This window comes from Chrysemys picta, chromosome 10, assembly GCF_011386835.1.
Source record: "Chrysemys picta bellii isolate R12L10 chromosome 10, ASM1138683v2, whole genome shotgun sequence".
Classification (NCBI taxonomy): Eukaryota; Metazoa; Chordata; order Testudines; family Emydidae; genus Chrysemys; species Chrysemys picta.
This window is the reverse complement of record NC_088800.1, coordinates 46179105-46322620: the sequence shown is the minus strand read 5'-3', so window position 1 is coordinate 46322620 and position 143516 is coordinate 46179105. Positions and strand designations below refer to the sequence as shown.

At 51.3% G+C, this 143516-nt stretch overlaps 1 protein-coding gene and 1 long non-coding RNA gene across 5 annotated transcripts; one reads left to right on the top strand and one right to left on the bottom strand.

Moving 5' to 3' along the window:
* Positions 1 to 48138: 48138 nt before the first annotated feature.
* CD276 (CD276 molecule) lies at positions 48139 to 137474 on the bottom strand. Of its 4 annotated transcripts, XM_065558601.1 has the most exons (9): positions 133611 to 133743; positions 118274 to 118510; positions 95467 to 95630; positions 88925 to 89275; positions 87224 to 87520; positions 75203 to 75343; positions 62642 to 62683; positions 59736 to 59771; positions 48139 to 53605 (listed from the first exon to the last, which is right to left on the bottom strand). In XM_065558601.1, the coding sequence occupies exons 2-9, from the start codon at positions 118321 to 118323 to the stop codon at positions 53583 to 53585; spliced, it is 1104 nt and encodes a 367-aa protein (XP_065414673.1). In that variant the 5' UTR covers positions 118324 to 118510; positions 133611 to 133743; the 3' UTR covers positions 48139 to 53582. The 4 variants fall into 4 exon arrangements, with proteins under 4 accessions (XP_065414673.1, XP_042707512.1, XP_005306405.1 ...); XM_042851578.2 differs by lacking the exons at positions 118274 to 118510; positions 133611 to 133743 and adding an exon at positions 134066 to 137474; XM_005306348.5 differs by lacking the exon at positions 118274 to 118510 and having other exon boundaries at positions 133611 to 133744.
* On the top strand, positions 136494 to 139686 carry LOC135973782 (uncharacterized). The gene is made up of 2 exons (XR_010590806.1): positions 136494 to 136621; positions 137457 to 139686. It is a non-coding gene; the product is annotated as an uncharacterized LOC135973782 (long non-coding RNA).
* Positions 139687 to 143516: the final 3830 nt, after the last annotated feature.

Below are 143516 nucleotides of genomic sequence, written 5' to 3'. Positions count from 1 at the left end.
CTCCAATCTGACATCATTCCATTAATAGTTACTCTTTGTGGTTGTTTAATCAATTATGTATCTATCAATTAATGGTAGTTCTATCAAGCCCACATTTCTCCAGTTTACTTATCAGAATATCATATGGGACTATGTCAAAAGCCTTGCTGAAGTGCTGGTATATTATGTCCACTGCATTCCCTCATTCACCAAACCAGTTACCCTGTCAGTTAACGGTAGTCTGCAGGGAATGGCTGGGAAGGGTTCAAAAGCCACTGAGAATGTGACCTTGTTTGGGATTAATGAGCTTAGTCCCTGAGAGACGTACACGAGTCAGGTGCTTTTATTACCCCTATTTATATTGCAACCGGGCCGTGAGGCCTCAGCTAAAATCCAGGCCGCATTGTACTCGGTGCTGTACATACACATAAGGCTCGATTCCCAAGTCCATTGAAAGCAATGGGAGGCCTCCCAGTGACTTCAGCTCAAACCACTAGTGCCAGCCTCTGCTGAGATCTCCACCTGGCAAGCTGGCTGGTATTGTCTCATTGGTTCTTTGTGCATTGCATCTGTCTGTAGCCAGCTGTTGTCTCTGATCTCACACTGAGAATGTCAGCTCCGTTGGGCAGGGACCATCTCTGTCCTGTGTTTGTACAGCACCTAGCACAGTGGGGTCTGGTCTGTGCCTGAGCTCCTGGGGCTACCGCAGTACAACTTACCCTCTCAAGCGACAAGCCAGAAAGGAGCTGCCCCCTTACACAGATGGGGAACTGAGTCCCTGGGGGCGTGAGTGACTGGCCAGGATCTGTGGCTGCTGCTGCCAGAACAGAAGCTAGCTGTCCTGCACCTTAGTCCAGTGCCTGAGCCCCAGGATCACCCTCTTGCCCTGCTTGTGGTGGAAGTTTGTCAGTTTGTTACAGAAAACAAAGGGTCACGTGACCTGCAAACATAACAGGCACCAACAGCTGCAATTGTTAGATTAATGGGTGTACATTAAACATGGCATAGTTGTAGCTACATCATGCCCTGCTTCACCTGGTGGGGGACTGTGCTGAAGCGCTGGCAGCTCCCACCCAAAGCAGCTGGGATCAAGCTGCTAAACCCAGAGCCAATATGTCTGGCTTGTTTACACACACACATGGATCAACACCACCTACTGCTAGGTCATCATATTGCAATGAACAGGCTAGTCTCTGGGTGCGCTTGCATATGCCTCTGCCCTGTGTGTCATATGCCTCATATTACTAACAGCTAGCAGAGATTCTCCTTCAGCTCAAGCAGAGGGGCCTGTGCTTTGGGAACTAGAGCTCTACTTCTGATGGCCCCATGACATTCTGAGTTACCATCGTAGGTACCACGATGACAACCAAGAAGTGACAGGGCTCAGGAGTTGAGCCTGCCCTTCCTGGCACAGGGTGATGTCTGAGTTACTAATTGCTGCAGCAGAAGGCAGCCATGACTCCACAGCGGCCTCTTCACTTGGCATCATCATCTCTTGCTGAAGCTCAGATGAAGTGAGACCTTGCTTTGCCCAGGCTGACACAGCCCCCTGAGTTGCCTCAGTCCTAGGGTGACCAGATGTCCCGATTTTATAGGGACAGTCCTGATATTTGGGGCTTTTTCTTATATAGGCTCCTATTACCCCCCAGCCCCATCCCGATTTTTCACACTTGCTATCTGGTCACCCTACTCAGTCCTGAACCACTTGCAGCCCCTGGATCACTGCACCCTCCAGAGACCAGTAACAGCCACAGCCCATAGGTCACTGCACCCTCCAGAAGGCTGCCAGAGCCGCAGCCCGTGGGTCACTGCACCCTCCAGAGAGCTGCCAGAGCCGCAGCCCGTGGGTCACTGCACCCTCCAGAGAGCTGCCAGAGCCGCAGCATGTGAGTCACTACATCCTCCAGATATCAACGAGAAGTGCAGCCTGTGGGTCGCTGCACCCTCCAGAGAGCAGCCAGAGCCGCAGCCCGTACGTCACTGAACGCTCCAGAGAGCTGCGAGAGCCGCAGCCCATGGATCACTGCACTCACCAGAAAGTTTCGAGAGACGCACCCTCCAGAGAGCTGCCAGAGACACAGCCCGACGGACACTGTACCCTCCAGAGAGCAGCCAGAACTGCAGCCTGTGACTCACTGCACCCTCCAGAGATCAGCGAGAACCACAGCTTGTTGTTCACTGCACCCTCTAGAGAACTTGGGGAGGGATAGCTCAGTGGTTTGAGCGTTGGCCTGCTAAACCCAGGGTTGTGAGTTCAATCCTTGAGGGGGCCATTTAGAGAACTAGGGTAAAAATCTGTCTGGGGATTGGCCCTGCTAGATGACCTCCTGAGGTCCCTTCCAACCCTGATATTCTGTGATCAGTGACAGCCACAGCCAGTGGGAAATGGCACCCTCCAGAGAGCTGAGAGCCACAGCCTGTGGGTCACTGCACCCTCCAGAAGTCTGCCAGATCTGCAGACTGTGAATCACTGCACCCTCTAGAGAGCTGCAAGAACTACAGCCCGTGGGTCACAGCACCATCTGGAGATCAGCAACATCCGCAACCCGTCGGTCACTGCACCCTCCAGAGATCAGTGAGAACCACAGCCCCTGGGTCACTGCACCCTTCAGAGATCCTTCACTGCATCCTCCGGAGACCTGCGAGAGCTGCAGAAGCCAAAGGGTTATTTTACGTCTTTATTCCATTCCAAGGATGGGTGGCAGTAATTAGCATACTGCCGAGCAGAGCACAGCCTCCCTCCCACCTAGTCTAGCATTAGGAAGCTCATTTTTCAAGCAACCCCACGGAGAAGAGCATAAATATAAATATATCGATGAACAGTCACGTTTTTCAGAGTGAAGCGAGTAAGAGAGCCACTTGCACTTCCCCAACTCACCCTCCTTGTCGGGTGACCAGACAGCAAGTGTGAAAAATCAGGACAGGGGGTGGGGGTAATAGGAGCCCATATGAAAAAAAGCCCCAAATATCAGGACTGTCCCTATAAAATCAGGACATCTGGTCACCCTACCCTCCTTGAGGCGCTCCAGAGCCCAGGCAACCCCCATCCAGCAGCAACAGGATGCGGGCAGGGAGGTCAGGGGACCTGTCCTGGAGTACCTTTGGCTTTGGGATAAGCTGTTCTGCCCTCCTACCTGGGGGATGGACTGGAACATCAGCTCACCTCTCTGTAGCTCCTCCAGCCCCAAACCCCAAATTCCAGCCCCCTTCCCCTTCCCCCCGACAGGGACCCTGTTCCAGTCCTTGCTCATCTCGTCCCCCCTCCCCGCCACAGGGACACTGGCTCATGTGGTGGGTGGATAAGAGAGGGGGAGACTCCCCAGCCAACGGTGACCCAGTGTCCCTGTGGTGGGGAGGGGGACGAGACAAGCAAGGACTGGAACAGGATCCCTGTCAGGGGGGAAAGGGGAAGGGGGCTGGAATTTGTCATACCACCCCCCCACCACCCCTCCCCAAGACACCACTGAGGAGAGGAACTCATACAAAGCTGTCATGGAATCTGCACAAGAGCAATCTAGTAAGCTCTGCTCTGAACCCCCCACCCCAAAACACACACACACACACTAGTAATTGGCATGAGACTCGATTAATCGGCCAAAGGAGGATGAAGGGCTGAGCCAGTCGCAGCAGGGCTCAGATCCGGGCTCCCAAGGGAAACAAGGTAAATCACTAATCATTCCCTTGTAGCACTGTATTCAGAGGTGCTGTATCCTGCCGGGCAGTGTCCCTACCCCCCACGCAGGGCCTGAGCAAGCTGCTGCCTGACCATCGCTCCCAAAGTCTTTCCAGCAAGAGCCCAGGTATTGAGCCTGGTCTCTTACGTGCAACCCAGCCCCTGCGTGCCACCAAGTCTCATGCATCTGTGCAGGGCAATGCTCTGCTTTCCCAGGTCCCTGCCAGCTAGGAGAGGCCACAGGAGTGCTTTGCTGAAAGACTCCGCTCCAGCACTTTCAACAGCAACAGACACAAGCCTGCAGCTGACATTGAACCATGGTGCCAGAAGCATGGCATCCACAACGCATGTCACGTGATTCCCTCCGCCTCCGCGCTAGTGCTGCGAATACCTCAGCAATTCACTCACTGAAACAACAGAACCCTCATAATCCTCTCATGGGCTTTGAATAGCAGGGAATCATATCGGTCACCGCTGCAGTGCAGCCACCTCTGGGGCAGAACGTGAAAACTGGTCAATGCCGCACAGCAACACTACACAACAGGTTCAAAGAGCTGAAAGGAAGGCCAGCCCCATGGTTAAGGCAGTGATGTGTATCCCACGAGAGTTTGGTTCAGTTCCTGGATTTGTTACAGCTCCCAGTGTGACCCTGGGCAGGTCCCTTAATCTATCTGGGCCCCATCTGTAAAATGGGGATAATACTTCCTACTCTATTTACATTGTATGTGTTGCAGAACAGGGACCACCTCTTGCTGTGTGCAGTGCAGGTGCTAATCTGAGCAGGGCTGTATAAGAGGAAGTGGGCATGCTGGCCTTTGAGTTGCAGTGGGTAGAGCTTTAGGTAATGGCAGGGACAGTTTCTTATCTCTATTGACTGTAGGCATCTAATTTTGATGTGTATGTGTCTATATTACCTCCTGGGTGGCCCTGAGAGAACATGCCAGGCCTAGTCCTGTATAAATCAGAGAACACAGCCATGAAATGACACCTTGCCCCCCATGACCCGGCTAGCTGAATTCCACACTAGGAATCAGATTATTATTCTGCACAAAATCACACACATCCATCCCTCTGAACCTGCCTCTCACCGAGAGCACTTGCAGGTCAGATGCCATTACAGCAGCAAGCCCTGGGAATGTGAAAGGAACAGAACACGGTGGTTACTTAGAGCACAACAGCGCCCAATTACTGACAACAGTCACCCGTGCTTCACAAGTGCCCATTTCTTTACAGTATCAGAGGGGTGGCCATGTTAGTCTGGATCTGTAAAAAGCAACAGAGAGTCCTGTGGCACCTTTAAGACTAACAGATGTATTGGAGCATAAGCTTTCGTGGGTGAATGCCCACTTCGTCGGATGCATCTGACGAAGTGGGCATTCACCCATGAAAGCTAATGCTCCAATATATCTGTTAGTCTTAAAGGTGCCACAGGACTCTCTGTTGCTTTCTTTACAGTGCTTTTCCTCCCCCTAAAATGCGACATCACACAGGGGAGGGAGATTATCCATCGAGATTTGGAGTTTTAAAAGAACCTAAGGGAATCAGGTGCCCAAACCCCATTGATTTTCAATGGAAGTTGGGTGCCTAACTTTGAAAACGCCAGCCCCAATTCTTTTATAGCCACTACGGTCTACCAACGTGATTCGTGAATTCTGCACAGCTCTTGTCCTAAAGCTACTATCTTCTGAGATCCTGTGCGGGCGTAGATCGGCATCGAGCCAGTAAAGATCCCTTCAGCTCATGGAGTGCAGAACTTGCAATAGCAGGCTCAGGGCGGCCTGTTTGCTAGGAAGGTCAGGGAGACAAATCAGTCCTCTGTCTTGGAAGAGTGAAAGAAAGAAGCACATTGCCACCTTCTGGGCTAAAGTCTCTCCCTGAAGTTCCCTCTTCACTTCCAGTGGGTACATCAACTCATCTAGATCAGTGTTTCTCCACCTGGGGAGGCGTGACCCCCAGAGGGGTCGCAGGATGGGTGGGGGTGGGGTCACAAGTGCAGGGCCGGTGTTACGGGGTGGCAAGCAAAGCAATTGCCGGGACCCAATGCTACAGGGGGTCCAAGCTGTGTCATTTGCTTCAGCCCCAAGCAGCGGGGCTCAGGTCTCAGACTCCAGATGGGTACAGCAGTCGGGAAAGGCTGAGAAAGCCCTGACCTAGTCTGTTCTGTAGGATAGTGATTATGAAATAATAGCCTGAAAGCTGGACCTAGGATAAATTTACTGAAGCCAGAGGCAGTGCTCAGGCCTAAGGAGAGTAAATTAGACTTAACTTGATGAAAGCATAATCCACAAGTGTAATTACATTTGGGTCCAGACTTCTCACGCCGTCTCCCCTTGCCAGAACTGGCAGCTGGGAAAAGTTGATGCTGTGCACCTTGGGGATAACAACTTACACCCCACCAGCAGCGGGGTGACCATCCCCCCTTTCCAGCCCCCAGGCATGGAGGTCAGGGATATCCTGAGAGGGCCTGGGGAGTGGCACTAGAGGATAAAGGGAAGGCCCAATCTGTAGGAGATAACCCTTCCAATCGGTTGTACAGGTCATTACTAGAAGCAGACGTGATTTCTTTCCCCTCCCTTTGATCCTCTGCTTTGCAGAACTGACATTCCTGCCCCTGGGTTCAAACTCACCTTCCAAGTCCTGTTGCTTCACCCTTGTTAACGTCTATTTACACAAACAGGCCATGGAGACTAGCCCACACAAGAAAAGAAGGCTGAGGCTTAACTCCTCCCCACCAGGCTTGGGGCCTAACAGGAGGCTGCAGAACAGAATGGAAGAGACATCTGCCCTGCAAACCCTCTTCTTCCTTTCCCATGTCTGGTGCCTTAGCGCTATGCTGCTGAACAGTCTTCACGCTACATTTATCATCCACCTTGCCTGTTGCCATCACTGCTGCATCTGGGCAGACAGCAGCACCTGGCTGTATTGTTGGGGAGCAGCACGCCTACCTGTAGACCAGGCCAAGGGGTCAATTCTCAAACCCCAGCCGGGCAGTCTTGTCTTCTGATGCTGCCTGAAGGGGATTGCCATCTGGAGATGTTAACATGAGGGAAAGAGCAGGGGGTATCTGGGGGGTGTCCTGGCCAGGGTTCTGTCTCCACAGGAGCTGTTGCTTAGCAAACAACATTTGCTGCTTTTGCTGCATGCCTGTGGGCACAGCCAGCATCTGTGATGTCTTTAGAGCCCAGCCTAGTACAGGACAATGGAGCATCTGAAATGGGGTCAGTCCTGAAGGGGCTATCCTGGGGTTTGCCCCATGCCCACTGCATTAGGAGATGAGCTGTCATTTCCCTGTCTAGATGCACCCCTCCACCCCCATCCTCCCACCCCAACTGGATTCAATAAAGCTGCTGCTTCTTTGAGTCTCAGGGATTATTCTAGGCTTTTGACCACCAGAGACACAGCAGCACCAAACTCATGGCTTTGGCCAGCATCCTGAGGAGCGTTTCATTAAATATCTAACATCGCTGGAGCCGTATTAAAGGTCCCTGACAACTCATGGACACCACGAACACTTACTTCATAAGCTTTAGGGACCTGCTCCTTCTTGAGCTCCTTCCCTTTACTGCCCTCTGGTGGCATATGGCGGGATGAAACCTGGCCCTATGTGGGTGTGGAGCCAGCTTAGGGAATGGCTGCAGTGGGGCAGACTCTGGCAATCCCCAGCTGGCAGACAGATTGGGGGACACGTGCAGTCTACTAGCTGATTGGACATGGTGGCTATCACTGGAGCTGGTTGGGAATTGATTGATGGGGGCGGGGGGGAGAAGGAATGTGTCAGAAAATGCTGATTTGGCCAAACAGACACTGCTGGCAGGAAAGGGTCGGCTTTGACAAATCTCCCACTTCGAAAGCTTTTGGAATTTTTTCCAAAGTACACCTCTACCACGATATAATGCGACCCGATAGAACACGAATTTGGATATAACGCGGTGAAGCAGTGCTCTGGGGGCGCGGGGCTGCACACTCCGGCGGATCAAAGCAAGTTCAATATAACGCGGTAAGGTTTTGGCTCCCGAGGACAGCGTTGTATTGGGGTAGAGGTGTATTCCAAATGTCCCGTTTTCACATTTCCTAAAGGACACTTGCAACTTTTTGTGTAGAAATTTTAGTTATTTATAATAACAGAAAAAAGGTTAAAACATTTTTTTAAAAGTCGACTGAACACAAACCATCCTGACTGCCTGGAGCTGAGGGTTTTTTCAGATTACCAGCTTGGGACAATTTTCAAGCTTTCAACTTTTTGTCCCAACTGGAGATGGGGAAAATATTCCATATTTGGAAAAGTCTTGCAGGCCAGGAAGACAGTTTCCTGCCCAGCTCTTGTTAGCATGGCCAGAGCTTCAAAGGCCCAGATCCTCCAAGGTACTTTGGCACCTAACTCCCATTGATTTCAGTGAGAGCTGGGCACCTAAATACCTTTGAGGATCTAGGCCTAATAAACTGGCCCCACCTCCAGTGGCAATCCATTTCACCGCTGTCTCACCCCTACACTGCAAAGTAGGTCGCCTTTGTGTTGGTGTCAGCTGTGTCTTTCCCACAAGCCTTGTGCATGGGGCAGTGCATGGTTGTGCTTCCCTAGAACAAACATGGAAACTCAATAACAATTGAGAGTCACACTTTGCCTCCCAGAGTCTCCCTGTCCTGAGGAGGGATGTAGTCTGCACCAGCCCTAAACCTAACACATCAGGCATCCCCAATGGACGTGCACCAGCCAATGCACTGGGAGGATGGAGTCAAGTCTCCGCCCATTCCCTGCCCTTTCCCACCTACAGGAAGCAAGACAAATAGTTATGCCCCCTTAATCACCTGCACAGGATGGACTGCAACCCAGTCCCTTAGGCCTGGTCTACACTATGAGTTTAATTCGAATTTAGCAGCGTTAAATCGAATTAACCCTGCACCCGTCCACACAACGAAGCCATTTATTTTGAAATAAAGGGCTCTTAAAATCGATTTCTGTACTCCTCCCCAACGAGCGGAGTAGCGCCGAAATTGATATTGCCATTTCGAATTAGAGTTAGTGTGGCCGCAATTCGATGGTATTGACCTCCGGGAGCTATCCCACAGTGCACCATTGTGACCGCTCTGGACAGCAATCTGAACTCGGATGCACTGGCCAGGTAGACAGGAAAAGCCCCGCGAACATTTGAATTTTATTTCCTGTTTTCCCAGCGTGGAGAGCACAGGTGACCACAGAGAGCTCATCAGCACAGGTAACCATGCAGGCCGATAATAGAAAAAGAGCACCAGCAGGGACCATACGGGAGGTACTGGATCTGATCGCTATATGGGGAGAGGATTCAGTGCTAGCAGAACTTCGTTCGAAAAGACGAAATGCCAAAACTTTTGAAAAAATCTCCAAGGGCATGATGGAGAGAGGCCACAATAGGGACTCAGATCAGTCCCACGTGAAAGTCAAGGAGCTCAGACAAGCCTATCAAAAAACAAAGGAGGCAAACGGTCGCTCCAGGTCAGAACCGCAGACATGCCGCTTCTACGCCGAGCTGCATGCAATTCTAAAGGGGAATCTGACCGTGGATTCCGAGGTGGGGGTAATCTCATCAGCCACACCTGAGGATTCTGCGGACGGGGAAGAGGAGGAGGAGGAGGAGGAGGACGAGCTTGCGGAGAGCACACAGCACTCCGTTCTCCCCAACAGCCAGGATCTTTTTCTCCGCCTAACTGAAGTACCCTCCCAAGCCAGTATCCAAGACCATGACCCCATGGAAGGGACCTCAGGTGAGTTTACCTTTTAAAATATAAAACTTGTTTTAAAAGCAAGCGTTTTTTAATGATTACTTTGCCCTGAGGACTTGGGATGCATTCGCGGCCACTACAGCTACTGGAAAAGTCTGTTAACGTGTCTGGGGATGGAGTGGAAATCCTCCAAGGACATCTCCATGAAGCTCTCCTGGAGGTACTCCAAAAGCCTTTCCACAAGGTTTCTGGGCCGTGCAGCCTTATTCCGTCCTCCATGGTAGGACACTTGACCACGCCATGCTAGTAGCAAGTAATCTGGTATCATTGCATGACAAAGCCTGGCAGCGTATGGTCCCGGTGTTTGCTGGCATTCAAGCAACATCCGTTCTTTATCTCGCTGTGTAATCCTCAGGAGAGTGATATATCTCATGGTAACCTGGTTGAAATATGGGAATTTAATTAAGGGGACAGAGGTGGCTGTTCCTACTGGGCTGTTTGCCTGTGGCTGAAAAGAAATCCTTCCCTGCAGTTAGCCAAGCACGGGGGGGGGGGGGGAATTGGCCCTGAGCTTTTCGCGTTTGGCTAGCAGGGATCTTCCCTGATACCAGCCACGCGGTGGGGGGGGAAGGATAAAGTGACCATCCAGAGAATTGGATGGCGGGGTAGTTTGTTTTCTGCTGCTGAATGTTAACAGGAAAACCGCAGCACTCAATGGGCTTTGCTTGGTATGTGGGAAAGGAGGGCGCAGAAGCCGAAAGACAGTGGCTTACCATGGCCGCATGCAAGCTGAATTCTGTTGCCCGGACCTGCGTCTGTGATCTCTAGCAGCAAAGCCACAGGCACTCAATATTAAGAGGCAAAATGCGACCTTGCACAGAAATCACATGTGCTATGTAATGTGAATAGTGTTTTTTACCATGAAAGAGTATAAGCATTGTTCTGTAAAATGTATCTTTTTAAAAAATTCTCTCCTTTTTCCCCTCCCTCCAGCAGCTGCAAATTTTTCATGCCTCCCTCCTCCGTCCCGAAGGCTCTCTCAGATAAGGCGTCAGAAAAAGAGGATGCGAGACAAGATGTTCACGGAAATCATGGAATCCGCCCGCAGTGAAAGAGCTCATCTGAATGAGTGGAAGGACACGGTTTCAAAGTATAGGAAAGATGCCAGTGAACGTGAGGACAGGAGGGACCAACGTGAGGTGAGGAGAGGAGAGACGCTCGAGATGAGAGGTGGCGGCAGGAAGATCAGAGGAGGCAGGATGCAACGCTGGGGCTGCTGTGTGAGCAAACAGACTTGCTCTGGCATCTGGTGGAGCTTCAGGAACAGCAGCAGGATCACAGACTGGTGCTACAGCCCCTGTATAACTCCCCTCCCCATGTTCCATAGCCTCTTCACCCAGATGTGTAAGAACGCGGAGGGGGAGGCTCTGTGCACCCTCCCATTCCACCCCAGTGGACAGCCCGAGCAAAAGGCTGTCATTTTTTTAAACCTTTTTTTAGTGGCCTTTTCCTTCCCGCCAATCCTCCTCCCAAACCCCACTTGGGTTCTCTCCCTCTTTTTATAATCAATTAATAAAGAATAAATGATTTCTAAACGATAATGACTTTATTTCCCTTGAAAGCAAGCTGTGATCGAGGGGGGAGGGTAGGTTCCTTACAGAGAATGAGTCAATAAAGGGGGCGGGTTTTCATCAAGGAGAAACAAACAGAAATTTCACACTGTAGCCTGGCCAGTCATGAAACTGGTTTTCAAAGCTTCTCTGATGCGCAGCGCTTCCTGGTGTGCTCTTCTAATCGCCCTGGTGTCTGGCTGTGCATAATCAGCAGCTAAGCGATTTGCCTCCCCCTCCCACCCTGCCATAAAGGTCTCCCCCTTACTTTCACAGAGATTGTGGAGCACACAGCAAGCACCAATAACAATGGGGATATTGGTTTGGCTGAGGTCTGACCGAGTCAGTAACAAGTGCCAGCAACCTTTTAAATGGCCAAATGCACATTCTACCACCATTCTGCACTTGCTCAGCCTGTAGTTGAACAGCTCCTGACTCCTGTCCAGGCTGCTTGTGTATGGCTTCATGAACCATGGCATTAAGGGGTAGGCTGGGCCCCCAAGGATAACTATTGGCATTTCAACATCCCCAATGGTTATTTTCTGGTCCGGGAAGTAAGTCCCTTGCTGCAGCCGTTTAAACAGAGTAGTGTTCCTGAAGACGCGAGCATCATGAACCCTTCCCGGCCAGCCCATGTTGATGTTGGTGAAACGTCCCTTGTGATCCACCAGTGCTTGCAGCACCATTGAAAAGTACCCCTTGTGGTTTATGTACTGGGTACCCTGGTGCTCCAGTGCCAAGATAGGGATATGGGTTCCATCTATTGCCCCACCACAGTTAGGGAATCCCATTGCAGCAAAGCCATCCACTAGGACCTGCACATTTCCCAGAGTCACTACCTTTCGTAGCAGCAGCTCAGTGATTGCTTTGGCTACTTGCATCACAGCAGCCCCCACAGTAGATTTGCCCACTCCAAATTGATTCCCGACTGACCGGTAGCTGTCTGGCGTTGCAAGCTTCCACAGAGCTATCGCCACTCGCTTCTCAACTGTGAGGGCTGCTCTCATCTTGGTATTCTGGCGCTTCAGGGCAGGGGACAGCAAGTCACAAAGTTCCATGAAAGTGCCCTTACGCATGCGAAAGTTTCGCAGCCACTGGGAATCATCCCACACCTGCAACACTATGCAGTCCCACCAGTCTGTGCTTGTTTCCCGGGCCCAGAATCAGCATTCCATGGATAGAACCTGCCCCATTAACAACATGATCTCCAAAGCACTGGGGCCCGTGGTTTGAGAGAATTCTGTGTCCATGTCCATGTCCTCATCACGCTTGTCGCTGCGCTACCGTCACCGCCTCCTCACCTCGTTTTTCTGGTCCGGGTTCAGCATAATCTGCACGAGAATGCGCAAGGTGTTTACAATATTCATGACTGCTGTCTTGAGCTGAGCGGGCTCCAGGCTTGCCATCTTGCCATGGTATGGCGTCTGCAGTGTTCACCCAGGAAAAAAAGGCGCGAAACAGTTGTCTGCCGTTGCTTTCATGGAGGGAACGGGGAGGCTGTACCCAGAACCACCTGCAACAATGTTTTTTGCCCCAGCAGGCACTGGGATCTCAACCCAGAATTCCAATGGGCGGGGGAGACTGCAAGAACTATGGGATAGCTATGGGATAACTACCCACAGTGCAACGCTCTGGAAATCGACACTAGCCCCAGTACATGGACGCACACCGCTGAATTAATGTGCTTAGTGTGGCCACATACATTCGACTTTATACAATCTGTTTCCAAAATTCGAATTCTGTAAATTCGGATTAATCCCGTAGTGTAGACATACCCTTACATACAACCATCCAAGGGAGTTATTTATTTTTTAGGAAGTCATTCAATGATAACTTACTGACAGGTCCTTCCAATTGTATCAAGAGTTATTTTCTTTGAATTAATAATTCACTTGAAGGCTGGCGCCAACGCATCGCAAACGGTGCTATATAATGCTCTATGTACAGCAAGCCTGAGAGTATAATGTATACTTGGAGCCATTCTGAATCCCTCCAAATTGATAATTAGGAGCCAGAATAGGCTGCCGGAACAAAGTACCTATTCAGGTGCTGTGTGTGCAGGGAAAATTAATGATAATAAAATAAAGGCACTGTAATTAGAGACAGAGAGAGTGTGTGTGTACAGGATACGATGGTGTGATGGTTCCGTTGGCATGGGGGTTGGGATGGTCGCATGCACTCTTGGGTGGGGAAGCCATGACTGAGTTACACCGGCAGTCCCCACTGAGTGCAAATAAAACATCTGCCCCACTCCTCACCATTGTGTAAGAGCACAGGACTAGGTCACCAAGTCCAGCCCTCCTGCTATTACAGCAACCCCATCACACAATCCCATTCATAAACTTAGCAAGCGCCTTCTTAAAACCAGGTAGGTTGTTTGCCCCCCACTGCTCCTACTGGGAGCAGATCTCCAGATCCTCCCTCCCTCCCTCTGATGGTTAGAAACCTGCTTCTAATTTCCAGCCTCATATTACTCATGGCCAGTTTCGAGCCGTTGGTTTGTGGATGGTCAGCTAGCTCTTGTCTAGCACGGTTCATCAGCAGATCTCCAACCTAGGTCTCATAGGATAGGCTCTCCAGTCCCCTGATCATCCTACAGCCCTTCTCTGAATATGCTCTGGAACTGAGGAAAATTCAACCACGGAAGATGCTATTTTTGTCCCTTCATGACACAAACCTGCTGTTGCCAAAGAGACCAGCCCCTTCCCATTTGGCTCAGCTTCGTCCCCCGAGGAGACCGAGAAGTCCTGACCCCAAGGAAGCATTTGAATCTCTGAGTGAGGGCAGCCCCAGACTGTCCAGCCTGTCAACGGCTTGGAACATCGTCACAGGTTGGGTGGTTCTAGGGTGCCATCGTGGAGTAAAAAAGCCATCGCCTCCTTTCCATGGATGATATAGGATCCCCAAACTCTGGGTTGCAACAGCTCAGCATGCAATGTCTGCCATTGCCTCCTCAGGTCCGATCCATCCTGCTGTCTCTTTGCTGTGCATAGCTTTCCTGCTATCAGTCCTACACAGCCAGATACACGGGCTGCTAAACATGCCCTTCACATTACCTGTCCGCTAACCTGTCCCTGCTGGCAGTGCAATACCCACTGAGCCAAGGAACCTGTATTCCACACAGGCACCCTGGTTATTTAACAGCACGTTGCTGTTGGCAATGAAAGACTGACTGTGACAAAGACAAATGTGTTGTGATTAAATGACTTATACTTCTTCAGGTGACTGCTGCCTAGTAGCATTTTCTCAGCACCAAGGGTCCAGGCCAGCCAAAGGGTGCTTGGCATGGTCTATTTGTTTCAAGAACACCCCCATGACTGGCAAGGCCCCGTGTATTTCTACGTGCTCCCCAGTCCAACAAAAGGTTCCATCGTAATCCATGCATCTCCTCTCCCCCCGCTGGCTTGTAAATCATGCTCCTGCATTCTCAACTTCTGGCTCATTAAACGCTCTTCTAGCTTGCATCTTTCTTGGATGTTTGCGCTTTAGGAGGCTTTTCGCCATCACCTCCCTTGCCTTACTCTGCATTCTCTGGCCTGTGCTATGCAGGAGGTCAGGCTAGATGAGCTAATGGTCCTTTCAGGCCTTAAATATCTCTGAATCCATTGTTTCTCTTTCCTTTTCAACTCCCGCCGCTTCCTCTTTTCTGTGTTCGTCCCCTTCCCTTTCTTTCTCCTGCTTTCAAAAGCACAAGAAGTTCCCTTTATACCTGCCTTGACATTTTTTGATTTATCTCCCACGTCTGTCTAGGGTACCAAACGATCCTCTTTAACACATACAAATGTTCTCCATCCCTCTCTCCTTTGTTAAAACAAGGCAGAGGCGCTTCTGCCAGCACAATTAATCACATTAAAAACCAATCTCTGGGCCTTGCATTAATCAAGTGAAGAATATGAGGCAGTAAGTTTAGCGCACTCTGGTCATTGTCAGAGCTTTGCTCAGTGGCTAGGAGGCTGTACAATCAGGGTTTACCTCTCCCTGTGCTGAAGGTCTCCATTGGGCCTGGAATAGTCTCTTCCGTCAGACTTTTGGCACAGTCAGAAGTAAACATAATCCAGCATTTTGACATAGAAAGCCCTTCAGCCAAAGGGGACAGGAGGAAAACACTGAATATTAAAAGCAAAGCCAGTGGCTATTAAACATCATTTCATACCTTGGCTGGTAAGCTAGAGTGAATCAGAAAAAGCAGCGAGAGCTTATTAGCTACTAGTGTAATGATCTCATCTTCTGTTGGCCACAGGCCTGGAAAGAGGATCTTAGCACTGACGGTACTAATAGCATCTGTTCCAAGCTCTCCAAAGCCTCCAATTTCTAGTCCTGCTCAGAACCCAAAATCAGGGTTCAACTAAACCAGAAGTCCCAGGTCACTGGCAGCCAAATTGCTTAGGCTGATTGCTGACAATGTCACACCATTAGCCAACTAGAAGGCAAGTGGCCCCATCTTTCAGTGCTGGCCATCACCCAGGCTATGAATTGGAGGGTTTCCACTGGCCATGGAGGATCCACCCATCTTGTCACAGCTGTTAAAAGCTTGATTCAGGAAGCCATTTCCAATGCATAACAACAACTTCATTGAAGTTACTGATTAACGAACAAGACAACAAACCCTGCTCTTATCTGCCAATAGTTGTCACTCATTATAAGCTGTTATAGCTTGGGTTAAACCTAGCTTAAGCTGTCTTTCATTAAGTGTAAAAAGTAACTGAGATCTTTTGTGGAACCGGATAGCTGATGCAGTAAAAGCCACCTCCCAAAGCACAAGCCCATATCCAGGCTTGAGTAGAAACTGAACCATGTGACCCAAACAGATTTCCTGGTGGCTAATATACCAAATGCAGGGGCCTGGGCCTGAATTGGTGGAATTGTCCATGTGTGAGAGAGAGAAGCAGAAGAAACCCAAGCATACAGCTAAGAGAAAAAGCTAAGAGAGAGCTTTTGGGCCAAATGCTGCCTAGAAAGGGGCTTGGAACTGTGAGCAAAACTGTCTCCAGTTGTCTGATTCCTCCCGTGTTCAAGGAAACAGGGCATTGTACAGTCCTTTGTAAATAAACAGGATTGCATCAAAGATATAGCTGACTCCATCATCAATTTATCTTACTAATGGAAACAACCAGCTAGACCTTGAAAACTGGCTAACTCTTGGGTGAAAAAGGGGTCAGTTACTAACAATGTTTGTTAACTGCTATACTATATTCTGTATTAATTTATGGGACCACCACCATCCTGGCTGAAACCTGGGATTGACCTGAACCCTCTACAGCTAAACCCATCAGTTCTCAAATTGAGAGCTGTAACAGATCCATAACCTCTAGGGATCAGGGTGAAGCCTGACATGCTCTGCCCAGCGGGCCATAATAGCACAGACCCCAACTGAAGCAGCATATCTGACACTGCATAGAAAATACAGCCTTATAATTAGGGCCCTACCAAATTCATGGTCCATTTTGGTCAATTTAACGGTCATAGGATTTAAAAAATTGTAAATTTCATTATTTCAGCTATTTACATCTCAGATTTCATGGTATTGTAATTGTAGGGATCCTGACCCAAAAAGGAGTTGGGGGGCAGGCATTGCGGTATTGCTACCCTTACTTCTGCACTGCTGCTGGCAGCGGTGCTGCCTTTATAGCGGGGCAGCTGGAGTGTGGAGGCTGCTGGCTGGGAGCCCAGCTCTGAAGGCAGAGCCGCTGCCAGCAGCAGCGCAGAAGTAAGGATATCATGCTATGGTACTGCCACCCTTACTTCTGCACTGCTGCCTGCAGCACTGGGCCCTCTGTCAGCAGCCACCACTCTCCGGACACCCTTTTATGGCAGCAGTGCAGAAGTAAGAGTGGCAACACCATGACCTCCCTAAAATAACCTTGTGACCCCCCTGAATCTCCTTTTGGGGTCAGGACCCCCAATTTGAGAAATGCTGGTCTCCCCCATGAAATCTGGTCTTTTGTGTGCTTTTATCTGATACTATACAGATTTCACGGGGGGAGACCAGATTTCATAGTCTGTGACGCATTTTTCATAGCTGTGAATTTGGTAGGGCCCTACTTATGATTCATGCTAACTTGTGGCAGTGACCAGCTGATGAGCAGCTAGGATTCCTCCCCCTTGGGCTGAACATAAATATCCTATTTGAAAAACAGTAGTATAGAACCCTAGTGGAGTGACATGGCTGCTTATAAGGCGAAGTCTTACAATTCACGTCAACTTGTTCCGGAGAAAGAAAACCACATGCTTAATTTTTGTAGCTCCTTGGGGAAATCATCAGCTTGTGCATAAAACATGAACAGTCTAATCCTTGAGCTAAAAAGATTTTAGCCCAGGAAGAGCATGTGGCTTCTGCATTATTTCACTGATTTATTTTTAATTTTTAGCCCAAATGCTTATTCTAAAAGAACATAACCTAGAATTGACAGTCTTATGAGCTCAGCACTGGGCCCTTAACATCCCATCCGGTTGTGGGGCTGTGGGGAGGGAGGAGCATTCCTGCCTTTGCTGTTGTTAGAAGGTGCTTTACCAGTGCAAATGAAGGATCAGTCCCAGAACAATAGCAATGCACCAGTTTTTGTAACAATACCACCATAAAATCAGCACCAGCCACCTGCCAATGGACTACAGACTAGATTGTGAATGTATTTCAAGATCACATTCTAAGGGTTAGAACATTATGGGCTGCATGTTCTCAAGAACAAAAAGGAACATTTTCCAGCAATCCATAGACCCATTTGGGCCATGTGATTGTTATTAGCACTCTTCAGAAAGCACCAGCAAAGGCTAATGCTACAGGGATACCTCATGCCTATTTACATTGTTCTTTGGGATGGCTGCACAGCTCTGGCTGCTTTATTCCACATCTAGCACCAGGCCTGAGACCTCTCCCTGATTCACCAGCTCAAGGAAGGACTCGGCACAAGCATCATGTCTCTGCAGGCAGGAGGCAAAACCAAGTGCATGTGCTTTAAGGACACTAAGCAAAACAGAAAGCTGGAACTGAGCAGGGAGCATTGGGAATTCGCTTTGGAGTGTGTGAATATAACCAGTGCTGGTCTGGACAAAGAGTTACACTTCTGACAGATCCCCTCCCTCTTACTGCTGTCTTTGCATTTCCCATGGGCATGTTGTCCCTACAACGTGTTGAACTCTATTACTATGCTATGCATCTATAGCACCAAGTGGAGAAAGGCCCTATTTATGGGAATACAGATGGCTGGGGCAGATTATCTTTGCCATTCAAGCATCTGAAGTGCACAACACACCAGTGACATCTTCACCACTAACGTGCACTGGGGTGGATCTACTATACAAAAGTATATCCAATGATGGCAAGTTTTCAACTTAGTGTCACATGGGAGAACCGTTGTATAATTATAAGAGCATATGCCCTTTTAATACAGTCAAAGAAGTGTAGTCAAGATACCTATTATGGAATCTTTGAGCTATTATGCCATCACCTTTAAGCCCACAGAGGCTGGATCAGCTTCACATTAGGCACTGTGGAGTGGTGCATCTGAAGGACATCACCGGAATTTGGGTGGTTTGGGTTAGATCATGTCACTAAAGAGGAGGCCCATGGCTTGTTTGGCAAATCAAATGACAAGGAATCTGCTGGACGTGGGATCCCTGGGTCATGGTCCAGGAACCGATGGCATTGCCTCCCTGAGGATTTTGATAGCCCTTTCGAAGACTTGTGAGCTGTGAAGGTTGCTCAAAGTGATCAAGCATCTGTGGATAATGATCGCCCAGGCTATTGGCAGTTGTATGCACCCTCCAGTTGCCATGACCTACCTGAACACCAAGTAAGCAACAACAGAGCTCAGCTAGGGCTCATGAGTCTGAAGTTTTTCTGAAGACGTGTACAGCATCAGATCTGCCACCCCATCCAAGATAATTTATCACTGTACCAAAATGCAACTAGAACTACAGCGCCACCCCCAGTGAATCGCATAGTCAGCAGGCAGCGTAAGCCCTGTTGCAGAGTGCTGACATCACCAGGGATGGCATATATGACCCAGGCAGGACCACAAGCAGGGTTATAAACTAGAACAAGCAGCATAAACTTATGACTTTACTGCACGGACTAATGACTGCTCAGTACAACAAAAATAACCCTACTCACAGGATCACTGGCTTGGAACTCTCTGCTTTATTTATCTGTATCACAAGAGTATATAGGAGGGGGTGAGGCAGGATGCACAGCCTAAACAGAAAAAAGGGGTACTGCGTGGCTCCACCCCATAATACTCTGGGCTACCCACGTAACCCTATCATGACCACTTTACAACAGCTCCTGCTGTAGCTATTGCTAAGACACAAGCAGCGAACACACAACATAGTACACATGGTGGGGAGATGTCTGTCAGGCACTGAAAATGCCTTCAGTGGCTGAATCAGACAAAGCTTTGAGCATTTCATGCAGAGAACAGCTTGACGAGGCACTTCTGTGCCAGATCCCTCCATTATGGAGCCATCTCAGCAGAGGCTCATCCCAGGCTAACTGCTATTTCCATGACTACTCATTTCAGCAGAGGAGACCAGGCCAACAGCTGTTTCTAGACCAGTCCCTGATTTGCCATGATGTCTATCACACCAGGCACTGATGAAGAAAATCAAGCTCCCCGTCATCTTGCTGGCATTTGGCAAAAGACAGACGACCATTTCAGCCTATAATGAGGAGAGCTGACATTCATGTCTGAGGGCAGAATAATCCCTGGGCTGAGCCACCATTTAAGGTTGCCTACCCTCATTTTCTAGTCAATACAGCATTAATGCAGTGAATATTATTGGTTTAGCAGGTAGCAATTCCTATTGTTAAGACTACAGGATGCAAGTGTTTCATGGGGAGAATAGCGTTAAGAAGAAGCTTTCTCCCATTCCAAAATGGGGGGACCTCTGGGGCTGGAGCCCTTGGACCCAGTGAATATCATGTTAGATAGGCCCTATTTCCAATGAGGTGAGTTCATGCAGGACATGGCAAGTCCAGGAACAGAGAGATGGGCAAGGTAATTAACTAATACCTTTCCAAAGTCCTCACCTACCCCACTCTACCCACCCCCTCAGGTGTCACCTTCAGACTTAACCCTTCTCCCAGGGAATGGGTGTCTCCATGCATTTAACATCTGAACTTTCAAATGCTTCTTTGTCTTGCATCTTTGAAGCTCTTAGCTTCAGACCCTGGACTAAGCGGGAGTTTCAATTCCTTCATGTTTCTTTGCTGATAGTAGTGTTATGCCCATAACTGAAGGAGCCAGGTAAATGAGTGGCATTTCCTGCTTAGCTCCCTTCCTTTCCTAACCGGCTAACGTTATCTTGTGCTGACCCTACCCCTACAAGTTTGTCTTTGAATTTAGTGACAAAACCATAAGTTACAGAAGGTGCCTTCAGTTACCACCACCCTAGGCTAAATAATTGGGGCAGAAGGCTCCCTTTGTCACCTCACACCACTTGGGTCATCCCTAAAACCTCGTTCCAAGGCTGGCTTTGGACAGAAATGAAGTAGGAGTGCTGAGCTCAGCTGAGTTCCATGAGTAGATGCAGGAGTGGTCTAATTTTCCTTGTTGTGAGGCTCATGGGCTGAGACAGGAGCCACTTGTAAGTTGCCAACCCAAAGCCCCAAATTGCTCTCAACAGCAGCAGCCTTTTGACAGTGTTACCCAGTTGGGAGCCTTAGCTCATACTTTTAGCACTGAATGGCCCCAGTGTCCCAGCCATGGCCCCAGAGAAAGCCGCTACCTTAGCAACATACTGGAAGTGACATGTAAGCGGTTCCATCAAGCCAGCTGCACATGCTGCTCTCTGACATTGTGACTGCATGAGAGCAGTACGGCTTCTGAAGTAACCATGCCCCTGCAGGGCCAGGTGCTGTCAGAGCAGCTTGTGAGGATGGGCGCAGGGAAAAGGAGAGATTAGTTCAGAGTATATTTGGGGAACTCACTTTATGGGAGCTGGGCTAGTCTCCCCCTCAGGGCCAAACCCTTATGGATAATGGAAGCCAGGTTAGATCTGCCCATTTTATCAATGCCAAAAATTAGCCTTATATTCACAGCCCCATGCACTGGTCTCAGCCAATGGTACAAGGGTCCCATGACTTAGAAGCCTTTTCCCAGAAAGCCTCTTTCCCTCCCTAGAGGAGCCCAAGAAGATGTAAGGACTCAGACTCATAGACTTTAAGGTCAGAAGGGACCATTATGATCATCTAGTCTGACCTCCCGCATGATGCAGGCCACAAAGCCGTCCCAACCCTTTCCCTTGACTCTGCTGTTGAAGTCCCCAAATCCTGGTTTAGAGACTTCAAGTAGCAGAGAATCCTCCAGCTAGCAACCCCTGCCCCATGCTGCGGAGGAAGGCGAAAAACCTCCAGGGCCTCTGCCAATCTTCCCTGGAGGAAAATTCCTTCCCGACCCCAAATATGGCGATCAGTAGAACCCCGAGCATGTAGGCAAGATTCTCCAGCCAGACCCTCATTGGCCATTGATACTATTTACCAGCAATGGCACACTGTTCGTTTGACTAAAATCATGTTATCCCATTAAACCATTCCCTCCATAAACTTATCTAGCTTAATCTTAAAACCAGACAGGTCCTTCGCCCCCACCATTTCCCTCGGAAGGCTGTTCCAATATTTCACCCCTCTGACGGTCAGAAACCTTCATCTAATTTCAAGCCTAAACTTCCCCACGGCCAGTTTGTATCCATTCGTTCTCGTGTCCACATTAGTACTGAGCTGAAAGGCTTTTGGCCTTTCTCACTCCATCTCTACATGCTCTGATCTCAATAAGGTAAGTTTCCTTACTGATCCCTCCCCTCTTCCACTCTTTGTATGCTTTGTTTTTTCCTAATCGCCCCTTTGAGACGGTCGCTCATCCAGCTCGGTCTAAATCTCTTGCTTACTAACCGTTTTCCCTTTTTTGGGATACAGGCCTCCGACAGCTCCTGCAGCTTTAACTTAAAATAATCCCAGGCATCTTCTGCCTTTAGATCCATTAATATGTTTGCCCAATCCACTTCCCTTACCAGTCCTCTTAATTTATTAAAATTAGCCTTTTTAAAATTGTAAACCCTAGTCTTTGATTTAATTCTGTTAATCCTTCCATTTAGTTTAAACCCAATTAGCTCGTGATCACTGGAGCCAAGGTTGTCCCCTACAACCATTTCCTCAACGAGGTCCTCACTACTCACCAAAACCAAATCCAAAATGGCCTCCCCCCTCGTCGGTTCAGCTACTACTTGATGAAGGAATTGATCAGCAAGCACATCTAGGAACATCTGAGCCCTATTATTGCTACTAGCATTTGTTCCCCAATCTATATCTGGGAAGTTAAAGTCCCCCATAATTACACAGTTCCTATTAGTATTTACTTCCCTAACCACATTAAATAGTTCTTTATCCATATCCTGGGTAGATCCCGGCGGTCTATAGCACACCCCAAGCACTATCCCAGGGGAGGCTCTAGTAGTTCTTTTACCCAGTGTGAGTATTGCCCAGACGGACTCCGTCTTATCCATTCCATCAGTTATTATTTGTTTACAGCTTACCTCATTATTGACATACAATGCCACCCCCACACACACCTTTACCTTTGTTCCGGTCGTTCCTAAACAGCACATACCCTTCCATACCTGTACTCCAGTCATGACTGCCATTCCACCACGTTTCAGTTATTCCTACGATATCCGGTTTCATTTCTCGGACCAGGAGCTCCAATTCCTCCATTTTGTTACCTAGGCTTCTCGCATTGGTGTATAAACATCCTAGTGTATGCCGTTTAGCCTGTCTCCCATTAGTTATGCAATTTGTTACGGACCCCTTACTGTTCATCCCCCCTCTCGTTCTTATGTCCAATCCCATCCCCCCGGCTATCTCTCTTCTTATCTCTTCACTCACCTTTTCAATGTTGGAATCTGGCATGGAGATTAACTGTACATCTCCCAACCGTCTCCCCCAACTTCCTAGTTTAAAGCTCTTTTGATGAGATGAGCCAGCCTCCCTCCCAGAAGTCTATTTCCTTCCCTACTCAGGTGAAGTCCATCCCTTGATAACAGCTGTCTGTCCCCGAAAGCCTCCCAGTGGCCATACATCCCAAAGCCCTCCTTATAGCACCACTCCCTTAGCCAACTATTTATTCTCACAATTCTATCAGCCCTTTGCTGCCCTTCTCTAGGAACAGGCAGAATCCCACTAAAGATGATCTGAGCCTCGATTTCCTTGAGCGTCTTCCCCAGCCTGGCATAATCTCCCTTGATTCTCTCTAACGAGAACCTAGCCGTGTCATTCGTTCCTACATGAACGATTATCAAGGGGTTCTTACCTGCTCCTTTTAGTATCCTTTTCAACCACAGGTCCACATCCCGTATCTTTGCGCCCGGTAGACAGCACACCCTTCTGTTCTCTGGATCTGCCCTGGTCACAGGCCTATCCAACCTCCTCAGTAAGGAGTCCCCAATCACATAAACCTGCCGTCGCCTGGAGACAGTGCGATCTACCAATCTATCTTCTGTTCCCTCTAGTCGAAACCTGTGTCCGTTCCTATTTTCCCTCATACTCCCCCTTGTGCCATCCTGTATCCTCCCGGGGCCCAGATTTTGTGCTGTCTCCATCAATTCCTCCCCTCTCTCTATTGGACTAGCTACTCTTCTCTTCTCCCTCACCCTCTCACCTTCAGTTACCACCTGCTGCCCCCCCTCCTCGTTATCCAAACACCCAAACTGTTCCTGAGTTCTATTTCCCCTTCACTAGCCCTCCTTTTCCTTGGCCTGCTTCTCACCGTCACATGCTTCCACTGCCCTTGCTCTTCCCCTAGAATTCCCCCCTCACAGCCCTCAGCCTCTGCTTCCACCTACACCCCTGAGCATTCCCCTTCTGCCCCTCCTTGCTTTTCCTCCATCAGCTGCTCGAACCCCCTTCTAAACTCCACCAGGGTGTCTACCTGCATCTCCAACCCCTTAATCTTTTCTTCCAGTAACTGTATTAGGCGGCACTTCATGCAAACATACCTCTGTTCAGGCTCACCTGCTAGGACCATATACATACCGCAGCTTCCACATGCAATCATCTGCATTCTGTCCACTGCTGCCTGGCTCATGGCTGCTGCAGTCTCTGCCCTCAGCACCTGGGGACACAGAACACACAACACGCTGCGCCCTCCTGCCTCCCCTTCCACCTCCCCCTGCAAACTCCCACTCAAACTCCCCTGTTAGCAGCCCTGTTTGCTGCCTCCTGTGCCATTGCTCGCTGCTGTGCAGCTGTCTGGCTGGGCGGCCGCTTTTATAGGCCCCCTACTCAGCCAAGCTCCGCCCCCTAATCAGGGCTCGGCGTCCCTCCCAGCACCCTGCCCCTACAGGCCTCTACACACACAAGCACTACAAAGACAGATGCAAGTACAGATACCTTCTCCTCCAATGAGACTCCCACTCAAACTCCCCTGTTAGCAGCCCTGTTTGCTGCCTCCTGTGCCGCTGCTCGCAGCTAAAGGACTCCTCACAGGGGGGTGCATGAGGACATTGCATGTAGTTTCCATACCTGAAAAGGTCTGGGGACAGACTAGGCATCATTAGCCACCCCCAAAAAGAGTCACTTAATTAGATCACAGCTAGAACCAGTTGCAGCAGACCTTAAAATTGTCTCAGCCCTGTCTGCTATCTTCCATCAAGTGCTGTTCAAGTTCCTATTATTGGTGACATCTCAGCCAATCAACCAAGGCCTGACCTCAATCATAAAATCCAAAGCCTGCTGGCAACATTCCATGTTCAGGGTGAACATAGTCTCATTTAGTGGAGAGGGCCAGAGGGTGTTGCTGTGCCCAGAAGATGCATCGTTACATGAACTGGACCTAGCATGCACTGCTAACCCAGCAATTTCTACACCGCACTCCCCACAGGGGGAGAATCAGCAGAACCATGACTGGAAGTGCCACCTAGTGCAGCATCCTCACTTCAGGTGGTGTGGGAGAGCCAATGGATTTCTGCAGCCCCCTCATCTGACCACAAATATTCAGTCTTGTTTTTCCACTGCCCCAGCACTACAGATGGCTGGTGGTATGAACAGTGTAAGTACATGGGGCTTTTCTTCCCTGAGCAGATTACAGTTGACACCATGAAGTGTCCCATGTGATATTAACTGTCTTAGACAGCCTGCACCCTACCTGTGAAACTGCTGTGCTATCACCCAAGAGCACCAGCATCTCTTCACACCTCATGGGGACTAGGCGTCTAGGTCAATAGACAACTGAGATTAAGATGGTATCACTGTCGGGAGCCAGATCAGATATTAGCCATAGTAGTGAACAACAGTTGCAAACAGATGCAGCAATTCATTAGCAGTATCCACGCTTCAGTTGTTTACTTTCATTTGTAAGTACAAGCCATCCCTTCATTAGAATTGACTTTAAAGGGTGTGGCCTCTGTATTTAGGAAGGCTTGCATCAGAGAGTGTTGTACATGGCTGCCTGCAATACACACCTGCAGCCAGCCACCTGAACAATTGAATGCATAGGGAGAGGTTCTTGAGGCAATGGTGCTGCTAATGGTGAGGAGAGCAGAGGGAACCCACATTGGGTCTTGAGGGCTGCTTTTGCTAGAGCAGAGCACAGTAGGGTGACCAGATGTCCCGATTTTATAGGGACAGTCCCGATTTTTGGGTCTTTTTCTTACATAGGCTCCTATTACCCCCCACCCCATCCCGATTTTTCACACTTGCTGTCTGGTCACCCTAAAGCACAGCACTCTTTCAGAAGCAGCTATGAGAGCAGGTAGCTTTTACGGGGGAACAGCAGGTGGCAGCAGGACTGCAAGCCTCAGTGCTCCACCTAGGGACCCCCAGTCAGTGAGTGCTATTTCAGCCTCAGGTCACTGACCAGAAGGTCCCATTGCCCTGCCCATAGCTGTCTGGCAGGCACTGGTTTAGAACAGGGGTGGGCAAACTTTTTGGCCCAAGGGCCACATCTGGGTATGGAAATTGTATGGCGGGCCATGATTGCTCACGAAATTGTGGTTGGGGTGCAGGAGGGGGCGAGGGCTATGGCTGGGGGTGCAGGCTCTGGGATGGGGCCAGAAATTAGGAGTTCAGGGTGCAGAAGGGGGCTCTGGGCTGGGGCAGAGGGTTGGGAGGGGGTGAGGGCTCCGGCTGGGAGTGCGGGCTCTAGGTGGGGCAGGGGTTTGGAGTGCAGGGAGGCTGAGATTGATGGTTTTGGAGGGCGGGAGGGGGATCAGGACTGGGGCAGTGGGTTGGGGCCTGGGAGGGGGTCGGGTGTAGGCTCCAGATAGCGCTTACCTCAAGCAGCATGTCCCCCCTCCAGCTCCGACGCAGAGGTGCGGACAGGCGACTCTGCATGCTGCCCCATCCACAGGCACCGCCCCTGCAGCTCCCCAATGGGAGCTGCAGGGGCAACACTTGGGGTGGGGGCAGCATGCGGAGGCCCCTGGCTGCCCCTACGCATAGGAGCCGGAGGGGGGACATGCCACTGCTCCTGGGAGCTGCGCGGAGCACCTCCCGACCCTGCTCTCTGGCTGGAGCACGGGAGCGGGGCAAGCCCCAGATCCCTTTCCCCAGCGGGAGCTCGAGGGCAAGATAAAATTGGCTGGTGGGCCGGATGTGGCCTGTGAACCATAGTTTGCCCACCCCTGGTTTAGAATGAGGAGTTAGATAAGCACCCACCACAAAATAGCTTGGAAGGAGTGCTCGGAGGGACAGAATGGCTGCATGACAATAGCACCTGTGCACAAGCAGAGCTAGTTCTGTTGCGGGGGGAAAGTAAGAGGGACCCAACCATGTCTTTTGGAAGTTACTGTCTACATTTAACTGTCATTTGGACATCCCAGAGCGACAGAAAGGACTAGTGTATTCACGGGGGGGGAGGGATAGCTCAGTGGTTTGAGCATTGGCTTGGGTTGTGAGTTCAATCCTTGAGGAGGCCATTTAGGGATCTGGGGCAAAAATCTGTTTGGGGATTGGTCCTGCTTTGAGCAGGGGGTTGGACTAGATGACCTCCTGAGGTCCCTTCCAACCCTGATATTCTATGATTCTATGTGCCCTGATGCACAGCCAGAACCTTTCAGCCTTCAATCCCAGCAGCAGTTGTTTGCCTTGCAGCCAAGTTGCATTCACCAATTCTGTCCCTCCCTGACCCAGTGTCTGCAGTAAGGAGAGACACATTAGCCAGACTATAGTTGAGTTCTCTTTATTACAGAGCTGCTGTCTGGTCACCCTAAAGCACAGCACTCTTTCAGAAGCAGCTATGAGCATAAAATCCAATGCTGTTACAGGACAGCTCAGGAAGTAGGACTGCTGCATTTTTTTATTTTATTTTTTTACACAGGACAGAATCCCAGGGCAACTGAGGCCACAGCCAAGGCTGCTGCCACCACTGCTAGCCCCACCATCATGCTGGGCCCCTTTGCTGCACCTGTAGAGGAAAGAAGTTAGTTTAGAGCATGAGCCAGGAGCTTTCCACCCACTTCTCCTATCAGTTAATGGCCTCCATACCCTACAATGACTTCTTCAGCAGGGCCGGCTCCAGGCACCAGCTTACCAAGCAGGTGCTTGGGGCGGCCACTTTGGAGAGGGGCGGCACGTCCAGCTGTTCAGCGGCAGTTCGGCGGACGGTCCCTCACTCCTGTTCGGATCGCGATCGCAGCTTTTTTTTTTTTTTTTTTTTTGTTTGGCTGCTTGGGGCAGCCAAAACCCTGGAGCCGGCCCTGATCTTCAGTGCTACCACTTGGCCTTCTGAGGGACCCCACGAGCCTTGAGCTGGGTCGAGGATGAACAATGGTCCGACTGCAATATCAGCCTCAGATCCTGTTACTGAAGAGCCATCTGGATAGAGATGAGATGTGAATGAAGTTTAGTAAAACACTCAGAGTTTGTAGAAATATTTAAAGGTGCAATGCAAGGAACATTAGAACGGCCATACTGGCTCAGAGCAATGATCCATCTAGCCCAGTATTGTGTCTTCATCAGTAGCCAGTACCTGAGCTTCAGGGGGAGTGTATCAAACAGAGCAATTTTGGGGAGATCCACCCCGGTCTTCCCCTCCTGGCTTCTGGCCATCAGAGGTTTAGGGTCACCCTGAGCATGGGTTTACATCCCTGACCATCTTATCTGATAGTCATTGACCATATCTAGTTCTTTTTTTAACCCAGTTATACTTTTGGCCATCACAACATCCCACGGCAATGAGTTCCACAGGTTAATTGTGCATTGTGTGAAAAGGTACTTCCTCTTGTTTGTATTGAACCTGCTGCCTATTCCTTTAATTGGGTGACCTCTGGTTTTTGTGTTGTGGGAAAGTAAAGTGGGTAAATAACACTTCTCTGTTCACTTGTCCATAGCATTCATGATTTTATAACCTCTATCCTATCCCCCCTCCCCCTTAATAGTTTCTTTCCTAAGCTGAACAGCCCTAATCTTTTTAGTCTCTCCTCATATGGCATAGTATGTTCCATACCTTGATCATTTTTGTTGCCTTTCTCTGAACCTTTTCTAGTTCCACTTTATCCTTTCTGAGATGGGGCAACCAGAATAGGACACCGTATTCAAGGTGTGCGTGTACCATGAATTTATATAGTGGAACTATTAAATGTTCAGTCTTATTTTCTAACCCTTTCCCAATGGGCCCTAACATTCTGTTAGCCTTTTTTGACCATTGCTGAGCACTGAGCTGAAGTATTCATAATGGCTCCAAGATCTCTTTCCTGGGTGGTAACGGCTAATTTAGATCCCAGCATTAGAGAGTATTGGGATTATTTTTTCCAATGTGCATTACTTTGCACTTAACAATGTTGCATTTCATCTGCCATTTTGTTACCCAGTTTTGTGAGACAAAGGAGTTAGCATTTCAAAGTTGCTTACACCACTGCCTTGAGAGTGAGGTGGGTAAGCAATTAGCATTATTGAGCCTGTCAGTGCTGTGTGAGCATTCACACAGCTATGACTACATTCCCAAAGTCTGCTCCCAACATGCATTCATATGGCCAGTGTAAGAAAGCCCAGGATGGCAGCCTCTTTGGTCGCTGCGAAGTCCCGTTCAGCACTCTAGAGGGGATGCAGCCAGGCCATTACAGCATCTGGGGATTTTGAATGCACGAATGAATTTGATTTGACCTCCACCAAGAGCCTGTGCGCGGCTGAAGGCCATGCTGTATGTCACTGGGAAGGTTATTTCCCCCTGCTCTTGTATGAAGTCTAGGATGTGACCTGTTCACTCAAGGCTGTGGATAGCTGGACGTTGTTGGTTTACCCAGTACTCAAACCTCACTCATGCAGAGACCCTGATTTCCACATGTGTGCTGGAGGCATCCCCAGTCCCATTCACCAAACCACACTGTGCCTCCTTCCAGATTAACTGTGGTAAGTCACAGCCGAGAAAGCAGCAGGATGATTGACACCTTTTAGCCCACATCAGCCAGTTAAGGAAAGGCTTTGCACTCCGTAGGAGAGTCACAGCCAGTCCTCGTTGGGTGGGAGGAAGGCGGCTGTGAATTGGGATGCCATGATGAAGACACTAGGGGTGTTTAAAGTCTAGACAATACAGGAGGGAGTGTGTAGCAAAGTTGCCACTCCAGCACATCCCTTGTGTCTGGACATAGTGATGCAGCAACTCTACATCAGTTTCCCCATTGTCCTTTCGCCTACTCTGGCTATAGGAGTGACTTGGCCCTCCAGCCAGAAAACTTGACAGAATCTAGCTCCTTCTAGGATCACAGAGTTCTTTACCGAAGTCCAAGAGAAACGGATAAACATCCAAACCTTCCCCTTGCTCAGCTGGCCACCAGCTTGTCACAGGCATGCTTTCGCTGCTCCAGGCTGTCCTCCTGCCTAACCACAGTACTCCTGTGCCTTGCGCAGCCCCATGGCCCAGGGGCTGGCACACTTTCCCCCTCACTCAGCGGCTCTAGCTCATGCTACAGCTCCTCAGGGCCCTGTCTCTAGTCAGGCTTCAGCTCAGGCCTGGCAAAGATTTTCTGCTCCTTCCTAGTCTTCTCTCAGACCCCTTCCCAGCCGGAGATCACTCACAACATCCTCTCCAGCTGTTGATGACCTTGGTCCTCTTTCACCTCTGCCCCCTTCATCTGGCCACACCCTTCCCACCCCCAAGGGCAGTCAAGGCTCCCTTAGCCCTGGGCGGAGTTCACACCATCGCAGACTGTCATAGAGGTTGTGGTACACCCCAGGAGAAACAAACCAGCCCTAGCTTATGCCTGTGTGTCTTTGGAACCCACTGCACAGTATGCTACAGGCCCCCTCTGTGTCCACAGCACACAGGGCATGAGTCTGTTCGAGCCCCGCCTTGGCACTTTCGTTCATGCTTTTAGCTCTGGAGGGCCCCAGTACAATCCCCAGGGTGTGAGCCAAGATGGCTGCACTCACCAGTGTGTGTATTACATCTCAATGCTGCAGCGCAGGTGGTGTCCAATGGCACCATCTCCTCTGACTCCCTAGCAGGTGCAAAGCACGGATAGCAGATCACTGCTAGTCAGAGCTGGGATTGCACCCCTAGCTGAGCCTTTTCTCTCACGACCCCATATGCTTGTGCAGCAGATGGTTGGTGGGTGGAGCTCGTGGTGCTGACCTGATCTCATAAAGGGCATGAGTGGAACGCAGTGAACTACTGTTCACCAGCTAGTGGGATAAGCACAACAGCAGCCATACAAACACAGGAGCAAGTCTATGTTCAGCATGCCTTTTTTTCAAAAGGCTCTGGGGGGTGTGGATTAGAAAGTGTGTGGAAGCTCCGCTAAGTAACAGCAGATAAAGAGCTCTCTGATCTCCACTGGAATCTCTCCCTCCCCCCTCTCCCCTCTGGATTCACCACCTGTTCCTCATACCTAGCTAGCAATAAGAGACCAGACTAGCACCATTACATTAATCCAAATTAAACCTGCTGGTTTCCAGGCTGCAAGATGGGTGGAGGAGAGTGGAGTGGGAGGGCATGGAGTTAAATATGAGCAGTGTCTCCACTTTCTTCCCCTCCGTAATTAGGTCAATAGAAGAACCGGGCGACCTTTATTTCTTATTGATGGAGGGATTCAAGCCTCCATTGATCCGAGCCAGGGGAGCGTAGCCCTGGTGCTTTCGGAACTAACCCAGCAAATGAGATGTTTGTTTTGAAGAAATGAGCTGTTTGGATGAACTCTCAGCCTCACCTGCCCCTCCAGAGTCTCCATCAGAAAGGGAAGAACACACACAAGTGAACTCTACCAGCTGAACTGCAGCCAAGATTCCTGGGAGCTTACCCCTCACTCTGTGCTCATGAATAGCATTAGCCTCTCCGCTGCTATCTCCATAGCTGCCATGGGAACCTGTGCTGGACTCTCCTGCTAAAAGGGGTGGCACTGAATACAAGAGCTGAGCTGAGCAGCTGCTATGGGTGTCCCTGCATCAGCTGTGTCACATGCTGCTGACTACCTAATAAATAGCAGGGTCTTCTTTTCCTTGACAGTCCCCCCACTCTTTCCTCCTGTATTGCCCCACCCAAAGAGACACACACCCTAGCCAAATGCCATCCCCATGGCACAAGCATGTATGGTACCTGTTATTACAGGTGCACACTGCCAACGGTAGTTAGGGAATTGTACTAGTGGGAGTGTTGCATTTGGGTCTAACAGGTCACATGTTCCTTTTCCCCATAAGTAGATAGAAGAAAACGGGTGATCCAGACTCTCTGAGCTAATGCCACACCTCTCTCCCCCCACTCCTCCAGGTTTGGATCAGATCAGCTGGGCATGCAGTGGAGCCCCTGAAACAGACAGGAAGCCAATGAAGAACTGCTTGGACCCATGCCTTTCCCTGCAGAAGGCCATCCCCTCTGGCCATGTTTCTGGGCTCCTCTATAGCAGCATGGGTCCCTTTGGATCTGTTATTGCCCCTGCAACACACACCTCCAAGCCTGTACCCCATCCTTCCTTGTGAAAAGTGATACTGGGAGCAGAGAGGAATCTGCCTCTGAATTCGCTGAGTGTTCAAACCTGGGTGGGAATCTCAGGAGAGCAGCTTTCTGACTCTCCCAGGGTGGGGCTCAGGAAGGGCAGATGTTCACTAGAAAGAAATAATGGTGAAAAATTATTCCAAAAATGCTGAAAGATGGAGAAAAGTTGTTCTCTTGTGCCACAGAGGGCAGGACAAGAGGCAATGGGTTCAAACTACAGCACAGCAGATTTAGATTAAATCTCAAGAAAAACTTCCTAGCTGTAAGCACAGTAGGACAATGGAACAGATGCCAAGGGAGGTCGCAGAAGCTCCTTCACTGGAGGTTTTCAAAAGGAGACTGGGCAGCCATCTGTCTTGGAAGGTTTGGACACAACTAATCCTGCATCTTGGCAGGGGTTAGACTAGATAACCCTTGCAGTCCCTTCTATCCCTATGGGTCTATAATACGTTTCCTCAAACAGTTTATGTTTTGGCAAATGGGCGTTTTTCAAGGAAAAAATGTTTCGTCTAAAAATTCGCAACCAGCTCCTGTTATTTCTTCTGCACCTGCTATTAATGGCTGAAAGAAAGAACATTCAGCATTGTCACTGTAATAGGTCCTAGCCGGGGCTCGACCCTTCCGGGTGGGAGGGGAGCCACACCGACTCACTACTGTGGGAACAAGCAGTCAGTTAGTCCCGAAGCTCCGGCTCTTTGGTGCAGGGGCCGGAGCAACCACAGTTAAAGCTCAGGCCCCTGACTGCAGGGGCGGAGCAAACACAGTAAAGCTCAGGCCCTTGACTGTAGGGACTGAGCAAGCAAACAGTTCAGGCGCCCAGGCCCTGGATCAGGGCGGGGCAAACACAGTTCAAGCTCAGGCCCTTGTTTGCAGGGGGCTGAGCGAGCAAGCAGTTCAGATAAGGCACGCCTAGGCTTCTGTAGCCGAGCGTTGGGTGAGGGGGAAGCCTGCCACCCGTGAGCGGGGGTGGCAGGGGGGAACGCAGGCCCACCCACTCCACTGCGTTCCAGCCCGGGGACCTAGCAGCGGTTACTGCCGCTGCTGGTCAGTGGGGTATCCAGACCGCAACACACTGACATTGGCTCACACTCGGTTGCAGCCGGACCGGGGTCGGCTACCCCCGGGCCACTTCCATGATCCCCCTCAAAGCCTACCTCGTTCGTCGCGCCGGGCTCGGGCCAGTCCATCTGCATGGGCTCCTCTCGGCCAGGGCTCGGTGGCAGGTCCGGTAGCTCTGCCGGGAAGTCAGGCCAACGGTCCTCGGGCGGCTCCTCTGGGTAGCAGCAGGGGCGGAGGGGTTCGGGTGGAGTCTCACCCTCAGGGTTGGTGGGGTGGGGTTCCCAGGGATTCTCCCAGTGACGGGAGCGGACGGGCTCCGGCGGCTCCTCCTCGTAGCGTGCCCGGGGTAGCTCAGGCCAGCTAGGGTCCAGGCCTCGGTCTTCAGCGGTCTCCTGGCCGGGAGCTCCCAGCCGCACGTCTGCTCCCTGTGGTGGCTGGCCGCAGACTGAGCTCTGGCGGCCGGCCTTTATACTTCCTGTCCCGCCCCTTGACTTCCGGGGGGCGGGGACAGGCGGTGGTGGTCCCACCCACTCTGGTACCTGCACGTGGGCTCCCTCTTCTGGGCAGGAGGGGAGCCACACCGACTCACTACACACACACCCCCTTAAAACTGGCTCCCGCGTGTCGGGGCCAGGTCCTTCCATCTCCCCAATGCGGGATAGGAAGTCAGCATTCGTATGGTCCTTGCCAGCCCGATGCTGAACCGTAAATGCGTAGGGTTGTAAGGCGAGGTACCACCGCATAATGCGGGCCTTATTATCTTTCATCCGCATTAGCCACCGGAGGGGGGCGTGGTCTGTGACGAGGGTGAATGGGGCCCCGAGGAGGTAGAAGCAAAGGGCATCGCAGGCCCACTTCACAGCGAGGGCCTCTTTTTCCACCACTGCGTAATTCCTCTCGCGGGGGAACAGTTTCCGGCTGAGGTATAATACGGGGTGGTCCTTTCCCTCCACTTCTTGGGACAAGACTGCCCCTAACCCTACCCCGGAGGAGTCGGTCTGCAGGATGAATGGGCGTTTAAAGTCCGGGCTATAGAGAACCGACTCCTGGCAGAGGCACTTCTGCAGTGTCCGGAAGGCAGCCTCACACTCTGGTGACCACTGTACCTGCCGGGGGCTGTCCTTCGTCAGAAGCCCAGTTAAGGGTGCGGCGATAGACGCGAATTGCGGGATGAACCGTCGGTAATACCCAACGAGGCCCAGGAACTGCCGAACGTGCCGTTTGGTCGACGGGGTGGGACAGTCCAGGAGGGCCTGGACTTCTCCGACGAGGGGTTTGACCCGCCCGCCCCCAACGGTATAGCCGAGATAGGTGGTCTCTTGCCAGGCAATACGGCACTTTTGGGGGTTGGCGGTCAGGCCCGCCTGTCGTAGGGACCTTAGGACCGCCGCAACCCGGGGAGATGGTCCTCCCAGCTGCGGCTATAGATGACCACGTCGTCTAGGTACGCAGCCGCATAGTCCTGATGGGGCTGCAGAAGATGGTCCATCAGTCGCTGGAAGGTGGCTGGGGCCCCATGGAGACCGAATGGCATTCACGTGAATTGGTACAGCCCCGTTGAGATGGCAAAGGCAGTTTTCTCCTTCGAGGTCTCTTCGAGGGGGATCTGCCAATAGCCTTTGCTGAGGTCCAGGGTGGTGATATACTGGGCCTCCCCCAGGCGGCCCAGTAACTCGTCCACACGGGGCATCGGGTAGGCATCGAAGTGCGAGATGGCGTTTACCCTTCGAAAGTCGATGCAGAAGCGGCGGGTGCCGTCTGGCTTGGGCACCAGGACCACCGGACTACGCCACTCGCTCTGGGACGGCTCAATGACGCCCAGAGCCAGCATGGCTCTTACTTCCTCCTCGACCGCATCCCGCATCCGATAGGGCAGGGGCCGGGTCGTCTCTTGAACCACTTTCCCCGGCTCGGTCTGGATGGAGTGTTTGACTAGGGACGTGTAGCCCGGTACGGCCGTGAAGGTTCTCTTGAAGGCCTGCAGAAGGCAGTTGGCTTGTTTACATTGCTCCTCCGTGAGCGATTGTCCTAACAGGGGTGCCGGGGGGTCATCCGTCGAGGGTACGCGGGGTCCCAATTCCGGCTTGGGCGGACATGGGTTAATTAAGAGGCCCTCCCCGTCCTGCCACCGTTTCAGCAGGTTTACATGATACCGTTGGGTCCCCTTCCGCTTGTCTGGTTGCCGCACCTCGTAGGTGACGGGACCTACTTTACGCACGACGTCGTAAGGCCCCTGCCACCGGGCTAACAATTTTGACGCACTGGACGGGAGGAGGAGTAGGACACGGTCTCCTGGTTGGAACTCCCGGACTTGGGCTCCCTGATCATAGGTTCGTTTCTGCCGCTCCTGCTCAGTCTTCAAATTTTCGCGGGCCAGGGCTCCGGCCTGGGCAAGGTATTCCTGTAACTGGATGACATATTTCAGGAGGCCCTGGGCTGGGGAGGCCGACTGTTCCCAGGTCTCTCTCATCAGGTCTAAGAGGCCCCGTGGTCTGCATCCATACAGCAGCTCGAATGGGGAAAATTTCGTTGAGGTCTGCGGGACTTCTCGGATGGCTAACAGCAAGGGTGGAAGGAATTGGTCCCAGTGGCGGAGGTCCTCTGCTGGGAATTTCCGCAACATGCCTTTCAAAGTGCGGTTAAACTGCTCCACCAACCTGTCCGTCTGCGGGTGGTAAACGGACGTCTGGAGTTGTTTGATGCCTAAGAGGGCACAGACCTGTCGCAACAATTGGGACGTGAAGTTCGTTCCCTGGTCGGTTAGGATCTCTCTAGGCAGTCCTACTCCGGCAAAGATTTTCAGCAATTCCCCCGCGATGGTCCAGGCGGTAATACTCCGCAAGGGGATGGCTTCCGGGAATCGAGAGGCATAGTCCACCAGAACCAGAATGTACTGAAACCCCACGGCGCTTTTCGGGAGGGGGCCCACGAGGTCCATGGCGACCCGTTCAAAGGGCGTCTCCATCACTGGCATGGGGACCAGGGGTGCCTTGGAGATCCCGGGCGGGGCGACCAGCTGACAGTCTGGGCAGGAGGCGCAATACTCTTTCACCTCCTGGGAGATTCCCGGCCAAAAGAAGCGCGCCAGGATTCGAGCGAGGGTCTTCTCTCGCCCCAGGTGCCCGACGGCTGGCACATCGTGGGCCAGCTTCATTACCGCCCGCCGGTGACACAGGGGCACCAACAGTTGGGTTTGTGGTTCCCGGGTGCGGGGATCACAGTCCACGCGGTAGAGCCGGTCCCAGCGCAGCTCAAAGTGGGGCCATAGGGTGGCCCGCTGGGGGTCCACAACACTCCTGTCTACTGCCACGAGCTGCTCGTAGAAGCGGCTGAGGGTGGGATCCTCTCGCTGGTCCCGACAGAAGTCGGTATCGAAGCGGGGCTGAGGCGCGGGCTCCGGCGGCGGCCCCACTGCGTCCGTGTCGTCTATCTCAGTCACCGGGCCCTGCTCGGGGGTCTCGGATGAGGACCCCAGCAGATCAGCCTCCAGGGCCGGCGTGGAACGTAGGACTTCCTCGAAGGCCGGCCAGTCCCGACCGAGGATAACAGGATATGCAAGATGGGGAGCTACCCCAACCACCAGGTGTCGGGTGACCCCCGCGATTGTTAGGGGGACCCGGGCGCTGGGGTATGGTCGGACATCCCCATGGATGCACTGTAGATGGATGCACCCGAGGCGGGTATCGCCCTGCGGTACCAGGTCCTTACGGACCAACGTTTGGCCACAGCCCGAGTCGATCAAGGCCCGCGTAGTCCGCCCTCCGACGGCCGCCGGGACGGTCAGCTTGGGGTTCATGACTGGCCGGGCTCGAGTGTGGCCCGCCCACACTTGCCCATAGCTACAATCCATCTCCGGACAGTCTCGCTGGAGGTGCCCCATCTTCCCACAACCGAAGCAGGGACCGAGTTCAGGTCGTCTGCTCCGGGGGCCCTCTCGGCTTGGGCTCCGGGGGGGGGCTTCGCCGAGCCCTTGGGGGCCCCTGGCCCGAGGCCATTGGTCCGGTCCGAGGAGCCGGGTCCGTGTGCCAGATCCGGGTCTCACGGTGGGAGTCGGGCCTAGGTGCAGGGTGTCGTGGTCCGCTCGGGGGTTCCCCTTTCTTTTCGCCACGGGCTGGTTCGGGCCCAGGCCCGGGGCGTCGGGAGGTGGGCCCCACTGCATCTTCGGCGGCTAGGAAGTCCTCCATTAGCGACACTGCCTGGGCCAGCGTCGCCGGCCGGTGGCGAAGCACCCAGGCGCGCCCTCGGGAGGGTAGAGTGTGCACAAACTGTTCTAGCACAACCTGCTCGGTTACCTCCTCCGCTGTCCGGGTGTCGGGCTGTAGCCACCGTCGGCAAGCCTCTTTTAAGGTCTGGGCCACTACCCGCGGTCGGGCCCCGGCGGGGTAAGTCTGGCCCCGGAACCTTTGTCGGAAGGTCTCGGGACTGACGTCAAGGGCGTCCAATATCGCGGCCTTCACCAGGTCGTAGTCCCGGGCTTCCTCAGCCGCCAACCCACGATAGGCCACCTGGGCCGCCCCCGTCAGGTAGGGGGCTAAGAGGGTAGCCCACTGGTCCTTGGGCCACCCGGCGACGAGGGCTACCCGCTCGAACGTGACCAGGAAGGCCTCAGGGTCGTCGTCTGGGCCCATCTTAGTCAACTGAAGGGGGGCAGCTAACCGCGGCATCTCCGCAGCCTCCCCCACCGGCCCCGGCGCGGGGCGAGGGAGCGTAACCAGCAGCTGCTGCAGCTGGACTCCCAACTGCCGCACCAGCTGCTGCTGTTGCTCGAGCTGGGCCGTGTGCTGCTCCTGCTGTAACTGGAGCTGGGCGGCATCTCGCTGCTGTTGCTGCGCGAGCTGAGCGGCCTGCTGTTGCTGTTGCACCTGGGCTGTCTGCTGCCGCTCCTGGCTCTCCGCGAGCAGCTGGAACAACCGCTCCATATCCATTCCTTAGAACGGGGGGGGGGGGGGGGGGGGCAACGGCCACTCCCCCTCTAGCCCCTTCTCACAGGGGCAGGGGCTCGTGCCCCACGTTGGGCGCCAAATGTAATAGGTCCTAGCCGGGGCTCGACCCTTCCGGGTGGGAGGGGAGCCACACCGACTCACTACTGTGGGAACAAGCAGTCAGTTAGTCCCGAAGCTCCGGCTCTTTGGTGCAGGGGCCGGAGCAACCACAGTTAAAGCTCAGGCCCCTGACTGCATGGGCGGAGCAAACACAGTAAAGCTCAGGCCCTTGACTGTAGGGACTGAGTGAACAAACAGTTCAGAGCCCAGGCCCTGGATCAGGGTGGGGCAAACACAGTTAAGCTCAGGCCCTTGTTTGCAGGGGGGCTGAGCGAGCAAGCAGTTCAGGAGCCCAGGCCCTGGATCAGGGCGGGGCAAACACAGTTCAAGCTCAGGCCCCTGTTTGCAGGGGGCTGAGCGAGCAAGTAGTTCAGGAGCCCAGGCCCTGGATCAGGGCGGAGCAAACACAGTTCACGCTCAGGCCCCTGTTTGCAGGGGGCTGAGCGAGCAAGCAGTTCAGATAAGGCACGCCTAGGCTTCGGTAGCCGAGCGTTGGGTGAGGGGGAAGCCTGCCACCCGTGAGCGGGGGTGGCAGGGGGGAATGCAGGCCCACCCACTCCACTGCGTTCCAGCCCGGGGACCTAGCAGCGGTTACTGCCGCTGCTGGTCAGTGGGGTATCCAGACCGCAACACACTGACATTGGCTCACACTCGGTTGCAGCCGGACCGGGGTCGGCTACCCCCGGGCCACTTCCATGATCCCCCTCAAAGCCTACCTCGTTCGCCGCGCCGGGCTCGGGCCAGTCCATCTGCATGGGCTCCTCTCGGCCAGGGCTCGGTGGCAGGTCCGGTAGCTCTGCCGGGAAGTCAGGCCAACGGTCCTCAGGCGGCTCCTCTGGGTAGCAGCAGGGGCGGAGGGGTTCGGGTGCAGTCTCACCCTCAGGGTTGGTGGGGTGGGGTTCCCAGGGATTCTCCCAGTGACGGGAGCGGACTGGCTCTGGCGGCTCCTCCTCGTAGCGTGCCCGGGGTAGCTCAGGCCAGCTAGGGTCCAGGCCTCGGTCTTCGGTGGTCTCCTGGCCGGGAGCTCCCGGCCGCACGTCTGCTCCCTGTGGTGGCTGGCCGCAGACTGAGCTCTGGCGGCCGGCCTTTATACTTCCTGTCCCGCCCCTTGACTTCCGGGGGGCGGGGACAGGCGGTGGTGGTCCCACCCACTCTGGTGCCTGCACGTGGGCTCCCTCTTCTGGGCAGGAGGGGAGCCACACCGACTCACTACAGTCACCTTTCCATCCCCTGTTATGTCACAGACACAGAGATCACATCACCTGCCAGTGACCGTCAGCCACCTCTGGGGTGGGGGAAAGGCAGCAGATGTTTAGCTGTGTGCAATAATGTTAAACAAGTGAGGAGGAATCCAATCAAAACTGCAGGGGGACGTCAAGGATACTGTATGGTGTTACCCAATGCTGAATTTGCTGTGACAGTGGGCCTAATGCCCATAGTTCTGGTGGAAACTGTCAGGGGATCTTTAATGATGAATTCCCGAGACTGTATCTCAGCCAGCAGTCCAGGGATCATAGTCACACGAGCATTAATGCATAACAACTGAGAACAGGATGTGCACAAACCCAACCCCGCCCTACACAGAGCTGGGTTATCAGTCTGAGAGGCTGGGAGAAGAGCGCCCCCTGTTGAACCACTTCCTACATCCTGCTAGGTTTTTTTCACTGGGCTCCCATCATGGTACTGGCCAGGCCTGCCCCCCTGCTTGCTTAGCTCATGAGAGCTGGTGGGATCACTGGCTGACTGTGCATGAGCATCGGTGATGCCCAGATCAGAGTGGCCAGCGTTTGCAGGGGGTGTCACACAATCCCTGACCTCTGGAGACACTTGGGAGCATCTCTGTTTTCTTGCCCTGTCTGAAAGAGATAACGTCCCTTCCTGGCTTATTTCCAGCGGAGTCCCTGCCCGCAGCCACTGCAGCTGCACCATTGAGAGCAATGAAACCGGCTGCAGCTGGGCAAGTGCTCCACCTGACAAAGAGCTCTGGGAGGCACAGAGGGGAGGGGAGGCCCCTTGAAGGGCAGGGCAGGATGAGGTTCCTGGTGCCCATGATAGCTGGGAAGTGGGGCTAGGGATGGGTGAGTTGGGGTGAAGCTGGTGGGTCCATGGCTACCATTCACTTCTCTCAAGAGGCGTGTGGGGAAGTGGCTCTACTGCCACTCCCTGCCCTGAGGCCAAGGGTTCCTTCCCACCCCATACCCCCTGCAGCTCCCCAGTCTGCTATGCAGGCCCTGGTTCTACTGGAGCTTTTACCTTTCTGTCACTCAGGCCTTTGGATCCAGCCCACGGGATTGCCCCCTTGGCGCCGCTCTCAGAAGCAGCCCCCCGGCGGGGGGGCAAAGGGCTCCGTGTGTTGCCCTTGCCTCCAGGCAGCGCTCCCCCCTCAGCTCCCATTGGCCGGGAATGGGGAACCGCAGCCAATGGGAGCTTCAGGGGAGGTACCTGGAGGCACGGCAAGGGCAGCGCACGCAGAGCCCTCTGCCCCTCCTCCCCCCAGGGGCTGCAGCGCTTCCAGGAGCGGCACGGGGCCGGGGATAGGGCAGGCAGGCAGGCAGGGAGGTAAGTGGCACCAAGCCGGAGCCCGAAACCCTCCTGCACCCTGCCCCCCAACTCTCTGCCCTAAGCCCCCTCGTACACCCTGCACCACAACCCCCTGCCCTGAGCTCCCTGCTGCACCCTGCATCCCTGTGCACCCCAACCCCTGCCCACAGTCCACACCCCTGCCCTGAGCCCCCTCCTGCACTCTGCACCCCTCCTGCACCCAAACCCCCCTCCCTGAGCCCCCCATACACCCTACACCCTTCCTCTGTCCCAATCCCTTGCCCTGAGCCCCTTCCTGCACACCGCACCCCCTCTCAGACCCCACACTCCCTCTCGCACCCCAACCTCCTGCCCCGGCCCTGCATACAATTTCCCCGCCCAGATGTGGCCCTTGGCCCAAAAAGTTTGCCCATCCCTGTTCCAGAGGCTAATCAGCAGCTCTGATCTGGGAACTGATCTGGGCTCATTACCCTACATCTCCTGCCTTGATCAGGCCTTTAAAAGAGGGAATGCTGTGGAAACCCCAGGGAAAGGTGTCCTGTTGGAGGCAAGCACAAGCAGCATGGGTGCCAGCAAACCTCGCTTTTCCTGCCTCTCTGAGCCTGACAATTCGTGCTAATTGGTGGCTCTGGGCTGTGGATGCCTGATTTGGTAACCAATAAAGTTATGCCAAGGAAGTCTGTTCAAACCCGCTGCTTGGAACTGAACCCCACCACAGCTGGACTACTAAACAGCTATCAGATATTAATAACTTTGGGTTGCTACCAGCCAGGGTGGACTTAAGCCAGTGACCTACATGTAGAAAGATCCTGGAGGCCCCCTTTATTCCGTTTCCTGAGTCCCCCCCATTCTCCCTTTACCCCAGCCCCCCATCCATTGTGAACCCCTGCACTGCACAACTAGAATTATTCACAAAGCAACAGGAAGCAGAGCAGACAATCATAGTCCCACACAGAAGCTGCCCACCTGTCTGCCTCACCCCCTGAGCCAAGGGTGGGGAACAGCAGTGAGGGCATTCTGCTGACTCGATTCCCTCGCCCATGGAATTGCACCTGGGTGGTAAATTATATTAATGGCACTTCAGGGCCCTCTTTAAAAATAGGGGAGGTGCACCACAGCTTGAGTCAGGCCGTATATCAAGCCCCATCCATTTCTTCTTTAATATGACTTTGATACCTGCAGGCTTTAACTTGTCTCACTTTCAAAAATATTTTTCTATTAAAATGAAGCCTGGCTTTGTGCCCAGGAAGGATGGCTAAAAATAATACTCTCCCAGCCACAGTATCGGCAGGTAATTGAGAATCGTCCCGTCTCTCCAAAGGCTGTCCTACCGCAGTCCCCACCCCCCTTCCTTTCCTCACCCTCCCCACCTTGACATCCAAGTCAGAGCGCCAGTCTGAGCTCACGGGTGAAGCATGTGCCTGGCTCTGCAGTCTCCTGAGCTGGGATTTACAAGCCTCTGTCTCGCGGCTGGCTGTGTCAGACAGATTCTCCAACGGGGCTCACACATAGGTCACGCTGCCGTTATGTTTATGTCAATAATGTCGGGACATGGTTTTGCTGCAGCAGCATGTCACAACACAGCTTAGCACACTGTCACTGAGCAGTATGTTACGTTGGTTACACAGGCTCTGCAGTAATGTCAGGGCAAGGGGTGCTGGCAGGACCCAGGCTGGCCTCTTCAAAATCAGGGTGTTCTACTCAGGATCTTACACTGCTCCCATCTCCATGGTATCTGAGCACCTCCAGAATAACCAAGTGGCTAGTCTGGGACTACTAGGACAGGTGGCATTGCTAGGAAATCAGCCTGGGGAGTTTGCCTCATGCCCTAGCGCTGGATGAATAACTGATTTTTCAGCTCAGAGGCAGATTTTAAAAAATGAGTTAATTCAAACCAAATTTGGAATTTTTGGTAACTTGAAAGGAGACCATTTCTGGGTCTGTTCCAGAGCAGGGATTTGAACCAGTATCACTTCTGCCTCCAAACTAAGTGCCTTAACCACTCAGCTAAAGGTTATTTTTTAGGGAAAACACTGGGGTCAGCAGTAGCAGCAGCTCCATCTCCTCCTCTGGCTGTTTCATGAATGGACAAAATTATTCATGTAAAATTCACCCATAGTTTCAATGGAAACTGCTTTTTTTGTTGTTGTTGAATAAACTATTTGTCCACAAAATTTCCCCCAGCTCTGCTCATGACCCGTTTCAACCAGTAGGTGATTTTCTTTTCACTGCTGTACAGTGTTGTTCTGGTTCTTGTGCCCTCCACTGTTTGTGATATCTACAGCAAATGAGCTATTTTTCCCTTGGGGGGATGTTCATGGATTGAGAAATGCTGCATTTGTTAGGACTCGGCTATTCAATAGAGCTGTCTAAACAGCAAAACTGTGCCAGGCTCTCAAATTGAGAAAATATCCAACAGCCCCAGTGTATCAGCTCCACAAATCTCCACCAATTGGTAATGTGCAAGGACTTTGTTCCCCGCCCTCTATATGGCCATGAATTCCGTGAGCTAGAATTCCATGGTAGCACAATGGAGAAGCCTTTGTCAATTAAACACTGGCAAAGCCACAATATCTCCTTGCACTGGCTCTCCATGGTGAGGTGCTAGCGAGCCCAGTGGCTAGGTCCCAAGGCAGGGACTCAGGGGACCTGGATTCTACTCCCAGCTCTGCCACTGACCTGCTGTGTGACCTAGGCCAGGTCACGCCACCAAAGCAGAGAATCACATTAAGTCAAGTGATGAGTTTCCTCCAGTCTCAGAAAGGGGATGAAAGCCCAGCAGTGGGAGCAACCACTCTGGCAAGCAGCACTTAGCAGAGCTGAGAGAGACTTTGGTTCCCAGGGAGAGGGCAGATCCTCATTGAGTTGCAGAGAGATCCTAGCTAAAACAGAAACAGGAGGAGGAGGTAGCAAGAGTCTCCTAGAGCGCAGTGACCGGGAGAGAGGCTGGGTGTGATTGGAGGAGAGAGAGAGAGAGAGAGAGAGAGAGCCCAGCCTGAGCTGCCTGTAATAAAATCTCCCTTAGGCATGAAAATACAACCTCCCTTCAGGAACTGGGTCTAGATGATGCTGGTCTAGTTATTAAAATAAAGATGTTACCAAGCCAGGATCTTGTGCCTGCCTTGGCCATAGGGATTTTCTCTCTGTAACTGATGCTGGCTGATGGATGAGTGATGGAAGGCGAGCAAGAGGCTTCTCTGGAAGGTGGGTTGAGGATGATCCTCCTCACGGTTCTTATCTGCAGACTCATAGCATGTGCTAAGGAGCATGGTGCTGGAGTTACAGGATGTGTGTGCTGAGCCTGAAATGCTCCCTGGGCTCAGCTGCCCTTGGGAAGCTGGAGCACAGGAGCACTCAAGGCTTCCTGCAGAATCAATACACACATTTTCCTCTCTTCTGACGCATGAATCCATATCTCCCCATTCACATCCAGAGCCGCGAACTAACCACTTGCCAGTGTCAGCCTTGCCATAGGCTGGAGCTGAGCAAACTTCCAACCCAGAGCTCAGCCATTGATCTTCAGCATGCCCTGCTGGGCCAGACCTGACCAATGACAAAACTTGGTCAAAGCATCTTAGACTTGACCCACAGAGTCTGCGGTTCTAGTCTAAAATCACCACCGGGGGCCTGCAGCACCCTCTTGCCATCCAGCACTGACATTCCCCCTCCCGGATCTAGATCTGCAGCCCTCCTGTTCTTCTGGTCCTGGGACCTGCAAAGCTCTCTGAATGCCCCTCAGTCCAGATCTGCAGCCCCCTCCCACCCCATTCCCTACTATTCTTGTCCTGAACCCCTATCTGGCTCTGTCAATGCCTCTTGCATTGCCCCTGCTGGTCTAATTCTGGAGCCGCCTGAGCAATGCTTGCCAATGCCCCTGTTCATAAAATGCTGTATGCTGGCATCACTCTACAGATAATTTTCATTATTTAGAGCTAACATAAAATTAATAAGAATTCATCATGGTGGTGGTTTGGGGATATGGACAAATATCCATAGGATGAGACTGACCAAGGTCACTACATTGGTGGCCAAACTTTCCTGTTTTAAGTCAGCTCCCAAAAGTGCTAGTAAGTCACTGTGACACATTGGACCTCAAAGTAGCACCCTGTAACCCCCATATTCATCATTTGTATATGGTTGTGATATTTCATACAAAGCATGCCTTGTAAGGTATCATATGCTGAAACTCATTGTTCTGTCAATATATATATATTGTTAGTGCAGATGAAGTTATGAGATTTGCTGTATGGCTGTTATTGAAATATGTTGTGAGTTTGGGAGATGCCCACGGCTAGCTCTCCAGTGATTAAAAGGAAGGTGACCCAGGTAGGTGTTAAATTATCATTGATCAGCAGGGGAATTGTAAAAAAGGGATTTACAATTTTGTAAGAGACAGTTGCACAACACCACACAATGGGGATTGCTCAACTCTGACTCAGCAAGGCCCACCATAACATGCCTGGGTCAGTATCTTCCCTGGGACATGGATTGAGAGTATAAAATAAAGAACAGTGGCATCATGAGACCACCTCTCCCCTTCCCCACATACACTGAAGGCAACAAGAATGCTGGGAAGACAAAGACTTTGAACTGGGAAAATTAGTCCCAGGTTGAGAAGGAAATTCAGCCTGTGTATTAAAAATTATAACCTACCTGTAACATCCAGTAGGGTGAGAAAAGCTGTTTGATTCCAATCTTGCTTAGTCTGATAAAGTTCAGAATTTAGACTGTGATTTTACTTTTACTTCTTTTGTAACCATCTTTGTCCTGTATGCCCATCACTTACAATCACTTAAAATCTATCTTTCTGCGGTTAATCAATTTATGTTAATGTTTTATCTTAACCAAGTCAGCTTGTCTAAAGTGCTTGGGGAATCTGCTCAGACTACAAAGGCTGCTGCAGGTCCACTATCCTTTGATGAAGTGGAGAACTAATTAATGCTCCTGCATTGTTCAAGAGGAGGTCTTGAGCAATATAATATGGTACATGTCTAGGGTGCAAGGCTGGGGGCTCAGGTGGATTTGCTGGTGTTTCCCATTTCCTGTTCACGAATGTCTTGGAGAGCATTCGTTCAATATAGCTGGGTGTCTCTCTCCATACTGGTGGCTGAGTGAGGATAGTTCCCAGAGGGGGTTGCTGCTTGTCACTAGCAAAGCATCGTGAGAGACAACCCAGGCTGAAGAACTAAGTGGGCACAGCCATTCCCCAGTTTCAGGTTGTACCCCGGAGATCTCATCACAGTCACATCTCTCCAACCCCCTGCACCATGGCCCAGAGACTCCTGTGTTAGAACACATTCACATAGCACTTACTGAGAAGTGGACTAGCAATGATACAACCTGCCCCACATCTGATTCCTTTGGGTAGATAAATTATGGTCTAATATAAACACCCTTTCCTACTAATGATATTTGGGACCTCCTCCCATCCTGAGGCCAGATTAATGGAGCGCTATATTTACGCCTTTGATAAAGGCTCCAATGCCCTTTCATATATGGACAGATCAATAGAACGCATACAGGTGTTTGGAGGGGGTGAGGTTTCTATTTCATTGTGCCCCATCCACCACAGTTAGATGCTGTCTCATGAACTCAACTCAGAAATTCCCAGGGGCTATCTAGGAGCTCCTTAGAAGGAACCTCATTTATTGGAAGACCCCAAATATATCTTGTGCCCCACACACACACACACCTCTGCCATTGTCCGTCTGCTTATTACTGTGATGGATTGTGCAAATACCGAGCCAGAATGTAACAGGGATTACAAGACACTTAATACAGGATAAAAAATAGGACTCACAGTTCATTCCCAGCAACTATTCCACCCTCCTCCTCCCTCCACTATTCCTTGTCCTTCAGGAGCAATCTGTGTCACACATTTTAAAAGGCGATAACTCCCATCTTTGGTAACCTCTGGATACAGAGAGCAGAGCTGGTTGGGTGAAAATGGGTTTTGTTTCCATGACAAATTTTGACAAAACTGAAAATGTTTTCACTTTTTTCTTCAAAGTTTTCAGAACCCCCAAAATTTCAGTCCAAACCAACATTTTCAATTTTCAGCAGAATTCTTTCAATTTTATAATAATATATGGAGATATACCTATCTCATAGAACTGGAAGGGACCTTGAAAAGTTATTGAGTCCAGCCCCCTGCCTTCACTAGCAGGACCAAGTACTGATTTTGCTCTAGATCCCTAAGTGGCCCCCTCAAGGGCTGAACTCACAACCCTGGGTTTAGCAGGCCAATGCTCAAACCATTGAGCTACCGCTCACCGCTTTCAGCCAATATTTTTCAGCTTTTGATTGCCAACATGTGAAATATTTTTTTCCAGTTTTTGGATAAAACCCCCAATTATCATCAAAAATGGACATTATCATTTTGACAAAAAAAGCCATTCTTACTGAAAAAATGTTTTGAATGAACTATTTCAGCCAGCTCTCGTAAGGAGATGCTTACACCCACCATGCCAAATTCTGATCTCACTTACACTGCTAAGCTGGTGTAACCCTATTGATTTCAGCGGCATCTCGCTACAGTGGTGTAGATCTGGAGCAACCCCATTGACTTAACTAGTGGGTGAACCTTGTAAACTCCAGAACTGGGGAAGCAGTGGAGATGGACTTTCTGCATGGATCCATACCTCAGTGCTTTTAGCAAGTGCACCAAAGCTCCCATGCTGCTTCATGGCCATTGAATGTCAGATATCCTTAAACCACACACTCTCCCCTACCCCCCATGACCTCAGCACTTGAAAAGTTGGCTTCATGGCAAGAGTACAAACCCTTCAGTGACACAGCATGAATTCCAGCACCTTCCCAGGGGCAAGACATCATTACAGGAGAACCCGAGAAAGCCATTGCAGTCCGGGTACCCAGGGCCTGATTAGCTCTTGTGTGTGCTGCCCCTGAGTACCGCTTGTATGCTGGGACAATAACTGGGGAGAGTGGGTTGAGGTTGAAAGCAGGATGGAAACAACCCCACATGGCTACAGCCTTGAGTACTGACAAAGAACTGTGCAATGCAGTAACGCCTAAGACCTCTCTCTACACCCAGCTCCAGAAAGCAGGAAGTGCTTCTCTGACCTGGCTCCCTCCTTTGCAGGAGCCCCTGCCTCTAATATGGGAACCCCTCACAGCGGGTTTGAACTGAAGTAGTTTTAGCCTGTCCAATACCCACTGGAACTGGAGAGCTGGAGTGCCCCCAACAGCTGGGATGGGGCAACTGAGGATCCCTGACAGTGGATGTGGGTGGAGGCTGCATCTAAAGGGCTGAGAAGTCTGCATTCCATTCACATCTGCCAATGAGTCCTGCCATGGGATGAGGGCATTGGAGACTCCTCTTGGTCTGGCCAGAGACCTAGACCTGCACCCCTCTCCCTAACATAGGGCTGACAGAGGAGGACCAGGTTCTCCAGGGTGGGGAAGTCCACAGGTTCTGACAGGGCCCTAGCAGGCAGACAGGTTCTCCTAGAACCCCCAGTAGATCATAGGAAAATACATCTCCTCCAGCTACTGAGTCACAACTCAGGCCTTTCTACGGCTGATGATGTTCTCTCCTCATGTCAATGAGGACTGCTGGGCCTGCACGCCAAACCATACTACAAACTACACCAGGCCCCAGGAACTTTGTCAAAAAGAACCAAGCATTTATTTCCCCCCAAATGTAAGTGTCAAGGCACAAAATACTCCAGATTCTGGAATTTAAATAATTAAAAAATACCAAACCAGACCTTGATTCTAGCCCAATGGTATCTCCCTGCCTGAGTGGAGCCAGAGACGAGTGCTGAGGATGTCTGAATGCAGCACAGTGGGGCTTGAGTTCGAGAAGCACGGATGGAGGGTGAAAAAGGCAGCCAGGGATCAGAAACTATGCATAAGGCAGGCTGGCCGGACAATGCTGGCACCTCCCTGACTTTGGTCTGCCCCTTTATGTTTCCACTGGTGCTGTGAGCACAGCTTAAATGACTCTGCTCCTTTTATGGCCCGGAACATTCTGTCTTGGGCCCCTTAACTCACAAACATTTAGTGGCCTGCACAGGTCTTTGTTACACACAAAAGCTACATTAAAAGGAAACTATTTAGATTGCAAAGTCAAGCGATCAAAAGTTAGGAAATGCCAAAATTAAGGCTGCCTTAGCAATCTAAATTTGGTCCCTGGTGCATATGCAATATGACAAAGTCTTTAATTACACAATCTCATACTGTTTTTTCCATCATGGCACAGGGTGGATGGTGTTCCCTTAATGAGCAGCTAGTCAATATTTTGTTTTGGCCTCATTGTTCCATGTGAGGCCCCTCGCCCCACCTACTGCCCACTATTCAAACCCTGCTCTGAGACAGAATTATTCATTTCCCCATGGGCTTTTCTCCTGCACTCATCATTAGAGTAGCGAAGTGCTTCACCAAAATTAATGAATCCCCCATCCCCAGCAACCCGGAGAGATGAGGAAGTATTATCCACATTTTACAGGTGGACAGCTGAGGCACAGAGAGATTAAGGTCAAAAGTATCTACTAATTTTGGTGCCCAATACGAGGCACCTAGGGCCTGATAAGCATTATATAGCACTTTCTATATTCAATCACAGCTCTCACTGACCAGCTGCAGCAGGGCGTGCTCAGCACTTCCGCCCAGGGTCTCCAGTCAGGCATCCCCAAAATGAGGAACACACAATCAGTGGCCACCTGTTAACAATTGGTTTGATTTGCCCAGCATCGCACAGGAACTCGGCCTCAAGAGGCAGGAATAGAATCTAATTGTCCAGGGCAGCATTCAACGGCCTTTCCCATGAGACCCATGCCTTTCTCTTCTTGAAGCCCCCTTCCTCATTCACTAGACATCTTCTAACCTCTGCAACAAAAGAGACAGGGTCCTGCTAATTCCAGCCTCCTTCACTGCACAACCCTGATTCATTCCTAGAACAGGTCCAGCCAGTGCACTGAACCAGGAAGGGATCCTGTGCAAACAACAGTATGTGACCATGTCATTAAACACTGTACCATAATACACATGCACAAGGGGGTCACATATTTGCCGAGGTTTAAAAAAAAACAAACCTGAAAGATCAGGAATTCCTCTCTGTGGCATATTGACACCTACATGCATTATCAGCAGGGCTGGAACTGTTAGATTCACCGCACAGACCTCTGCCATGGGAGCTCATAGAATAACTGGCAGCAGTAGTGGGTTGTCATCCTCTATATGGCTCAGAGGGGGATGAGGCCCACACTTTGCCAGATGCTTGCTGACGGCAGAGGAATGAGCCTCAGTAATCTTGTTAGTCTCTAAGGTGCCACAAGTACTCCTGTTCTTCTTTCAGTAATCTTGGGTTCCAATCCAGGCTCAAGAGGGGCGTGTGCTCTAGTGGCCACAGACTCTTCCCATCATTGCTCCCAAGCTTGACCCCTTCTCCCCTACCACCACCAAGCTATTCCTGTCTCTGTCGCTTCCCCAGCCCTGGCTACTTGTTCCAGTCCCATTCTCCTAGCTACCCAGTCGCCTCTACTGCTCAGGCTTCTCATCCCAGCCCATCTCCTTGCCCAGCCTGCACTAGTATCCCTGGCCCCCACTTTCCAAATCCCAAACTCTCCCCCCGACTCCCAGTCTCACTCACACCCAGTCACAATTCTCCCCATCTTGCCCCAACTCCTCTCCCAGCCAGTTCCCTCTCCCAGCTCCACATCTGAGCTCCCTCTGCTTCCCATCCCCATAGGCTTCCACTCCTAATCTCCCTCCCGGGGCTGCTCATTTAAATTCAGTCTCCCCCTCCCACCCTTCTTGCCCCAATCTCCCCCCTCTCTGGCTCCTTGCCCCATCTCTTTGCCCAAGCAGTCCCAATTCTCCCACATACCAGCTCCTTTTCAGCTGTCCCCCTCCCCCTGCTCCCTTTGCCCTTCCCTCACTGGTCCCTAATCCCAGCCTCATTGTCCAGCCAGTGCCAGTCTCCCCCCTCCCCACCAACTGGCTCCCAGTCCTGTCCCATTTCTCTCCCTGGTTCCCAGTCCTGTCACCCAGTTGGTCCCAGCATCCCTTCCTCCTGCAGACCCAGGTTTGCTAGATTCCATGTCACCAATTTACTCCTTCCCTTGCCCCAATCCAGCTTTTGTCCCCTCTGCACCACATCAGACAGCTTCCTCTGCCAAAGTGCCTGGATCCTGAGAGCACGAGAGACAGCCTCTCTGCCCCACCACACCTGGCCTAGAGCAGCACTCACAGGGCAAGTCCAGCTTTGTCCCAGCAGCCCTAGTCTAGCAGCAGCATGCACAGCTGCTCTTTGGGGATGGCACACGCAGTCTGGCCAGCACTAGGAGCTGAGAGAGCCTCGAGCATGCTCAGTGAGGATGGAATCATCAGAGATTTAGCTGGCAAAACTGAAGTCTCTGGGTACATGCAAACTGCAATTTTAAAAAGAAACTTGACCAAATGTGGACAGATTTTCACCGGGGTGGCAACAGGCACATCCCTGACACAGAGGCCATGCCCCTACCAAATTTCAAGTCCCCCTTCCCAAGCACGGGGGCGCTAAAGCTGCTCAAAGAAAAGGGGGCCCAAATTGTTTTTAACATGGACTAAACAATGTACTTTCCCTTAGCCTCATTCTCAGAAACAGCCAAGCCATTCTGACTGAAATTTGCCAAACGCATTCAGCCTGAGGCAGACCTCTGGCATGGAAAATCTCCATCCAAACGGCTAAAGCTTGGCAAAGTTATAAAGCAACTGAAAGCAGGGTCTTATATAGGGAGGTGTCAGCAAATCTTAACGATAGGAGGTGCTCCCCCACCACCTATAATAGCCCCTCAGCTCTTCAGCTGGGATACATGAGGGCATCCCCAATGAAGTTAATCACACCCACACACCCACTGACATAGCTGAGAAGCCCAGTGATTTAGATGAACCATGGGTGGGGCTGAGAAGGCAGGTGGGCCTCCATGGCCCATTAGATTCTCGCAGCCTAGTTTCCCCTTGCCTCTAGCTTTCTGGCAGGAAAAGCTTAGGGTCACTGGCAGGTTCCATGCTGCTCAGGCAGGTATTTTCCATTCACCTCAGAGTTGATGACCCCAAACACATACTTTAGAGGCATCCGCTCATGGGAAACCTTGGCTTCAAAATGGCCACCAGATGCCCAGGAACAGACCGGCCAGTGTGTGAGAGCGACAACCATGGGGGGGAACTCCCATTTAACTTCACAGTGCTCTTTGCAAGCAGCTGAGGTGGCACCCTTGACCTCACTGGCCCTGGAACCAGGCTGCAGGGGAGGCTTTCTGATGGATAGAGCAGGAAATGGGGATAGCTTTGCTGCAGAAAATTGTGGATCATCCTTCCCAACCAGGGATGCAAAAACGATGGGAGAATCCATCTCTGCCTCCGCTCATGCCCATCCCCTTCTCCAGCAAGGATGCAAGCAGCTTGGGAGTTAGTAGTTGAGGGTCACATCTGACCTGCAAGTTTCCCTCCTCACCCTTGGCCCAAGCAGGCGCAACATCCAGTTACAGATACTTCCTGACTCCTTTGATAAAGCAAGGCAAGGGCAGGGGGGTGAGATCTATGAAGTTTCCTCTCCCTCTCCTGCCTCAACAAAATCTTCTGGGCCAAACCCACCCCGGGGGTAACCCCACTAACCTCAATGGAATTAAGCCAGGGACAGCTCTGGCTCCAGGGGCTTATGGCAAAAGACATGCTGGTGACAGTGGTACAACGTTAAAGATAACAACAAGATGCCCTTTGGAGCTGTGCCTCTGCCATAACCAGGACCAAGACCAGGGACCACTTCCACTCAAGTCTATGAGCTCCATCCCCACAGAGCCTCTATAACCGCACTAGGCCATTTTCCATCTCTACAGCCACCTGGACCCACTGTCCATCTCCAAGAGCTTCAAAGACCTTCTTGGGCCCATTGTCCACCTCCACAGCCCTGCTGCTTGGAGGTTGTTGAACCTTGTCCATGAAGGCATCTTGAGGGGAGGATAGTCCAACGATCAGCAGGCTCCCCTAAAGAACGGTTGTGGTTGGGTCTCAGGCACCAGGTGCAGGAGAGGAAAGGCAGACAGGAGGGCACAAGGACACTCAGAGCCTCTGCCTTTGGATCTTCTGAAAGACAGACACCTGGTCCCATCCCCTCCCCACCCCCTTTAGAAGCTGAATTTGGGGTGTGGGAATAAGCTGGAGCCTGATCTGTGGTGAGAGCGGGGGAAGGATGGCTGGGAGTGGGGAGGAGGGACATCCATGGAGCCGTACGGCCAGCTCTGGTGTTAGTCACATGCTATAAGGGCCAAGACACCAAGAGCTGGTGCTGTAATAGGGCACTGATAAGCAAACATCCCCTTAACCATCGATAAAATTGCGGGAGGGTGGGGGAGTTCACCACCCACCTCATCTGTCCACACACTTGTTTGGCAAGCGTCCCCATTGCATCCCTCCTAGCTGCTCAGATCCTGCTGGCTGCACTTCCTGTGCAGGGAGGGTTCATTCTCACAAGGGACCAAGCCCTCCAACCCATCCAGCAGAGCACGTTAGCACCTGCTTAACTAAGTGCAGGAGTAACCCCATTGATCTCTAAGTTAATCACCTTACAGGAAAGAGCCCTTCACCTCCTAGGCCCAACTCTCCACTGCCCTGCATCTTATACAGTCATTTCCACCGGGGTAGTGTGAGTGCAAATGGTCACCATTGGGAGCACTATGCACCCACTTTGCATTGGTGGAAATGAGCACCAAAGGTGCAGGACAATGGAGAATCAGGCCCCTTTGGGCTGCACGGGCCAGGAAGAGAAGGACTCCTGGGAATAAAGTGTATCCAGCCCCGTGAGGAAGCGAGCCCTACATAGCGACACAATTGCATCTACCCTGTGTGTGGGGGGGAGGGGAGGGGGAAGATGGTTACGGTGAAGCAAACAGAGCAAACAGGCTGAAGCTGCTGTCCTTCATGGCCAGGGTATGCAGCAATGGTGACACAGGGGATGGGATGTTCAGTGTCTCCTATAGGACATCCCCCAGGAGGCTACAATGGTCCGAGAGGACAGTCTGCTAGTCTGTGGCATGGGGCATCGTTTGTGCGTCTCCTCCACTTCCTGTCAGTCAATTTCTTGTTCGTTGCCTGAAAGTGAAAGAAAAGTGGTGAATAATCAATCCACTGACCTTATGCGGGGGAGAGGGATAAGGTGACAGAAACAGAATACAGAGAAACCAAGAATGGCTCCCAGGCGGGTCAAAGGGCACAATCCACACTATTGGGCCTATTGGGTGAATGTTAGGTGATGAGTAGGACTGGTGGGAAATTTTATGTTGAAACTTTTTTGGGATTGGGATTTCGACGTAGTGAAAGTTTTCACATAAAGTGTCTATTTTCCATAGAAAAATTCAAATTTTCATTTAAAAAAAAAAATGAACGCCAGAAAACCAAAATATTTTAATTGTGAAATGCCATCATACTGCTTCATGGGAGTGGTAGTTTGGATGCCTTGTGTTCCCATTCTCTTCTATGGGCCAGGCTCCCCAGCTGGACTTCATCTCCCATGTTGCCCCGCAACTACGCTACTGCCATGATGGATCACCTCCCCTCATCAGGTAGTTCAACCAGGGATTACAACCTACAGAGGAGAATGGGGATGAGGTACCTGAACTACAATTCCCATGTGCCACTACGTCAGCATTTCAGAATCCCAGTATTTCAGCTTTTGGACAAAACACTTCGGATATTGATTATTTCCACCAAAAACTCAACAACACCACCAAAAACAGTCCTGTGCGCCAGCCACTAGCCCACACTCCTGCCCCCATCCCAGTTAACAAAAATTGTCAAGAAAACCTCGACCAGACCAATACAGCAAAATGGCTGATGTTTAAAGTAAAAGATAAATAAATCCATCAGTTCACCCATGTCAATAAATGACCATTCAAATGTAAAGCAGCTCAACCGGTGCCCTGGGGTTCATGCTTATATCACTCATGCTCTGCTAAGATTGGTACCGGATGAATGTTTTGTGCAGAAAATGCTTTACGAGTCTCCATGAAGATACAGACAACTCACTTAGCATTCCCAGCCAGGAGCTGGGCCCCGCGGGCATGGGAAGGGACTGAGGTAGGTTTTAGTTACTGTAAGGCGCATGCATTGAAGGGCATGGAACTGTTGCATTGAGCATAAAACGGGGAGTGACGTGAGATCTAGTGCAGTGGTATGCATCCTATCCCATCCACGGCCCCTCTTCCGTAGCAGGAGCCTCTTAGGAGCTACCACCCATCCCTATGGGACTCTCTTCCATTGAGCAATCTGGAAAGGATCAGGTGGCTTGCTGCGCTGTGACCCCCAGTGAGAGAAGATCCCAGAGTCTAGCGGATAGAGCAGGGGACTCACAAGAGATATTTCAGGCTCCTTCACTCCTGTGTTGGGAGACCCTGTAACTTCACCCATCTGAAAAATGGGGATATTCACACTTTCCTTCCATGTGTTTAAGGAGACTTCCTCGATTCCCCTTTCCAATGCTCTCCGGGACCCTCAGGAGAGAAGAGTTCAGGGAGTGCAGAGTATTGCTATCATACCTTGGCACACTGTGGATCCAGAGCTCATGCTGCAGGGCCATAAAGCTTTTCCTCCAGCACTCTCATCAAGCCAGGTGATGTGCCACGGGGCTTGTCTGACCAGCATTTTTACTGCATCAAAATCCACACATCTCCTGCCATAGAGGGACCACCGGGAGGCCAGCGCAGAGAGCAGGGTTGCGCGCCTCCTGCGAAATGCCAGGCATTTCCAAGTGCTTTATGGAGCATTAGACGCTGGCACTGCAGTGACTGCACTGGCAAAGGCAGCAGCTATTGTGTGGCCAGTCCACTGTGAGGGCCTGTTTACACTGCAGGTATGGACGGTACTCCTGAATGTGAACAACCCCCACCTGGGAGCAAGTGCCTCATGCATAGGAGATGCAGCCTTTTGTAATGAGGCTGTGGGTTCAAACCCCACGTGGGCCGGCAGCGCCCACAAGCTGTTCTCCTGTGGCAGCTTTGCAGCGGCCTGCATGAAATGTGTTGGTGTCTCAGGACAGTTCTCAGTAACCTGGTTCCCACATCACAACTGGTGCCAGTGATTCCCCGCTGGCAGCCTGGGCTGGGGGCATCATGGAGGCCAAGTTCCTTTCTTCATGCTAGAGGTGAACCTGCCTGGGCAGGTGAGCATGGAGCAGCCTGCACCACTGCTGTCCAGCCTGGGCCTGCTGCTGCCTTCCGACTTCAGGCCTGATCTCCCTCCTCACCACCGGATTCACTTACAAAGTGAAAATTCTTAATCTCAAAGTGGTCATGGGCCTGCTCCTGGGAGATGCTCAGCTCCTGGCACACCCCTCGATGTCAATGTGGGTTCCAGATGCTCAGCATCACTCCGGATCAGGCCCCACAGGCCTGAAATGTGGATAATCTGGAGGCTGTTGTGCAGAGCTTCAGTTTTACATGGTCATTTTAGATTCCCTCCATCCTATAACCCCAGACCAGTATGCCCAGGCTAGCACGGGGTGGGTCTTTGTCCCTCTCTAGTGGGTAGTCCCCACACACAGGCCGATGAGCCTTTTACTGCTGGCCCTGACAGCTCTGCTCCTTTTGTTCAGGCAGTAGCAGCACATGCTTTTTCAATCCAGCCACCCAGAGTCCGATCCCTGTGGACAGCCCCAGCAGAGTGGTGTTACACTATGCTACACTACATTCTGCAGTCCCTGCCCACAACCTTCCCCTCCATACACTGGAATCTCATGCTTGGAAGCAGCAGATGCTTCCAGAGACACAAAACCAGGAAGCAATGAAATGATGGCCCAGTTCTGCTCACACTGGTGAATGAACTGAAGTCGCTGGAACTGCACTGAGTAAGTGAGAGCAGAATCAGACCCGATATTTGCAACCTCTGATGAAGGCTGGGGTTTCTTAATACAGGACAGAGACACAAACCTCAGAGCTCCAATCTGGAAGTGGACACATTGACATCCATGTGATTAACAGTGTGGGGACCTTTCTGGCGTGACCGGAACACCCGAGGTTATCTCTGCTCTGCAGGGGCTTGCAGAAGCCCAGGGTGATCTTCCCCAGGTCTCTGGCCAGCCCACAAGTTTCATGGTTTGCATGGGATGCAGGGCTCCTAGGCAGGCCCTTGCTTTGCCTGAGCTGATGAGGGACGGTTGGCATGTATCAGCTGACGTCCCACGCAGCTGCAGAGCAATCCCCATCACTGCTCTTGGCTAGCAGCAAATTCTGCCCAACTGTGACGCTGGTCTGCATCCGAGAAAAGCGCTTTGCTCTAATGATTGGCTGTTTGTTGGAATGATTTACAACCGGCAGCAGCTTAAAAATATGGCTTTGGCACAAGGTGGCTTGTGCCCAGTGTCCTGGGTGAGCAGCTTTCTGGCCTAGCTCAGCCAGCAGGCTGGCACCGGCAGACTGCCAGCTGTGACAGCAGCCCTGCAGCACCCAGACACTGCTCAGAAGGTAGGACAGACTCTTCTCTTCTTGTCATGGCTGTTAGTGGGTTTGCAACTGGGTTTGTTGGGGGGATTTTCATCCCTTGTGCTCATGCTGGAATCCCCTAATTAGCTGTCTCTGTATGGCGAGCAAGCACAGTCCCTAAACAAGCACAGACACACGTCCATGGACTCACTGCTGTGCCCAGCTAAGAAAGGCTGGACTCCTGCATGGCACGTGCTTGTAGGCCCACCAGGTCTGAGGATGGGAAGGCTGGTCACCAGCTCCCACACCTTCTCGGTTAGAGTTGGTTTTCTGGACTATAACAATATTGCATTCTCCCATTGCTGCTGCAGGCCATGGAACTTAAAGGGATTTACCTAGATGAATATTGCCCCATGGGAGGTGCTATCACTGTCTAATTACATATGGAGAAACCAAGGCACAACGCTGGTAAATGACTTGTCCTTGTTCACACAGTGATTGAGGCTGGAATAGACCCCAGGAGCCCAGATCCCTGGTGTGGGCCATAAGCACCCGGCCATCCTTCCTCCTCCCATACAACACTGGAACAACTCCAAGACGTTTACAACAAAGTGACATCTTTAATTTGGAGTGTAGTGCCACGATTTGAACACTTCCCCCTGAGAATCCAGATGCAAGATACCGAAGAGCACACCCAGGACGCAGGGAAAACGAGAACACAGGTAGGAATAGAGCTCCAGCCAGCCGTGCAGAGGACCCCATCCCTCCTGCAAGCTTCCCGCAGGCCTAATCTTTCTGATGCACCCAGTGATGGAGGGCACCAATCTCTATATTTGTTGGAGACCCCAGCTTCCCTTAAAGTCATATACACCTAAAGGGAATAATAATTACAATACAAAGTGCCCTATTTATGGTGCGCTGAGCCAGCACTACCTTTCATTTTAACCAACATTCTGCGATCCGGTGTCTGCAGGCTGTGTCGACGGGTTTCCCTAAGCATTGGTTTGTCTGGCAATGTAACGGTTAAAAAGCCAGTCTCATTCAGCCATATTCCAGAGGAACTTCTACTTATCACACACTAAGGCATAGAGACAGGGAAGCAGGAGCGGGTGACGTGGTTTGTCAGACAAAGCCAATGTTGCAAAAGTATACACTGGGCTGCCAAAGTATAGAGAGTCAGTGCTGAGAGATTTCCCCCCTCATTCCCAGAGGCTGAGCCTGCCCACACAACAAGGGCTAGCCAGAGAGCCTGTGTGCATGTTGAGAAAGAGAGTGTATTTTCAAAGCTGAACAGGGTACAGCACTGAAAAATCCTCATCAGCTGGAGAATCCTAGGAGATGCCATTATTCATACTACATTTCTGCTGAAAAAAAGCAGACAGAGAGGATGCAAAGGGACTCCTCAAAGCTGAGGGGTTAAGCAAACAATCTGGCTTGGAGATGAAAAGTGAAGAGGCAATGAAAACAAGCACAGACTGTTTAGGCTTGCAGGGGAAAGATAAGGGGGGGGGGGGGGAAAGAGAGGGAGAGAAAGCAGAGTGAGATAATGCTCCAGCTAATGGTGTGAAGGAGAGTAAGAAAAGATTTTTATAAATCCATAAGGACAAAATGCAGCACTAGAGAGAAAGCAGGGCCATTAATAATGGAGGAGAGGGGTGAAATTAACCATGACTTAACAATAGCTGAGACCCCTGAACTGCTTTAGGAAAATCTGTCGTTAACACCAAAAGAAATAAATGTTGATGACTGAGAAGAAAATCTGCATGTGCAACCCAAGATACCTGGACCCTAGGATATTAAAGCAACTTGCTAATTAATCAGGGGAAGATGGAAGGAGAAATTTCAAAGGCACAAATGGGAGTTAGGTGCCCAACTCCCATAGATTTTCACTGAGAGTTGGGCATCTGGCTGCCTTTTGGCCATCTCCTCCAGTGCACCTGGGAAATGATTGCCTGTATCACAGAGAACTTGGGAAGCCAGGATATTCTCAACAAAAAGGAATGAATGAATGAATCATTCTGGCAATTACTGTCTCATTAGCCCAGCTTCTAGCACTAGTGAAATGATGGAAATTAAAACAAAAAGTCAATAAATAGCTAGAGCATAATGGATGCATGAGCAATAAACTGTGTTGGATGTTGGGAAAGAATAAATCTTGGCAAACCTGATTGCTCTTTTTTGGGGAATTACAAAATCAATGGACGAGGGGAATGCAGTAGATATAAATAAAATACACTTGGATTTTAGTAATGCAGTTAATATTGTATCTAGCAAAAAAACTGATTGGCTTGGGATAAAATCATTGATGTGAACTGAAAAGTGGCCAAGAAACCACAAACAGAAAGGGTAGAATTAAATAGCAACTTATCTGTTCTGGAGAATGTGTTTATGGCCTCCAAATCTAATCTGGTCTAATTTAACACCTTCATTGCCGATCTGGCAGTGAGAGCCAACAGGGTGCTAATGAAATACACAGCTGACACCGAACTGGGAGAAGTTGCAAACACCATGGAGATGAGCAAATATAGAAATCAGAAGAGTGGGCAGAAAACAATCATCCAAATCCCAGATACACAAAGCATCCAACAGATGGTTGTGGTTCTGCATTAGGCTTTAGGTTGTTGGTTTTAGATAACCTACAGCTCAGATCTCCAAGTGTCCCTGCTGGGCTAAACAGCCAGTTGGCTGTAATAGCAGGTTGGTTTCAGAGGTTTAAGGGTACAGAAGCCAGTGGGTCTGCCAGCCTGTGTAGTTGTTGCAAGAGACCCTGTATGCGAGTGCAAAAGGAGAGAAGAAATGCCCTTTACCTTCTTTGTTCTCTGTGCTCTTCAGAGGCTGCAAAGCTGTTGGTGAGAAGAGAGAGAATTCTGTCATATTTGGGCCTGTGACCATAGCATGCAGCAAACAGAGCATTTGAGCAGCAGAGCATTCAGCCACACTGGGCCCAGATCCACCAACTCGTCAGGGCACCCTGGACATGCTCTTCCTCCCAGCCCTCCTCCAACCCAAATGGATCCGTCTCTTCCTCCCCAGTGATGCAGTGCTGCCCAGCCGGTTCTGCACTGCCCCTGGCTGCCCTGCTCAGGACTCACTGAGCTGCCTCTGATCAAGGAGCCAAGCAACCTGATTTAATTGTTTTGCAAACGGTCTTTGCCTGCTCCCCCACAGTTTGTGATCCTGCCTGTTTGAATCCCAGGTCAGTGGGCAGAGCCCAGGAGAACAACAAAAGCCTGCCCCCTCAGGTGAGAGAGGGGCCGCAGAGCCCAGACCTCAACTGAGTACAGGTCAGATAATCAAAACAAGGGACCCAGAGGGGGATACTGAGCAGAGCCTCCAGCCTGACTGCCCTAGAGATCACATTCTCTACATACCCAAAGAAGGGGCAGCAGCAATGCAAGATTCCCCCAAGCTGCCCCTCTTTTATGAACCTGAGTCCAATTCTGGAGACATCAAGCCTAGGCATGAGTGGAGAGTTTGGAATCCCTGGTCTGCTCAGTCGTTGGCTTCTCTAATTTAGTTTGCTAACGAGGGGGCCTATCAGTGCCAATTATTAGTGGTGGGATTGTGATGGGGATGATTAGGAAATGGACAGAGACCCAGCCGTATCTTTGAATTATAGTAAAATCCAAGATCTCCCTTCCCCTCCACTCACCCCCTGTAATTTGTAATGAGAGCAATGTCTCCTGAGTGTGGTTTCAGGAATGCTCTAGTAACTAGGCCATTAATAGATATGGCGCTCAAGATACGGAGCTGAGTTTGCTAAACACTGGCAGTGATTGTAGCCTGCACATGGCTTCCTCTGGGCAGCTCTTGGCATCAGCTTTAACAGAAGTGAATTTCCTGATCAGGCAGGGACAGGGTGCTTCGTTCTGACTACAATCTCCCCATACACAAATCCCCCCTATGGAAACTACTGTCACAACATGAAAAATGAGGACAAACGCCAGGCTGTTGCCACATCTTCAGCCTCCAAATTCTGGCACTGAGGCTCTGGCAATTAATTGCTGAAATTTACAGAATAGATATGAAATCAATCTCCTGTTGGTTTGGGGGGGTCAGGAGAAAGGACTGGGCTGGAGGAGGGGAGGCTGCGTGGTTTATCTCCCACCATTAATGAAAGTAGGGGGGAAAAATCCATTTAACAGTTCATAGCATTTATCAGCCTTCCACAGTAATTACACTCGCCAACTTCCACCACCAATCAAAGCCCCAGCCCTTAAATCTCACAGGCAGCTACAAACATCAAGAAGCCTGCGGTGGGAGCATGCTCTCTCCCAAGGAGAGATTAGGCGCAAGCCAATCTGTATTCACCAAAGCTATTGTTGTGCTAAGAGTAGATAAAGGGAATCACCAGGCATATTATTAACTCATTTGATTACAGCAGAGCGCCACTATCACTTTTTATTAAAAGCTAACACAGCTTATCTCGGCCCTGCAAAGCTGCCAGTCTGCTCACAGCTTGGAGGGGTTCACTGACAGCCAGCTGGCCTGCCTCAAAGAGTCGTGCAAGATGGCACAGGCGCCAACATGAGACTGGCTGTGTTGGCATGCGTGTGATCATGCACAGGACACTGCACTTCTGTGTGAGACTATGCACATTTTCATTGCATCAGTGTGTACGTTTGCAACAGTCCATGTGGGCAACATGCACAACTGTATGCACATACTTGGCAATGTGTGTGCATGTGCAAGTGTATCTGTGCGCATGTATGCAATATGCATTGACAACTGTGTGCACATGCTCATGCATTAGTTTGTACATGTGCGAGCATGGGCTCTTAAATGGATGCACGACTGTGTTCTTATGCTTGTGTATCCATGCGTGCACATGGAAGAGTGTGTGACACTATACATGCACGTTTGTCTGCACATGCCCATGCATTAGCATGTGTATGTGTGTGCGTGTGCCTTTATATTCATGCAGGACTGTGTGCGCATGCTCATGCATCAGTGTGTGCACATGTAAGTGTGCACCACCCTGTGTATGCACATGCTTGTGCATCAGTGGGTTCACATGCCACAGCGTGCATCATTCAATGTACATATGACTGTTTGCTTATGCAACGTGTGCATATACCAGTATATAGAGGCAGAACTGTGCATATGTGACATGTGTGTTCCAGTATGTGCTCACGATATGTTGTGTGCACACCCAGGCTGTGGCACATCGGCTCCATCTTCCAGGTCAGATATATTCTCTGACTCAGGGCTGGGCAGCTCCTTTTTTCCTTTTCCTCTTGTGAGTTTCATACAAGAACATACCATGTCTCATCTGCACTAGAGAAACTACCTCCTGCTGACCACAGGGTCAGCATTGGGTGCAGCCGACCCAGCAAGGGTCACTGTTTAAGAGCAAGAACTGTGTGTGGCCAGTCACAGTGCTGACCAGGGTCCACTTTCAACTGTGTGTTCTAGTTGAAAACCGGATGCCTGGCAACCCTACTGAGCAGGTGGACAGTAAGAAACAAGCCAGGCAGCACAGAAACCAGTGGGAAGGTGCAGGGAGGAATCAGACTCAACCATCCATTCCAGCCCCCTCCACGGGGTGGCCCCTGGAACTGACGCAGGAGGCTGGGGTGGGAACACAAGGACCTACCTTCCCAGCATGCGTGTTGGTTTCTCCTTTAGCAATCCCAGCCCCAACATGAAAATCAGTGCCCCAGCCCCCACCCTGTTCATCTACACAGAATGTGAGCTTGGAGATCTCACCAACCTGTCTTGGGTTCTCCACCATCCTCACTCTGCTCCTCCATCCCTGCAAAACAAAAGCCATGTGTGCATGAAGCATCCGGAGATGCGCAGAGAAATCACTGAGCAAATGGGGAAGGGTTGGTAGGGGAGGCTCTCAGACCAGCTCTACGGATGGTCCCCTGTCCCATCCCACAGCCCTCTGGCTATTCCAGCCCTGCCGATGCCCCTAGGTCCCAACCTGCAGCCCTATTATCCCAGCCCTTCCCTGCCCCCACAGCTTTGCTGATGCTCCTCAATCCTGGCCCACAGCCCCTCTTGCTATCCCAGCCCTGGACCCCCACTCATTATCTGAAGGGGGAGGACTGAGCAGAGGAGAGCCCAACGCCAGCCCTCAGGAGCCCATGCACCTGCAGTGGGAATGGGAGAGGGGAGTATTTATATGTGACAGTAATGGGCGTACATTCTCTGATACAGATGAGACAGGCAGGAACTTGCTGGGGATAATGGCTCATTAGCAGCTAACACGAAAGAGGGAGGCTGTTTGCAGGTTGTGTCTGTCTGACGGGGCAGACACCAGCTGTGTGTACAGGACTCTCCTTGAGGAGCCTGCAGAGAAGGCAATTTTAGCCTCTGACAGCTGGTCAGTCAGCCCCAGGCTGCGGACCCTGTGATCCCAGCCCCAGACCCTTGTCCTGTCCTAGCTGTGACGCACTGTACCAGTCTACACAATGCTTTGGTGCTATGGCCATTCCTCTCCCCATCTCAGTGCAGAGCTGGGCCTTGGCTGAAGCAGTGACCAATAAGTGTGATCCCCTCTCCTTGGAGTGCAGAGGAGACCCACCAATCAGTCTGACGTGACACAGATGCCTGGCTGCCAAACAAAGGATCTCCCGCCACCAGCTCCCCTATTTATAGCAGAGCTGCCATCTGGAGCTGCGCTCTTTGAGTGGCTTAACAAGGCTCAGCATCCCCAAGCAGAGACCTGGGGAGAGGACAGGTCTGGCGAGCTCCAAAGGGGCCTAGACCCAGGAAAGTTCCGATCGCTGGCATCTGCTCTCCAAGGTATGCTCCTTCTGCTTCCATGCACACAACACATCGTGAGCACATACTGGAACACACGTCACATATGCGCATTTCTGCCTGAAGATACTGGTACATGAACACGTTGCATAAGCAGTCATGTATGCACTGAACGATGCACGCTGTGGCATGTGAATCCACTGAGCCACAAGGTCAGCATGCCACCTTCATCCTTCTCACTCCAAGCCTACCGCAGCAGTACACGACAGTCACACTAGGCTGTGCAGTCTCCAGCCCTTAGTATTTGTCCTGTGGGGCACCGTAAGGGCAGGACTGCATCATGCCATTGCAACATGTGCACAGCCTGCTGTGACACTGCCTCCACACAGGGCGATAGGCCACTGCTACTGACACGCTGTAACAACTGTCTCCTAGCTGACTCACCCAAGGCCACAGAAGAGTCCTTATCAGAGACACTGAGTTAGAACCCAGGAACTCCTGGCTCCGCAGCCTTGTGCTGACGCTGCTAAGCCACAACCAAGCTGTGACATCACCCTGCTTTGGTGCTGCCTGGCAGGGCCCTGCAAATTCTACACTCAAGACTGACCCACCACTTGTAACACCCCTCGGAGTGTCTATGGGATTGCACCTGCCCTCAACAGAACAGACCCTGGATGTGCACCCTGGCTGCTCTGCAGGAATCCACCCTGACAAGTCTCAGAGAGCATCCTTCGCATTCCTTCCCTCCCCTGGGTCCTTCACAGGGCATGCCGCTCCCTCAACCCCACCCCAGCAGCCAGACTGCTGAAATGGCACGGGGCATGCCGAGATGGCAATGTCACCAGGGTCTCACATCAGCCCTGGAAGGCTCATGTAGCAAGTAAACAGGCCAGCAAACTCCACATCTATTCCATGACACTAATGCACCGTTAAAGAGGCACTACCAAAGTTAACAGGCCCCCAAGGGCAACCTACACTCAGGAGCAATGCCAGCTTTTCTGCCACCCTAGGAGGCGGAAGGTCCCACCCCGAAATGCCACCCCCCACAGAGGCGGCGGAAGGTCCCGCCGCTGAAATACCACCACGGTCGCCACCCCCCAAATTGTAGCGCCCTAGGCGACCGCCTAGGTCGCCTAATGGGTTGCGCCAGCCCTGCCTACACTTATTGCACTTAGGAGCATTGGGATTGCCAGACTGGATCAGAACAGAGGTCCAGTATCCTGTCTGCGACAGTGGCCAGCTGCTCCGGAGGAAGGAGTAAGAACCCCACACAATAACTGTGAAATAATCTGCCCCCACATTACAATTTACACTGATCTCTACCAGAGAGAAACTGGCTGAAGTACCAGGTGTATTATCCCTTCCAAAATTTGTTAGCATTAACTAAGATAACTTTGCATATTTTTGTTATCCATGTAGACGTAACAGTCTCTTAGAAACAAGCTAAGATCTTGGCCTCAACAATTTCATGTGGCAGAGAGTTCCACAATCAAATGATACAGTCAAATTTGTGTGGAAAAAAGGATTTCATTTTATCAGTTATAAATTTGCTCTTTTAATTTGGTGGAGAAATGAAACATTTTTTGCTGTGTATGCTAGTGGCGGCATGTTCAAATCCCACCTAATCTGCCACAGAAGCTAAGAAAATGGCTGGCCCTGTTGTGTAGGGTTATGGCAAAGGTGCTGGGTTTAAATCCCAGGGCAGCAGAAATGAAAAATAACTATGACCCGTGTTACACAGAAGATTTGACTAGATGATCTTAATGATCCCTTCTGACCTAGTAATCTATTAACAATTTCATTGATTGTCCCCTTGTTCTTGTGTAGGAGATGATCCCTGTCTACCTTCTCTTGACCGTTCATCATGATTTGCTTACTTCACTGGCAAAAATCACTCTCATCAGTCATGTAGAAGCAGCCCACCTACCAGGAGAGCCAGCCGAATTCTATTCTGCTTGTGCAACAACAGACTCATGAAGCGAGTTCCGTCTGTAGAATCTTCTTCATCTCTGGCTCCAAGGTTGGAGGAGGAGGAAAGAACCCAGCCAAACTTCCCATGCCTGGTGGAGTTTGCCGTGGTGGCAGCTAGAAAAACCCACCTTTTTTTGCCTTGGCAAATTAAGCTCATTGGGAGAACCAGTGGGAGACAATAAGTACGGAATGCCAACAAAGCTGGTTTTACAGCCACTCTAAATGTGCAACTGCACTTAAAGGAACAAAGATCCCCTTTTCATACAAATGCCCTTCAGAAATAAAGAGCAGGGAAAAGGACAAGGATGCAGAAAATACAGAGCAAGGGGGAGAACCGTTTTTCAAACAGGGGCTTTCAAAGTGCTTCCTGCGAGACATCGGCAGGGCTTTAATTAATTCTTTCCAAGCTGAACACACGCGGGCAGGGATAAAGGAACAAGAGAGGCAGAGCATATAGCATCTGTGTCTCATGCTATTTCTTTGTGTCTATGCGCTTGACATTTCCATGCGAGCAGCGGCACCGGAGGCAGCAAACAGGGCGGCTAACAGGGGAGTTTGAGAGGGAGTTCTCATTGGAGGAGAAGGTACCTGTATTTGCGTCTGTCCTTGTTGTTCTTGTGTGTTCCTGTGTGTTTGTAGGGGCCTGCAGGGGCTGGGGGCTGGGAAGGACGCTGAGCCCTGAGTAGGGGGCGGGGCTTGGCTGATTAGGGGGCCCATAAAAGCGGCCTCCCAGCCAGGCAGCGGCACAGCTGCGAGCAGCGGCACCGGAGGCAGCAAACAGGGCGGCTAACAGGGGAGTTTGAGAGGGAGTGTGCAGGGGGAGGTAAGGGGGGAGGCAGGAGGGCGCGGTGTGGCGTGTGCTCTGAGTCCACAGGTGCAGTGGGCAGAGATTGCAGCAGCCATGAGCCAAGCAGCAGCAGCAGCAGACAGAATGCAGATGGCTGCATGTGGAAGCTGTGGTATGTATATGGTCCTAGCAGGGGAGCCGGAACACAGGTATGTGTGTATGAAGTGTCGCCTGATAGAGTTACTGGAGGAAAAGATTAAGGGGCTGCAGATGCAGGTAGATACCCTGGTGGAGTTTAGGCGGGGGTTTGAGCAGCTGATGGAGGACAGGCAAGGGGAGGCTGAAGGAGAATGCCCTATGGTGGAGGTAGAGGCAGAGGGAGAGGATGGTGAGAGGGGAATGGAAGGGGGAGAACAAGGGAGGTGGAAGCATGTGACTGTGAGAAGCAGGCCAAGGAAAAGAAGGGCCAGTGAGGGGGGAATAGAACTCAGGAATAGGTTCGAGTGTTTGGATACCGAGGTAGAGGGGCAGCAGGTGGCGACTGAAGGTGGAAGGGTGAGGAAGAAGAGAAGAGCTGCTAGTCCAAGAGAGAGGGGGGAGGATTTGATGGAGACAGCACCAATTCTGGGCCCCGTGAGGATTCAGGAAGGCATAAGGGAAGATAGGAATAGGCACAGGTCAGGACTAGAGGGATCGGAGACTAGATTACTAGATCGCACTGTTGCCAGGTGACGGCAGGTGTATGTAATTGGAGACTCTTTACTGAGGAGATTGGATAGGCCTGTGACCAGGGCGGACCCGGAGAACAGAAGGGTGTGCTGTCTACCGGGCGCAAAGATACGCGATGTGGACCTGCGATTGAAAAGGATCCTACAAGGAGCAGGTAAGAACCCCCTGATAATCCTTCATGTAGGAACGAATGATACGGCTAGGTTCTCGTTAGAGAGGATCAAGGGAGATTATGCCAGGCTGGGGAAGACGCTCAAGGAGATAGAGGCTCAGATTATCTTTAGTGGGATTCTGCCCGTTCCGAGGGAAGGGCAGCAAAGGGCTGATAGGATTGTGAGAATAAATAGTTGGCTAAGGGAGTGGTGCTATAAGGAGGGCTTTGGGATGTATGGCCACTGGGAGGCTTTCGGGGACAGACACCTGTTCTCGCGGGATGGGCTTCACCTGAGTAGGGAAGGAAATAGACTTTTGGGAGGGAGGCTGGCTCATCTTATCAAAAGAGCTTTAAACTAGCAAGTTTGGGGAGACGGTTGGGAGATGCACAGTTAATCTCCACGCCAGATTCCAGTATGGAGAAGGTGAGTAAAATGAGAGGAGAGATAGCTGTGGAGATGAGATTGGACATAGGAAGGACAGGAGGGACGGACACTAGGAGGCCCGCAACATATAGTGCTGCTAATGGGAGACGGGCTAAACGACATACATTAGGGTGTCTATACACCAATGCCAGAAGCCTAGGTAATAAAATGGAGGAATTGGAGCTCCTGGTCCAAGAGCTGAAACCAGATATCGTAGGAATAACGGAAACGTGGTGGAATGACAGTCACGACTGGAACACAGGTATGGAGGGGTATGTGCTGTTTAGGAAAGACCGGAACAGAGGTAAAGGTGGGGGGGTGGCATTGTATGTCAATAGTGAAATAAACTGTAAAGAAATAATAGTGGATGGATTAGACAACTCAGAGTCCGTCTGGGCAATACTTACAATGGGTAATAGGACTTCTAGAGCCTCTCCGGGGATAGTGCTTGGAGTGTGCTATAGACCGCCAGGATCGACCCAGGATATGGATAAGGAACTATTTAATGTGCTTAGAGAAGTAATAAGCAATAGAAACTGTGTAATTATGGGGGACTTTAATTTCCCAGAAATAGATTGGGGAACAAACGCTAGTAGCAATAATAGGGCTCAGATGTTCCTAGATGTGCTTGATGATCAATTCCTCCATCAAGTGGTAGCTGAACCGACGAGGGGGGAGGCCATTTTAGATTTGATTCTGGTAAGTAGTGAGGACCTCGTTGAGGAAGTGGTAGTAGGGGACAATTTGGGCTCCAGTGATCATGAGCTAATTCGGTTTAAAATACAGGGAAGGAGTAACAGAATTAAGTCAAAGACTAGGGTTTATAATTTTAAAAAGGCCAATTTTAACAAATTAAGGGGACTGGTAAGGGAAGTGGATTGGGCAAACGTATTAATGGATTTAAAGGCAGAAGAAGCCTGGGATTACTTTAAGTTAAAGATGCATGAGCTGTCGGAGGCCTGTATTCCCAAAAAGGGAAAAAGATTACCAAGCAAGAGATTTAGACCGAGCTGGATGAGCGACCGACTCAAAGGGGCGATTAGGAAAAAACAGAAAGCGTACAAAGAGTGGAAGAGGGGAGGGATCAGTAAGGAAATGTACCAAAGCGAAGTCAGAGAATGTAGAGATAGAGTGAGAAAGGCCAAAGGCCGTGTAGAATTGGACCTAGCGAGGGGAATTAAAAGCAATAGTAAGAGGTTTTACAGCCACATAAACAGGAAGAAAGCAAAGAAAGAAGAAGTGGGACCGCTGAAGACTATTGCCGGAGAGGAGATTAAAGACAATCTAGGCATGGCGCAATATCTCAATGAATATTTTGCGTCGGTGTTTAATGAGGCCAATGAAGGGATTAGGGATACTAGCACCATTACAGAGGGGCGTTCGGGATGGGGGATTACCGTATCCGAGGTAGAAACAAAACTTGAACGCCTTAATGGGGCTAAGTCGGGAGGACCGGACGATCTTCATCCGAGAATATTGAAGGAATTGGCGCGGGAAATAGCAGGCCCGTTAGCGATAATATTTAATGAATCTGTAAACTCAGGGGTGGTCCCGTTAGACTGGAGAATAGCTAATGTGGTTCCTATTTTCAAAAAAGGGAAAAAAAGTGATCCGGGTAACTACAGGCCTGTTAGTTTAACATCTGTAGTGTGCAAGGTGTTAGAGAAAATTTTGAAGGAGAAATTAGTTGAGGACCTGGAGGGTAGTGGCAATTGCGATAATTTACAACATGGTTTTACGAAGGGCAGATCGTGCCAAACGAATCTGATCTCCTTCTTTGAGAAGGTAACGGATTTATTAGATAAGGGAAATGCGGTGGACCTAATATACCTGGATTTCAGTAAAGCGTTTGATACTGTACCCCATGAGGAATTATTGGTTAAACTGAAAAACATGGGGATCGATTTGAAAATCCAGAGATGGATAAGGAATTGGTTAATGGGGAGAATGCAGCGGGTCGTATTGAAGGGTGAACTGTCGGGTTGGAGGGAGGTTACCAGTGGAGTTCCCCAAGGTTCGGTTTTGGGACCCATTTTATTTAATCTATTTATAACTGACCTCGGAACCGATTGCAGGAGTAGGCTGGTACAGTTTGCGGATGATACGAAGGTGGGAGGCGTTGTAAATTCGGAAGAGGATAGGGATATCCTGCAGGGAGACTTGAATGAGCTTGTGAATTGGAGTGTCAGAAATAGGATGAAATTTAATAGTGAAAAGTGTAAGGTGATGCATTTGGGGATGACCAATAACAATTTTAGTTACAAGATGGGGACGCATTGGTTAGAAGTAACGGAAGAGGAGAAGGACCTAGGGGTCCTTGTAGACCGCAGGATGACTATGAGTCGACAGTGTGACGTGGCGGTGAAAAAAGCCAATGCTGTCTTGGGATGCATTAGGCGAGGTATATCTAGTAGGGATAAGGAGGTCCTGCTTCCGTTGTACAAGGCGCTGGTGAGACCTCATTTGGAGTACTGTGTGCAGTTCTGGTCTCCCATGTTTAAAAAAGATGAACTCAAACTGGAACGGGTGCAGAGAAGGGCCACTAGGATGATCAGAGGAATGGAAAACCTGTCGTATGAAAGGAGACTAGAGGAGCTTGGGTTGTTTAGTCTGACCAAGCGAAGGCTGAGGGGGGATATGATTGCTATCTTTAAATATATTAGAGGGATTAATACAAGGGAGGGAGATGAATTATTCCAGCTTAGTACTAACGTGGATACGAGAACGAATGGATATAAACTGGCCGTGGGGAAGTTCAGGCTTGAAATTAGACGAAGGTTTCTGACCGTTAGAGGGGTGAAATATTGGAACAGCCTTCCGAGGGAAACGGTGGGGGCGAGGGACTTGTCTGGCTTTAAGATTAAGTTAGATAAGTTTATGGAGGGAATGGTTTAATGGTAAAACATAGTTGTCAAGGAAAACCAAGCAATGGTAGGTAAATAGCATAATGGCTAAAAGGGGTCAGGATGGAGACTCTTGCCTATATGCTCGGGGTCTTACTGATCGCCATATTTGGGGTCGGGAAGGAATTTTCCTCCAGGGCAGATTGGCTGAGCCTCTGGAGGTTTTTCGCCTTCCTCCGCAGCATGGGGCAGGGATCTCTAGCAGGAGGGTCTCTGCTGATTGAGGTCACTAATAACAGGATTGGGGACTTCAGCAGCAGAGTCCAGGGAAGGGGCGGGGATGGTTTTATGGCCTGCAGCGTGCAGGGGGTCAGACCAGATGATCATAATGGTCCCTTCTGACCTTAAAGTCTATGAGTCTATGGTGGCAAATGCTAGTGATGTCTTCTCAGATGAGAAGGGGGAGGGGTGCAGAAAGGAAACACCCGCATGTGCGAACTATCCTGTGTGTGTACTATCCTGTGTGTGTTTGCACTTGGACAACTGTCACTTTGCAAGTCGCATCTCCTCCATCGGGGGTGGGGTGAGGAGTGGCTTGGGAAGGGAAATGTCAGACCAGATTGAGAGGCAGGTTCTGAGCATCTGCCTCTTGGCTGCCTCGTTGCTTCCAAAATGTCAGCTGCAAACCTCAACAACAAAGATCCCCCCCCCCCCGGCAGATCATCTCAGTTTGCTCCCCAGGGAGAAGATGCATAATGTTTGCAGCAGGCGCATCCATCCCAAGGCATCCAAGGGGATAGACTGCTGCTGCTAACTGGGTCCTTGCCCCATAGCTGGGGTTAGGCAGACACGTGTGGACAACACAGGATCCCTCCTCAGCATGGGGTGCGTCCAACCTCTGGGAATGCAACATGACTGGGGAGGGGAGAGATACCTGGTGCATCTATTACGACCCCAGAGCGTAGGAACCCAGTTTGGGCTAACTGGGGCATCGCAGTAAAAGGGATTAAATCCTGTAGTCCAATTTCTTTGGTCCCATTTTGTAGTAGCAGCATTGCAAGCTTTCACCCAGCCGCCCCCACAAATATAGTACCACTAAATGTGTCTTGACTGAAAAACCAGCCATATAACCCAGAAACCTGCCTCTCAGTCATTTTAATTCAGCCTTCTGGTAGAGGTGGGAATACTAGTTTGCCCCTTTTCCAGCATCTTTCATCCAGGGATCTCAAAACCCTGGAATGAGTTATGCCTCCCAACCCTGCTGGGAGGTGTGGACTTTTCACATTTCCCCATTTCACAGCTGGAAACACTTTCTACATGTAGCACTTTACAAAGAAGTATCATTATCTCCATTTTACAGATGGGGAAACTGAGGCCTGGGGAAGTGAAGTGACTGGCTCAAGATCACCCAACTAACCAGTAACAGAGGTACGAACTGAACCCAGGTCTTCCTAGTCCTGTGCTCCATCCACTAGGCCACACTGCCTCCCTAAGGCTCACCTCAAGTAAGTGCAGAGCCCAGCACCCAAGAGCCTGAACTCCCATTCTAAAGAACCCAGTGTGTCATTTACAGAATCCATCACTGCTGGGTGATTTTCCCTGGTCCATTTAGAGCAGGGAATCAGTGCTGGAGCATGGGAAACTCACTCCTTGCTTCCACTCTCTGTGCCTTTATTTAGTTCTCTGCTAAGTTCATGGCAAAGGATTAAGAAGGTGGGGTAAGAATTCTTATATTATTTTGCCAATTTTTACTGACATTTAAACATTTTCACAGATTTTATTGATGGGCAATTCCCCCCCTCCCATCCCTGGTTTCTTTTTTTTCCTCTCTCTCCTTTTTGCGACAGGCTGTGAATTTATCCATAACCCAGCTGGCATTGGGACTAGAAGTCAGTATCATATGTAATATTAAACCAGTTCCTCCACTCCACTTCCCTCCCATAGCAGTACTTTGCCTAACACAAACCTGCACTCTCCTCACATCTGTCCCATTCAATGTAGCAGGTGCCTGGGTGCAGCAGGCAGCATGGGTTGTAGGTAAACCCGCTATTGAAAGTGCTGGTTAGTGTATGTGTATTTACCACTGCCCTCTAGTGGTTGGAGGCCTAAAGAAGCTAAAAGCCCTATTGCTAGTGCCAGCAGCTGTTTTCACTCCAGTGTGCTGGGTTCTGTCTGCTATGCTGCATGCATGTGGCTGCGCTAACAAGTCAGGGGTCTGTAGGGATGCAGCCACTCAAACATGGCAGCCCTCCAGCACTGCTACTTTCCAGGGAAATTCTGGCTGTGTTAACTTCCGAGGCTTGGTGCCATTTTTGGAAGCCAGAGAGCCATGCAGAGGGGCTCACCCTGAGACTTCTCCGCACCTTGGCAACATCTCCATTGCTATTGATTGAAAGGGCCATTCGTCAGTGCCAGGAGACTTCATATTCAATTGCCTTGTGTCTGGGCCACACAGAGGGCAGCAAGCCTGGGGCCCTCTCACAATGCAGTCCCTGACTGCGAGAAGGCAGGGGTCTGCGCCAGGTAAGCATCCTGCTCTCCTAGTGCCCTGGAGGCCTGGCAGGATTCTCGGGTGTTTCAGTCCCCTGCTGTGCTGCAGTCCCCAGCACTCCCTTTTGCAAACCACAGGATCCTGTCTGGGTCCAGCAGCCTGAATTCAATAGCAGTACAAATGAGCCCTCTCTCTTCTCGGCCACATGGGGGCACTGCACCTGGCCATTCAATGGGCATGTCTAGACAGCAATCAAAATGTGTGATTGCAGCGCACGTAGACAGACCCAAGCTGGCTTTGATCCAGCAGTGAAGCTGTGGCAGCTGGAATTAGCCCTGCCCCTGCAGGACCCTGAGCTTTGATCAAAGCTTGCTTGGGTATCCCTACACATGCTGCAGTCACATATCCGGAGAGCAGCAGATACACACAAGGCACAGAGTGTTGTGGGCAGGCCCATTCCTGTATTATGGGCCTCCCTCCCATGGTACTGCAATATCAGCACAGGCAACACATTGGCTAGGGCTACCAAACAACCCCCTGCAACACAAACCGGGCACCACAACCATCCCCACGTACACCTGGGCTCCTTGATCTTTCGTCACCTCCCGATGATTGATAGCACAGGGTGGTTGGACTGGCCTGCCTCATTCTTACCCCTTGCCCCCAGGTGGTGTGCAGCCCAGCAGAAGGTTGATCCGGCAGAATGCGGCTCATCTGCAATTGTTTCCTTCCCCCACTGTGAGGCGATGGTGATTGCAAAGGCAATCAGTGCCAGTGGAGGAAGACAGACACTTCAAAAGCAATCAGGACTGGAGTTGGGAGGCTGCACCCCTCTGGCACAGCTGGGTCCCCCAGAGGGGGAGACTAGCCCCTCCTGTGGGGGGGTAAGGAAAGCAGAGCACATGCCATAGGCTATTTCAAATGAGTTAGGGGGTGCTGGTGGCACACAGGAGCTCAATATGCCATTAACTCTCCATGGAGTCAGGTACAAGGCAGGCCAGTGCTTTGGCAACCTTCCCACACCCAACTCCGCCAGCGCACCCCAACCTTCAGCCGCAGCTGAGCGGACTGGCACAGAGGGGCCAGGGCTATGATGCGCTGGCCCCAGCACTGGAATAGCAGGGGGTGTGCAGGCCAGGGCAGAGAGGGTGGGTTTCTAGGGCTCAGGCAGGAGGTGCACTGTGCGAGTTTGAGCAGCACCAGCCTGCACAAAACAGGTTCTTCCCACCCTCACACCCCATATTGCTCACAGTTAAGTTCACTAAATTCACTCTAACCCAGGCTCCTGCCGGAAGCTGTCTGCAAACCTCCTGCCCGCCCAGAGGGCAGTGAGAGCCCTTGGGGTACGTTCCTGGACAGAGGCTTGCTGAGATCAGGCAGCAGTGAAACACGCATGCACATGCACATGTAGCTGTTGGTACCTCCCCATTGGCCATGTCACAGGCCTGGGGATAGTGGAGCTGGCCGCTTACGACCATCCATCAAGCAGGGTGGGAGAATTTTGCCTCTACTGCCTCTCACTTAGCAAAGCCCCCCGCAGCTCTGCTCCAAGCCACATTAACACCCCTCAATCCTCTCAAGCATACAGGGCTTCTCACCATTCAGCAGAGCCTTTCACCCTTCACTGACACAGGTAAAGGCCTTTGAATGGTGAAGTTTCCCCCAGGCACTGTGTGTATACTGCATTCTCTACCGCCTACAGCTGCCCCGAGCAGGGCGAACTCCCTGAAGCTGGGTTCATCCTTGGAGGTGCATGCCAGTGGTGGCAATCCATAGTTCAGGAGGTTTTCTCCACCCAGTCAATAACATCTGGAATAACCAGGTCCTCCCAGGCCAGCAACATCTACACTGCCCTCAGCAGGGAAGTCACAGCCAGGGAGATGGGCATCAGATCTGCCAGGTGCCCAGCATTTTCTTCCCCAAAGGATCCCAAAGTGCTTCACGCATGCTGGGGCAAAGGGGAGCGGAAACTGTCCACATCTCCCCAGCGGAGGAGTCACCGAGCCCATTGAATTCAGAGGGACTCAAGTCCATGCATAAGTGCGACCCTGAAACGGGCCCTCTGGGCTCGGAGCAGACAGACTGAGAATTCACATCCCTCCACACACACCCCTCCCCCACACACACACACACGAGAGGGAGCGCCAGGCTCTGGGCTCCTTACCTGCATTCTCTTCCTCTTCCTTGCAGCTCTGGCGAATTTTCTTCCGGCACACGTAAGCCAGGGCACCCAGCAGCCCCAAGATGCAGATAGCGAGTCCCACAGTCACCCAGAGAGCCACGGCAGGGAAGCTGAGGTGCTGGCCTTCAGAGAGAAAAACAGAAATGCCACCATGGTCAGTGCTGCTGCCACAGAGAGAGGGGGAAGCACGGCCCGGGGGCCGCCAGAAGCTATGCCCTGGCTTCAGGTTCCCCTCCTATGGGAAGGGCGTTTGGTGGGACAGGGACACTGAGGGGCTCTTTGTCCTGTGCCTCGCCCGTTAGCAAGGTACTGGAGCACACGCCGAACTGCAAGCTGGGGAGCACTGCCACTGGCTTCAACAGGACAACTCACATGCTCGGAGCAACAGAGGGTCCTGTGGCACCTTTAAGACTAACAGAAGTATTAGGAGCATAAGCTTTCATGGGTAAGAACCTCACTTCTTCAGATTCAAGTAATGGAAATCTCCAGAGACAGGTATAAATCAGTATGGAGATAACGAGGTTAGTTCAATCAGGGAGGGTGAGATGCTCTGCTAGCAGTTGAGGTGTGAACACCAAGAGAGGAGAAACTGCTTCTGTAGTTGGATAGCCATTCACAGTCTTTGTTTAATCCTGATCTGATGGTGTCAAATTTGCAAATGAACTGGAGCTCAGCAGTTTCTCTTTGGAGTCTGGTCCTGAAGTTTTTTTGCTGTAAGATGGCTACCTTTACATCTGCTATTGTGTGGCCAGTGTTCTCCTACAGGTTTTTGTATATTGCCATTCCTGATATCTGACTTGTGTCCATTTATCCTCTTGCGTAGTGACTGTCCAGTTTGGCCAATGTACATAGCAGAGGGGCATTGCTGGCATATGATGGCTACACCATCCTAGCCACCATGGATGTAGAGGCTCTCTACACAAACATCCCACACACAGATGGAATACAAGCTGTCAGGAACAGTATCCCTGATGATGACACAGCACAACTTATTGCTGAGCTCTGTGACTTTATCCTCACGCACAATTATTTCAAATTTGGTGACAATATATACCTCCAGACCAGTGGCACCGCTATGGGCACCCGCATGGCCCCACAATATACCAACATTTTTATGGCTGACCTGGAACAACGCTTCCTCAGCTCTCGTCCACTCATGCCCCTTCTCTACCTACGCTACATTGATGACATCTTCATCATCTGGACCTATGGGAAGGAGACCCTGAAAGAATTCCATCATGATTTCAACAGCTTCCACCCCACCATCAACCTCAGCCTGGACCAATCTACACGGGAGGTCCACTTTCTAGACACAAATAAGCGATGGCCATGTTAACACCACCCTATACCGAAAACCCACCAACCGCTACGCCTACCTTCATGCCTCCAGCTTCCACCCCGGACACACCACACGATCCATCATCTACAGCCAAGCGCTGAGGTACAACCGCATCTGCTCCAACCCCTCAGACAGAAACCAACACCTACAAGATCTTCACCAAGCATTCTCAAAACTACGATATCCACACAAGGAAATAAAGAAACAAATCAACAGAGCCAGACGTGTACCCAGAAGCCTCCTGCTACAAGACAGGCCCAAAAAAGAAACCAACAGAACTCCACTGGCCATCACCTACAGTCCTCAGCTTAAACCTCTCCAACGCATCATCAGTGATCTACAACCCATCCTGGACAATGATCCCTCACTTTCACAGACCTTGGGAGGCAGGCCAGTCCTCGCCCACAGACAATCCGCCAACCTTAAGCATATTCTCACCAACAACCACGCACCGCACCATAACAACTCTAACTCAGGAGCCAACCCATGCAACAAACCTCGATGCCAACTCTGCCCACATATCTACACCAGCAACACCATCACAGGACCTAACCAGATCAGCTACAACATCACCGGCTCATTCACCTGCACGTCCACCAATGTTATTTATGCCATCATATGCCAGCAATGCCCCTCTGCTATGTACATTGGCCAAACTGGACAGTCACTATGCAAGATAACCTCGTTATCTCCATACTGATTTATACCTGCCTCTGGAGATTTCCATTACTTGCATCTGAAGAAGTGAGGTTCTTACCCACGAAAGGCTTATGCTCCCAATACTTCTGTTAGTCTTAAAGGTGCCACAGGACCCTCTGTTGCTTTTTACAGATTCAGACTAACACGGCTACCCCTCTGATACTTGACACATGCTTGGAGTTAGGCATGTACTGAGTCGATGCCTGAGTGCATCAGATGACCCCAGACCAGCGCCCGGGGGGATCTCAGTGCCCCCCCCGGAGCTCAGGAGCTATCACAGTCCCCCTTGCTGCGGTGATAGGCAGCCCGCAAAAAGGTGGAGGTGGCTCAGTGGGGATGACACAGCCCTAAGTCAGGGTTCGTCTCGAAGTCCATGAGTGTGCAGAGCAGAGTGGGAAATCTCACCAGAACGGGTGGCCGCGCAGCACCTCCTGCGGCCAGGAAGCCAGCCCAGCTACGGACACCTCAGAAATAGAGCGAAGGGGGCTTTGGGATAAAGATGGGGAGTCTGATTTTATCACCCATCCCTACCCTGCTCTGCACAAGGGGGCGAGGCTAGCTGATGCCCAGAGCACTAAGGAAAAAGGCAGTCAGTTCAGAGGGTCTCCTCTCCCCACGGCAGAGGGGGTTTTAGGTGGGGCAGGCTGATTCCTCCGCCAGTTACCTGCATTTCAGACTACCTCAGTCAAACATAATGACTGGTGAGAAAAACTCTCCCATCGTGGGGTCACGGATGCACACGTTACACAGAACGGGGATGGCCGCCAGGCCTGCAGCTGACTCGTTCAGCTGAGAGATCTTGAACCAAGCCAACGGAGAGAATGAGTTACTCCCAGATATATGTAGCAATAAAAAAAACTCAGTGTGTGAACTGCGGTTTGCAAAGAACCATTCAAAACCACCTGGTTTCTAAGTTCTCTCCGTCACTGCTTTGTGCAGCCTCTGTGTAATGTTTATGCAAATAGCCTAATTTGCATAATCACAAATAATTTGCTTATAACCATAAACTTCAGCTCAAAAGGAAAATCTGTGTGGGTTTAATAATGTTGAAAAGCGTTGGCTCAGCAGCCCTGGTGAATGGAGCCCCCGACAGTTAGTTGCAGGGCAAGTGGGTTCTCTATGTGAGAGATAGGATGGCCAGGTGGTTAGGGAGATCTAGGTTCAAGTTGCTGCTCTCCCATCATCTTCCTGTGTGACCCTGAGCAAGTCACTCCCTCACTGTGCCTCAGTTTCCCCATCTGTACAATGAGAACAGCCCTGCCCTGCCTCCCAGGGATGCTAGATTGTGAAGTATTCCAATAACATGGTAATGGGGGCCAGCCAAGTACCAGAGTCCCCATCCTGCCAGCTTAGCTCGACCCCATTTACCTGAGCAGTGGGTGTAGCCTGAACCAGTACTGAAAATGGCTTAATTGCAAGTACCGTAAAGACCAAAGCATGTACAACTGAGATCAAAGCCAGGCTCAGCTGTTGGTGCTGACCAGGGATTGGTCCTGCCTATGCTTGCAGCTAAAAAGTCTTCACAGCAGCATTGGTCCAAGCCGCTAACAACGAGGGTGAGTCGCTCCTGGTACAGCCAAGACCTAAATTATCCTAAGAGTGACTGAAGATGAGAAGGCAGGGGCAGATGTGTGTCTGTATAAATTAGATAGAGGAAAGTTGTTTGCTGTGACAGTACTTTAACCACAGTTCATGTTACGGGGTTAATATGTTTAACTTTCTCTCTTCAGGGTTTGTTAGATAGTATTTAGACGAACATACTCTATCTCTCAGCATAGCAGAGCAATAGAGACTGCAGAGCATCCTACAGGATATGCTGCATGTTCTGGTGACGTTTGCTGGGGAAGATAGTGTGAGGATTGGTCCTGTTATTTAGAATATGCTACAAGTGCATCACCATCAGCAATTATCTGCAAAGATGCTTCTCACAGCTGCTAATTTCCTCACTCCATCCCATATGGCTGAAGTGGGCTTTAAGTAAGGCAGCATGGCCTAGTGGATAGAGTATCGACTAGGACTCAGGAGAGTTTGGTTCTAGTCCCAGTTCTGCCACTGGTCTGCTGCCCGAACTTCGGCTTCACCGCTCTGTACCTCAGTTTCCTCATCTATAAAATGGAGCCGATTCTCACCTCCCTCAAGACCTACAGGTGAAAAGGGCTTTGTGAGAGCTAGGTATTATTACAGGGTGCCTAGGCCTTGTGCCCATGGTGATGGGGCTTTAGAGTTAGATTAGCTAGTGGTAGATCAGGTGACTGCTTGTCAAACTAGTCCAGCTGCAGCATCTCAACAGCACCTGTACAACTGTGTAGTGTTCTCAGGCCATTTGGATCCTTGGATGTTCTAACTGCCACCTTCCGCCATGGTTCTGGATGCAGCAGGCAAGGCAGGAAAGCAGCCAGTTGAGTCGCTCCATAAAACACTTCATTAACCTTTAAATAATTATACTAATACATTCAAATCAGATGCTGATCTGTCTCGTGTTAGGAGTCCAGACAGTAGACTCAGGTGCTGCTTCATCCTTCCCCTACAATCTAACTCCAGCAGTGCTAGAAGCAGGCACGGCACATTCCCACCACAGGTTCAGAGGTACTCACACACATCCTGGCATGCACCTCAGTGGGCCACCCATAGGCTGGGGGTGGTGTCTGGCCATGGAAACTAACCTGGGGCATACACACATGGGTCAGGTACCGAGATCTACAGGGGGGAGGGAGGAATTGAGCTAGAACTGCTGTTATGGTACAGCAATGGCCCAAATACTGTAGCAATTCTACAGCCAGTGTAATATGCTGGCTAAGTGGACTGCTCCTTCTAGCAGCTGGTCCAAACAGAAGATAAAAAGCTGCCAGCTAGTGCCAACTAATGAAGTTTTTCTTTTAGCTCAGGTAGCAGAGGCCTGTGCTTTTAGTGCCAAGGGTCCCAAGTTCAAAGCCTGCTGGCAGCCCATGATGTGTTACACAAAGTGGAAGTGTTTGGGCTACTCCTGAATAATAAACAGCTCACTGGGTTTGTTTTAAATAAAGGAAGATGCAGCCCTGGGTGCGGATCCTTCAGAGGCAGCCAAGTAGTAAATAAATATGCAGTTTCTATTCTTCATCCATTTTGTCTTCGAATTTCTTGATCATTAGGAGTAGCTTTGGTCACAAGAGATCTGGATTTTGTTTGAGGAATGAGAATACAGGAGTACCTGTGGTTACACGAGCTGGGATTAAAAACAAAAAGGCCCCTCAATCCTCAGGCTTCAGGGAAACAGCCAGTCGCCCACAGGGATCAGGAAGGGATTTCTTCCCATGGCTCTGCAGGGTATCGCACAAGCAGGTCAATTACAGTGGCTTGCACGTATCTGGCATTGGCCGCAGCTGGAGAAAGGAGAGTGGAGTATATAGGACACATGTACATATGGTCCTGCCACAGCAAAGCCTGCTGCTCCTGCTGCTGCCACTAAGAACCTGAAGCAAACCCAACACCCGCCTTCCCTACAAACACATACACCCCTCTCACCCAAGAAACAAAACTGGATCAAATGAGTTGTTTACATTTACATGCTAATTTGCCCAGCAATTAGTTCTGTGGTGCAAGCTCGCTCCGCTGGGAAGGAGGAGAAAGAAAAGCTGGGTACAATGCCAGAGCAGCATGACAGCACACACATCAAAATGCATGAGACACAGAGCAAGGACTGCCAGCCAGCTACAGAAAACGCTGGACAGTTCTGATCCCAGAGTCCTGCCCCAGAGCCTGCTGAAGGAGAAAAGAATCCTGGACTTGGGCATTGGGTACAGGATGTGAGGGAGTAAATGCCATACCATTATTTTGCCCATTGGACAAACACATGGAGGTGGCAGAAAAGCACGACAACTTCCAAGGGAAACCTCAAGTGGACTGCACATGATGAACTGCAATGGATTCAATAGTAAGTCAGATACACAGCCCCCCGCTGTGTGCTCTACTGAGAATGCACCAACCGAGCTTTCTCTCCAGGCATTGAATTCTGTTGTCCAGGGTCTGTGGAGAGAGAATCCATGGTACGGACTGAGCAGTCTGAGGGGGGAACCCTATAAGCAGGCAGGCCGGACAGCAGCGTCAATGGTGTTGGTGTCACTAGGCATAGCTACCAACTCGGGAGAGTGGAAGGCCAGAAGTGCCGATGAAGCTCTTCTGCTCTGGGCCTACCTGAACCACAGAACCCCATCTTGTGAACTCTCACCTACTTTCATGCTAATTTCCTTGATGCTGAAGCAGAATATGTAATGGTCAGCTTTTCTAGCAGATGGCTGCAGTTTCACTCACACTAGTAGAAACAGTAAAGATAAAGAAGCGAGGGAAGGGAGGGGGTAGTTAGTTTGCAGGCGTCTAAAACCAAGGTCACAGATATGCATAAGACTGGGAAAGTTTTCTCACAAGCTTATGTAGAGCTTATTGTAACTGTTGTCTGAAAGGGAGGGGTAAGGGGGAAAAGCCAGACAAAGAGATGTATGCAAACAGTTTGGAGTATAAAAGGTAAAATGTGTTTGTATTTGTTGCACTTGATTTGAGACATGCTGGTCTCCTAGTGCCATTTCAGAGCTCTGAAATAAACTTGGCTTGCTTTCTCCCCTCGCTGTCTTTAGTGGTCCAAGCACACCAGGCAACGAACCACTGTTGTCCCCTCGAGCCCTTTGGGCTGGCAACAATGGGATGTCTCTGCATAGTGCAGATAGAAACTTGCTCCCCATTAGAGCGCCACCCACAACTTCATGAGCCCAGAGATTTGCCATGTCTTATCGCAGGAGAACTTTCATCTGGGAAGTTCGGTTCAAAGGAGCCTTGGGGCTCCTTCTAGCACTGCAATGGGTTGGCCAACAAGCTGCACACTTGCTTTAGAAGTTTGGCCTTGCTCAAGAGAAATGAGTTTGCGAATCTTACTGGGGGTAGGGAGAGGATTAAAGAGGGATAAACAGCCATGTTCAAGCCCATATAGAAAATTGCAAAACTGGGGCAGTTATAGTCCTATCCACTCACATTCCTTTAGTGCTCTAAGAGGAAGTGCTGAAAGTCTGGGAAGATACATGTTCTTCACAGCCAGTGGTGCCCTTTCTTCTTATAAATATTCCATTCTGAGCCCAGCATTGCCTTCAGCTGAGTGGTAGGCAGCAGGAGTCCAGGATCTTGCAGATCAGCTTCTCAGGAGAGGAGAAATCAGTGCTGTGAAATCCGGGTAAATTCCAAGTGTAATTTTTTTATTTACCTGTACATCAGCCCCTCAGAATCTCAGCTCAGCACCAATGCTTGGTTCCCAGAGGGCCATGCTGCCTCGGGAATTAACTCTCAGAGTTCAAGGCACACAAAAATCTCTTCTGACGCTCACGCAGCTCCCTCTTCACAAGACACTGGCTCTCCCCAGAACCTCGCCTCACCAAAATCTAGCTACAACACAGCATGTCTTCCCAAGGTAGACTATAAAAGTGCCACCTGGTGCTCCCTGCAATAAGCTTATCCACTTCAGACAGTCTATAGAGCAGGACCCTGGGGAGGACAAGTGGTCTGTATCCTGCCTCTTTCTCTTCAGAAGGTCAGGATTCTGGGACCTTCGCCCAGCAGGCTCTGCCACCCAAGCCAAGAATGCTGCGGGCTGGGGCTACTGGAATGATATGTGGCCACTCACACTCAGATACCAGAGTGAAGCCAGACACCACAGACCGTATGTTTGGCGCTGAGAGGAGGCAATAGCACTCCAGCTTGGGACTTATGGACTCAGTAAACAGAAGGACTGTCTCAGCGAGTGCTTTTCAGTACATGTCCACCCTTCTCCAGCAGAGGGCATATGCTGGAGCTGAGTCAGCACTACATCACAGTCGGTACGTCTTCACTACCCGCCGTATCGGCAGGTAGCAATCGATTTATCCGGGATCGATATATCGCATCTCGTTAAGACGCGATATATCGATCCCCGAACATGCTCACCGTCGACTCCGGAACTCCACCAGAGCGAGCGGCGGTAGCGCAGTCAACGGGGGAGCCGCGGCCGTCGATCCCGCGCTGTGTGGACCCCAGGTAATTTGATCCAAGATACTTCGACTTCAGCTACGCTATTTGCGTAGCTGAAATTGCGTATCTTGGATCGACACCCCCCCACACACACAGTGTAGACCAGCCCTCCCACACTCAATCCATGTAACTACAGGGGAGTCGCATCTTACGCGGGGGTTAGGTTCTGAAGTCAGCGCGTAAGGCGAAAATCGCGTATCGTCAAACGCTCATTGAGTGGAATGGCGGGCAGAATCGCCCACACTACAGGTACAATATTTAAATTGTTATTTTTCTCTTTTTTTGTTTTGTTTTGCTGAGCGCGTATAGTTAAAATCGCATAAGTTAAATGCGCCTATGATGCGACTCCACTGTACACCGAAATCACAGCTTACCACAGCTGGACAAGATTCCATTAGCGCTCTGCAAGGAGTGTTGTCTAGTGCTCACATGTCACTGCCCTCCCCACGCACTCCCCTGGGACATTCAGCAGAGGTCTGGGGCCCAGGGAATGCAGTTCCTTGATGCCACCCAAGCCCACCACTTCTATTCCTCTAGTGGCGGTGGCTAGCACTAGCCGTGTCTGTACAAAAGAAATCCTGGTCCTCCAGCCAGCATCTGCACAGCAGTGCTCAGCTTGCTGGAAAGAGCACCATGAATCCAGCCAAAAGCTTTATGCTCCACCAGGGACCCTCCTTCACATCCCAGCAAGCGCTGTTCCAAGGATAATTAAGCACTAAATTAATGTTACCGGTAAGTGTACAAGGTTATAAAGATCTCCAAGGCAGCTATAAAAGCAGAGCTAGCAAGGACAATTGGAAGCCCTTTATAACCCAGCTGCAAGCTAATCACCTGCACGACCCGAGACAGGCCCATAAAGTATTTTACTGAGAAGTCGAACTTCTCCTGCAAGCTCAGCTTCCAGGAAACGGAGCCTGGGACCCACCTGGGTCCCGCTGCATACAATTGGAGCGGCTCTGCCTGGGGCCAGCACTGGGCAGAGATTTCAAGCACCCCTTTTACCAATGAAGCAGCTGGGGTAGCTCAATCATGGAGCAGGAACACAAAAGGCATAAAATGACCCAGGATGAGTAGCCAACCCAGGATGCCTGGCTACTCCCAAACCAAATTCACTCCGTTCCCCTTGCTTTCCTCTTTAAAATGAAGCGTGAACATCCCTGATCCCCCCAGAGTCTGACTATCTAGGCACTAATGAGAGGGGGAGGGGAGCTGACCACATACACAGAGCAGGGGAACATGACTGGTGTCCAGGAGAAGGGGAGCAAGATTCCTCAGAGAAAACAGGAGGAAGGTGGAAGAGCAAAGCCACATGAACGTTCCCCTCCGCCCTCCCAGAGCCACAGTTGAGCCCTGCTCCCTCTTCAGGGACGGTAGGGGACAGCAGGGCAGCCAGCACCGTCTGCACCCCAAAGCAGCCTGACGCATCACTCTAGGCTGACGTACGCCACACAAATTGCACCCCCAAGCCCCAGTTTGCTCAGGAGTAGTGTCCCCCAGCAGCAGCCGGATGGGTGGACTGTGTGTTTTGAAGGGGAAAGGGGACCGGAAGGGGTGCCAGCAGGACTGTAGGGCTGGGTGAATTTCAGCGAGAGGGCTGAGGGGCGCCGATCGAGTCTCAGGGCAGTAAAGGGCTGAGCCACAGCACAACCACTGGCTGGGCAAGAGAGACCTGGGTGGAGCAGAGGATCTGGTTGGACTGTTGCCTATCTCCCCTTCAGATGGGGTCCCTAGTCCCTGGGGAAGGTTAGTGCTGCCCCGTGGTCTGAGGTCTGGAGGAAGGTGCGGCTGTTACAGCTCTGCCGACCAAGGAACCCTGCGTCCCCCAGATGGCTCTAACCCTCCCAGCACTGCTGTCTCCTTTGCCAGGCCTCCTTTGGCTAAGGGCTCTGGACGGTGGCCACTTTCCTTAGGTCCCTCAGGCTCACAATATCACAGTCATGGTCCGTGCTCCATGTGTCCTGGGCCTGGCCTGTGCCCATCATGCTGCAGTACAAAGAGCTGCTCTGCCAGGGGCTGTCTTGCAGCCAGTCAGTCTCACCCAGGTGGGTGGAGGGGGTGGCGCATGTGTAACCCGCTCGCCCACTCACCGTAGCACTCTTATCCCCTCTAGCCAGGGCTGGGCTCATACACAGGTTACGCCTGCTGCAGCCTAGGCTGACAACTGGGATTTGGCTCAAGTAGAAGGTCATGCTTTAAGATCCAGCATCCACACCACAGGTGTGATCCCCACTGCAAACAACCTGCCCAGGGTACAGGCATTGCAAGTGGTGGCCTGTATGGGGAACTAGCCTGCAACCTTGGCATTATCAGCTGCCAGTCTCCTTGAGCAAGCCCTGACTGTGCTCCCTTGGCAGCCCCAGCTGTGACAATTCTTATTTATCGAGCCAGCAGAGCAAGACACTGTCAGAGGGAAGTGGCTAAGTTGAACAATGCTCTTACAACGCAGAACCTCCTGTACAATAAACAGTGTTTAATAAACTGGGGCTGTTTATATTTATGATCTGTTTTCGCAGCTCCCTCCTCCTCCTTGCTCTGTCATCAAGTGGAGGGAACAGCACTGAACAATCAGCCATCAACAATGCAGTGGTGCCACTGACAGCCTGCGGGAATCAAACTGTCAGCATATTAGCTGAACGGAACTACCCAGGAACTTCACCAGGACATGAGTTACACTGAAAAACGGTAGGCTCCTGGTTGGAAGGATTACTGTAATTACAGGAATATTCGTGGCCCAGGAATTACCGGGATTTGCTCAGGGAAGTTACTTATTAGGATGTTAGTGGAACTTAACGGTAATCTTACAGCCCCAAGGCTCCCAGTGTGCTCTGTGGGGAACACACCAACTCTTTAACAGCTCACAGCTGCACAACAGTGTAAGAAAAAACGTGAAAAACACCTTACCCTATTGAAACATACCAGGTGATTTAGGTTGGTGGAATGTAACTGCCTGAGTTGAGGTCTATGCAAGATGTTGGGACTTCACTAAAATGATCTTTAATGATCTCAAGCAGTCAGGACCTCTATTTCCATTTCAGCTGGGACTGCGTCTCTGGCAGCATAGTGCCCCCTGGTGCCATGCTGGGCACTAGCTCTATGCTGACTCAGAGAGAAGAGTGCCACCTACCAAACCATGCACATCACATCCCCTCCCTCCCAAGGGTCCTTTGGAGGTCTGTCATACAAGCAGCTGGCAGGACTGCAGAGAGCGTGGAGACTAGGAGCCAGATTCTGGCCCCATATGCTGCTCCAGCAGCATATAGGGGCAAGGGAGAACTCCCAGCATAAACAGCCCCACACTGCCCCGCTCCTCAGCCCCCAGTGTTGGTGGCATGCCAGGGGTAGGAGGGAACACGGGGATTTGGGGCTGCTGAGCAGTGCAGGGGAGGCTGCCATAAGACCAACCCTTTGGGCTGCTCCAGGTTACGGTGCAGGTTGCTTCTGTCCCTGCAGCAGCCCAGAATGCAGGCGATGTGAAGCCACCTTTGCCCCCCTGCTCCTCCCAGGCTGCACATTCCAAGCAGGGCGTCTCCCACAGCCCAGAGCCTGCCCCTCTATGGACGCAGGCGTCCAGCTGGTGGAATGATTTGCCATGGACTCCTTTTGACTCAGCCCAAGATCCCCCTGCAGTGCAGCACATCAGAGAGACTCACATCAGCCAGCGAGGGCCAGATTCCTGCAGCACGGCATGGAGGCCAGGCAGAGGCTAAGAGGCCAAAGGAAAGGCCGGGAGACTGCTGCCTAGGCAAGCTCCGGGCCCCTTGACAGGCTGGGCTGGCATCTAGGGGGAAGATTTCGCTTAGTCCTCATTTTCCAGGACCACCTTCACCCTTCTCTAGGTTTTATCTGGGAGGCCAAAGCTCCAGCCTGAGGATCCGAGTTCTGGATGCCCAGGGCCTTTGGGCAGTAGGCCCATCCCTGCCATAATGCCCTGCTTGGCTCACCAGTGATGGTAACGGAGGCGTGGGTCTCCTGCTGCAGCACGGGGTTCCGCACCAGGCAGGAGTAGGTGCTGTTGGGCTCCAGCACCACACGGAGGATGCTCTGCACATCAAAGAGCCCTTCCTCATTGGCCACCTGGGAGGTGGTGACGTTCTCCGTGATGTTGTTGCCCTGGCCATCCTGCCAGAGCACCGTAGCCGCAGGGTAGCCGCGGAAGGTGTGGCAGGTCACCATCACCAGGTCCCCTGGCTTCAGATTCTTGCTGGGCTCCAGGTTCAAGTTGGGCTTAGAATACAAAGCTGAAAAGGAAAGGAGAGGCGGTATGATGCAATGGAAGATAGCCAGCTGGCCAGAGGGGGGCGCTGATGACTAATGCAAGGTCATTTCCCCTTCCTCCCCCATGGGCTTCTCACCCTACAGTCATCACACCACTGGGACCCAAGCCACCATTCCCAACCCACCCCTTCCCTGCGCCTCAGAAATACAGCAAAGGGCATGCTGGGACAACTTTCCCACAATGCTCTGTTGGGAGGCCATGGAGAAGATGACCCAGGGAGTTGGAGATGGGGGAGGGAGCTGCAGATGCCCCAGATAGCTTAACAGCCCACCAGGCAAAACGATGAGCTATGCAGAAACACCCCACAAAGTGCAGCCCTTCTGCACCCTCTCGCCGGACATCGGTCGGGCTCATGGCATCTAACCCCCCCACCCAATATACGTGACACCTATTCATTCTAATGGGACCTGGGGGCTGAGAACGTACCCCCTTTCCCCTCCCCATAGGGGGGTTTCCGTGGACAGCAAACAGCATCTAGCACATCAGAGGCCAGGGCCAGCCAAGGGGGACTAGCAGGCTGGGGCCATCCATTTTGCATGCTCCAAGGGGGGAGGGATAGCTCAGTGGTTTGAGCATTGGCCTACTAAACCCAGGGTTGTGAGCTCAATCCTTGAGGGGGCCACTTAGGGATCTGGGGCAAAATCAGTACTTGATCCTACTAGTGAAGGCAGGGGGCTGGACTCGATGGCCTTTCAGGGTCCCTTCCAGCTCTATGAGATAGGTAGATCTCCATATATTCTAACCATGAGGGCTAACTGCACTGAGCCAGCTGCAGGATTTTGATGCAGTTGTTCAGCTAAGCCCCACAATGGATTCCTGGGGCTAGCAGCTGGCATTCCCCAGGGGAAGGAGGGAACACAGGCTATCCAGGTAATTTAAATCCTTCCCGTCCCCATAGCATCTAAGAGGGGATCCCCGGGGCAGGGGAGTATAGCGGGAGGGGGTAGAGATGGGCCCAAATTGCAAAAGTGGGGGGTGGCTGGGAGCCCCACGTCTATCCCTTCCCAGAGCTGGGGAGGTTGGATTTGGGGTTCAAGCTCAGCCCTTATTGAGAGAGAGAGAATCACAAAACCCAGCTCAGGACCCAGAACCCTCCCAGATCCCACCCACCCATGGCTGGGCTCTGGGCCAGGCAAGAGGGAAAAGAGACAGGAACTGCAGAGGAAAACAGGGCAAGGGATGGAGGGAGACTATGGGGAGCAGGACAGCAGGTGCTGTGGGAGGGAATAGGGTGAGGGGATGAGACACTAGATTGCGGGGGAAACCTGGGGTAAGCCCCAGGTGAGCATGGCTCTGCCAGGGGACATGAGGGGCTGGGCCCTGCCCAGGTGTCTCTCCACAGCCAGCCCCTCCTCCCGTCTCTCACCGGCCACCTGCAGCGTCACCGCCGCGCTGCTGTAGCTATGGACCCGGACAAAGCAGGTGAAGCTGCCCTCATCGGAGATCTGCACCCGCCGCAGCAGCAACGAGACATTGCCCCGGGGCAGCTCCTCGTAGAAGAGGGCCGTGCGGTTGACATAGCCGCTGCCCTGGTCAGCCAGCTGGTCCTGCCCGCTGGCAAAGCTGTGCACCAACCGCTTGGTGTCCGTCAGCTGCCAGATGAGGCTGAGCTCGGTGAGGCTGAAGCTGGCATCAGGCAAGAAAGAGCAGTGGAGGACGGCGTCCCGACCAAAGAGGGCGATCACAGGGTCATCGGGGACCCGGATATCCACTGAGCCTGGCGGGAGAGGAGAAAAAGGCACATGACAGTGAGACATTTCTAAAAACACTGCCATGGCACAACCCCTCCCAGCCCACAGCACCATGCAAACCAGGGCTAGAGGCAAAGGGCCCCTGGACAACGAGGGGGTAACCTCAGCCCAGCTTTCCCTTCCCCTAGACTGGGAGGGGGCCTCTGGGGCGGTCAGGCTTTACCCCCCAGGGCCAAAGCACTGAGGTGCCTTTCCGTTTCCTTCTCTGCACATGGAGTCAACAGGCACTCCCCACACCAGGGTTTTGCAGGATAGTGCTGCATATACAGACACAACCATTATGGCCACCTCTGGGGAGGAACATAGCAGCTGCCTGGCAGCAGAACATAGCAGTTTAGGGCAGAAAGCAAAGGAGTACTCTGAACCCAGCTGGCACTGCTGTAGGGATTTGAGGAAGGCAAACTGTACAGTTAGAATTTGGCCAGGACACTACGGGTTAACAACCCTTCTTCTTCTGATCCTTAATGATCACAGTGGTCAGGATGTGAGCTCTCACCCAACAGCACAACATCCCCTACTGCTGGCCAGTGCTGGCTCTCAGGGAAGAATGCCCCCTACTGATTCACCAGCACTCTGTCCTGCAGCACTCTGTTTTGCTTGCAGGTCTCCCATCCCAGAAATGACCCAGCCAACCCTGCTTAGCTTGTGGGAGCTCACAGGAATACAGTTCACAGCGGTGTGATTGCAGAGAAAGCCCCATTAAATCACAGCATCCATACCAAGTCCCTTTGGGTTAGGGCATGACAGAGCTGAGCCAACACAGTCTGCCGCAGCAGGAGCCACTCTCAGCCTGCATCACAGAATAGGCGCTATCCCCCACATCTGCAGCACTGCTGCCCTCAGCTGGCCACCACCACTAACTGAACCCTCTTCCAATGGCAGAGACCCAAGGATGGCGCCACCCGAGGGGAATCGCAGGGTACAGAGCAGCTACCCAAGCCTAGAAGGGACCCTCTGCTCAGCTCAGCTCTGTATTGGTGCAGGGTATTCATGGCTGTAACTTCTGCCTGGGCAATGTGCCTGTAAGTCAACCCGCAGCCTTCCTGCCAGTTCTGCGATATTGCTAGCAGCACGCCCTACAGCAAACAACCATCCTCTGTCAAAATCCTCTTCCTTCTAGGTCTCTCATCGCAACAGTGCGCAGCCATCCTGAAAGAGTAACTCAGCATCATTAACGAGGGCAGCGGTCTCCTTTTATACCCATGGCTCTTGTCTTGGCTGTAACGGGAAGGTGCTCGCAGGGAAAGAGTCTGCAGAGATTTTACCCTTGGCTGCATCTCTGCTGTCAGAGGAATCTGGAGAGCAAGCTGATGTTAGCACGCTATACCGGATGTTATACCGACAAAGATTCAAACCAATCGCTGAAGTGACAATAGAGGTATCGGCCCCAAAACATTATTATTGATATTCCACCAGTCCCCAGTGGCTCCAGCTGAGATCAGGGCCCCATTGTGCTAGGCGCTGTACAATCACATAGCGAGACAGTCCCTGCCCCAAAGGGCTTACAAGCTAAAGAAACAAGAGACAAAGGGTGGGAGGGGAAACTGAGACACAGAGCAGGGCTATGACTTGTCCATGGTCACCCAGCAGGTCAATGGCAGAGCTGAGAGGAGAGTGCTTATCTCCCAAGTGCCAGCACAGTCCTTAGGCACCAGCTGTCTTTGGGCATTTAGGGGAACATTCTCAATGACCCATGTTCTCTCACTGAAGGGTGCATGAACGTGCATGTGTACACACGCACGGATGCTCGCTCTATGCTTTGCCCTAAAGCAGTACCCTGATTCTGGAGGAACACACATTGTTCTTTTCAACTCCATTACCACCGTTCCAGAACCAACGTGACATTTCCTGTCTGTTCCCTGTGGATCTCTTTCCCCTCCCAAGATCTCATTCAAACAACAGACGATGACACAGCCCTGTGTGTGTGTCCCCACAGGAAGGAGTCGTTCTGAATCTGGATCTAATGGCCCTGGCCATACTGCCTCAGGATGAATCCAATTTTGTACATTTCATCGCTCTGCCAGTTTCCCGTCTTGTGGGGTTTGAGTTAGATGCCCATCTACTTCAACCAGCTCCACAGGTGCAACCATTCCCTGCCTCTGCAATTCTCCCAGCTGCCTTTCTCTGGCCTCCTGCCCAGCACAGGGGCAGGGTGAGCCTGCACAAATGGCACTTACCCACCGCACACAGCTCTGCCAGCACAGCTTTTACCAATATCCCCGTTTCAAATATGGATTGACAGAAAACAGGGAGATCGGGAGAAAGGGGGATTTAGAAAATATCCATACGTGAATGAGGCCTGATCTACACTCCAGAGGTAGGTCAGCATAAGGCAGCTTACATCAACCTAACTCTGGAAGCGTCTATGCTACAATGTCACTCCCGCCGATGTAACTCACCCATTACGCCAACTTAATAACTCCACCTCCACGAGAGGAGTCGCGTTTAGGTCGACATAGTTAGGTCGACGCAGCATCAGTGTAGACACTGCGTTACTCATGTCAACTTTAGTGGCCTCCAACAGGTTCCCGCAATGCCCCACACTGGTCACTGTTTTGAATTCTGCTGCCCAGCTGCCAGGTACGCAGGAACATGCCCCTCCCCTTTTAAAGCCCCACACATTTTTGAAATTCCATTTCCTGTTTGGTCAGCATGGAGAGTTCACATAGCAACTGCCCAGCTGACCCTGCTGGCTCCGTGCAGCAAACATGCTCCTGCCTGGGCTACATAGGAGCAGGGGGATCTCTTGGGTCTGTGGGGAGAAGAGGCTGTGCTGGCACAGCTCCAATCCAGCAGTAGAAATGGTGACATATAACAAGCAGATCGCCCGGGGGAAAAGGACTACAACAGGGACCCACAGCAGCGTTGTGTGAAAGCCAAGGAGCTGTGGCAGGCATACCAGAAGGCAAGGGAGGCAGTCACTCTGGTGCAGAGCTGCAGACATGCTGCTTCTATAAGAAGCTGCATGCCATCCTCAGCAGTGACCCCAAGCTCCCCTTGGATACTTCAAGGGAGCTGGAGACACAGGACGCGGTGGGGGGTTTCTGGGCTGGAGGCCGCGGTGGGGGGCCTCTGGGCTCAGTTGGGGGGCAGAAAGGGAGGGGCCTCTGACAGAAGGGGCAGGGCTGGGGCTAGCCTCCCCCAGCCAGCAGTTCACATGCCGCCCATGGGGATAGCTACCCATGGTGCACTGCTCTCTGCATCGACGCAAGCACTGCTAATGAGGACACACACCACTGACACAAGAAATGTGGTATGGAGAGGCAAAGGCAATTTAATTACTATTTATCGATGTAACTTAGATCGACTTAATTTTGTAGTGTAAATATGCCCTGGGAGAGAGATGTTAGAGGAAAAAAGAGAGGGAGCGAAATATTTTAAAAGGAGGAAAAATAATGGACTAACTCATGCAAGGGGAACACAGTGGTTTAGATGTTTCAAGAAAAAACAAAATCTGAAAATTATTCCAGCTCTGGAAGGGGTGGGGAGGGCGCGACACCACTCTGGACTCCTACCATCCTGCAGCTGCCACAGGTGTCAGGCAATTAACAGGTACTGTGCAGCAGCCACATCAGTACTTGCAAGCTGGAATAAAGCCCAGTGGAAGATGTGTGTGACTCCTTCTCAGACACTAGATGGAGCCAGAGGTTTGACTTTATCAAACCTCCAGCCACGTCAGGGAATGACCCTACTTCACCTGCCTGTCTCTTCCTCTCTGGATGCCATCTGTGCCAGCCTTTAAATCAAGTTTGGGAAAACGGGACCTGCTAGATCGGGGTGGGCAAACTTTTTGGCCCAAGGGCCACATCTGGGTGGAAAAATTGTATGCAAGGCCATGAATGTAGGGCTTGGGCAGGGGGTTGGGATACAGGAGGGAGTGTGGGGTGTGGGAGGGGGTCCGGTGTGCACGAAGGGGCTCAGGGCAGGGGGTTGTGGTGCAGGAGGGGGTGCGGAGTGCAGGAGGGGGCTCAGGGCCGGGTGTTAGGGGGATCAGGGCAGGGGGTTGGGGTGGGGGATCCAGCCCGGCACCGCATACCTCGAGCTGCTCCAGGATGGCAATGGCACGCAGCGGGGCTAAGGCAGGCTCCCTGTCTGCTCTGGCCCCGCGCCGCCTCCAGAAGGGGCCAGCATGTCCGGCAGTGGCTCCTGGGGGTGGGGTGGGGCAGGCAGCTCCGCCGTGTGCTGCCCTTGCCTGTGGGTCCCACCCCCAAAGCTCCCATTGGCCGCGGTTCCCTGGTCTTGACCAATGGGAGCTGTGGGGTGCCAGTGCCCACAGGCAAGAGCAGCACACGGTTCCCTCTGCCCCCCTCCCCTCCCAGGGGCTGCAGGGACATGGTGCCAGTCGCTTCCGGGAGCAGCGCGGGGCCAGGACAGGCTGTATCTGGCCTGCGGGCTGTAGATTACCCTCCCCAGTGCTAGATGGTTCAGTACTGTCCAGTGCCCCCTGCTGTTCTGGTCCTCTCCTCCTCCCCTGCCCTCTGATCTGCCATTGCAACCCGTTCCCAACCCAGCTGTCACCCCTGCTCCCCCACTGCTCCATTTGCACTATTCGACCAGGGCTGCAACTTCCCACACTCAGCCCTGTCCTGCCAAGCCTGCTGGGAACACCCATTGCACAGGCACAAACCAGCCTGGCTCCAAGCCCCCAAGCTGGACAAGAGTCACACCGCTGGAGCCTCTTCCCCCAGCCCCACGCTTCCATGGTGCATCACCAATTAGACAGCTCCTCCAGGACTTGGAGGTGGGACAAACGAAACCATTTGAATTCAGTTGGTCTCCCTGCCACACAAGATCCGTCTTTCGATCCCCTATGGCATTGGCAGAATGCGGGACTATATGACCTAATGGGGCTGCTCCGCCTCTGGATTTGATAGGGCTGCCCCACTGCTGGAGAATTCACCTTTGCCGACGTTGCTGCACAGGGGCCAGCCATGAGACGGCTACAGAAGCTCCTGTGAACACAAGCACGGAGGCCACTAGTGCTACCAGCAATACTGGACCATGGCTCTGGACCTGCCCTGCAGTGGGTGCAGGGGGAAACCAAGCGACCTCTTTCCCAATGGTGTAGCAAGGGCTGCTGGTGAGCACGCTTCCCCCACCAGCACCATGCCTGCCTCTGCCCTTTGCTGCCAGAACATCTCCCACCCGCCCAGCATGCCCCACCCAAGAACCACTGCCAGGTTCTGTGACTCTAGAGAAGTCAAAACCTACCTGAGTTTACACCCAAAGTGGGAAACAAACACTATGTCGTGTTGAGGTTTCAGCCAGGAGTGGAAGCAACTGAAATGCAGACAGAAAGACCATTCTCCTGACAGCCCAGCTGAAACCTGCAGATCTGGGAAGTGTCATGACAACATCTGTTCTCAGAGATTCCCATAGGATCAATTGCAGGTCCAAAGACTCTATTGTGGTTCATCAGTCCATCTGTTCATGGCCAACTCCCCTGCCCACACCCAGCACGTGGGTGACAAGTAGTGTATTGCAGGAGGTGATCTGGCCCCTACTGCTGGAGTTCTCACCCCACATTTGCCCGTCCCCTGCCCAACAATTAATCCTATCCCCACCATTCATTCTGCCCCCTCCAGCCTCACCTCTGCTCCTCCTGGGGGTCTCCATCCCTCTCCCAACCCTGGGAAGGCTGCAGAATGGTCCTTCCAGGCTGGGGGGGAGAGGGGTAGCTCCAGAGGCTCTTCACCTGCCCTCTGCTCCTTCCCAGACTGGATGCTGCAGGGAAGAAGCAGGGGGAAGAGGGGCAGGGAGAGGAACCTTTCTGCCCCTGGTGCTCACAGGAGAGGAGGGAGCAAAGCCGCACTGAGCTGCTGGGCTCTTTGCTCCTTCCTACTCCCCTGTGAGGGCCGGGAGCAGAGGGGAGAGACAGCCGGGCGGGAGGGTCTCATGTCATCGCCAGATGAGCTCCAGCCCTCTCTGAAATCCCGACCCTCACACCACACATCCCAGGAGTTGGCACCATGGAGAAAGGGCCAGATCCTGTTCCTCACCAAGTCACAGTCCCCACTGACCCCAATAGGAATGGGACCTGGGCCTACGGCAGTCTGTGGAGATTGTAACTCAGGCCAGGTTCTCACTTGGGGCATTGGACCATCATAGTGTCCCACCTCCCGTCCTGAAGAGCCCCACACTGCCCAGCCCCACTCACCGGCTGGAGCGAGCACCAGCAGGCCCAGGATGAGCAATGGGCAGGGCATCTGTGCTGCAGGGCGAGATCCCAGAGCGTCAGTGAGGGGCGGCGGGGAGGGGAGAGCAAGGCCCCGCGTGTCCTTGGCAAAGGGAATCTTCCCTCTTGGCAGGAGCTGCCCTGAGCTGAAAAGAAAGAGACACAACAATCAGCATGAACTGCCGTGGACAGCAGGGACTCCGGGCTGGGCCCACCAGGAACAGAGCTGAAGGCAGGGCTGAGCTCAACCCCACCGGCACAAAAGAGTCGGCACATCAGCTCAGCCAGAGACCCGCCTCGGCCTGTGTCCTGCCACTACCTATCTCCCTAAGGGCTTTACACTGCTGCCCATCACTGTGGCATCTGAGCACTTTCCACATATAACAGCAATAGCAAGGTCCCTACTGCACATAATGGACTTTCTGGCACTCTTCCTTCTTGGAGGGGTCAAACTTGGCTTGCCTCCTGCATCGGCTCAGACAGGCCATCGGCCCATACAACCCAGTTGCCCACTGTCTGGCCATTGGTGCTCCTAATCCAGTATTTCCCCCCGTGGCTGCACTAGCTCAGAGTGTGAGTGCATCCAGCTCAGGATCCCACCTCCTGCCATGCTCAGTCCAACCACCCGAGATGGCTGTGTGGGTCAGGCACTGGCCTGGGATTCTGGAGAGCTGCACTCTATTACCTGCTGCCACCAACTCCTGGCACAGCCCTGGGAAGGTCAGTTGGTCTCTGTGTTTTGGGAATAAACAGCCCTTGTCTTGTCTGGGGCAGGGGCAGTCTCTCCTGAGGCGTGCATACGGTGCTCATCCAAAGGGCCCCAACCTCAACTGGGCTGCTACATGCTACCAGAATGCAAATAATCCTGCCCCCAGCAACGGTCACTGTTACCAGTGATGAACACACTGCCTCTCTCGCCCACATGCTTCAAAGAGGCCAGGCTTGTCCGGCTTCGTTCCTGTCATAACTATAAAGAGAAGGGTAACAGCTCTCCTGTGTACAATACTATAAAATCCCTCCTGGCCAGAGACTCCAAAATCCTTTTACCTGTAAAGGGTTAAGAAGCTCAGGTAACCTGGCTGACATCTGACCCAAAGGACCAATAAGGGGACAAGATACTTTCAAATCTTGGTGGGGGGAAGGCTTTTGTTTGTGCTCTTTGTTTGGGAAGTTGTTTGCTCTTGGGACTGAGAGGGACCAGACATCAATCCAGGTTCTCCAAATCTTTCTGAACAAGCCTCTCATATTTCAAACTTGTACGTAAACAGCCAGGCAAGGCGTGTTAGTTTATCTTTGTTTTTTCAACTTGTAAATGTACCTTTTAATAGGGTGTTTACCTCTGTTTGCTGTAACTTTGAACCTAAGGCTAGAGGGGGGTCCTCTGGGCTCTTTAAGTTTGATTACCCTGTAAAGTTATTTTCCATCCTGATTTTGCAGAGATGATTTTTACCTTTTTCTTTAATTAAAAGCCTTCTTTTTAAAAACCTGATTGATTTTTCCTTGTTTTTAGATCCAAGGGGGTTGGATCTTGATCCACCAGGAGTTGGTGGGAGGAAGGAGGGGGGATGGTTAATTTCTCCTTGTTTTAAGATCCAAGGGGTTTGGATCTGTATTCACCAGGGAATTGGTAAAGAGTCTCTCAAGGCTACCCAGGGAAGGGAATTAGCTTTGGGAGTGGTGGCAGCGGACCAGATCTAAGCTGGTAGTTAAGCTTAGAAGTTTTCATGCAGGCCCCCACATTTGTACCCTAAAGTTCAAAGTGGGGAAGCAGCCTTGACAGTTCCCATCGGAACACGTGCAATGGGACAGACTCCAGCCAGCTTCGGAGCAGCCCAAGGGCAAAAAGAGTCACAAGACCTCGGCTGGCACACGGGAACCCTCCATACGTGTTATATGCCGTGGGGGGCTTTTATAATTACGTATTGCTCTCCTCCCCCCATTCCTTCTCCTCTCTTTCAGTCTCTGGGCACCACTTTTCACAGCCTACCCCCACAGAGCCAGGACCCACGGGTGGAGTCAGAGGTCTCTCCTCCAGGAGGCAGGGCAGCCAATTCTCATGAGCCTCGTGCTGTCGGTGGCTTGCCCCAACTCCTGGAGACAAACGAATACAGCAGAATCTCCAAACTACAAAACTAATAACTACGTACTAGAAACTACGAAAAAAATAAAGGGAAAGTTAAAAAAAATGGAAAGAATTTTTTTTAAAGAGTCCATTTCTGGCAGAGACAAGCCAGAAAGCGAGACCCCCGAAGGCTCAGAGAGCCAGAAATAGGCTGTTATTGGTCAAAATTGGGATTTTTAAGCCACTCCCATTATTTTTAGGGGGCCCAACTCAAGATTTGTGAATATGTGGGGCTGGCAAGGCTGAGAAGGGCTAAGCAGGCTCAGAGCAAGGCCTGGCAGCCCTGCTCGGCTCTAGGGTGCAGGGGCTGAGATAGCATGGGAACGTGAGGGCAGCGGGAGCGATGGAGGTGGGGAGAGGCCAGGAGGGGAGCAAAAAGGATCGTTGCCCTTTAAAGGCTTTGGTAGACCCATAATGCTTTCCCCTTCTCTCTGGGCCAGACCCTGGGGGGTGCTGAAGCCAAGGGCAGGGGAGGAAGCTCATCCTCCCTCTCCCTGCCACAGGACCCAGCCCTTTAAGTGCTGCTAGGGAAGCCCACAAAGTCACTGGCAGAGTTTGCATTAAAAGGCAGGCTCTCCTCCCCTCCCCCACAAGGCAACCCCCTACCTGGACATACACAGTTCTCCAATGCTCCTCTGCAGTGGCCATGCAGGATGGACAGCAGAGCACGAAGCCATGGGGAGGACGTGAAGGGCAGAAGAAGAGACCAAACAGCCCTGAAATGAGTGTGGGGACCCCAAGACCTTTGTCCCATTGACACTGCTGGCAACTCTGGACTCTACAGCTGAAAGAGAACATGGCAAGCCCCAGATCGCGCACAGCCCTGCAGCCGGTGGGGCCCAGCAGTCCCCAGCCCTGCCCTGAAATTGAATAGCCCACTGAAATAACGTACATTGTGATAGCATCCTAGAGCTAGGGATCAAGGCCTCACTGCGCTAGGTGCTGTACAGCATATATAAACCGGCTGGTGGCTACCCTGACTGGCTTACAGTCCAAAGGATGGCAAAGGGTACAGGCTGCAGCACAGCTGCTAGGATCCACTTCTCCTGCAGAGGGCACTGGTTGCCGCCCAGAGCCTCCCACATACCCTCAGTTAAATGATCCTGGGATGGTTTGAGAGGCCAGCCCAGAAATAATCATGTCACTAGCCCTCCCACAAATCCTTCATCCTGCCTGGCTTGAGCCCTAAGCTCGCCCTGCTGGGGAAGACCTGAGCACTTCATTTTCCCACCACCCTGCACCTCTGGTCCTCATTTCCTGGGTTAGACAATGCCCCCACACTTTTAGCAACACAAGCAGCCTGTCCCATTGCCTGAGCCCGATGGTCTCTCCTCCAGTCATCCTTCACTGCCGCCCTGCTGGATGCCTTGGTTTGCTTTAATTAGATCAACAGGGATTTTAGTGCCACATGGGGATTAGGGGAGATAAATTACATATAACATCAAGCAAAGCATGCTGGGTAATTTGGGGAAATTAAAATAGAACAGTGGTCCCCAAATTTTTTTGGTCGCACCTCCCCTTACCCAGTCATGCCCACACAGGAGCCTAGGTCTGGAGCTAGGGCCGGGGGCCGAGGCCAGGAGGCGCGAGCCAGGGCTGGGGCCAAAGCTGCAGCTGGAACCATGGCTGCAAGTGGGGCCAGGACCCAGTGGCCAAAGCCGGGGCCAGAGCTGTCGCTGGGACTGGGCCGGAGCAGAGATGGGGACAGAGCAGGGCTGGGAGGCACTTCCTCCCCACCCCCCATGGGGGCTGGCCCAGGTTCCATTGTGCACAAATGTTCCTCTTCGCCCCCCTAGGGGGGCACACCCCACAGTCTGGGGACCATAGTAGTAGAACCTCAGAGTTACAAACACCAGAGTTACGAACTGAACGGTCAGACACACACCTCATTTGGAACTGGAAGTAAGCAATCAGACAGCAGCAGAGACACATACAAAAAGGTAAATACAACAGTACTGTGTTAAATAGAAACTATGAAAAAAATAAAGGGAAAGTTTTAAAAAAATGTTTAACAAAGTAAGGAAGAAGAACAGGAGTACTTGTGGCACCTTAGAGACTAACAAATTTATTAGAGCATAAGCTTTCGTGGACTACAGCCCACTTCTTCAGATGCCATCCGAAGAAGTGGGCTGTAGTCCACGAAAGCTTATGCTCTAATAAATTTGTTAGTCTCTAAGGTGCCACAAGTACTCCTGTTCTTCTTTTTGCGGATACAGACTAACACGGCTGCTACTCTGAAAAGTAAGGAAGCCGTTTCTGTGCTTGTTTCATTTAAATTAAGCTGGTTAAAAGCAGCATTTTTCTTCTGCATAGTATAAGTTTCAAAGCTTACTTCTAGGAGAATTCTGCACCACTGCGCAATGCAGAATTTTGCAGAAATTAACGTTCTGCACGCAGAATTTCCTTTCCCCCCCCCCCAGAAACGGGCTGCAGTGCTGCTGGCCGCCACTAGGGGACGCTGGACCTGGCATAGCCCAGCTCACACACAGAAGACACTGCTGGGGGGAGGGGAAAGGAGCAAGAGGGTTCCTGGCAGCCACAATTCCCAGCATGCCCTGAGGGAAGGAGAGGGCAGTACAGAGGAAACGCCATACAAGCCTAGGATCAAGCATCAGGCTGTCTCCCCCTCTGGATCCCTTTGCTTTGGGGGAACAGGGGTGGGGGCGGGAGTCTGGGCAAGGGGGGTCCCTCTTCCCCCCACGGCCCCGCCCCATGGCCAGACTGGAAGCTAGAACTGGGCTGTGGTAAGAGCCACCCAGGGAGCCCAAGCCATTGTGGGGAGCTCTGGACCCTCCACCTGCCATGGATGGGGGTTCAGGGGACCCGACAGCAGTCCCTGGCCTGTGTCCCTGCCCCCCCAGGGTGCGCCACCCAGGGCAGATGGAGGGTCCGGGGCTCCCCACAGTGGCCTGGGCTACCTGGGCAGTTCTTACCATGGCCCAGCTCCAGCTTCTGGCCTGGCCAGGAGGTGGGGCCCCAGAGGGAAAAGGAGAAGCATGGGGTGGAGCCCCATAGTAAATGGGGGCTAAGGCTCACCTCAGCCCCGCACCGGGAAGAGGCTGGTACCGCTAGCAGGTGCTGCACTTCATGATTCCGGCGCCCCCGAGGTGTGGGAGGCCCAATTGTTCTTTGTGTCCAGAGTCCCAGTAAATCTTAATCCACCTTTGCCTGGATTTAGTTATTTCTTCACTGGAAAGTTTTAGATCCAGGTGCAAATGTAATCCACACACCTTCTGGGTGTGGTGTTCTGTCCCACCTAGTGGCACCGAGACCACTTAGAGAGAGATTAAATGAGTCGGCTCTACTGCCCTATCTAACAGGGAGTTGGCTTTTAGCTCATGCTGTAGAGGCTCATACACTAAATTCCAGAGATCCCCAGTTCAATCCCGCCCACCAACAACCAGAATCTGTCGGTGTTACAGAGGCTCCTTTTAAGAGCCCAATTCTGCTCCCACCAAACCCAATAGCTAAACTACCACTGACTCCAATGGAGCAGGATCGGGTCCTGCATATGCATTTCAGCTTAGTTTGATTTCCCATGGAATCAGAGCCAGTGCAGGCTGGGAGACAACGAACAGACAGAAAAGAGCAGCCGCTTGGTTCGTGTCAAAAGCAGCCATTCACCTTTCATACCAGCACCTCCCCACCACATCAACAGCCTCTTTATTCAGCAAAGCCCAGGCATTTCCATGGGTTGGCTGGGACGGCATAAAGCCAGCAGCACCCAACAGAGCTTCCAGGCAGCACTTCCAACGGAAATGAACAGCAAGCCCAGGCAAGGAATAACACAGGATTTCCTCCAGTCTCTCCCGGGAGAGGCCTGCCACACCCAGACAATGGGAATCATTAATGTTATCTGCATTACACTAGAACCTAGCGGCCCAGAAAAGCCTCTAGAAGGGATCATGGCCCTACTGGGCGGGGCATTGTACAGACACAGAGAAAGAGACAGTCTTTGCCCTGGAGAGCTTGCAGTCTAAATAGACACGACAAATGGCAGTAGACAAGCCTGTCACAAGCAACCACTGTAAAGTATTCTCAAGAGGTTTACAACACAATCTAGTTCAGTGGTTCTCAACCCACAGCCCAATCAGAACACAGCTGCGGCCCATGCGACATCCTCAGGGCCATACAGGTAGTATATATGTTGTGTGGATGTGGCCCACATAGAGAGCTGCATATGCAGCCCACAATGGTAAATAGGTTGAGAACTAAGGTCCCTGTAAGCTGCGCTACCATGCAGCAGCCATCTTAGTGCCACGCAGGAGCTCAGGGAACCCACCCAGGGATCTGCCAGGGCCGCCCCTCTCCCGGCCCCACCTAGCCCAGCCCCCAACCTGCCGGGTCGGCCCTCCCCTGGCCTGAACCCAGCCATGGCCAAGGCACCTCTCCCCCAGCCCAGACCTGCGGGGGGAGGGGCACCTATCCTGCGGCCTCAGCCCCGGAAGTGGCACCTCTCCCCCCAGCCCAGGTGCTGCTGCAGAGAGAGAGAGCTGGGGGAAGTCCTCTCTCCCCACCGTAGCCCTGCAGCACCCTCCTGCACCCCAAACCTCTCACCCGCACCCCCAGCTGGAGCCCTCACACCCCTGCACCCCAACCCTCTGCCCCATTTTGAACCCCTCGGCCCCACCCCCACCACATGAATTTTTTTATGTGCACCAATATGAAGGTGATGTGTCACACATCACCTCCATATTGGTGCACATAACAAAATTCATTCCGCACATGGATGGGAAAAATTAGAGGGAACACTGGCTGAGAATCACTGATCCAGTTCAACACAGCGTTAATAACCCCGTACCAGGGACCTACCAATTCTTTGCCAGGCTGTCGCTAAGACTCTCTGGTGCCTAAAAAGCACAGCGATCAGCAGGCACCCCTTTAGAGAGCTAACAATTGCCAGACCAGTATCCTGTCTCTGAAGTACCTGGTGCGGGCGTAGTGTGAAAAACTGCTATCTGATGTAATTTGCTACCAGTAGTAGTTACTGATATATTAAACTGCTATCTGACCTAATCTGCTATTGGTAAGGGGTAGTGAATTGTAACCAGTAGCAGCTACTGATACCTAAGGTTATTCTTATTTGTCCCCCGGCCAGTCAATTTCCACCACCTGCTCACCCCCTGACCAACCTCTCCTCTGATTTGTCCCCTTTGCCCCTTTTTAACCCCTATAAAAAGCAGTCTGCAGACTCTGATGCCAAGGAAGGGCGGGGTGAAGGGCAGTGGCTTCAGCAGATGTTACTGAGCATGCTCAGTACACCCTAAGTAGCAAATTAAGTCAGACAGCAGTTTTTCACACTACACCCAGCACCAGATACTTCGGAGGAAAGGGAAGATAGTTATGGGATAACTTGCCCCTAAAATTAAATTAAATTAAATTAAATTAAATTAAATTAAATTAAATTAAATTAAAAGAAGATTCTTCTGACCCCATGGCCATTAGAGGTTGCCTTACGCCATGAACCATGAGAGTGTAGTTTCCCTCCATCCAACATAACTGTGCATGTTCTTACGCACTGGCCCAGCAATAGAGGAGGCCAGCTTGGGCCTCCTCTCTTCAGGGTTGCACAGGCCAGCATGGCCCAGGCACAGGCTCAGGGTTGCTCTAAGTTGTGCCTCTGCTTCATAAACCCATTGGAGTATGCCGGGGTGGACAATCCCTGGGAAACAGGTCTGCCTTGGCCAGACCCCTACAATCCCAACATACCCCTCCCTTCCTAGCCAGCCTCTGCCCAGAATGCCCTGTGGGTATGCCCTGCTGAGGGGGCTTGGCTCTTTGTTTCCGAGCTGCTGTCGCGGAGGTGTGGGTGCCCCAGACTGTGTGACCTGGTGCCTGCTCCATAGGTTTGGATAGTTCCTTCCTCCCTCAAGCGAGGTGGTTTAAGCCTAGTTTCACAGAGCTCAGCTGCTATCATGATGGGGGCGTGCATGCTTTTTATTTTATTCCCCTCTGAGTCCCAGTGTCCAGACCACACCTGTCAGCACCAGGCATGCTGGGAGGCTGTGTGGGAAAGCAACTGGAACAGACTATTCAGTAAGCAGCAAGGCATGAATTATTACTAGAGATGGGACCAAACCTGAACTCCAACTGCAAAAGTTCCCAGACTTTAGATTTGCACTCGAGTGTGAATTTGCTGGCTTTGGGGTGGTTCTGATACTAATTTAGGTGTCACCGACATCCATTATTCTATAGACAGCCCAACTTTTGAGCAGGAAATCTATCAGGACAATGGGCCAGCACACAAGAGAAATACCAAAGCAAGAAGCATTTAGGCCCAGGTTTCTAAAAGATATTTAAGCACCTCTCACTGAAACCAACCTCACCTCAAATCAGCCCAGGAGGCCAGTCTCCACTGCCCACTGGTGACATTTTCAACAAACACCTTCCTGCTTTCTGCCATCCTGCCCCACGCACTTGCGAGTTGCTCCCAGTAAACATCTGCAAAGCTACCTCATTATCTGTCAAAGTCCCTCCTCAGCCCTGTGGCCTACAAAACAGCTCAGCAAAAGTTAGGCTGTCAGTGTGCAGAGACCACCCACCATACTGACCAATACCGGTCATGCTGACCAATACTGGCTCCTTGTTTTCATCTACTCCCCTGTGTCTATACCCAGCTGTTGTCTCTAACCCTTGGGGCAGGGTGGAACAGTCATTTTGTTCTGTTTGTGCAGCACCTTGCACAATGGGTCCTGGTCCATGTCAAGGGCTCCCAGGCGCTACAGTAATAAAAACAACCAATAATAACAATAAACATGGTTAATAATCTGGCTCGTAGGCTCCAGCCTGCAAAGGGACCTATAAATATGGATTCTTACTCCTACAGGGTTCATAGCTGTAGGTCTCTTTGCAGGATCAGGGCTCTGGAGATCAAGAGAATGGGCATCTTATAAATACCATACACAGCCAAATGCAGGGAGAGACAGACAGAGCAACAAGATCTTACTCTGGATGATCAATCCACCCCTGGTTTCACCTAATTGGGACCACGCCAGGATTGTTACAAGGCAGGAGAATATTCACTATGTCCAAAATCATCACTATCCTAGAGAGAGGCCCAGTCTAGGCTGGAGCCAGGAACTCCTGAGTTCTCATCTCTCTGACACTGTGTCCCTATGTCCAAGGTCTCGGGCAGCTCCCTTAGTGTCTCTGCCCAAATCACTACCCATAAAGCATGGATGGTAAGACTGCATTCACCCAACTCCCAGGAGTGGGGACTGTAACATGCTTTGCAGGTGGAGAGCACCAAGCATGGCATCTAACCAGGGCCGCCCAGAGGATTCAGGGGGCCTGGGGCAAAGCAATTTCGGGGGCCCCTTCCATAAAAAAAAGTTGCAATACTATAGAATACTATATTCTTGTGGGGGCCCCTGTGGGGCCCGGGGCCTGGGGCAAATTGCCCCACTTGCCCCCCCGGGCGGCTCTGCATCTAACACCATGTGCTGTGCAAGGACACCCTCTTGCTCCCCATTCCTCACTCTCCAGTTATGGCTCCATACCTTCAGCCCTATTTTTGGCAGTCCTGGGATTTGACTGTTTAGAAACTATGTATTTATATTTTTAATTCCATGGCAGTTTCTCTCTCCTAGTCTTTTCCCATCTCTCCTTCCTCCCTGCCCCAAAGGTTTTTTATTTCCCCTACCAACCGCCAGTTTAATTACCTGGTCTTATGCACACAACTAGCCTGCACATGTTCCCTCAGCCCCACTCATACCCTTGCCTGCCTGGCCTTTACACAAGGGAGTCTGCCACTTATGGCATCCAGGCACCCAAAGGGCAGGTGAGCAGCCCTTTGCAAACAAAGCTGGGTATGCACAGCCTGCAGGCACAGAGAAAGTCAGACAGGCTGGGCTGTAGCAGCCCATTAGTCATCACAGCACCTGGAGCTGGCAGCTGATGACACCCTGCGTGCCAGCTCCATCTAGAGCAGGGGTTGGCAACCTTTCAGAAGTGGTGTGCCGAGTCTTCATTTATTCACTCTAATTTAAGGTTTCACGTGCCAATAATACATTTTAATGTTTTTAGAAGGTCTCTTTCTATAAGTCTATAATATATAACTAAACTATTGTTGTATGTAAAGTAAATAAGGTTTTTAACATGTTTAAGAAGCTTAAAATGTTTAAGAAGCTTCATTTAAAATTAAATTAAAATGCAGAGCCCCCCAGACCGGTGGCCAAGACCTGGGCAGTGTGAGTGCCACTGAAAATCAGCTCATGTGCCACCTTTGGCACGCATGCCATAGGTTTCCTACCCCTGATCTAGAGCGTCCACCTTTAACCCAGAGAATGGCAGAGAACCCACCCTGAAAGACAAACACACAGCTGTCGCTCACCCAAGCAGGAGGATATCCAAACTTTGCCCAACCAGAGACCTCTCTGGCCTCAGATCAAGCAGCCTATTAATGCTGCGGCCCCTTAACCCAAACAGTGAGCCAATACTGGGGGCCTTCCTGGGTTCTTTCCATCAGAAGGAGAAACTGAGGATGGAGTCAGGTATTTCTGTAGTGCAATCCTGCTTAATTTACACAGAATGCACACAAAGTCCTGTTTCCCTGAAACTGGAGGCAGTTTCTTTGCTCATAATTTTCAAGCCTGTTTTCCAGTCAGTCCTGTGTCCCAAGGGACTCTACCTCTGTCCCTCTCAGGGTCATGCTCACAACAGCTGCCCTCACAGTCTGCTGGCTTTTCTCTGTGCTGTCTGGTTGCTTTTCCCAGGCTCTGAAACAAACACACACACACACACAACTGCAACCAATGCCCCAGCTTCTGTGTTCATAATTAGAGAATAAACCCCTCATTCTCACTGAGTTCGTTCTTGCTTAAGGCCTAGTGCCCAGGTGGTGGCCGTGACACACTGAATTTCCTGCAATATCCTGAATGAACTTTATTGAATTAAGTTAAACCTGATTGAATTAGATGTAATACCTTGGGGTCCATTATATTAAAAATGCAATTGTGCAAGTATGTAATTTCTCTAGAAGAGGGACTAAGGGCTTATCTTCACATACAGCGCTGCAGCTGCATCGCTGTAGCGCTTTAGTGACGCTACTAAGCCAACAGGAGAGCTTCTCCTGTCAGCGTAGTTACTCCACCTCCCCAAGAGGCGGTAGCTATGTAGATGGGAGCAGCTCTCCTGTCGACACAACTCTGTCCACACCAGGGATTAGGTCAGTATAACTACGTCACTCGGGGGTGTGGCCTTTTCAAACCCCGAGATACATAGTTATACCGAAACAGGTCTGTAGTGCAGACCTGGCCTAATGCAACCTCCAGAAGGTATTAGGAACTTCCTGATATGTGTGAAGTGGATTTCCTAGGACATACCTGGGGATAAGGGGAATGCAAATGATCCACTTGGAATCAACCCTTTTGGAAACTATGCCCTGGGGACCAAATCCCATGATCTAATATTTATCTGCTCCTGGAAATTCAAGAACAGAGACTCCTGAACTATATAAAGGGTAGACTAAACCTGTGGTGAGCATGCTAGTTCTGAACGGAGGCTGTTATGAACTTATGACCATGGAAGAGACCCCTTGTGGGGCTCTGAAGGACTTCTCTTGCCAGAGCCCTTGTTGGAGTTGGGGTGATCTCCAGTATTAGCATGTGTGCAGGTTCTTTCATTGGTTTTAATGTTTTCTCCATAGTGTCTTTACCAAGACAATAAAACAGGCTTACATAAAAAGAGCTGGGTGGTATCTATAACCGGGGGCAGTCACACTGTTAACCATCTCTGAAGAGAAGCAGCCAGGTGTCCTTGGGCAGCCTGTCTGTGCTGGGAATAACACAGCAGCCTGGAAATACCCTGCTTAGAATAGACTGAGACGCAGGTCTCCATCCAAGAAAAGCAAGAGCTGAGGAGCTGGTAGCGGGTGCCCATGCTGGGCCACTGAGAGGCGATACCAGTGCAGCTGCCATGACCTGGGACAGTGGCTCCTGATTATTTCTAGCAATCTCACTCCATAAAGGAGTTATTCACTCTTTCCATTTAGCTGGAATGAATGGTGGCTACATACCCATCAGTTTTAACTGTCTCTGTGACTGATCCATAGAGCAAGGACACACTCGATGGCGGCCATAAACACCTTCCAGTATAGTAGCACCTAGAGGTCCCCCATCCAAGATGAGGGTCCCATTGTGCTAGGTGCTGTACATGCAACGGCAACCACCTTAGCCAACACACTGAGAGCTAAAACACCCAAATCCCCACTTGCAAGGTGCGGATGCTTAACACCCACTGACCAGTAGGTTACAGCCACACACAGCGAGAGATAGTCGCCACCCCAAAGACCTTACAGTCTAAACAGACAGGACAAAAAGGTTGGGAGAGGAAACCAAGGCACAGACAGGGGAAGGGACTTGCTGCTTTACAAACACAATTCCCCAGCAATGGCCCCAAAACATGACAAGCTCACCACAGTGCCACAGCAGGACTCTTCCCTGGAGAGCACAGCATCGAAGGGTTGCACAGAAGAGATTCCAAACCTTTTTCTGTTGGAACTTCAGCTCCTGCCCACAACTCTTCAAAGACCCCCCCACAGCAATGCCTCAGGGTCAGCCCCAAGCAGTGCAGTTATCCTCAATCCATCGCTGTTATTCTGGGGACCAGACTGCTGACCACCACATTTTTTATTTTTTATATCTCGCATGGGCTTGCAGAAATGGAAGAGAAAAGCCATACGGCTACGTAGCAACCCGCTAGCACATTTCACCCATAGTTCTCAAAGCACTTTACGAGGTGTCATTATCCTCATTTTATCAGTGGGGAAAATGAGGCACGGAAAAATGGAAGTTCTTGCCCATGGTCACCCATTGGCAGATCCAGAAACAGAACCAGTCTCCCTGACCACATTTCCTCACAAGCAATAGCTGCCCAGTCCTCTGTCAATCATCTGTTACCCTTACATAGCAATTTTTGTTGTTGGGAAAAGAGCAGAGATGAAACAGACCCACTTCTCCTTCCCAGGCTCCTCTATTCTCTTTGAAGCACATGGTTTCTGTCCGGGAAACAAGTGGCTGGGCTGGGCTGGGCTGCGCTGGTTTTAACCACTGTCCTCTCTCTTGATGAGCACAGCTTTTTCTAAATCTGGAGAGAAAGAAGCCAACCTCCCCACCCCCAAAACCCCAAGGAGGCAGGAAGCAAGTGAGTCATGGTGGGAGGGAGCAGTGGGGCAGACACATCACATTCAGCTGTCCAACTTACCACAGCTCCTCTTCAGCTAGAGTGAGTCATGACTAGGGACTTTTACACTCCAAATTATTTCTTTTGACAAAGGATTTTCAGCAGCAGAAACAAGGGCTATGTGTGTAGGAAGTGGGGGCAAGCCTGCAAGTCTAGCTAGCAGGATTCCCAAATATGCTAGTGGCTAGAGCACTGGATTAGGACTGGGAAGACTAGAGTTCTAGTCCACTGAGTGGCCTTGGGCAAGTCACTTCCATGCTCTGTGCCTCAGTTTCCCCCTCTATCCCTTTGGGGCAGAGCAGAATGAGGGATCTGGGGAACCAGCCACTCTGTAGAGTATACTTCCCAACTCCCATCAGGGCAGTTAACAAGGAGTTAATGCTGAAGTAGCTTTAGATCCCACTGGGCCCATCTGAATCTGCTACTACTCCAGGGGGACATGCTTGGTGCAATGCAGCTCCTCCATGCTGCCAGGAGAGGCAGAGCAGCCATCCATGTGGATTGAGCCTCCATCCTTTGAACTGGGGTTTCCTCCGGGTAGACCTCCAAGAAAAAACGGTTACCCATTTTTCGTAACTTGTTCTTCGAGATGTGTTGCTCATGTCCATTCCATTCTAAGTGTGTGTGCGGCCAGAGATATTTGCCTTAGAGGTACCTGTAGGGCCGGCTGTGACGCACTCACACCGCGGTATATCAGGCGCCGCCGGCCCACATCCTCTCAGTTCCTTCGTGCCGACAACTCCGACAAAGGGGCAGGAGGACGGGTAATGGAATGGACATGAGCAACACATCTCGAAGAACAACAGTTACGAAAGGTAGGTAACCGTTTTTTCCTTCGAGTGCTTGCTTCCATTCTCGGTGACTTGCAAGCAGTATCAATGGAGGTGGGCTCGGAGTTCACCGTTACACAGCTTGTAGCACAGCTCTGCCAAAGCCAGCGCCATCTCGCACCTGCTGGGTCAGTGCATAGTGCAACACAAACGTATGGACGGACGACTCAGTGGCAGCCCGACAGATCTCTTGGATCGGCACCTGCACCAGGAAGACCGCCGAAGACGCCTGAGCTCTAGTGAAATGAGCCGTCTTGATTGCTGGAAGGGGCACTTTTGCCAGTTCGTAGCAGTGGCAGATGCATGCCATGATCCAAGACAAAATTCTCTGGACTGACACCGAGCAGCCCTTCATCCTGTCCACGACAGCAATGAACAATTGCGTTGACTTACGGAATGGCCGATGTAGAAGGCCAGCACCCATCTGATGTCCAGCGTATGCAACCTGCACTCCTCATCTGATGCATGAGGCTTTGGACAGAGGACCAGTAAGTAAATGTCCTGGCCTGTGTGGAACTGGGAAACAACCTTGGGCAGGAAAGCCAAATGCGGGCACAACTGGACTTTGTCCTTGTAGAACAGGGCGGCTCCGACGTGAGCACCCTGATCTCGGACACCTGCCGGGCCGATATTATAGCGACCAAGAAGGACACCTTCCAGGAAAGGAACAGGAGGGAGTAGGAATCTAGGGGTTCAAAAGGAGGATCCATGAGCTTTAACAGCACCAGATTCAGGTCCCACAGAGGTACCGGGTCTCCAATGTGCAGGTACAGGTGCTCTAGAACTTTCAGGAACCACGCCGTCATGGGATGGATGAAGACCGACCTGCCCTGAAGCAGAGAGTGGAACGCAGCGAAGACAGCGACAAGCCCTGGAGCTTTAGATGCAGCAAAGAGTCTAGGATGTCCTGCTGCGAGACCTCCTCAGGACAAACGCACTTGTCCAAGGCCCAACATGTGCAGTGCTTCCACTTTGCCACATAGATAACCCGGTGGAAGGCTTCCTGCTACCCAGCAGGACCTGTTGGACCGCCGCAGAGCATTCCCGCTCATCCATGCTTAGCCACGGAGCAGCCACACTGACAGGTGCAGCGACTCCAGATTTGGGTGCAGCAAATTGCCGTGGTTCTGGGACAACAGATCCGGTTGGAGAGGTAACTGCAGTGGGTCGGCCACCAAAAGACTCAGCAGCATGCCGAACCAATGCTGGTGAGGCCACACCGGGGCTATGAGAATGATCAATGCTTTGTCTTGCTTCACCTTTAGCAGGATGCTGAGGATAAGCAGCACCGGCAGAAAGGCATACATCAGCACTCCCGACCATGGCATCAGGAAGGCGTCTGACAGGGAACCCTTGTCCCCGCCGTATAGGGAGCAGAACACGTGGCACTTCCTGTTCTGCCTGGATGCAAACAGGTCCACCTGGGGAGTCTCCCACTGCCGGAAGATCAGGTTGAACACCTCCAGACGGAGTGAGCACTCGTGGTGAGGAGAAGGTCCTGTTGAGGCGATCTGCCAGGACGTTCCTGGTTCCAGATAGGTGAGCGGCCACCAGTGTATGGCATTCTGCACACAAAGGTTCCAGAGTCTGAGCGCGTCTTGACACAGGGCCGAGGACATGGCGCTGTCCTGCCTGTTGATGTAATACATCGCGGCCGTGTTGTCCATGAGGACCTGCACCACCTTGCCTTTCAGGTGGGGCAAAAATGACTGACAGGCCAGGCACACCGCCTTGAGCTCTCTGATGCTGATATGAAGAACTAAGTCGTGCTGCATCCAGCGACCTTGGGTGCTGAGCTTTCCCAGGTGGGCTCCCCAGCCCAGACCTGACACATCCGAGATCAGGATGAACGACGGTGCTCAGGACACAAAGGGAACTCCTGCAGCACTGACTTGGGGTCTAGCCACCAGTTCAAGGACAAAAGGATGCAGTCCAGCACCGTGACCGGTCGGTTCAGGGGGTGCCTGCTGGGAACATAAACCGTTGCCAGCCACATTTATAGAGGTCGCAGATGGAGCCGGGCGTGCCTGACCACGTACGTGCACGCTGCCATGTAGCCCATCAGCCGCAAGCAAGTGTGCGCCATGGTGATGGGATGTCTCTTTCTGTGGGCAATGAGATCCACCATGGTCTGAAAGCGTGTTTCTAGAAGGCAGGCCCTGGCTCACATAGAATCAAGAACCACTCCGATAAACTCTATGCGCTGGATCAGCGTTAATGTGCACTTTTCTGTGTTTATTAACAGGCGCAGGTCATTGCAGGTGGAGCGCACCAGATCGAGGCTTCTCTGCACCTGTCCTGGAGACCTGCCCCTGATGAGTCAGTTGTCGAGGTACGGAAAGATCTGGACCCACCCCACCCCCCAACATCTGAGGTAAACCGCTACTGGGGCCTCACATTTCGTGAACACCCTAGGGGCTGTGGACAGGCCAAAGGGTAGCGCCATGAACTGGAAGTGGCGCCCTGCCACTATGAAGCGCAGGAAACGTCTGTGTCCTGGGAATATGGAGACATGGAAGTAAGCGTCCTTTAAGTCAAGAGTGGTGTACCAGCTCCCGGGAGTAGATAATGGAGGCCAGGGAGACCATGCAGAACTTCAACTTCTTGAGAGACTTGTTGAGGCCATGCAGGTCCAGAATAGGTCTGAGGCCCCCTTGACCTTCGGGATTAGGAAGTATCGGGAGTAGAATCCTCTGCCTTCCATGTCTCAAGGAACCACCTCCACAGCCCCCAACTGCAGGCGCTTGTCAACCTCCTGGACCAGGAGTTGCTCATGAGAGGGATCCCTGAAAAGGGACAGGGAAGCAGGGGGGTGGAAAGAAGGGGTACTCACAAACTGCAGGGTGTAGCCCCGAGCTACTATGTCCAGGACCTAGCAGTCCAAGATAACCCATGACCAGGCCAAGCAGCAGAGAAAAAAGTGGTTGAGGAAAGGACGGGCAGGATTTGGCCAGATGATCGGGGGGGTCGTTCTCGAGCGCACCCTCAAATATCACTTTTGGCCCCCCAGGTGCTTAGCAGGTCCGGGCTGGGCTGGCGAGCGAGAGGAGGAAGGGTGGCAAGGGCTAAACCCAGCGTCCCTTCTTGTAGATCCCTGCCAGGCTTGCCAAGGCCTCGACAGCGGCAGAGGCCGGAATGGCTTTCTGCCAGACTTTGGGGTATGCATGCCCAACGAGCGAAGGGTAGCCTTAGTGTTCTTCTACCTGCGTAACCTAGCATCCGTCTGATCAAAGAAGAGCCCTGCTCTGTCAAAGGGGAGGTCTTGAATCGAGGCCTACATCTCCTCAGAGAGGCCCGCTGTCTGGAGCCAGGAGTTGCGTCGCATAACCACCACCGATGCAACCACCCTCACTGCTGAGTCCGCCATGTCCCATGCCATTTGCAGGGAGCATCTGGCTGCTGTGGTTCCTTCCTCTACCAGGGTACCAAACTCCTGAGCCTGACCCTGAGGAAGGGAGTCCTGGAACTTCTGGAGGCTGTCCCAGAGGTTAAAATTGTATCGGCCCAGCAGGGCTTGACAGTTCACCTCTAGGAATTGTAAGCTGGCTGTTGAATAAATTTTTCTGCCAAATAAATCAAGTTTTTTGGCTTCTTTGTCCTTGGGGGTAGAGGCGGTGGGGACCTGCTTGTCCTTCTCATTGGCTGCTGTCACCACCAGCGAGCCCGGGGGAGGGTGGGTATACAGGTACTCGAAACCTCTGGCTGGCACAAAGTACTTTTTCTCGGCCTGTTTCGAGGTGGTCAGGATGGAGGATGGGGTCTGCCACAGAGCCTTAGCAATCTTGAGGACCCCGTCACGTACAGGTATGGCGATCCGGGCAGGCGTGGAGGCCGAGAGGACATTGAAAAGGGTGTCCTCCTGCTCCACCATCTCCTGTACTTCCAGCCGCAAGTTCTCAGCCACCCGCCTGAGAAAGGCTTGATGTTCCTTAAAGCCATCCGGGGGGGGGCTGGCCCTGGAAGGTCCCGCGACTGCCTCGTCGGGGAAGAGGAGGCGGCCCTGGCCGCCCGTGGAGGCGCTAAGGGCTCGGCATCCACTGGAGAGGGAGGTTTGGGGGTGGGTACCGGATCCTCCACCCTGACCTCAGAGAAAGTTTCCGGTACCGGGTCCGGTGCTGGTGGGGCCATCAACCTCTGCTCCGATGCGGCCACTGAAGCGTGCTGAGAAAGGGGCATCATCATCACCGGAACACCTCACGCTTCACAATACAGCCACTGTGTTGGCCACTGGCCCTGCTGCCACTGCAGTGCCATGGATGGCGGAGCAGTCGCCGGTGCCCAATCCCGTTGCAGAGACCCGGGGTGATGGGTTGAACTAGGCCTTCATTCCAGAGGAACCACTCTGTAGTGACCATGGAGGAGCCATCAACGCCTGGGTCTGCTTGCTGGTCATGGCTACCGGTGAGCACTGACCAGGTGTAAGCGACCGATGGCTATACTGAAGAGAACAGTCCCAGTGCCGGGGAGATTGGCATCAGGGGGAATGGTGCTGCAGAGACCGGTAACACAAGGGGGAACAGTCCCACGGTGCCGGCGACTGAGACCAACGTCTAGACGCGGATCAGAGAGAGAGCGAACGGCGTCCGGTCATAATATGGGGGGCATTGACCCCACACTGGGGAATAACGTCTCGGCGGCCGGGCGGGGAGAGTTTGGACAATGAACAGCGCAGTTGCAACCTGCCATGGAATTGCTTGTTCAGCGACCGATGGCATTCTCCCACCCCTGGAGGGGTCTTAACAGCTGGCTTGCCCTCTCGGGGAGCCTTGTCCCGGTCCTGCGGCACTGGAGATGTCATAGGAGCAGGTGGAGACCTGTGCTCTCTCTGCACCTGGGCTTGGAATGATGACAGTGCAGGCAGGATGGTGGGTCCCATACCGCTCAGTGATGGACCTTTAAGAGGGCTAAGAGCCCCAGCCGCGGAGGTACACTCGCGCTGCTCTGGAGAAGGCTGGCTGGCAGGCAGGCCCGGGTCCTTTACCAGATGACCCCTGGGCCTTCTTGCTTGGCGCTAGTGAACACTTCTTTGACAGCGACAGCGAATGGTGCCGAGAGGAGCCGGGCGCTAGTGGTGCACTGTGCACGGAGGCCAAAGTACTCGGTGCAGCCTGCATAGAAGGCTCGGAAGCCGGGCGGAGGGCGGACTCCATCAGGAGGGCCCTGAGTCAAGTGTCCCTCTCCTTGGGGGTGTGAGGCCGAAAGTTCTTACAGATCCAACAATGCTCCTTGGTGTGTGATTTCCCCCAAGCGCTTAAGGCAGCTGTTGTGGGGGTCACTCACAGGCATAAGCCTGCCACAGACCAAGCAGGGCTTAAACCCAGGAGCTCGGGGCATGCCCAGCTTGGGGCAAAGTCCCAGCTGGGACCTTAACTATCAGCTAATTAGCACTTAACAACTACTTAACACTATCAACAAAGTACAAGAGACCCGAAGTCCAATGGAAGAAACCGCTAGCTCTTGACAAGCAAGAGAGGCGCTCTGACTGAATAGCACAGGTGGTAAGAAGGAACTGAGAGGGCGTGGGCCGGCAGGGCCTGATATACCACAGCGTGAGTGTGGCACGCTGGAGGGTGCCACAGCCGGCCCGATGGGTACCGTTAAGGCAAATATCTCCAATGGCTGCGCACACCTAGAATGGAATCGACGTGAGCAAGCACTCAAAGAAGAATCATGGGTTTGGAAGGAAACAGCCCCTCTGACCTTCATGCTCCTCCCTACAATCAGCCTCGTAGCTTTTCCCGGCCCCTCACCTCCATCCCCTGGAAGGGAACAATCTACCCTCGGTGGGAGCTGAGTGCACTCCCTGGAGTCTAAAACCAGGCCCCCAGGGTCTCAAATTGGGCACCCAGAATGGCCACTCATGACAATTTTGGCAGAAAGCTACAGGCTCATGGAGAGAGGAACACAGCAAACACAAGAAAAAAACAGAAAATAAGATACAATCAGCTTCTAAGTATAACCCTGTTGAGTCCCTCAAATGAGCGCTTGGGGGCTTAGTGCTGGACTATGAAACCTTTCACCTATGTGTCAGCTGTTCAAATCTAGCTCAGTATGATAACAAATCCAAAGTTACTGAGCTCTGGGGGGGAATGAGTTGGTCAGGCTCTCCTCCTAAGAGGCAGGAGTGGGAATCTCTGGAAGGCAGCCTGACAGGGACCTTACAACTGAATACGCATGGAGACCAAATCGCCTTTTTGCCCCCTGTCACAGAGTGTGGGGGACTCAGGGCCCTGCACCCCCCTTCCTGCGATTCACCATGACTCTCAGCCAGTCAGTAAAGCAGAAGGTTTATTTAGACGACAGGAATACAGTCCAAGACAGGTCTTGCAGGCTCAGACAACAGGACCCCCCTCAGTTGGGTCCATCCTGGGGTCTCAAGGCGCCCCAGCCCCTTGGGAGGTCAGAGCCCCATCTGCCTCCCAGCCATCTCTCCAGGCAGCTCCTGAAACTCTGCCTTCAGCGACCCCTCCCACAGCCTTTGTTCAGTTTCCCGGGCAAAGGTGTCACCTGGCCTTTAACCCCTTCCTGGGTTCTCATGTTACATGCTCAGGTATTCTCCATCGGTCAGTCTCCCATCCCCCAATGCAGACTATCCTAACCACACTCCCCTGTCAGCATTCAAAGACCACATTAAGAACAGTCCCAGTTCGTCACACCCCCTAAATATGATACCTCAAGATACGTAGGAAATATCATGCTGGATAAGACATCTAGTCCAGTGGCCAGCAACAGCTGCTTCAGAGGAGGAAGCACTCCAGTAGGCAGTTATGGGATAACCAGTCCATAGGCAAAGTTCCTAGCCTTCACACATAGAGACTTTATGTCTCAAAGCAGGCGAGTTTAGATCCCATACAAGACTCTTCTGTATTTTGTTATATTTATTATTCTAACTCTGGAGAGTTGTGTCATCCACAAAAAGGTCCTTTTCAAATTCTCCTGAGCTCTTTGCCTCACCAATATCCTATGGCATTGAGCTTCACAGGCTAATTCTGTGTTGTGTAAAAGATTATCTCATATGATGTTTTCAGTGTAGTCAGGGATGACTGAGGAGCAGAGTGTGGGAAGCTCGCACTGTTATCGTACCTGCTTCATACAAGTGGGGGAAGAGAGAGGACTTCAGTCTCCTGGACTCTCCAGCTGGCGTTTCACTAGCACTAAAGAAAATTGCCAGTCTTTTCCAACAAGTGTCCCCTACACACACACTGGTTCAGCAACAGATGCTGCATCAGCTTCTCCAGCACCATTCTGCATATCTAGGTGTGGCCTTTATCTATCCAACAATATTTTCCTAAGCACCAACCAAGCCATACAGAGCCACCTGTTTTCTAGCTATGGAAAGAGCTGCCACTGGAGAAATACAAAGCTCAGGCACTCATCATATCCTGCAACTTTACCAACACCACTACAGTACTTCCCTTGCCTGCTAACAAGGCTTTGATTACCCAGATCCAGAGTTTATCCCACCTATTGGGGTGGCGATGGGTAACGTCTCACACACCCATAAGGTTCTTCAGGGATGTACTTCTCCATCCCTCCTACTTGAAGTATAGCTGAGGCCACTAGAACAGATACCAAGACGATCCGGGATGCAGTGCTATCAGTACACAGGTGAACCCCGTCTCTAAGACTCATTTTCACACACACCCAGATGGTGCAGTACATTTGCTTTCTCTGTGTCCAGCTGACAGCAAACTGGCTGAGACTCACCCCCAGTGAGGTGGAGGTGATGCTGGCTGATTGGTGAAAGCACATGGGAGAAGTGCAGGGATGATGCTTGCTCCCTTGACTGAAGGAGTACCAGAAGTCCTTCCAGACCCCCAGTTTCTCCCAGAGTCCCAGGTGGTGCCAGTAGCCAGCAGTGACTCTCCCCAGCCCATCTGTTTTTGGAGTGACAGTTCTCTGAGATGTCAGCCTCAGCAGAGGGATCCAGACTGCTGGGGGACCTCCAGGTTGGGCTAGATGGGTTTCTCCCAGTAACCACTCTATTCCAGTATCACACTTGCTCAGCTGTGTTAGCCACGGAGAATAGATACTGTTTTCACCTCTCTTGGCTTCTGAATGCCGTTCATGGTCTTGACACATCAACTTCTTGATCTTAGGCAATAACATAGCGACAGTCACCAGGGTATCTAGGCTCCAAGTGACCTGTAAAGACCGTCTTGATTTGGGTCAAAGCTACCCATGTAAGTGCCTCTCCCCTTATGCACCACTGCAATCAGCTCTTGCACGCATCGTCCCTAGATCTGAACATCTGAGGCAGGACATTCTCACTGAGGGCTACCCCCTCTGGATTTTGCTCCCCTCATTGGTCCAGCAGCCCAGGCACATTGGCCTTTATGGCACTACATAAAGCTTTTGTTCAAGGTGGCAATGGTGGAGCCGCTCTGCTTACAGTGGCTGCTGATGGGGAGTCTCTTTTGTGGAAGCAGAGAAAGAACTGACAGGAAGGGGATGCAATGCATGACAGTTCTTTCTCTGCTTCCACACTTTAGATTTAATTTGACGTCGGTAAACTAATTTAGTGGGGCTTAGCAATCTATGTGCACATGTCCAGAAGCAAAAAACCCAAATAAATATGCAACTAGCCAGTCCTTAATTTCACACCCAACCAGCACACTGACACTTACAAAGCAGGCCTAAGAATCTGGGGCTCTACCTTTTTGCACAACCCCCAGGAGAGGAAGGGACCGTTTTTGTTTCATACATAGCAGAGGGAGAGGAAGCATGGGAGGCACTGTGGTTAGATGGAGACCAGGACTCCTGGGTTCTGTTCCCAGCTCGGGGAGGGAGCTTGGTCTGCGCAGGGGACTAGAATTCAGGATTTCTGGGTTTCAATCGTCCTTCTGCCACTTGCAGGCAAGTCACTTCACCTCTCCGTGACTCAGGGTCCCATCTGTAGGAGACAGAAAATGCCCACTGCACACAGGGAATGTCAGGCTTCAATAATTAACATCTAAGTCACATTGACCCACTCTGATGAGCGTGCTACAGGGCAGTGGTTCTCAACCAGGGGTCCGGGACTCCCAGGGGGGCCATGAGCAGGTGCTGGCATTAAATTCATTAAGGTTCAGGGTAGAAAGCCGAAGCCCAGCCATGCGGGTCTGCAGACCAGGCTTTGAGCTCCACCACCCAGGGCTGAAGCCAAAGCCTGAGCAACTTAGCTTCATGGTGCCCCCTGCGGTATGGGGCCCCGAGCAACTGCTCTGCTTGCCACCCCTAACACTGGCCCTGGCTTTTATATGCAGAAAAACAGTTGTTGTGGCACAGATGGGCCATGGAGCTTTTATAGCGTGTTGAGGGGGCTTCAGAAAGAAAAAGGTTGAGAATCCCTGCTATAGGGGAACATAGTTTTAAGTTCTAACCCTCCAGACAGTGAAGGCCAAACACTGTTCACTCTGCATGAGAAATGAAGGTCACAGGTGTGTGTAAATCAGTGCTCTGGGATATAATCTCCAGTTTACATATCCTGGACATGTAAGTGTTTCCAGTCCTCAGTTTAGAGGAAATACATGATTTATACAGCAGTATAAATCACAGCCAGCACAGTCATATAAATTAGTGCCAAGGTCCCATGAACAATTACAGTCACATTCTACACTTAATTAGTACTGGATCTCACAGCCCATGTTATTACGGGATGGCCTTTTCAAGGAGGGCATCGCTGATGCTGGAACCAGGCCCCACTTTGGTCCTACAAAACCCAGGCCTGCGGTCCTGCAGGGCGTACTGCAGTCCCATGATCTTAAACAGATATTGGGTTGCCTGGAGGAAGGTTTTGTTATTTGTTTCACAGAGTGGCTGACTGGGGGACTTTGTACTGTTTGACTGTATTTTTAAGAATTCCTATAGCCTGAAGGAGGCTCCAAGGAATCTCAGGGTGAGGGGGCCACCTTTGTTGGATGGAAAATTAAGGGAAAACCACATTAAAAAAAGGGGGGCGGGGATCCTTCATTTTAAAGGAACATTTTAGAGGCACACAATTGTCTTAGCATATCATGTATTTTTTTCTCAGGTGTACTTGTCTACTGCCCCCAAATACACAATGCAATTATCATAAGCTTTAATTTATTGTTTGAAATGTATTAGAACTGAAATATACCATGGGAATACATCTTAAAATAAGGGATGGATGGTCACCCGGTCTCAGGGACAGATTCTGGCACACCCATACTGAGCTGGAACTAACTTCAAGTCCCATTAAAGTGAATGGACCTTATTTGTGCATAAAGATATTACTGTGTGTGAGTAAAGGTAGGGTTGCCAACTTTCTAATCACACAAAACCAAACACCCGTGCCATGCCCCCTGCCCCACCCCTTCTCTAAGGTCCCACCCATGCCCTGACCCTTCTCCAAGGTCCTGCCCCCGCTCACTCCATCCCCCACCCCCTCTGTCGCTCACCCTTCCCCACCCTCACTCACTTTCACTGGGCTGGGGCAGGGGGCTGGGGTGCAGGAGAGGGTATGGGCTGTAGGCTGGGGATGCAGGCTCTGGGGTGGGGCTGGGGATGAGAGATTTGGGGTGCAGGAGGGGGGTCCAGGCTGGGGCCGAAGGGTTTGGAGTGCGGGTGGGGGTGTGGTCTCTGGAGTGGGGCCAGAGATGACAGGTTTGGGGTGCAGGACGGGGCTCCGGGCTGGGGCAAGGGGTTGGGATGCGAGATGGGGTGCAGGGTCTTGGCGGCGCTTACCATGGCTCCGAGGAAGCAGCTGCCAGATCCCTGCAGCCTCTAGACGCATGGGCAGCCAGGTGGCTCTGTGCGGAGTGCACTGTCTTTGCGCATGCAGGCACCACCCCCCTCAGCCCCCATTGGTCACGGTTCCCAGCCAATGGGAGCTGCGGAAACAGCACTCGGGGCGGGGGCAGCACGCAAAGCCTCCCAGTCCTTGGCTTCCCCCCAGTCCTTGGCTGCCCAGCGCCTAGGGGCTACAGGGACCTGGTCACCGCTTCCGGGAACTGCACGGAGCTAGGGCAGGCAGAGAGTGTGCCTTAGCCCCAGGCCCCCACTGTGCCGCTGACCAGACTTTTAACAGTCCGGTCAGCACTGCTGACCGGAGCAGCCAGGGTCCCCTTTCGCCCTAGCATGCCAGTCGAAAACCAGATGCCTGGCAATCCCATATCAGAATCTGGCCCCGAACAAGTATATAAATAGACAAAGTCACTTCATCAAACATATGTAAACAATTTAAAATCTTGGTTACCACACTTTCACAGCGCATGTGCTGTTTAGTAAACTAAATACAAACCACATAGAACATAAATCACTAGTTTCCATGCACTATTTACTAGTGAACTCCATTTTTAGAGAGATACAGAATTTCTACCTCCATTTCAGAAGAGTACTTTACTCCCTAGAAAGCATCATGGGATATGAAAAGAACCTATTCCCTTTGCATAGATGAGTCTAAGCACCCAAAGGAATCAAACCTAACACCTTCAGCACAAGAACCACTTGAGCAAAAAGAATAACTGTTAACCACGCTTAAGTAGCAGGGCGTTATAGTTGCTACTAGAGAGAGTTATGCTCACACATGCTAAGCCAGTGCACAGCACGCCCGTTAGACAAGCTTGCCCCAAGTGTGTGAGGTCTGCGGATGTGGATATCCGCGACTGTAAAGCGGATATCTACAGATTTGCAGGGCTCTAGCTACATGATCTTGCTCTCTCAACCTGCTCTTCCTAGGGAAGTGTGGCTTGTCAAACTGATGCTCCTACCAGCACAGGAAAAGCAAATTAATAATGGTTTCCTTTACTGAATGATTTGTATTGTACATGGATAGAGCGCAAAGGATTCCATGTGGCGCCTCTGGACACTGAAGTCCTACAGTTAGCTTCAGAGCAGAGCAAGGTTCTCCCAGCACAAACATGAAGAGAGCAAACCTAGGCTGAAAGGGGAATTCAGCCTCTCCGCTGAGATCATGAACAAGGGGAGCACTCAGGCTAGGTCTACACTGGGGGGAGGTGGGGGATCGATTTAAGATACGCAAATTCAGCTACGCGAATAGCATAGCTGAATTCGACGTACCCGATCTGACTTACTCCGCTGTGAGGACGGCGGCAAATCGACCGCCACGACTCCCCCGTCGACGGCGCTTACTCCTACCTGGGCTGGTGGAGTACGCGTGTCGATTTGGGGATCGATTGTCGCGTCCCGGCGAGATGCGATAATTCGATCCCCGAGAGATCGCTTTCTACCTGCGGATCCAGGCAGGTAGTGAAGACAAGCCCTTAGTGTCAGCTGTGGTGGTTTGTGAAGAGGACACTTGCCCATTAGGAAGTGCACTGAAGTCACCAGCTCAGGCATAATCCACTTTTTAGTTAAGGTTCAGGTATTAATACCCATTATTTGCATGGGACAACCCCAAATGTTCAAAAATCATGAATCAGGGCCCCAACAATCCTAAAACTGGTTTAAAAATCAGGGGATTAAAAAAACTGGGGTTCTTTGCCCTCTGGGTTTTGACCTTTAAGATGCACTCGGGTCACATTTTCAAGCTTCTCTGCAACCATAAGGGCTAGAAACTTTCATTTAAAAATAGCAAGATGGGATTCCCTCATAATCTCTTGTCTCCAGAAGCTGGGGCTGTAAGTAAAACATCCAATATTGCAAGGATTGGCAACACTGCATTTGTATCCTGCATATTGAACTGAACGTTCTGCTCTGGCCAACTCCTAAGTGGAAATGATACAACAAGAAAACAACCTAACCCAGGGTTTCTCAAACTGGGGGTCAGGACCCCTCAGGGGGTCGCAAGGTTATTACATGGGGGTCACGAGCTGTCAGCCTCCACCCCAAACTCCACTTTGCCTCCAGCATTTATAACGGTGTTAAATATATTTAAAAGTATTTTTAATTTATTGGGGGGGGTCGCACTCAGAGGCTTGCTGTGTGAAAGGGGTCACCAATATAAAAGTTGGAGAACCACTGACCTAACCAATCTGCCCGTATCCACGTGTTTAAAATTATGCGCCAAGGTTTCAAAAATGTCTGAAGGAAGATTTTCCTTTTGCCTTCACCCATCTCCTTTAAAGTATTTTTCTCAGAGGAGAGGTGAGGATTTGTGCTAGCCCCAATAGTTCCTCTCCTGCAATCCAAAAACCTCTACACTGGGACAAATTATTTCATCCATTCCTAGTTCCAACCCTGCCCCTCCACCAGCAGCAAGAGAAAAAACAGCAAGGAATAGTCTGTTTCCAAACTGCAATAGGCCAGACTAGCCCTTTAAGGGCTCAGTCTCTGCCTGATTTTAGCCTAGAATGGGGGCCAGCACAGCAGGGAATGCTGGGAGTGGTGGGTCTATGGAAGGGGTGTCAAACTTGTTCTTTGGGGAGGGAGGGAAATTATCCTTTCACTTAAGAGTCTAGGGGCCAGGAATAACAAGTTCACTAGCAGTAGGCTACTTCTCCCAGTGCAGAACGTGCCTCTTGAAATGCAGTATTTATTTAGCTAAAGAGAAACACATTTATGAAGCCACCCCTCCTCTGCCCTTTAACTCCCCCTGTGCATCCCTGGGGACCCCCGCACCGCTTTGGGATTTGTCCTTTCCCAACACTTTGGAAACCTCACCATCTAAGGTACGTAAACAGCCCCATGACCACAGGATTCGAGTGCCTAATGCACGTAACCTCACAACACCCCCTGAGGTAAGGCAATGCTATTGTCCCCATTGTACAGATGGGGATCGGAGAGACTAAGTGACTAGCCCAGGGTCACACAGGATGTCTGTGGTAGAGCAGGGAATTAGATCCACGTCTCCCAAGTTCTAGGCTAGTGCCCTACCCACTGGATAATCCTTCGTCACTGGCATTTCACCGCTTCCCCACTTAGGCATTCCCCTACCGTGGGGAACTGTCCGCTTCTCTCTCTCTCTTCCCCTACTTCCCCCTCCCCAATACATCCCATTTGAGGATCTTTGGAGGTGAGGGAGAGAACAGTTCAAGGCTCCCGTCAGCTTGGGGCCTGCAGGCTGGGGGCGAGCAGGAGTCCACCCCTATGGGCTCAGCAGAGAGGCGGGGAGGAGAGAGTGGAAACTATTCTCTACTGGGCTGTGGCTGCGGCTGCACCACAGTCTGCACCAGCAGCAGCTGCTCAGATACCCACAGCTCAGCAGGAGGGGATGAGGGGCAGGGCTCTGGCTCCTGGGCCCACCCAGGCTCCTCATCCCCTCCCACTCCAGCTCTGGCCCTTCTTCTCTCCATCTGGGTCTTTGAAGCTGGGCCAAATGTAGCACCCTGATCAACGCCCATGATCTCAGAGCCCAGGGACAAGGCAAGGCCTGGTATGGGTTTCCCCACCAAAGGAACACCGGAAGGAGCAGCAGCAGCAATGACATGATCTCAAGCGCCCTGGGCCTGACTGAATCAGGGGCAGTTCCCTGTGGAGAGAGAGCCCGGGACCGGGGGGAGGGGAGGGACTCAGCGGAGGATTGGTGGGGAATCCCAGAAACTGGCTGTGTAGGACGGCATCCTGGGAAGCATGATCTCCAAAAGAAAGAAACTTTCAGGTGCACCTGACATGGACAGAGGCACTGGGGAGAGGGCTGCATGCGCATGCACATGCACACACAGAGTGAGTACCAAAGTGTGTACACTCATAAGAACATAAGAATGGCCCTACTGGGTCAGACCAAAGGTCCATCTAGCCCAGTATCCTGTCTTCCGACAGTGGCCAGTGCCAGGTCCCCCAGAGGGAATGAACAGTTAATCAACAATTGATCCATCCCGTCGCTCATTCCCAGCTTCTGGCAAACGGAGGCTAGGGACATCATTCCTGCCCATCCTGGCTAAAAGCCACTGATGGACCTAAAAAAAGGGGAGAGGTACCCCTTTTTGTCCTGTGTTCATACATGTGATGGGGCGCTTGCCCCACACTGGGCTCTCATGGGTTAATAGAGACCTAGGGAGGCTGCATAGGAGGCAGCCAATCACAGAAGGGCTTATAGGAGCAGCCAATCAGGGCCAGACAGGCCCATATAAGAAGAGCTGCAGGATGATGCACTTTCAGTTATGCCCTGGAGCTTGAAGAGAGAGGTAGACTGACTGCCTTGCAGGTAGAAGGCAGCAAGCACCCTGGACACAGTAAAGCTGTAGGATAGAGACCCAAGGAATTAAAGGCAGCTCCTGGCAAGCTGCAGGGATCTGTCCAGCTGAGGCCCTAAGGCAAGGGCAAAGAGGGTGCTGGGGCTGTGGGGAAGTGGCCCAGGGAGATCTACAGGATGGCCAGCAGGAGAGGTTGCAGTGGTGAGTTGAACCCTATTTTACATGTGGTGGAGAACATGGGTATTTGGTTGCCCCTAAAGGAAGGGGACTGAGTGAGGGACTCAGAGACTGTTTGACTGCTACCCTGATACAAGGGGAATTGAAAAGACTATTTGAGAGACAGTAAATGTGGAGAGACAATGGAGCTGCAATATGCAGAAGCATGTCTTGCTGAGGATTTATATACATAAGAATGGCCGTACCGGGTCAGACCAAAGGTCCATCTAGCACAGTATCCTGTCTACTGACAGTGGCCAATGCCAGGTGCCCCAGAGGGACCTAACAGGCAATGATCAAGTGATCTCTCTCCTGCCATCCATCTCCATCCTCTGACAAACAGAGGCTAGGGACACCATTCCTTACCCACCCTGGCTAATAGCCATTAATGGACTTAACCACCATGAATTTATCCAGTTCTCTTTTAATTGCTGTTATAGTCCTAGCCTTCACAAACTCCTCAGGTAAGGAGTTCCACAAGTTGACACTGCACTACGTGAAGAAGAACTTCCTTGTATTTGTTTTTAAACGGCTGCCTATTAATTTCATTTGGTGACCCCTAGTTCTTGTATTCTGGGAATAAGTAAATAACTTTTCCTTATCCACTTTCTCCACCTCACTCATGATTTTACATACCTCTATCATATCCCCCCTTAGTCTCCTCTTTTCCAAGCTGAAGAGTCCTAGCCTCTTTAATCTCTCCTCATATGGGACCTGTTCCAAACCCCTAATCATTTTAGTTGCCCTTTTTCTGAACCTTTTCTAGTGCCAGTATATCTTTTTTGAGATGAGACCACATCTGTATGCAGTATTTGAGATGTGGGTGTACCATCGATTTATATAAGGGCAATAATATATTCTCAGTCTTATTCTCTATCCCCTTTTTAATAATTCCTAACATCCTGTTTGCTTTTTTTGACCGCCTCTGCACACTGCGTGGACATCTTCAGAGAACTATCCATGATGATTCCAAGATCTTTTCCTGACTTGTAGCTAAATTAGCCCCCATCATATTGTATGTATAGTTGGGGTTATTTTTTTCCAATGTGCATTACTTTACATTTATCCACATTAAATTTCATTTGCCATTTTGTTGCCCAATCACTTAGTTTTGTGAGATCTTTTTGAAGTTCGTCAGTCTGCTTTGGTCTTAACTATCTTGAGCAGTTTAGTATCATCTGCAAACTTTGCCACCTCACTGTTTACCCCTTTCTCCAGATCATTTATGAGTAAGTTGAATAGGATTGGTCCGAGGACTGACCCTTGGGGAACACCACTAGCTCTCAATCCATACCCTCCCAGATTGGACAACTGAGTCGGTGCCCCTATGAAAAGGGGCTGACAAGCACCCAGGGCAACTTCAGGCCCTGCTGCTGCAGGTACTTAAGACCCAACAGAGCTAGTGGGAGGTACAGGAGTACTTGCAGGTCTCTGTGGCCCAGCTAGCAGAGCAGCAACTCTATATACTTAAGCTGCTGTGAGAGGGGGTCCATAGAGGCAGAGTGAATGTTATGCCTCTAGAAAACAAGGACACTGGAACAGAGTGCCCCTACTAGGTGGGGGGACAAAAGCCTCTCCCAGAGACTGTGAAGAAGCAAGGGCCCAAGAGAGTCCCACCTGTGAGAACAGGGAGGAGATGGGCATGTTGGGCCTGTGGGCAACAGAGGCATCTGAGGAGGGAAGTGCCCTCTTAGTTGCAGGGCCGAAGCTAGCCCAGGGGTAAGGGCTGAGCAAGGGAAGAACAATGGGAGGAATATGGCCAAGGAATGGCAAAGGACTTGTTTCTGGTGCCATGAAGAGAACCATATCAAACAGCACTGCCCCCTTAGGAGATGGTGGGATAGAAGAGGACTGCCCAAGAATCTGGGTAGGCCAGGGGCTGCCACGAGGGATGTGGCAGGGATGACCATGGACCAGGCAGGGGGCCAACTCCCATGCTCAGCAGGGGGTGGTAGGGAGATGGTTGGTATGATGAGTGGGATGGAGAGGACCCAGCCAGGCAAGGGAATCCACATTGTAGCAGGACAAGCTGTGGTAGGGGCTCGGATACTGGGAGAGCCTGTGGAGCAAGGGCCAGGGTTATGGGAAAAACTGAAAGCCACCAAGCTGGCCTTGCGAATAGTGCAAGATAATGCAAAAGCACAGAGGGAAAACTGGGAACACCATGGAGCAGAATAGCCAGTTCTCTCAGGGGTTAATAGAGCCCTAGGGCTCTATGTAGGAGGCAGCCAATCACAGAAGGGCTTATAGGAGCAGCCAGTCAGGGTTGGACAGGCCCATATAAGAAGAGCTGCAGTACAGAACAGTTTGTCACCCCCTGAAGCTTGAAGAGGAAGGTGGATTGGCTGCCTTGCAGGTGGAGGGGAACAAGCACCCTGGACATAGCAGTGCTGCAGGCAGAGACCTGGGGAGCTAAAGGTAGCTCCTGGTGGGCTGCAGGGATCTGCAGGCTGAGGCAAGGGCAAAGAGTGCTAGGGCTGCGGGGAAGTGGCCCAGGGAGATCTACAGAGGAGTCAGTGGGGATGCAGCAAGTGGTGGCCACCTGCAGGGTCACTGGACCAGGATCTGGAGCAGTGGGTGGGCCTGGGTCACTACTGCCCCCACTCACCACTGAGAAAGTGGCTGGACTGAGGGACTGTGATACTGTTTCCTGGAAGGGGGGAACATATAGTGTGGCATGGCCAAAGGGCTGTGTCAGGAAGAGGATGCTGTGATCCTGGGAGTGACGTAGGTCCCTGGAGCAGAAGTGATGGTGGTGAGATCACCACAAGAGAGCACACCAGCATACAGAGCTGATCCCCAAGAAAGCCAGCAGGAGTGAGTCAAACCCTGTCACAATACAGCACCTAGCACAATGGGGCCCTAACTTATGACTGCAGGTCCTAGGCATTACCGCAATAAATAAGTATCTGTATTTGAGTTTGAAAATCTGGGCTGAGGTGTGCAGGGACCCAGCCTCAATCCCAGCTCTGCTCCCCTACTCTACCTCCAGCTACTCTGTCCTGGCTGTGATACCCTCACTCCTAGGCTCTGGCAACCCCTTCAGTTATTGGTGATCAAAAGGGAATGTATGGGGGGGCCCACCTAGGCTGGGCCATGGGTAACACCATGGGAGGAATAGCATTGAGGCATGGGATAGAGGGTGGTGGTTGCCCATGAAATAGACCCCAGGCACTCTCCCCTGCCCTGCCAGCCCTCTCAGAGGACTTGGGATGCTAGAGAGGCCAGATTCCTCCATGACTGAACCAACCATAATAAAGTAACATAACTAGGGTCATTTATATTCCACTAGCTCTGCCCATCTCCAGACCAAAGGCTGCATTTCAGCGGGGCTGCAAAATCCACCTCTGGTGTGCAGGGCAGCAGCCAACCTGTGCACAGCACAGTGAAAGGACAGATTGGACACCAGAGCAATTTAGATCAAGAACATCTGAGTGTAACTTCCTAGGAAAAGGGTTCTGGGATTGCTAGGACCAAGCTGCAGCTAGCCTCTGCCTGGGGGCCTAAGGCGACAGCAAGAAGCCCATGCACAGGGCCCAGCCATAGTGGGGCTAAAAATGCAGGCTCTGCCCCCTTCTCTTGGCCCCATGGCTGCCAGCTGCCTGGAAGACAGTGGGACAAGAGTCAGGCCACAAAGCTCACCCCACTCTCTCTGAGGACAGTAGAGCTGTCACACTGGTGTGACTCCTGGGAGCCCCCAGGCAAGATCTGTCTCACTAGAGAATGGCCCCTGTGCCCATGCAGCACGCCTGTGGGCACTAAGGGCCAATCTAGCCCAGCTCAACCAGGCTGGGCAAGTAGAGCCTTGAGGTTTTATGATCTCTCCTTAAAGTTCCCCACAGGTGTCTCCCATTTACCTGCCTTGGAAGGGCTAAGCTGATCATGTGTGCAGATAGGTTAGTGCTATCACACCTGATGCTCAGACCCCTACACCACCCCTGCCAGGCCCTGGACATTGTTTTTCCTGCCCCCAACCCCTGGAAGAGACTCTTTTCTCTCTCCATTATTTCAGGCACCACAGTGTGACTGTGCTTAATAAGCTGATGAAGAGGCAATCATTCTATGGTGTAATCATCCCTTCTGTACATCCCGGCTCTGAATGAAGCATCTGTTTCAAACTCCTTGGGACAGGGGGGAGGAATCAGTATTATCTGGCCGCCTCTGGCCAAAACCGCAGGCAGGGACTGATTTCTGTGTATCAAAACCTGGCATGTAAATAATGCCCCCATTGATCTCATTTGTGAAGTGTGGGAGGAGAGCAGAGGGACATGCCAGGCTCAGTCTGCATATGCTGAATGGACCTTGGAGTATGCTCTCTCTGGCCAATCAGCTCTGAAAACAGACAAACCACCTAGGCAATTAAATAAACCCAAGCACTTTGTTATTGAAGGGTCTGCACACTACAGACCTGGCATCTCCCCTTAGCTAAGTGCCAGGACAATGCTGTGGGCTACCAGAACTCCCAATCAATGAAGCACAGTCTACAAGTTTCCAGACAACCATGCTGGCTTCCTCTTGCATCCATCTTTGGTTCTCACCCTCCCAGCTGGCTTCCTCCTAGATCCAGCTTTGCTCTCTCCGCCCTCAGGCCCCAACCCCAGATTCTCCCGTTTTCCTGCCATGGCACAAGAAGACAGGATGCTGAAAGACTTTTCTCATTTCTTCTTCCTGGAGCAAAGACAGCCAGCACCAATTCCAGACCAGTGAGAGATGAGTGTTGGATGTTCAGTGCTCAAACTTTAGAATAAAGAAGAACAGGAGGACTTGTGGCACCTTAGAGACTAACAAATTTATTAGAGCATAAGCTTTCGTGGACTACAGCCCACTTCTTAGGATGCATATAGAATGGAACATATATTGAGGAGATATATATACACACATACAGAGAGCATAAACAGGTGGGAGTTGTCTTACCACCTCTGAGAGGCCAATTAATTAAGAGGAAAAAAAACTTTTGAAGTGATAATCAAGCTAGCCCAGTACAGACAGACAGTTAGATAACAAGTGTGAGAATACTTACAAGGGGAGATAGATTCAATGTTTGTAATGGCTTAGCCATTCCCAGTCCTTATTCAAACCGGAGTTGATTGTGTCTAGTTTGCATATCAATTCTAGCTCAGCAGTTTCTCGTTGGAGTCTGTTTTTGAAGTTTTTCTGTTGTAATATAGCCACCCGCAGGTCTGTCACTGAATGACCAGACAGGTTAAAGTGTTCTCCCACTGGTTTTTGAGTATTTTGATTCCTGATGTCAGATTTGTGTCCATTAATTCTTTTGCGTAGAGACTGTCCGGTTTGGCCAATGTACATGGCAGAGGGGCATTGCTGGCACATGATGGCATATATCACATTGGTAGATGTGCAGGTGAACGAGCCCCTGATGGTATGGCTGATGTGATTAGGTCCTATGATGATGTCACTGGAATAGATATGTGGACAGAGTTGACATCGGGGTTTGTTACAAGGATAGGTTCCTGGGTTAGTGGTTTTGTTCAGTGATGTGTGGTTGCTGGTGAGTATTTGCTTTAGGTTGGGGGGTTGTCTGTAAGCGAGGACAGGTCTGTCTCCCAAGATCTGTGAGAGTAAAGGATCATCTTTCAGGATAGGTTGTAGATCTCTGATGATGCGCTGGAGAGGTTTTAGTTGGGGGCTGAAGGTGACAGCTAGTGGTGTTCTGTTATTTTCTTTGTTGGGCCTGTCTTGTAGGAGGTGACTTCTGGGTACTCGTCTGGCTCTGTCAATCTGTTTTTTCACTTCAGCAGGCTCGTTCACCTGCACATCTACCAATGTGATATATGCCATCATGTGCCAGCAATGCCCCTCTGCCATGTACATTGGCCAAACCGGACAGTCTCTACGCAAAAGAATTAATGGACACAAATCTGACATCAGGAATCAAAATACTCAAAAACCAGTGGGAGAACACTTTAACCTGTCTGGTCATTCAGTGACAGACCTGCGGGTGGCTATATTACAACAGAAAAACTTCAAAAACAGACTCCAACGAGAAACTGCTGAGCTAGAATTGATATGCAAACTAGACACAATCAACTCCGGTTTGAATAAGGACTGGGAATGGCTAAGCCATTACAAACATTGAATCTATCTCCCCTTGTAAGTATTCTCACACTTGTTATCTAACTGTCTGTCTGTACTGGGCTAGCTTGATTATCACTTCAAAAGTTTTTTTTCCTCTTAATTAATTGGCCTCTCAGAGGTGGTAAGACAACTCCCACCTATTTATGCTCTCTGTATGTGTGTATATATATCTCCTCAATACATGTTCCATTCTATATGCATCCTAAGAAGTGGGCTGTAGTCCACGAAAGCTTATGCTCTAATAAATTTGTTAGTCTCTAAGGTGCCACAAGTCCTCCTGTTCTTCTTTTTGCGGATACAGACTAACACGGCTGCTACTCTGAAACTTTAGAATAGTTTTCTAAGGCTCTTTAAGAATGATAAACTTCTCTGATGCCATCTCTACTTTTCCCATCACACCTCAGAACTGGGGGGTGAGGGGAGAGGAAGGTCATTTAAAGGGATACTGTCCACTCTAATTATCAAATTATCAGAAACTGGATTTTTTTTTAAGATCCCCCTTTAAATAGTATTGATTTTAAAATATCCCTATTCCTTTAAAGCTGTTAGAGGGGTTCGTGTTGTCTTGCTCATGTTCAGAAGGGTCTTTGGGGTGGAACGGAGACCAATACCAATAAACATGCTCAGGCCCTTCCACTCTGCACACTCCTGCCAGCTGCCTCTTTGGTTTCTGTTTCAGCTCCATTGCTGACCACCCTCTTGCAGGGCCTGGTACACAGGAAGGACTGCCCACTGCTTAGGGTGCTAGCTAGAGACTCAGGAGAGCTGGGTTTAATTCCCTACTGTGCTGAAGAGTGGGGGACTTGGTCAAGTGACTTAGGGACCAACTGCCAGGGAGACTATGGGGATGATAGGTTTCAGCGTAGCAGTCGTGTTAGTCTGTATCTGCAAAAAGAACAGAAGAGTACTTGTGGCACCTTATGGGGGTGATGGTACTTGTGAAGATGAGTGCATTCTGTGATGATGGGGGCCATATAAGTACTTACACATTTGCTCACCCAGAAGATAGGGTTTAAATGAGTAATCACTGAGGAAAATTCTAAGGTCTATGTCATGCAGGCCAGGCTAGATCACAGTGATCCATCCTGGCCTTACAAATCTATTAAGATGTGAAGGAGTGAGTTTCCTGCAGACCAGGGCCTGGGACAGAGCGTGCCAATGATGTCCTCATGCTAAGCTATGGGATGAGAAGTGCACCTGATTGCAACAAAACAATGAAACCAGCTACACAACAATTGTTGTCAAATGCACAAAATGAACTGGAAAAGAAATAGAGTTGTTGCCCCCTCTTGTCTCTTTCACCAATAGGAATCAAAGTGTGATCTGTAACAACAGTAGGTATTTTCAGAGAGAAATATAACTTTCAAGTTGGCAATGTCCCTTTTAACTGGAGCCAGCTGGCATACTTATAGGCACCCATTGCCTAGTGGGACAGGGATTTGTTTCACAGGGAGCTCCCTGATGGAACTAGGTCTGGGGTCAAGTGCCTACCCTGTGCCTGCAACAATGCCACTAAACTCATGCTGTGTGCCTGCAATTTTGTGAGCACCGCCTCCCAGCCTGACATCACAGCTCTGCAATCAGCGTTTCCCCACAGTACTGCCACATGCACCATGCTACTGAGGCAGCTACTTCCAGGAACCATAAGAGGGTGGTGGGAGAGAACATGGTGCCCACAGTGGTGGATAGCATAATATCCTACCCAGGAGCCAAAGAAACCAATCCCTTCCCAGCAGTGCAGAATCTCCCAAGCAGGTCTGATTCCTGTCTAGATGGGGGAGTGTGAAGTGTGGCCCTCCCTTTCCCCAGGACACCCTAGGCAGAAAATCTTATATTGATGCCTTGGATCCCCCCCGTCCCTTCAGTCACTCAAGAATCTCGCTCTGGCCAGCAACTTGCCTGCTCTAGGCATGTGACAGAGAAACAGCAGCTAGCCAGCTTCTTCCCGCACTGAACTCCACAGTACTCCCTACTGCCTGCGGACCACGCCAAGCAGTCTCCAGCTCCGAAAGCCAGTCCAGTCCACGCTGGCCCTTTGCTCCCTATCAAAATGTTCCCAATCCAGCAGGAAACTCCTAGGGATGTCTCGGTCCCGCAGCCAGGCAGACCTCCTGGGGGTTCTAAGACTGAAGTTAATGAGTGATTTTTGAGACGCGTACTGCAGCGCGTCTCTCGTAGATAGGCATAGATAAATATCAACAGAGGGTCCTGTGGCACCTTTGAGACTAACAGAAGTACTGGGAGCATAAGCTTTCGTGGGTAAGAACCTCACTTCTTCAGATGCAAGACTGCCACAGGACCCTCTGTTGCTTTTTACAGATTCAGACTAACACGGCTACCCCTCTGATAGATAAATATGTGGCAAGAGAGCTACACACTATAAAGGGGTGCGTGGCTCAGGTGGGGTTAGCCAAAGCATCCAGGGGAGTTAGGTACACACCGCCTAACTCCCCTGGTGCTTTCGCTAGCCCCACCCTGCCCGCAAGCATGGGGCAGCCCACTCCTTGCAAACTCGCAGGGGAACTGCAAGCGGCGACGGCTGAACACCCCCCCGCCCCCGGCCGGGCCCAGTTTCTCTCCCTCCAGCAGCTGGGGGCTGCTCCCCGCCCGGCCTCTCATTCAAACAATGGCCCCGCGAGCACTCACCCTGCCAGGGTCGGCGGCAGCAACTCGCAGAGGAACCGGCCGGGTTCTTCCCCCGCCTGCTGTGGGGGCGGCGGCCAGGGCTCCGAGCCCGCCGGACAAGGCAGGCCTCGCAGCGAACTCCGCGGGCGAAGAGGGCAGAGGCGGAGGCTGGGGCGGCGCCAGCAGGGAGCAGCAGGGGCCGCCTGCCTGGGCCGGGAGTGATCTCATCCCGGCCCCCAGGCTGCGGGAGAGCTACCCGATTGGCTAGGCAGGCTGACCCCGGAGGGGCCCGGATCCGGGCAGGGCTGGGGGCCGAGGCCGGGCAACCCCGAGCCGGGGCGAGAAGAAGACACCGCGCTGCCCGTGAAGGGGACCCCGGCTGCGGCAGTGAGAGCAGGGGCTGCAGGCGGGGCTCGGGTTCTTGGCGGGAGGAAGTGGGGTGAGGAGCAGCCAGTGGTCATGCCAACTGAACTTACCCTACTTCGGAGAGATGGTGCCTGTGTTACAGCGAAACCTTCATCCTCCTACGCCAACCTTCCCTCCATTGGGTTCCCAGGGGCATCAGCGGGGAGACCTGTATAAGTGGGGGAATGATCCCGCTGTTAGGTCCAAGGAAAATGGAGTATAGAACAGGTTGTTTGGCCAGCTTAGCCAAAGTTAGGCTAACTGTAGTTGCTGGGCCATTCCTGTCTCTGTGAAACATGAGGACATGCTTGCTTGGGCTTCAAAGAATGAGATGGGGGGGGGGCATATTCTTGTACCAAATGTACTAGGAATGGTTTGTTTGGACATATGGAGACTTGCAGTCTCCACTCCCTGTTTCTGTTCTTAACTCCCTACTTTCTCCTAGTTTCTAGTGCATGACGAAAAAGCTGATAAGAAGCTGCTGAGGAATCATGAACTGTTTGTACTGTCAAAGAACATAGATATGCATGAATATTAGAAGCTTTTAACTAGTAAAGGAGGGAATTGGGTTGCTTTAACTATGACGCGACGGAACTGTCTATATAATCTCACTAGTTATTGTAATCGTGGCTGGTTCTCTCTGGAGACGGGCCGCTCTCTATTGTTGTGTGCACTCTTCAATAAAGAGCTTGTATTGGACCTTGCTGGTGTTGCCTGTCTCTCACTCTGCGGTCAGACAACGAACCTTGCCGTCTGGGTTAAAAAGTCCCCGACAAATTTGGCGACTCCGCCGGGACTCGTCTGACTCTCTGGTGCGGGATCAGACTCCGAAGCAATGCAGTGCGCATCCTCTGGCTTCGAGGAGCCTTGCCCGGTAACCTGATCCCTGCGTCAGCGATAAGGCGAGTTCTGTGAACCAGCTGAAGCCCGTAGAAACCCAGCAACGTCCACCTACCCATTGAGTAGGATCCAGGTCTTCAGGGTTCGAGTCCCTGAATAAGGTAAGCGATTGCCATAAAGGGGTTTGAGGCCCCGGGTTGGGGTTTGAGGCCCCAGAAAGGGGTTTGAGGCCCTACAGGCTAAATGGGACAAGTCGGCAGTAAATGCCCGGGGGACGCCCCGTTGTCTCTGGTACTTAAAAATTGGAAGGAAATCTCTGGAACAACCGGTTTGACTAAATCTAAATGAGAAACTTATGCCAAATTCAATGGCCTTCCTTTACTACTCATTTGTCCCCGACTAAAGACTGGCCAAGGTGCGGAACCTTTTCTGTTGACAGGATGGATTCCCTCAGGAATATCCTGGTTGATCTTAGACCGGGACAAATGGATTATTTATTTGTATGGTATAACTATAAACCAAAAGAAAAACTGCTTTTGGCCCCAGCTGGCTGTGGAAAAATATAGACAGAGGCAAACCAAAGGCAATACAAGTTACAGTACTGAGATTACATTTGCAAAGCTTAACTATCCAGTGAGATCCAACAATCTGCCTTTGAGACCCTGGAGCCGGCGTGGTTTGGGGACGCTGAAGAAGCCCCAGGCAGCCGGCCTGGACTGGAATCTCTGAAAGAGAAGTCGCAGGAGACCCCAGGGTGTAAAAGAACAGCCCTCCCAAAAGTAAGAAGTTAACTCTATAGTTGCTAGAGGGAATTAAGCAGTGAAACTTGGTAAGAATTTCTGTAAGTAATCCAGGCAAGAAGTTATTTAAGTGGAATTCTTCGACTATGAATACGTTAGTCTAATTTGCTGAAGAACACTCCTGCTGTGTACAATCTGTATTTTATAAGTTTAAGATGAATTGGTATTGTTTAAAGTTGCAAAACCGAGAATACTTTTGCCAGGCACAGGAAACTAGTGTTGTTTAAGGTATTTAGCATTTAATCCTTAAAGTGACTTAATGCTACAAGATTTAAAATGTTTTAAATAAAGACCAAAGGTTGTGGCTGCAGCAGGGTAGTCAAAGCCAGAAGAATAAAAGACTTAAATTTGTTTTTGGGTAACAAAATAGCAGATAAAAGATCTGGTAAAGAGAGAGAAGGACAGTGCCCCTGGCTCTGTGTGGTTGAGCTGACGCTTTGCTGTGGGTGCATGGAGATTTTGTAAGCATAAAAGAAACAGTTACACCTTGTGTAGAAATTGATGTGGCTAGCGTTGTGGAAATTGAATTGTGGAAAGGATGTGCATTTTCCCCAGAACATGTGCAGTGTATATTGTAGCAGAGGTAAAAGAAATGCAAACCTACCAATATAGGTTGTGTTGTCTTTTTCAGAACACTGTGCGTTTGAAAGCAGGAGTCAGAAGTAAAAGGCAATCAAAAGTCTGGGAAAGTTAATTGTGTCCTTTTTTAAAGTAAGAATCTTTAAGCTGTGGATAGCTTTGGATCTGGAAGCAAGCCAGAAAGCATTTGTATTGATGCAAATTATCTTACTAATAAGGTAGAAGCCACTGAAACCTGGGCTGCCTATAAAACAAATACAAGGAAATATGGGGTAATTCCTCTGTTTTGCCTAAAATCAACAAGAGTATGTGTATATAAAGGAAATATTTAAAGTAATTAATGTCTTTCAAATCATCAGAGAAAACGGATGCCAGCTGAACAGCATTCAACGTACTATGCATTTACTGGTACAATAGGAATTATTTTTGTGTTCTATGTCCTGTCTTGTGGTGTTTGTCTTGTGGCCAGAATTGTTGTGTTTAATATTTTCATAAGACAGTCGAGTTCAAAATTAAATAAAAGGGTTAAATAAAAAAGCAGATACTTGTTTTATTCAACTTGGAATACAAAGTGTTTGGATAAATCAGGAAAAATGTAATATACTAAAGTCTAATATATTTGCTTAAGTAAAAAAAAAAAAAAAAGCTTCATTGGTCAGATCTTTTAATTGAAAAAATGTTGTTAAAATTTGCATATCAACAGTCTTTGGAAGCAAGGACATGGAAGGTTAACCCACTCCCCATATTGCACATGGGATCCTTCTGGCTACCTCAGATTTCTAGCCAGAGGGCTGGGGAGGGAGGAAAGCTATTGGACACAAGAGGTTGTACCGAGTGGACTCCTCAAAGGTGGGTGTGCTTGTCCTGGTTTGTTGCTCCAAAGCTCTGTATAAAAGTTATTTTACTAAAAAGGTGTATATGGCATACATTGAATAATAAGACTGCCATTATACAGTACATTAATGTGTATGTGTTCATTGTTGAGAAAAGGTGTATGAGTGAAGAGTGGAAGTTTCCTTTGTAAGTTAAAAAAAGCCAAGAAGAGAAAAAAGAAAAAGAACAGAACGAGTTAACTGGGAAAAAAAATAGCTAGCAAGCTCAGTCTAAAGATAAGATGCTGGCCCATCCAAGGGCACTGCCCACAGCTAAGACTTGGCTGACAGCAAAGAAAAGGGGGGCCTGAATGTGCCCAAGCAACTATGAGATCTGCAAAACACTGCCAGGCATTAATGAAATGTGTTAGGTTTTTTTCACAGGTAAAGAAGCACTACCTAAAGACGGTAGCAGTCCTGCCATTCATTGAAACCAGGAGACTGAGTCTACGTAAAGTCCATCAACGAAAGACTGCTTTGACTCCATACTGGAAAGGCCCTTTCCAAGTCCTGTTAACCACCAACTCTGCTGTGAAGTGCCAAGGACTGCCTACCTGGACTCATGCTTCTCACTGCAAAAAGACCCCTCCACCTCGGGAGGACTCTCCGACTGATGATCAGCCTATTCCTCCTTCTAACTCTGCTGTGCCTTCTGGACAGCAGGGTAAAGGAAAAAAAAGACAAGGTGAAGTGCTAGTAACCTCTCCCTTGTCCACTGACAGACCTACTGTGCCTTTGGATTTTTTTCTAAAAGAAGCAAAACCCATTACAGGGTAATGTGCTAGTAACCTCTCCCCTGTATGATGCTCAACCACACTGTTTCAGAAAAAGAGAAGAAGGAACACTCGCTCCATTGAAACCACCAAAGTCCAGGAATTCCTGACTACAAAAAAAACATTAAGAACTGACCCTGGTGAAGAAACAAAGAATTATACACTGGCAGGAAGAAACTTGTGGGACCCATGCTTGGGAATGTGGTTTTGATTGGATTTTGGGGTTTATTCTACAGGCTGCGCCCTGTGTTTTGGATAAGTCCTTCAGCATGTATTGCCCTCCCTAATTGGATTTTAAATGCAAAAGGGGCTGCTATTAGATTAGCACAACAGAGGGCTTGGGTTATTTCCTCTAGAAAGAAAAGAGACTTGACCGGATCCCTATAAAATAAGGCCAATAGTACAGCAGCAGTTTAAAATATTTTTAAAAACCAAAAACATAATAAAAAATTAGAGCAACTAAAGAAGGCCACAAGCCTTATTTGTGGAGCACAGCTAACCCAGGTACAGGCTGGAATTGGTGAGTTACATGTTATCTCCGCCCTTAGTTCTATGACCCAGAAGTTGCTGACAGAGATAGTATTGAATATCACTGAGGCTGGGAAGGCATTGCAGTGGGATCTAGCATGTTCAGGCTTGGCCCACTGCCCTTACAGACACATCAGGAGAACCATCTGATCTGTGGCCATAAAGAAATACTTGGAGACTTTCCTGGTGGAAGTGCGGACATTCTCAATGCTCCTTCCAAGCATATGGACCGGTTAGGGAGGTGTGGGCTCCCACATACCGAATCCTGCCAGGTCCATGGGGAGGATGCATGTGGGATTGGGTAATTCACTGAGACATCTGGGAAATTAGGCTAACGCCGATGCCCTGGTGGACTTGGCAACCGCACAGAGAAAACTAAGGCAGATGGTTCTCCAGAACCACTTGGCTCTAGATATTTTACTGGCCTCTCAGAGAGGAACATGTGCATTAATTGGACAAGAATGCTGTGTGTATGTCCCAGATGTTTATAATGCCACTTGGGAAAGAGCAAACCACCTTATGGAGGTAGCAAAGGACCACGGAGGGAAGCGAATTGAATCCTGGTGGAGTAACCTGTTCAACTGGATTCCAGATATAGGTGGTTGGCTCCATAATGTACTCCGAAGCGCCGTTGTAACTATATGCGGCTTACTGGCCTTGTATGTTATGATAAAAGTTGGACGTTGGATGGGCGCCAAGGTGTGTTCTGTCCAAAGGTAACAAACTCCCAAGTTTACCACTCACAGTAGTTAGTTGTCCCAGGAATCCCTTTGAAGTACTCCAGGGACAAAGGGGGGACTGTTAGGTCCAAGGAAAATGGAGTATAGAACAGGTTGTTTGGCCAGCTTAGCCAAAGTTAGGCTAACTGTAGTTGCTGGGCCATTCCTGTCTCTGTGAAACATGAGGACATGCTTGCTTGGGCTTCAAAGAATGAGATAGGGGGGGGGGGCCATATTCTTGTACCAAATGTACTAGGAACGGTTTGTTTGGACATATGGAGTCTCCACTCCCTGTTTCTGTTCTTAACTCCCTACTTTCTCCTCGTTTCTAGTGCATGACGAAAAAGCTGATAAGCTGCTGAGGAATCATGAACTGTTTGTACTGTCAAAGAACATAGATATGCATGAATATTAGAAGCTTTTAACTAGTAAAGGAGGGAATTGGGTTGCTTTAACTATGACGCGACGGAACTGTCTATATAATCTCACTAGTTATTGTAATCGTGGCTGGTTCTCTCTGGAGACGGGCCGCTCTCTATTGTTGTGTGCACTCTTCAATAAAGAGCTTGTATTGGACCTTGCTGGTGTTGCCTGTCTCTCACTCTGCGGTCAGACAACGAACCTTGCCGTCTTGGTTAAAAAGTCCCCGACACCGCTATTGTGGGGAACTTTCCTGGCTTATACGCTACCCCGGTAAAAGGGGCTAGCGAAAGGATCAGTCCTCACTCCCTTTACCCAGAGGCCTCCCTGCCCTTGAGGGCTCCCTTTCCACACTCCAGTGTGGCAGAGTCCTTTTAACCCCAACAAGGCTGGGCCCAGGATTCCTGGGGGCTTGACCCCCAATCTTGTCATGGTCACTTAGGACAGGGGCTAGGGTGTCCCCACTCCAGGGTATTCTCTCTGCTCTGGAGGTTTCCCTGACACACTGATCATTACATACAGTTTAAAGCAAATACAATTTATTAAATAGCAACTAATTACAAAAAGTAGGGGTGGGGGGGAATGGGAAAGGTTAAAGGAAAACCCATCACCCCACTCTGTGGGCACAGGGAACCACAAACAGCGATGGCTGAAATGTCAGGGCAGTTCAGTCTGTTCCTCACATATCCCAGGCCTCCTGCCCAGGCCCTGGCTGTGCTGCAGGGATGCCGCAGGTCAGCCACTTGCTGCGGAGGTGGTAGGGCCCTTCTTCCCAGCGTCAGCCTCCCTGCCCCCATCGGGGTTACAATCCCCCTCCAAGTCTTGCCTTGGGGCATCTTCCCTGCACTGGACCCGCTGCCCACAGTCCCCCCTCACTCTCCTCAGATGCTCATCGCACCTGGCTCCAGACTGTTCCAGCCCGAGCACTGCTGCTGCTCTTCCTCCAGCCCCCTGAGCTGCTTCTCTGGCTCTCGTTGCTGCAGCTTTCCTCCCAGCGCAGGTCTGCTCCTTGAGCTGCTTCTCTGGTTTTTGTTGCTGTGTCTCTGCTCCCTGGGCTGCTTCTCTGGTTCTCTCTGGCTGGCACAGCCCTGCTCCCCAGATTAACTCAGGCCCCTGCTCACCCCTTAGCTTGGCCCACTCTGTTTCAGGCAATTCTAGCTCACAAGGAGGACGGGACCCCTCTAGCCTCCTGACTCCTCATTAGCCTGCCCGCCCTGTCAATTAGGCTGACCTGGAGCAGTGGCCTCTCCCCATTTTCCCTGGGGATTGTCAGGCTTAGGTTCCTGATTTCCCTTCCCCCTTCTGGCAAGGGGAAAGTGTCCGCTGGTGGGGTGAGGAGCAGCCGGTGGACATGCCAAATGCCCCAGCTTGGGAGAGACGGTGCCTGTGTTACAGCAAAACCTTCATCCTCCTACTCCAACCTCCCCTCCATTGCGTTCCAACAGGCATCAGAGGGGAGACCTGGTTTCCTTCGCCTATGCTCCCAGCTGGACTCGGGGCAGGGGACACCAGGGTCCCAGCAGAGGAAAAGTGCTTAGTGGGGTGGGGATGGCCAGAGAGCCCAGTTCCGTTCTCACCAGTGACTCTCTTAGTGACCTCAGTTAATTTGGTTCCCTGCTCTTTGCCTCATCTGGAAAATGTGGCAAAGGAGTCTCCCCTGCCTGTCGGGGCTGTCAGGGTTAATGGATTAATAGCTGGGAAGTGCTTTGAGACTGTTGTGGCAGCTGATCCAGAAGTGTAAAATGTTTTTATGGGGGTTATAGAGGGTTCTATAGTGGGGGGGGGGGTCCTGACAAATCAGGAACCTCAAACTATAGGGCTGTGTGCAACCACGGGGTTATGTGCTGCCTGAGACTCAGACCTAACCCTGCATACAAAGGAAGGACATCAGGCCCTTGGAAAGCACACTCCTAGAAAAGACCATCTCGATTCCCTTGCACTGAATAACAGAATGTGGCACCTGCTTCATTGTGGGATCGCACTACACTAGCACCAAATGCTGCCAAGCTGCGAGGCTTGTGGGAGCAATCCAACCTGGGAATAGCTAAGAAAGGAATTTGCGCTGATTCTGGATAGGGAGAGACACCCCTACCCCAAGGGAGAAGTGACATTGTGCAACAACAGTGGAGAACAGCAAAAAACACAACATGACATCCTCATCTTCATCCCCCCCACCTCAGCACTATTTGTAGAGCAGATGGAGATCCCTGCAGCAGGTGTAATGATGCTGCCTTTGGTGAGACACAACTGAGAATATCAATTCAGGACAAATTGCTTAGAACAGGGCAGTCACAGCTGAAAGCTGGGTGTTTTTATTAATAAAGCACACCAAGCCAGCCAACCAGAGAGGACTTTGGTCTCACCCCACTGGCTAACCATAAGTCATACAAACAATTCCATTCCAATGCCCCAGTAAAAGAAAAAAGGTTCTCCCAATCCCAAAGGACCAAGCCCCAGACCCAGGTCAATATATAACAACGAGGAGTCCTTATGGCACCTTAGAGACTAACAAATTTATTTGTGCATAAGCTTTCATGGGCTAAAACCCACTTAGTCAGATGCATGAAAATACAGTAAGTCCCATCTTTTCATGTGCTGTAATATATATACTGCTTACTGTATTTTTCACTCCATGCATTTGATGAAGTGGGTTTAGCCCTCAAAAGCTTATGCCCAAATAAATTTGTTAGTCTCTAAGGTGCCACAAGGACTCCTCGTTGTTTTTGCTAAGGCCTGGTCTACATTACGGGGTTAGGTCGAATTTAGCTGCGTTAGGTCGATTTAAAAATGAATGCGTCCACACAACCAACCCCATTCCGTTGACCTAAAGGGCTCTTAAAATCGACTTCTGTACTCCTCCCCAGTGAGGGGAGTAGCACTAAAATCGACTTTGGTGAGTCAAATTTGGGGTAGTGCGAACGCAAATCTACGGTATTGGCCTCCGGGAGCTATCCAAGAGTGCTCCATTATGACCACTCTGGGCAGCACTTTGAACTCCTCTGCACTAGCCAGGAACACAGGAAAAGCCCCGGGAACTTTTGAATTTCATTTCCTGTTTGGCCAGCGTGGCAAACTCAGCAGCACAGGTGACCATGCAGTCCCCCCAGAATCGTAGAGCGTAGAATGTTTCTACGCTCCCCCTATCATCTCCGTCCCTGAGGTTATCGCAGATTAGAAGGCGAAAAAAATGCACTTGCAATGACATGTTTGCCGAGCTCATGCAGTCCTCCCACGCTGATAGGGCACAGCTTAATGCATGGAGGCATTCAGTGGCAGAGGCCAGGAAAGAATTAAGTGAGCGCGAAGAGCGGAGGACGCGATGCTGAGGCTAATGGGGGAGCAAATGGACATGATGAAGCGTCTGTTGGAGCTGCAGGAAAGCCAACAAGAGCACAGACCCCTGCTGCATCCACTGTATAACCGCCTAACCTCCTCCCCATGTTCCATACCCTCCTCACCCAGATGCCCAAGAACGTGGAGGGGGAGGCTCCGGGCACCCAGCCACTTCACTGCAGAGGATGGCCCAAGCAACAGAAGGCTGTCATTCAAACAGTTTGATTTTTAGTGTGGCTACAATAAGCAAAGTAGCCTTGTCCTTCCCTCCTCCTCCACCCCACCTGGGCCACCTTGTCCGTTATCTCTTTTTTTTTTTTTTTTTTAATTAATAAAGAAAGAATGCATGGTTTCAAAACAATAGTTACTTTATTTCGAAGGGGGAGGGTGGTTGGCTTACAGGGAATTAAAATCAACAAAGGGGGCGGGTTTGCATCAAGGAGAAGCACACACAACTGTCACACCGAAACCTGGCCAGTCATGAAACTGGTTTTCAAAGCCTCTCTGATGCGCAGCACGCCTTGCTGTGCTCTTCTAATCACCCTGGTGTCTGGTGCGAAACGATTGTCTGCCGTTGCTTTCAGGGAGGGAGGGGTGAATGATGATATGTACCCAAAACCACCCGCGACCAGGGCCGGCTTTAGGCCCAATTTGAACA

Excerpts from the sequence above, each read along its gene's own strand:
- CD276 (XM_065558601.1), bottom strand. The coding sequence starts at position 118,323 with ATGTATGAAACAAAAACGGTCCCTTCCTCTCCTGGGGGTTGTGCAAAA. Across the intron at positions 59,772-62,641 it reads TGGTGGAGAACCCAAGACAG|CTTTGCAGCCTCTGAAGAGC; the intron begins GTTGGTGAGATC and ends TCTCACCAACAG. Across the intron at positions 53,606-59,735 it reads GAGCACAGAGAACAAAGAAG|GCAACGAACAAGAAATTGAC; the intron begins GTAAAGGGCATT and ends TTTCACTTTCAG.